The sequence below is a fragment of the Trichosurus vulpecula genome, chromosome 9 (genome assembly GCF_011100635.1).
Source record: "Trichosurus vulpecula isolate mTriVul1 chromosome 9, mTriVul1.pri, whole genome shotgun sequence".
Taxonomy (NCBI): domain Eukaryota; kingdom Metazoa; phylum Chordata; class Mammalia; order Diprotodontia; family Phalangeridae; genus Trichosurus; species Trichosurus vulpecula.
Genome location: NC_050581.1, coordinates 197,258,919 through 197,403,097, shown reverse-complemented (window position 1 = coordinate 197,403,097; position 144,179 = coordinate 197,258,919). Strand labels below are relative to the sequence as shown.

At 42.7% G+C, this 144,179-nt stretch overlaps 3 protein-coding genes across 4 annotated transcripts; 1 reads left to right on the top strand and 2 right to left on the bottom strand.

Annotated features, from left to right (window-relative positions):
* Nucleotides 1-5,594: 5,594 nt before the first annotated feature.
* Nucleotides 5,595-22,075, bottom strand: EPDR1 (ependymin related 1). The gene is made up of 3 exons (XM_036737597.1): nucleotides 21,465-22,075; nucleotides 7,748-7,956; nucleotides 5,595-6,448 (listed from the first exon to the last, which is right to left on the bottom strand). Exons 1-3 carry the CDS (start codon nucleotides 21,689-21,691, stop codon nucleotides 6,258-6,260), a joined length of 627 nt encoding a protein of 208 aa, XP_036593492.1. The 5' UTR covers nucleotides 21,692-22,075; the 3' UTR covers nucleotides 5,595-6,257.
* A 10,133-nt stretch (nucleotides 22,076-32,208) lies between these two features.
* SFRP4 (secreted frizzled related protein 4) lies at nucleotides 32,209-44,793 on the top strand. Its single transcript, XM_036739050.1, has 6 exons — nucleotides 32,209-32,653; nucleotides 35,119-35,199; nucleotides 35,294-35,359; nucleotides 41,605-41,803; nucleotides 42,659-42,722; nucleotides 44,098-44,793. The coding sequence occupies exons 1-6, from the start codon at nucleotides 32,209-32,211 to the stop codon at nucleotides 44,275-44,277; spliced, it is 1,035 nt and encodes a 344-aa protein (XP_036594945.1). The 3' UTR covers nucleotides 44,278-44,793.
* A 16,052-nt stretch (nucleotides 44,794-60,845) lies between these two features.
* Nucleotides 60,846-130,145, bottom strand: NME8 (NME/NM23 family member 8). 2 transcript variants are annotated; one of them, XM_036737399.1, is made up of 17 exons: nucleotides 129,988-130,145; nucleotides 125,506-125,545; nucleotides 125,359-125,416; nucleotides 125,038-125,147; nucleotides 115,061-115,132; nucleotides 110,340-110,456; nucleotides 104,036-104,102; nucleotides 97,401-97,474; nucleotides 95,369-95,461; nucleotides 92,253-92,569; nucleotides 85,742-85,923; nucleotides 80,211-80,355; nucleotides 68,095-68,190; nucleotides 67,142-67,293; nucleotides 63,780-63,924; nucleotides 62,780-63,021; nucleotides 60,846-61,004 (listed from the first exon to the last, which is right to left on the bottom strand). In XM_036737399.1, the coding sequence occupies exons 2-16, from the start codon at nucleotides 125,536-125,538 to the stop codon at nucleotides 62,781-62,783; spliced, it is 1,902 nt and encodes a 633-aa protein (XP_036593294.1). In that variant the 5' UTR covers nucleotides 125,539-125,545; nucleotides 129,988-130,145; the 3' UTR covers nucleotides 60,846-61,004; nucleotide 62,780. The 2 variants fall into 2 exon arrangements, with proteins under 2 accessions (XP_036593294.1, XP_036593295.1); XM_036737400.1 differs by lacking the exon at nucleotides 60,846-61,004 and having other exon boundaries at nucleotides 62,781-63,021; nucleotides 92,253-92,301; nucleotides 92,362-92,569.
* Nucleotides 130,146-144,179: the final 14,034 nt, after the last annotated feature.

The following is a 144,179-nucleotide window of genomic DNA, read 5'->3' as shown; positions in this document are numbered from 1 at the left end:
AAACAAAACCCAATAATCCCAAGAAAACAAGAAATATCAGAACAAAGTGAAAAGACTTTAAAAGTTTAAGAAAATATAAAGTATCTAGTATGAAAAACAACTAAAAATAGGTTCAAATCTAATTTAAGAATTATTGAAATCACTGAAAACTATGACCAAACAAAAACCCTAGGTATGATATTTCAAGAAATCACAAAACTTCCCAGATCTATTAGACATTTAGGGAAAAGTAAAAGTTGAAAGCATCTGCCAGTCATGTCATGAAATGAACTCCCCATTAAAAACAGGCAGGAGTGTCACAGCCAAAATACAGAACATACATGTCAATGAAAAAAAAAAGCTACTACAAGAAACAAAAAAAACAAAAAACAAAACCAAAAAAGAGTTCAAGTATCCAAGAACCATAGTCAGGATCACACAAGACTATGATGTAACTATATAAAGGAGAGAAGATCTTTAACTATGATATTCCAAAGGCAAAAGATAAAGGCTTACAACCAAGAATAACTTAATTCTATAAGACTGAATATAACCCTAAAGGGGAAGGGGAGGTGGATCTTTTGATGAAGAAAAAAGGGGAACAGAGTTGAATAGAAACCTTGGAACACAAGCACAGCAGTTAAAAGAAAGCTAGAAGGATAAATACATTCAAGCAATTGGAAGGGACTAAACAATGATGTTTATATTCTAATAGGGGGAGAAGAAACGTGTCCTTTTAGAAACACACCATCTTTATATGTCATAGAGGGAGTTAACAAAGACAGATACTGCTTGAAAGTGGTTTTGCTCTATTTTTGTGTTTGTTTTAGAGAGAAAAGAAAAGAATTCGGGGAAAAATGAGCATAAACTTACTTTTTCTCGTAATTGGGCTGTTGAAGAGTATACAAACATGGAGAGAAGGATGTGGGAAGCACGTATCTCATAAGCTGCTTTCTTTTCTGAACTGACCAAAGGAAGGCTGAACACGCACATACATACATGCACACATATGGAGAATTTAGTGTACAAATAATTAAAACAACAGGGAAACATGGACATGGGAGGAAGACAAAGAGGGAATATGAAGTTGGAGAGGGAAAATAAACTTCAACTTTTTAATGTGATTCATAAAGGGGGAGATTAAAAGGAAATAAAACATAAGAACCAGAAATAGGGGTCTAGGTGAGGATAAGAAAAGAGGGGACAGGGAGTGGGAGTAGACCACTTGTCACTAGTGTTGATCAATCACATCCTTCTCTTTCTTCAACTCCTTTCTCTGTAAAGAAGTTCTAAAAATCTAAAAATGGATGGTTTGGATCCCAGGAACTCAAACTACATCCCCTAAAGACAACCTAGTATTGAGAGGGTTGAATAAGTTGAGATTACAAAATTGAGCACTACAGTCAACAAGTAGTGATCCATCACCACAAAGGACAAGAAAGCAGTTGGTGCTAGCCATGGTATGGTGCTCCATGGCCATGAAAACCCTAAATGACGGTTTTGGACATCTAGGTCAAAAGGGAACTTTGGTGTTGGTAAAAAATTGATTCTGCTGACCCAATATGGAGGGAGATGTCTGTAGGATGTATTTTTTAATACGCTCAATGTGTTCAAAGGAAAATTAATCTTCCTTGTACTGCTTATCTGGAAAATATAAGAACTAGCCAGTCTTTGGAGTTTGTGCGTATAGACATTTAATCTTGAAAAGAGGTAGGTAGAACATGAGTGATATTCTGGTGGTGGCAGACCATCTTAGTCATTGTATGCTGAAACCAGAAATCTTCTACAATTGCCATCATGTTGCAAAAAAGTATTCTCAGGGTGTGGTTTCCCTCCCAGGATCCATTCTGAGCCAGCCAAGACTTGGAAAGCAAGTTTGTCAGGGAGGAGATAGATCAGTTAAAAGGACAGGCTAGTGCTTAACTATGGCCTCAGCTAAGAAATGCTTAAAAGGGAACAAGTAAAAATCAGATGATTGAGTTCACTGTCAGTAAATTTAGGAAGAGGATAGCATCCTGCTAAGGAATCTTGCTGTCCAGAGAAAACATAAGATACTGAACTGGCCAAAAGCCACCCTATGCCAAATACTGGTAAATACACTTTTTACAAAATAGCTCCATAGCACAGTGAGAGCAGTGCAATAACAATACATTGCAACTACCTATTGTCCATACGGGAGCTGGCCTGATTATCTGAAGGACAAGAATGATGGAGGGGATACTAAGGGCCTTTTAGATGGGCCTATCCAGCAGTCGCACAACAACACTTGGAGCCAGATGGTAACACATAGGGAGAAAACTCTTGGGGCTAATTTAAAAAAGAAATTGCATGTTAGTAACCTCTTGAGAGTTTGGGAAGCCTGCCAAAACGAAAGCTTGCCAAGATGGAGGAGGACCTCTGCCTAGCCATGAAGGAAGGGCTGAATCCAAAGGCTACCCTTTTCCTGCCCAATTTACCCTCTGAGGAGGCCCCAAGGAGTTATGTATTGGGCCCTACAGCCTAAGTCATCCAGGAGGTCAGAACTGAAACAGCAGGCCAGCAGGTCTTAGAATAAGGGTGCAGTATAGATAGCATCACAAACACACACACACAGACACACACACACACACACACACACTTAAAAGGAAAAGTAGGCTTTACTTGAGAGAGTCACAATTTCATGTACAATTCTCTTTCTCTGTTCTACTTTGTATATAGACATGTTCACTTTATTTGGTATTAAGATTAGAATAGAAAATAATTTCTTAAAGGAAGGAGGTCCCCCAAGTAGTACCAGGACTCCAAGGTCAGGGTTTAGGATGACTTAGGATGCTACAGGAGTAAGAAGAAAGATAAGGTCCATTGATGGAACACATATAATAGTATGCCTACATATTGAGTGTACACCATCTACCTTTGTAACATATACAATATAGAGTTCTCTGTGTGCCTGGTGTATGGAATGAAAGTAACGTAGATGCCATATATGGTATGTATATATACATTGTGGATGAACACTTGGGAATATGCTATATGCTGACACACATCAATGGTGTGCATATGAAGATTCACATGTGATTGGCAGGCACTACCGATTTATTTTTTCTTCAACTGTACAGAATGTATTTATGGACTGCAGTTCCCACAGTGCTTGGGAGCTATTCTCTGTATTATATTCCCCAGAAGGCTGGGTGTGAGACTGCAGCATGGAGATATCGCCCAACACCAATTCTAACACAATGAAAAGTTGAAAAAGCTTGGTGAGTTTTGCATGGAAGGCTGAAGCAAGCAGCAAAGCAGGAGAAAGGGAAGCTGCATAGAGAGAAAGGAAGCAGTACAGGCCACGCCAGGCCAGTCACAAGCCAAGCATCCATCAGGGCCTTGAGGATGTTTGCAACGGTTCTGACAAAAGACTTCACTTGGCATCTGGCCCTGAGAAGTCAGTACTCTCTAGCCCTGATGACTCCAAGAGTGAAGTGGAAGCGAATTAAGCAGAGCAATTTGGGACCCTAAGCTTCAACACCTTTATGGTGAGTTTAATCTGTGTTCCTCTCCTGTTACACTGGACACACAAAGGGATTGAATATGGAGTCGACCAGAGCAAGCCTGGAAACATGGGAAATGGTAGCTATTTGTGCTATATGGTTGCTCTATTGTACAAAACTCTTAAGAGATGATGCCACGTCATATAGACCTACCCTTGATCTCTGTATTTGGTCTAGAGTATGGACTTGACCATGGGATGTTGGTCCTCTTTTGCTATACATAATAAAACAGGTGTGTGGAACTATCCAAAAGCCTACACATATATGCACCAGCTGTAACATGAAGGGACTGTACATTGTGGGGATACAATGTAACATGAAACAGGAGAGGGCTGAGACTCACTTTCCCATGTTGCCATGGGTTCGAGGTGGAGGTGTTGAATAGAAGAGAGCAGAGATTGCTGGGTGCCAGAAGAAAGGAGGTGCGGAGAGAAGGAGAAGCGTCCAAGCTCACGGTAGCAAGCAGAAGCGACAGCGGCGGCAGAGGCGGCAGAAGCGGAAGCGGAAGCGGCGGCAGAAGCGGCAGCAGCAGCAGCGGCAGCGGCAGCGGCAGCAGAAGCAGCGGCAGCGGCAGCAGAAGCAGTAGCGGCGGCAGCGGCGGCAGTGGCGGCGGCAGTAGCGGCGGCAGCGGCGGCAGTAGCATCAGGAGCAGGGCTAAAGCTGAGACAGGCGCAGAATTAGCAGACAGAAGCCAGAGCAAGCAAGCGGAAGCTGCGTGGGGATCCAGGCAGGAGGTGGGATGCAGACGCTGGCTTCACTAAAGTTGTAGAAATCCATTCACACTATTGAGACTTTCCCTATTTGGTGTTATGAGTTTGTTTGTGTGTGGACGGTTCGGCTGACCCCTTTAGGAAGGAAGGAGAGTGGCCGTATTACCTTGCTACCAGATGCAGGGCGGGCTTCCCTTTATGTCCCTTGCTGCTTGTGATAAGTGCATTTTATATTCAAAATGCTTCTTAGTAGCTTTACTCAAATACCACTAGGGGAAAGCCAGGAATATACAAAATTCAGATATTCACAGGAAGAGAGAGACAGAAAGACAGACACCATTTGGGTAAAGGCAAAAAACACAAGACATAGCAAAGTTATCAGAGAGAAGTTTCCCAAAAGCATACCTGTTTTGTATAAACCCATCTAAGCATTCAGGTTGCCACTGGTATCTAATGGAACATGAGTTATACAGAACATGTGCAGATATTCTCGGCTTGCCTCTGTCTGACCATGGAAGGAGTGGCAGTGGGGCTCTCAGTGGAGTCACATCATGGTCATACCTGGAGTCTCCACCAAGATGGGAAGAGAGGGAGAGGGTGATCCCTTTTGTATATCCACTCTGTCAGCATCTCAACCTGAGCAGCCCATTAGGGGACTCTTCAGCATCTCAAATTTCAAGCCCTTTACCTATGCCCCCCACCTGAGTCATTTGGAGCCAGAGGCTAGCCCCAAAGCTCCCTCACAGTCAGTTTGGAGCAGATAGGGGATATTTGTACATGCTCTGTACAGCTACATTACTTGAACGTTTAGGACATTATCAACTGTAGGCACTGACTGATCTTCTTTTATAGGAAATATCCAAACCAATGTCTCCATGTCCACTAGCTGCAGAGTTTTCCATTCTAGGATTGAAATGTTTCACTAAAGGATTACTGACACAAGAATCCTTTGGTTGGTACCTGAATCTTTGATTTCCTGCTAAAGGCATAACGCCAATCCATTCATCCTGGAAAACCATAACCTCAAAGCTGCACAGGCTCATGGAAGGTCATCTATTCTCTTCGCCATCTGTGGGCAGGCCCTCACTTATACTCCAGTAGACAAGCTCAGGCTATTTTAGTTTTATGCAACATCCCTGTGTGCAGTCTTCTCCCAACCCCCAACACAATATCAGCTCTTTGAGAACAGGGACAGTCTCATTTTCATCTTTTGTAGCCTTAGCACCTAGCACAGTATGTGACACAGAGGAGGGGATTAAGAAATGCTTGTCTAATGAATGAACTTCTGTGAATGGGAAAGGAGTGTGGGGAGGAGGTGGAGGGGCAAAAGGAAACAATGGAGCGACGACTTCCTGAATGACAAGAAAATATAAAATCACAATGAGCATGTAATGTATTTAATGGTTGGATGATTATGAAATGGGATGTTTGGGACATGCCATGTTCCATTGCCCATTTCACTATTCAACAGAACTCTTGGGCAAACCCACCAATTACCACAAACATAACACAGGACAGGCTAGCAATCTGTTGGGTGAGCCAAGCCAATTGGCCTTTCCCTCTCTTTTTAGCCTGAAAAATCAAGCACATTTTAACAGAATAGTCATCACAAGGTCAAGCATATTTTCTATTTCTGAGGATATTATCCAGAAACTTCTAGGAACAGCCAGCAAGCACATCAATTGAAACCATGTCTAAACAGGAAGAGAAAATGAGCTGAATGATCCAGGTAATTCAGGCCAAAACCAGGTGATTTTTAACCAAAATTATCCAGGATGGATTTTTTTTGGATCATGCATACCAGCATAATTACTCCCCTTTTATTTCAGTTTACCTGTAGAAACACAGTTTGAGTCTTAAGTAAGGAAAAAAAGCAGCAGCTGGCACCATTTACCTAATGGCATTTATACAAGCAACACTAGAATTTGCTATCCCATGAAGGCTCTGAGAGCCTAAAAAGCCACAATCAACTTTCAGTGTATGTCAGTAGTTTTCTCAACAGGTCAGTAGTTACTGTGATTTTTCAGCCTATGGGCAGCTCATGTCAGCAGGCATCACTCATCCTCCTTGTCTGGGCTCTCTCGCAAGTGCTCGGTGGAGTAAAAACAGAGGGGTCTCGAATGCCAAGCTGGATATCAAAGAAGCGAGTAGAGAACGTGACGCTGTAGTTCTTGGTGTAGGTTTCTTGGACTGGGTAACAATCCTTGACAGTATAGATGCCAACCCATGTTTCATCTGTAAGAGGGAAGAAAATACAAACACAAGCTCATGTCTTTGATATTTCTAAGGAATAAAAGGAGGAAAAGTATTGGCAAGAAAGCAGAAAGTATTATCATTTTCATGAATTATACTGTGGTGTGTGGGTATAGAGAATAATGTATGAAGGGCAAGTCAACTACAGAGTAAGTCAAAGGAGGCAGACAGATGAATGCTGGTGAGTGACCAAAGGCAATGGAGGGAATTTCGAGATGGAAATTGATTTTTAAAAATAGGATTCTTATATTTAGACAACTGAAGGCTGAAAGAGAATTTGAAGGAAGTTCAAGGAGATATAGGCAGAACATGAATGTGTTCACCAAATCCCATTTAGTCCCTGACATCAGAGAGACTCTATTTTAGGGATGAGGGGTGACAAACAATATAAATGTATACAAAATATAAACTCAGTAAACACAGGGCAACTCAAAAATCTTACTGCAATTCTAAGCTATCAAACCTTTCTAAGACTTTGGGGACACAGTAAAGAAATTCGGGAGAGAGTTGCTAGTAGCAGGTGGAAGTGGGGCAGAGATTTGGAGGAGCCTCATGTTGGAGGCAGGAAAACCTAAGATCAAATCTATACTACCCCATTTGACTTCAATAGTAATGGGTTGTTTGTTTGTTTGTTTTTTTGGTGGGGGGGAGGGGGGGGTGTGGTTCAAGGCAGTTGAGATTAAGTGACTGGCCCAAGTTCACACAGCTAGTGTCAAGTGTCTGAGGCTGGATTTGGACTTGGGTCTCCTGACTTCAAGACCAGAGCTCTCTATCCACTGAGCCACCTAGCCATCCCATTTTTTAAAACAAACTGTATAAATTTTATTGTAATATCATCCCCTTTCAACCATCCCCCTTGAGTACAGGAGGAAAGAGCAGTCGGACAAGTGGAGCCCTCAAAGTTAAGTGGAACCTCACCCCAAAGCAAGATGATGAACAGCCATGGAGAATCATAGCCGTAGAGGCTTCCCTCTTGCCTCTGTACTGCCCACCCCAACCCCCAGGGAGTTGTAGTAGTCGACTGGCACAATCCTTTGTGCAAATGTTAGCTCAGCCTAGTTCCCCAGTTGGCCTCATTCAACCCTTTTGCAATCTCCACTGGAAATGGTCAGAGACAGTTGCACATTGTGATGCTTTGAGCTGAAACAATGTAGGGGTCCTTCAAAATTCCCTAAGAATCACCTTCCTTGGAAAAGTTATGAACAGGGCCTAATACCCTAGTGTCTGTCCTGCCTTTGGTTTGAAATCAACAGAATCAAAGCCCAGAAGATGTCCACTTACATTTCCGGGCTGGCTTCCTGTCTGACCATTCCTGTACCATTATCTGGTCCTGAGGGCCCCCGATGTAATACTGGTCTTCATAAGTTGAGTTTTGGGGGATATCCAGAGGATCCCATTGGTCGGTCAAGGCAATCTTGGAGCACAGCTTGGTGGCCTGGTCAATCTGAAACATCACTGCGTCTTGATAGAGGAAAATATATTCAAAGAACCTGAAAAATAGGACCAAAAAATGATGAGCAAGGTTTTTGGACTTGTATGTTTAAAATGCAAAGACCTTTGACATAAATGAGATTTTAAAAGAGGAAAGAAAGTGAGCGATTCTTCCCTACCAAGACAGTTTCTGCCCCTGCCCCTGCCCCTGCCTCCAATAATTCAATCCATCAACAAGAATTTATATCTTCCATGTGCCAGTCACTGCACGAGGCAGTGGGCATACAAAGACAAACATGAAAGTCTTCCTGCTCCCAATGATCTCCCATTCTCACCTCTTCTCTCTGAGACTCAGTTTTCTCATCTGTAAAATGAGGGAGTTGGAGAAATTACATAAATACATAAGAGAGCCGTACAGCTGTACTTCAGGCACATCATCGACTATAGAGCTTTTATGAGTCTAAGCCCCATGGCAAAATCCAGTGGAAATTTGGCTTCAGAAGACCTGAGTTCAAATCCTGATTCTGCCCTTCACTCCCTGCGGGACCTAGGCTAAATCACTGTATCTCTCCAGACCTCGCTTTCTCAGATGTGAAATGTAGATGTTGGATTCAATGACCTCAAAAGCCCCCTCAAGATCTCAATCTACGATGCCATGATTTATTACATGATTCCTGTGGGGAAAGGGATCCTAAATTCCAGTCCCTGTCACAGAAGCTAGCACATAATGAATGCTTGTTGAACGAGTGATTGAATAAATCGTGGGTAAGATAAAATCGACCAACACATCATCTGCATTTGTCAATATATGTGATATTCCCCATCCATAGTCCTGTGGCTGTGAAGGAGGGAGGAAGTTGCATTTTCTCAAGTCTTTTCCAGGGCCCGCGGGCAACCCCCTAAAATGATAACTTCGTAGAATTGGTATCAATTTGCATTGCTAAAGGGAATTTCTTGACTGGAAACTCTCTACATCAAAAATCACAAGTATAGGCCCCTTAGCTACTCCCCCCCCCCAAAAAAGGCAGAGAGCTCATATACATTTAAGAAATGCTTTTGCTTAAACAGGAATGTATGCTGAGGGGAAGGGGCTGGGAGTTTGTAACATAGCAAGGCATTATCTGCCATTAACAACTTAGGGTGAATGTTTTTCTCAGGTTAACCACGGTACTTATCACTGTCTCCCCAAGTAAACTGTTCACTTGTAAATGGCTATCTGCTACAGGATGTCAGTTAACAGTCTGCTGTTCTCAAACTACTGATCTCCAAAGATAGAACTTGCCATAAAACAGCAGCCAAACTAAAAATGTATTTATTTTTACAGGAAAGGTTTAAAGGATATTATTAAGAAGAAAGTATGGCCAAAAATAAACCGAACCCATGAGTGGCATGTTTATTTTTCACTCAAAGACAGTAATTCCAAAAGATTATAAATAGTGTTGGTCTAAAGTGAGAGCCTGGCACTTTCGTGTATGGGAAAAGGTTACTTTAGATTACCCCAGTGGATCAGAATTGCCTAACAGATGCTCATGGGAACATTAATGCAAGCAGCACTGACCAATAGGCAAGACATGAAGCAACAGGAGACTTTTATTTGTGAGTCCTTCTATACTGGTCATAGTCTGGTGGCTCCTTAATGTGCACTAGTGGATAAAAACCAGTGGCCAGATGTGTTGTGCTCAAAGCACAACTCTCCCTTGCTCTTCATCACAGGGGACACTCCATTTCCATGACCTCTGCCCACCCCCATACCTCTTCTAATCCCCTATTTCCTCCAAAACTCTACTTCTGTATAAAGACTGTTCTAATCACCACCATATATGTGTGTGTCATGTTTTGTATCTATTTTTGTGGCTTGTGTGCACATGTTGTTTCTTCCCCCCAAGTGGAAATTCTTTGAATACAGGGACTATGCCTGAGACACTGGGTGATGCACAGTCTTGTAAATAAAACAGTGTCAGGAGAGGAACTAAGGACCACCAGGCGGGGGGGGGGGGGGGTGTTATACTGGGATGAAAAAGAGGATCACAGAAGGAAGAGGACTTTCACTTGGGGTGGATGAGATGGTGAGAACTGATAAAAGCGGGGAGAAATTCTTGAATTCTTGTTTAACTTCTGTTTTCCCAAGAGAGATTGACCTTTACAGTGGAAATAAGAGAATAAAAATGACTAATAGGGAGTTGATAGTCAAAATAAGTGAGTCAGTAAATAGTTAGAGAACCCTCAGCTGCCCTTGCCAGATTAACTGCATCCTCAGGTTCTGCTAGAAATGACAGAGGCGACCTCTGGGCCATCGTCAGTGACATGTGAAGGATCAAGGAAAATGGGAAGAGGACTATGATATTGGGGAAAGGCAAATGGTGTGCTAATTTTCCAAAAAGGGAAAAGAACAGAATCTGCAAACTATGGGCCAGTTAGCTCCATTTACATTGCTGGGGAAACTCTAGACTGACTCACTAAAGAGATGATTGATGAATGTCCATAAAGGGAGGTAGTGATTGTGTCTTTGACACAAAAAAGCCATGCCAGACTAACTTCACTTCCCTTTTTGACAAGATAAGTAAACTAACAGGTGAGGAGAACGTTATAGGTGTAGATTTACTAGAGTTTGGCACAGATTTTGGTCAAGTATCTCATACTATTTCTGTGGAGAAAGTGAAAAAAGATGGATTAGATAACAGAATCAGGTGGATTGGCAACTTGTTGGCTAGCTAGCACCCAAGGCTAGGCAGTAATAGATCACTGTCGACATGAATACTCCAAGGATGTGTGCTTGGCCCTATGCTGGTCAGCATTTTAGCAATGCCTTCGATGAAGCCGTAGGTCGGATGCTCATCATCATGCCCATCATACTGCCTGATGACACCAATGGGGGAGGGGGGCTGCCTAACACACTAGAACACAGAGGCAAGATCACAAAGATTGGCCTGAATCTAATAACTTGAGATTCAACAGGGATAAATGCAAAGTCTTGGGTATTAAAAAAAATCAACTTTGCAGCTATGAAATGGAAAGAGCATTGTGATAAAGAAGCTGTTTGGGGAAAAAAATGGGGCATTAAACTGGATTCCAAGCTTGATAAAAGTTAGCAATGAAGAAGCAGCCAAGAAAGCTAATGCAGACATGGGATGCATTAAGACAGAGACCATTTCCAAGAATAGGGAAATGATCGTTCCAACTGTATTCTGCCCCTATTGCCTCTAAAATAAAATATAAACTCTTCTTTGGGGCTTTTAAACCCCTTTATAACCTCTTCCCAAGCTATCTCTCCAGCCTCATGAGATATGACTTCCTCCCCAAGTTCTATGATTCCCAACCAAACGCTTGGCTTTGAGCTTTGCATGGACTCCTTCATGCCTGAAATGAACTCCTCTCTCATCTGGACCAGACAGACCCCCTCTCTTTCTTCAAGATGAAGCACAAGCACCACCAAGACTTGTCTGATGCCCCCACCAATGATATTTCATTTCATGACTGTTACTGTGTTTTCTCTGGATTTACTTAATTGTGTACATGTTGTCTTTCAGTATAAAATATGAGTTCCTTGACAGTAGCTCAATGATTTATTATATTGGTATCCCCAGAACCTAGCACTGTGTCTGGCACATAGTAAGCACTTAATTAATACTTACTGATTGACTAAAGATATCCATGGTTCCTCCCAAGACATAAGTAACTGAGAGGGTAATTTATTTCATGGGGGTGTGGTCTCTCTACTCCATATAAAGCTAAATCAATCCTGCAAAATAGGGCAACTTAGAACACAGGGGTCCAGAAGAAATATTAGTCTGATTGCAAAAGGACTTTGGCTCTTGTGGGAGAATCTGGATGGCCTTACTTGTTTAAAATGCAACCCAATAGATTAGTAATGCCTGGCTCCAATGTCTGGTCAGCCCCTACTCTGGGACTCTCCAGAGGAAGCCTTGAGCTGGGGCCATTTGCCCCTCCTGATGCACTTGAAGCTGGGGTTACACCCTGGAGTCAGGATGAGGAATGAAGGAAACATAAATCTTCAAAATAATGGTCTGAGGCACAGATATATTCTCTGCATCCATGTCAGATTTGACAACACAGATGGCTTCCTTTTGGACCCTGTGCCTAACAACCTAAATCTAAATGATGATTCCAAGTTCAATTTTGAGATCTCTGAAATGATCAGCCTCTTCAACTTTTATGAGAGTTGAGATATAATAATGGCCAAGAATTCTGAAAGCATTGTCCAAGGTATGTTTGGATATGCAGAACACTAGCAATGAGACATTTATTTCAGGGCACAAACACCCTCCCCAATCCTACTCCTGAGGTCTTACCATGACATTGTACATGTACTATGCCCCATACAAACTGAATGACCCACATTTCCCAAACAGCAGGATGCATCCCCAGTTCTGTTTGTTCATATGCTTCTTTAGGCCTAGAATGCTCTCTCCCCACACCCCATTTCCACCTGATGGAATTCTGCTGAGCTCAATTCCATCCTCCTCTTATTTTCCCAACTGAAAAGCCCATGGAAAAAAATGGGGGGAGTCAGGAAGACCAGAGTTCAAATCCCAACTCTGATATTTAGCAGCTTGGTGAGTCAACCAACCAATCAAGAAGCATTTATTAAGAGCCTACTATGTGTAAGGAACTTTTTCCAGGTGCTTAACTCTCTGAAACTCAGTTTGCCCTGCTGTAAAATGACCATGATACCTAAAGAAACTGACATGATTGCTGTGATTCTCCAATGAGATGTACGTAAAGCACTTCAAATACCCTGAAAGGCTATGAGTGTTGGTTCTCTCATTTGTAGCTTCTTCCCCTTTCTTTGACCTTGAAGAGCTCTTTGTCTGGCCCTCCCTTGTGCTCTTATCAAAGTCTCCTTTGGCTCAGACTTCAATTCAACAAATGTTAGTTTTGTGACTTGTCTTAGCTCTCGCATTAAAGGGCAAATTGGATCAAAGCATGGAATTTGTTGTGGTACAGCTTTAAGAAAGCACTGAATTAGGGGGAGGAGGAACTCTGGACTCAGATCAGCTTCTGCCACTTAGATATGTAGACCTAGGAAGTCACTCTATCTCTAGGAGCCTAAGTTTTCTGATCTATAAAATGGGGACAGCAATCGTAGGAGCATGTGATGCTCACATTCCAATGAAATAATGTGTGCCAAGCACTTTACAAAGCTGTCTGTCACGATGAATTGGCATCTTCCCCAATGTGCAACAAGGTCCCCTGCACATAGAAGGCACAGTGGAAGCATCCGGAGTTGAAACGACTTAAATCAAAGCTCACGTGCATCCCCACGTGATCCAGAAGCTATCTTCAAGGGATTACATTGGTTAAAAATATATAGAAAAATACAAGATTTCTCTTGACAAAGTTGACCATCGGGTTGGTGCAAATGACTCCATTTACCAGTCCACTTAAGTTCCATTGCTTAAAAGAAAAATCAAACTCTTAATATGCATTAATTGGCAGGAAGGTGGTTCAGGACTTGGAGCCAGAAAGTCCAGAGCTCAAATCCTGCCTCAGAGACTTACTAAGCACATAACTGTGCCTCAGTTTCTTCAATAATTAAAATGGGAATAATACCAGCACCTACCTCAGAGATTTCTTGTGAGGATTAGTCAACATATGTAAGATATCTCGAAAGCCTTAACATGCTCCATAAATGCTAGCTGCTATTATTATTATTAATTATTATCATTCCACCAGTAGTGGCTAATTGCATATTCAGTTACTCAAATGGAGACATAATATTCTCCATTTGGGAAGTTCCCACTGACGATGCAAATCAAACCCACCCCCCCTGCCTGCCGATCCTGTGAGACCCCTGTCCACGTCCTCCCAAAAGTTTGCCATACAGATCCAGCCACTATGCATACTTTTAACATATCACAGATATAAGTCAATAAATTTCCTTTAAAATTATTACTAAACCACTGAGCCACATTCTCTTACGGTTTGTCTACACCCTATAGTAAGTTAGAAGCTGAATGTATTAACTGTCAACCCACATGTCCTTGTCCCACACATACAATTAAGTTCATTGGAGGCCTGCAAGAATTCATATGTGACCAGTCCATAAGTGTCAAACAGTTTGAACAACATGTCTCACCCTTAGGGAGAGATAGGAGGCAGCATGGATGAGGCCAAAGAAATTACCTCAGTCACTACTTCCCTTCTGATGCATGGTCGATTGGGAAGGACCAGGACCCTGACCCCAAGGGTCCTAGGAACAGCAAACTATCCCCCCACCGATCCCAGACCAACACACTTACCCCACACAACGATCACTGAAAGGAACAACATTTGTACAGAAATGAGCCCACTCTCTCCATCACCTCTGGCCAACTGCCACTGGGCAGGCTGGGAATAGTGGCACATACCAGGCTATTAGCCCTGCTTCCAGACAGCTCCTACAGCCATCATCTAGGCAAATAATTCCCATGGATATGCCACCTGGCAACTTTCCCTGGAGATACTGCAGCCTCCACAGCTCCTGAAGATCCAGACTACCAAAATCCTAGACACCATCAGATGGCTCAACATCAGAGATGGATATTGGCACATCAGTGGAAATGACATTTAAAAAGAGACAATTACCTTGACATCTACCTTGACACTGCTCCCTAAGGACCAAGGAACCTTTCCCTCTGACTTGCAGCTGCAACCTTCCTCAGTAGAATGTGAACTCCTCTTTTTTCTATTTGCAATTAGCACAGGGTTTGGCACGTAGTAAGTGCTTAAAAATATTTTTCATTCATTCAGACACTAACTGAAACTTTTCCTCTCAGTGCTACTTGTTTCACATGTTTAAGTTAAAATAAGAGGCTAGAAAGGGCAGAGAACCCCAAAACAAAACAAGCATCAGCCATGTAGCACCTCCACTCCCGCTCTAGTGGGCGGCATTATCTTGAAGGCTTATAAAATGATTTAATATTTTCCATCTCAGGGAATACAGAGCCAGGAAAGGCTTGATCATTCCACAGCAACAATTGGTGGTATTTTTCCAAACCATTTACAGGATAGACATGAAGTAAAAAAAAAACTGAGCCAACTTGCAAATTTACTTTTCAATTCACTATGAAGAACAGAGAGGCAAACCGATACCTTCAAACAGCAGCTGGGGGTTTCAGCAGCCTCAGAGCAGCTAAATGCCTGCTTTGTTTTGTTTTGTTTCTTCATTAGGGCCAACAATGACTGCATCTAGATGTCATGAAGCTCTTAGGCACTAAACATCCCTGAGCAGTCAGACCTCTGGACCCCATAGAACAAAGCTTTCAGAGACCTTGCATATGGCAGCACATTTTCAAAGCCTTTCAGAGGCTCAGGTCCTTCTCTGCACCTTTGCTGCAGCCTGCCCCTCCATGAATTTTCACACCTTCCTGCTTTTGTCCCTAGCTATGAGAGGGAGTGTGGTGGGCTACACGTGTGAAAGGAGACAGACATTTTCAGATATGGCTGGTGTATTGCTTTGTTTTGCATAAATAAGCTCTTTTGTTACAAAGGAGGACTCCATTGTGTAAGGGGGAAGCAGTGAGTGACAACTGTGGTTTGTTTTGTTTTGTTTTGAAGAATCAAGAGAATATTAAAAAAAAAAAAAAACATTGGGTTTAGAGTTAGAAGAGCCCAGCGTTCCAATCCCATTTCTAATACTCAATTACTCAGTAACCATCGAGACACTACTATTATGATACAGTAGAAAGGGCACTTGTCTTGGAGGTAGAGTACTGAGAGCATATCCTGCCTCTGACACCTACTACCTGGTAATATCAAGTAAGTCAATTTGCCTTGAGAGGCTTCAACTTTCTCTAAGTAAAATGGTGCCTTGCCCTCAGATCAGAGACAACATGTGCCTAAAACTCCATGCAAAATATTTACAAAAACAGTGGCATGGGGCAGGAGAGGCCAGGCCCTGAATCCCTGGGCACGGATTTCAAGAAGCCAGGGACACCCCCTGCCCCATCAGAGAGGGGGGCCAGGAGGGTTGTCCCTTATGTGAAACAGGAACCAAAGAAGGCTTGGGCATGTGAGGGCTCTATGAATCAGATCCAGGAAATGGGTGCCCCAATCAGAAAGAAGGCAACATAGGGAAGTAAAGAGGGTCTGGGAATGGGACACCTGGTTGGAACCCAGGCTCTGCCTTACTTCATGGGTCATCCTAGGCAAGTATCTTCACTTCTGAGGTCTCACCTATCTCACCTGCAAAATAAAAGAGTTGGACTAGATGGCCTCGTATGTCCCTTCCAGCTCAAAATCTATGATAGTACAGGATCCTTTCATCGCATATCAAAGAAGTATGCTATTCACTATTAAATAGTCAGACTGTATTATACCCCATTCTGAGAAACTGGACAAAGCGCCACTGGGGCTTTTAAGAACAAGAAAGATCATAGGACCCTAGAGCTCAGTTTTCTCTTTGTTTTTTGTTTTTAATTCATGCTACTCCATCATCACAGGCCAATCGCCTTCCTGGAGGTTTTTTTGTTTGTTTGTTTTTTGGGTTTTTTTTTTTCCTTTCAGTTACCACTGAATACCCATGATTGTTCACCAAAGAGCCCAGGTCTTTTCTGGAAGAGACAGGATTAATCCAGGCAATCTCACTCCACCACCACATTCCCACAGTCAGCTTCAGCTCCCACTGCAGACAATGCTGAGAACTATGCTGATGCATCTAAGCATCTAAGTTATTGCTATATTCTTGTTAGAATGGAAATATTTTATTGACCTTCCCCTTTGGACCCAAACCAGCACTCATTGAGCCTGGGGTCCTGAAGATGTCAAACAGCAAAATTCACAGATTGTTCTTCAGTGCTGACTATGCCTTCTTCATCATGTCCCTGATACTCAAATTGAAAAAATGCTGAGGCCTGATTTCACATCTATAATTGATTTCATATTGTTTGCCTTCTCAGTGGGTGGGGGAGGGACCAGAAAGAGGGAGAGAATTTGGAACTCACAATTAAAAAACAGAATGCTTTAAAAATTTTCTAAATTAAAAAATAAAGTATGCTGAGATCTCTCCAGGGACTTTACAGATCTTTTTTGTTTGTTTTTAGGGGAGTCCGATTTGAAATCTCTTCAGGAAATGGCTGGATCTGTTAGCCATTTCTCTTCCCAGGGGGTGTGGGGCTGAGGCTTGGAGCGGACATCTCCCGGGCAAGGAGCACTGCCTACACATACTGGCAAATAGAGTCAACATGCCGATTAGTTTTGCAGACTCCCTACCCTACTTTCTTTGTTTCAGGGGAAGACTTGGTGGTGAGGGGGGGCAGGAATTGTTTTTTTTAAAGGCATCAATAAAAAATCTAAAATAAAAAAATAATAATTGTCATTTACGTAGTTTTTTTAAAGTTTACAATATGTTGTACCAAAAACATCACCTCTCTCATTTGAACTTCACAACAAAATGTGGGCTATTACTGGCCCCATTTTATGGGTGGGAGGCATCATGTCAGAGGATTGGACATGGAGCCTGGAAAGCAGGTTTTGAAACCTCCCTCAGAAATTTACTAGCTATGTGAACCTGGGCAAGGGACTTAACCTCTATGAGGCTCAGTTTTCTCAGGTGTGAAATTCGAATAATAATCACATCTACTTCGTGGGGTCTTTGTGAGGACCCAATTAGATAATACAATTAAAGTCTTATGTAAATATTAGCTATTATTACAGATGAGGAAACTGAGGTTCAGAAAGGTTAGGTTACTTTCCCAAGGTCCCAAAGCTAATGTCAGAAGCAAGATTTGAACCCAGATCTTCTTGACTCCAGGTCTAGCACACTGAATACCGTATCCCCTTGCCTCTCACGATTCCATGTTATCTCCTCAAAAATCCCTCCAAAACTCCTTTCTTCCTACCATGTCATCTAACCTCATCTCCCTGAACTCTAAGGCTTTTTTGTAATTGAACATTACTCCCCAGCTTCCTCCCCTCCCTTCTTGCTAAATTGGCCCCTTCATCTTTCCAGGACTGGCTACATTCTATGTGCTGTGTCTTTTCTCACGTAACTCCCCAAGCTTGGAATATCTTCTTCCCTGGTGCCCATCCATCCTGGCTTTGCCTGCCTTTCAAGGCCCTCTTCTTCCCTGAAGTCTTCCTTGCTTTCTCTATTCCTCATGGATCTCTCCTCTTTCTTCAGAGCCCCATAAACATTTGGATACAATCTGCACCATACAATAAAGGCCTCATTACCAACCTGTGTTGTCTCCTATTTCGGGCAGCAAAAGCTTGCCTACCAGATAGATTGTGAGGCCCTTGACTGCAAGCAAAGCACTCAGGAGCTCAGTGATGCCTACTGACAGAATGACTCAAATTCAGATAATGCCCCAAAGCTGGTCATCGCTCTCTGTTTCCTGCCATGTTGAACTTAGGCTTCTCCTGGCATTTTAAGACCTCTATCGTTGTCCTCTCTCCCTCTCTCCAATTTAAATTCGTTTGATCCTTAACCACCATACTTCGGCTCTGGTTCAGGTAAGATGTTAAAGGGCTCAAGCATTTGGGGAAATCCAATTAGATGAAATGCAATAAGGACAAATGTAAAACTTACAGTTGGGTCCAAAAACGGCTTCCCAAGAAAGAGATAAGAAGGCCTGTTAGACAGCAGTGTATCTGGGAAAGACTCAGGAGTTTAGTGATCTGCAAACTCAATATATGTCAGCATGCCTCGATGTCCAAAAAGGATGGGCTGCATTAGAGGACTCCTAGTTTTCAGGGCTAAGGGGACTCCCCTCTGGTCAGTACCCCTCTGAGTAATGTGTTCAGCCCTGCTAATAAGGTGATCAGTGGTAGACCCTTTCCAGGGGAGAGTGCCTCTGGCGGTAAATGGCCTCATCAAATGGGGACAAGTAGAGGAACTGGAGATTTTTAACCTGAAGATGACTGGACTCAGGCTGGGCAGATCGGATGTAGAGATCATCAAGTACTCAGTGTGGAGGAGGACCTAGCTTTGTTCCACCTTGTTTTGCCCAGAGGACAAAACTAGAAGCAATGGCAGAAAGTTAAGGGGCCAATTTAAGGTAGAGGGAAAGTTGAATCTGGAGACGACTGAACTCAGGCTGGGCAGATCGGATGTACAGATCTTCGAGTACTTAAGGTGGAGGAGGACCTAGCTTTGTTCTGCCTTAGAAAGTTGTTAGGAGGCCAAATTAGGGTAGAGGGAAAGAAAAGGTCCCTAACAATGAGAGACCCAAAAAATGGAATGGGTGGAAGGATGCCTTCTCACTCCTTGGAAGTCTGGAAGAGTGAGGATTAATTACCATTTGTTAGAGAAGGGTTTCCTTTCAAGCCTGGGGTAGATGACTGCTTGAGGCCACACCCAGCGCTAATTCCAGATTCTGTAAACCAAGGCTCTGGATACCACACACTTCTTCCTAGTCCTTGGCCAGGGGCCATTCATGGCCTGGGTCGTACTCATCTTTCTAGTCTAGAATAATGTCATCTCTCTTCTCTTCCAGTCAGTGCCTTCAAGATCCACTCAAAGGAAGGGCTGGATTTGGAGCCTAAGAACCTGGGTTCAAATGCCACAAGCAGGCTAATCTACGGGAAAAAAGGGTTAAACTTCGATTCAGAAAGACTTGGGTTCAAAGTCTGCCTCGGCCACTGGCTGTGCAGCTCTGGGCAAGTCTCTCAATCTCTCTCAGGTTTGTGAAATGGGGATGTTCATCGCATCTATTGTTGTGAGAAATCAAATGAGGTAATGTATCAAGGCGTGAAAGGGAATAAATGTCAGCTCCGATTAATCCTTTTGTGCTTCCTGTAAAATGGTGGCCAACTGGCAATCCAAGAGGTCCCTCCCTCACCAACCCTACTCCCTCCCCACCCAGAATTACCTTATCAACGATGGCGCCTTTTGTAAACGGCGCTTTGCCAAGCTTCTCGAGTTCCTTTGTCTCCCCTAGCAGATGGCTTCTGCTCTCTAATTGCTCCTGTGTCCCCTCTACCCCACCCTCCACCGATCTACAGGTCTCCCCCGGGCCCAGAACGGTGCACTCTAATGCGTTTCCATTGGCTGGTCTGTCATCTGGACGTTTCCCTACCCTGGGGACAGTGCGGCTAAAAACTGGCCTTGAGCCAGGTTGCGGCAGAGCCTGCCTAATGTTTCACCACCTGAAGCCATCCCAAGAAAATTCCCAGGAGGCCTCACCCGGGATATAGAAGAGCATGGGCAGCCTGAAAAGGGCAGGGTTAGGAAGCGCTGGCTGCTCTAAAGGAAGTACACCATCGCCCCAGTGTTAGAGGCAAGGTGCCAGGCGGGGAAAATGGGGTGGTCTGCAGAGCCTAGAATTCTCACCCTAGCAACCCTTGCAGACCATACTGCGCATCTCCTGCAGAAGGAGGGGCGGCCACCCCACCCAGTCGCGTAGCTGCTGCGGGCAGGCAGAAAGAGGACAAAGCTTGTCACCAAAGAAAACCCGAGTCACCATGAGCCGCAACAGGAAGGCAGGGCACTGAGTGTGACTGGGGAAAGACAGGTCCCACCCCAACCAAAGAAACTCCTGCGCACACTTCCATTTTATTCGCTTCTCTTTCCCTGCCCCACCCTTGCCCGAGTTTAATCGTCTCCCTGAATGTCAAAGAGGAGGCGAGCCCCGTCCTTTCCTAGTGGGATCTGAAGTGGAAAGGAGGAGGTGTCTCCTATGTCCCCATCCCAGCCCCGCTCTCCGAAAGGAAAAACTATAGACAGGCAAGGAAGCCACCCCAGGTGCAAGAATCCTCCCCCCACCCTCCCACCTCATCCTTCCGCAACCCCACCCCCTCAACCTTCCAGGTCCCTATTCCGGTCTCCCGACTCCGCAGCCTGAAGTGCACTCTTAATGTAGCCCCCCACCTCCTCCCCCAATCAGGAAGTGCTGCTCCCACCCCCAACCTCTCTGAACTCCGAAGTGCCCTCCCGAACACCCCGCAGGGCGCCCCTCCCCCACTTGCAATGAGCACCCCACTTCTCAGTGCAGTGTTCCCTCCACCTTCCTGCCTTGCGCAGTACATTGCTCTGCCTTGCCGCAGTGCGCTCCCCCCCACCCCGCCTCCCCGCCTTGCTGCACTGCGCCCCCAGCCTCCCCGCCTTACCGCAGTGCGCCCCCGCCTCCCTGCTTTGCCGCAGTGCGCCCCTCCCCCACCACCTCTCTTTGCCTCAGTGTGCCCCTCCTCCACCTCCTCTCCTTGCCGCATTGCGCCCCTACCCCGCCTCCTCTTCATACTGCGCCCCGCAGTGAGCCCCCGCCTCCCCTCCTTGCTGCAGTACGCCCTCCACTTTCTTTGCCAGGTCCCTCAACGCACCCCGCCCTGCCGCAATGCGCCCCTCGTTTCCTCTCTATGCCACTCCTCCCACTGAACTGCCCAAAGCCGCAGTACACCCCCACCTCCTCGCTTTACCGCAGTGTTCCCCCCACTTCTCCTTGCCGCGCCCTTCAATGAGCCCCCCCCCACACATACCGCAGCGCACCCCCCCAGCCTCCCTGCCTCGCCATAGTGAGTTTCCAGCCTTGCCGCAGTAAGCCTCCGCCTAACCGCAGCACCCCCCCAACTGATGCCTTCCCTCACTGCACCTCAATCCCCCCATTCCCCTGCCTGAAACCCTGGCACTTACCTCTTACAAGGGATGAGAGCTTTCCTCTCCTCCAGGAGGCGGATGCGCTGCTGGAGGGCATCGTAAGAGAGCAGGGCACGGGTGTTGCGGCCGCTGCTGTGGTCGTAGCGCACCTGACGTCCTTCCCACTGCTGCGGGGCTGAGCATGGCGGCCCGGGATCCCCGACAGCCAGCTGCCAGCTGCAGAGGCTACGTAGTAGCCAAGCCACCAGAAGCGCGGCTCGCATCCCTGTCTGTGCTGCGGGGGACAGCGCAGGTGGAAAGGCGCGGGCTGGGGAGCAGAGAGGCTAAGGATAGGGCAGGACAGGGCTGGGCTGGACAGAGCAGGGCAGGGCAGGGCAGGGGAAGAAAGCGCAGGAAAGGGCAGTGGCTCTTTCTCCGCCGTCCCCTCCCTCCCCTAGCCCGTCGCTGCACTTGCCGGGGGAGGGAGGGACGGAGGTCCAGTCGCGTAGGGAGAGAGCCGCGACCTCTGTTCCGGCTTCCCGTGCGCAGGGAGCTGGCTGGGGGGACAGTGCGGCAGGGAGCTCGCAGCTGGCTCCCTCCCGCTCCGGCTCCGGCTGAGACTGCGGCTTCCTTCCCCCCGCCGACTCTCTGCTGCCAACAGGAAATGCAGAGGCAAACGTGCCCGTCACAGCCCAATGGGCATCCGCAGAGTGGACGTGCGGGCGGGGGGAGGAGGGAGAACTCGGGCAAATGCGGGAGGACTGCAAGCCCAGCCGGGCGGGGCTGCGGCAGTGAATGCTGGAGGGAGGATCAGCTGCCCGGAGCTGCCACTCAGTAGCCTGCTACCCCCCCCCCCAAAAAAAACCAAGGGACATCTTGGCATCCCTCTGGACTCCAGGCCAAGCACAGAGGGAAAGAACTCGCCCTTAATTTCACTTTAGCTGATAGTGACCTTAGAGATTTTCCGACTCAGGTCCCTCATTCTTCAGACCAAGAAACTGAGAGTTTCAAGGAAGGGCAAGTAACTTACACCGAGGTTACACTGGTAGAACATGGACTTAACTCAGGGTCCTTTTCCCCAGGGAAGTCTTGGCCCTACGTGCACTCAGAAGAGATCTGAGTTTGAATCCTAAGTCTGACTCCTACTAGCTGCGCCACTTAGTTTACCCAAGCGTCAGTTTCCACAGTTTGCTTTTCACAACTTAAAGAACACTATATAAATTTGAGTTGGTGTCACCCTATGGATTCAACAGCTCAAGAAACATTTCTTAAGCTCCTACTGTGTCAGGCACTGTGCTTGGTCCTGCATAGAATGATAAAAATGAAACTGTTCCTGGCACCAAAGTGTTTGCTTTTGGAGATAAAAGCTGGTTAAAGTGTGGCCTTTTCACTTTCTCAATCACATCAAACCATTATATCCACACATTTGTAAAAAAACAAAAACAAAAAAACTACCTCAGACTCCTTCAATTTACTACCTGTGTCACCTTAGGCAACTAATTTGCCCTCTCTGGGCCTCAGTTTCCCTATTTGTACAATGAAAGGGATGGACTAGTTGATCTCTTAGATTATAGATTTAAAAATGGAAAGGACCCCAGAAGCCATCAAAGCCAACCCCCTCCTTGTACAGATGAGCACCTAGTGTCTTTTCCACTCTACCCACCACCCTTCTTTCTAGTTCTTCATCTAGGTTTCTCTGACCTCTGGCTGACAGTTTTCCTCTATTGCTGGGCGTCCAGAACCCTGGATCTGAGGAGCTCAGGACCAAAAAGGAAGAATTACTCTCACCCCCTATAGCATCACTAGAGGCCAAGCCTTCATTCACTTCATTCATTCACTGAGTACCTACATAATGAGAAGCAGGGGTTGCCTCTTTATCTGAAGACTGTCACAGAGTAGATGCTTAATTATTAATTATGCTTATTAATTAATGCTTGTTGACTGTGCCAGGTAGGTAACCATGGGTGACCCTGTGCCCCTGGGAACAGTGAGGCAGGCGGGAGAGCTGATTGAGATTGGATTTAGAAGACTGAAAGACATATCCTGAAAGAAGAGCTGGGTGTCTAGCAGCAACTGCTTGGTAAATGTAATCTTCCTCCATGAGGGCCAAGTGCCATACATACACTGCATCTCTTCCACTAATTGTCCAGGAAGTACCTGGGATGTCCAGAAGTTAGGCTGGCCTTTAGCTTATGCAAGGGGTTAGATCCTGGGCCTGGTAGAGAAGCAGTCAAAGAAGGTGAAAGTGGGAAGAAATAGCAGATCATCTAGTCCAGGGATGGCCATACGTGGCCCTCTCAGCCCTCAAGTTCAGCCCTTGGACTGAATCCAGACTTCACAGAACAAATTCCCTTCATAAAAGGACTTGTTCTATAAAACTTGAACTTGGTCCAAAGGCCCCAAGGACCTAGAAGGTGTCAAGGCTGCAGATTTCCATCCCTGATCTAATCCAATCTTCATATTTGACAAATAAGGAAACTGAGGTATTTTACAGATTAAAAAACCTAGAGAAAATAAATGACTTGCCTATGAAGTGATTTGAGGAGAGCCTAGAAGGGTTCTTCTCTGCCCCCCTAGCTCTAACTCCCAGGACAAAAAGAACCTCAGTCCCTTCCAGGGGTGTGCTAGAACCAGCTCAAACTTGCTTGGGAGGGCCAATTGTTAAATTTCAGTCTGGACATTTACCCCTGGAAATTGCTAAATGATACAAATGAGAGATTGACTTTACAGTTTTGTTGATTTTCTAGACTTAAGAAATTGATGGGAAATGGTAATAATACAAATTAAACTTGAAAGTGTGTTCCAGGTAGTTTCTTGTTAAAAGATTCCACTATGCTTCTTTTGCCACCCTTAAAGAGTCAGTTCTTGCCTGAGATTTGCTTTTTTTCTCTGTTCTTGGCACAGTGGTGTGAATATTCTAGACAGGGTGACCTGAGGGCTCCGTTTGGGAGCACTAGAGGTTGGGGCAGGGCCAACGGTGGGGGTGAAGGACCAGGAAGGAGAACAGGAGCCCCCAATGGCAGATTCACCAGCCTGCCTGCCCAAAAGCAAACTTTGTGCCTCTCCAGGTACTCTACTGCCTGTAACAGACATGAATGTGAGAGAGAACTGCATTGGGCCAAACGTGCTCCTCATGGAAGAGGAAATAAACCAGAGCAGAGAAAAGGCTTGCTTGTCACCCCTGAGTGGTTTGAGAAAGGGCTAGGCATTGTCAGGAGAGGTGGGAAAAAATGACAGAGGGATCCCTGGAGACCCCCATTGTTAGCCCCAGCCTCTTCATATTATCCTGTAATTACTGGGAGGAATTGAGGTGTGTTGTGAAGAGTTCTCAATTTACAGAGGACCAATCCAGCTCTTCCAATTCCTACCTTGGGAAGTCACTTTACTACTCTGGGCCTCAGTTTCCTCATCTGTAGATGAGATGGTTGGACTGGATGACCTATAAGTTCCCTTCCAACTTTAGATCTAGGATTCTGAGATCTATGTGTCAGCTGTGTTATTGTACAATACAATCCCCTTGAGGACAGGGACCATGTCTTTGTGTCTGTCCCTCATATATATCACAATGCCATGAACATGACAGGTACTTAATAGACGGAATTATTCACCTTTAAATCCTTCCAATGTAGGCACAAATCTAGGTCTAAGGCACAAAGAAAAGCTGTGTGGAAGACCAAGCCTTAAAGAGAACACAGGCTTTGAGATGCAATTTTAGCTTTGCTCAAAATCAATCAATAAATGTTAACAAGAACTTACTAAGTGCCAGGCACCATGCCAAGTGCTGGGAAAAAAGGAGCAAAAGACAATCCCTGCTTCAAGGAGTGAGTAGTCTAATGGAGGAGAAAATATGCAAACAAATATAAACAAATTAAGCTCTAGATAGGATAAATAAGAAATAATTAAGAGAGTGAGGGGTGGGAAGCACTGGAATTAGGAAGGATTGGGGAAGGTTTTCTATAGAAGGTGGGAAGTTAGTTGAGACTTAAAGGAAGTCAGGGAAATCACCAGGTGGAGTTGAAAAGACAGAGGGTCCCAAGCAGGGGACACAACCAAAGAAAGTGCCTAGAGCTGAGAGATGGTGTGTCTTACTTGTGGAAAAGCCAAGAGGCCAGTGTCACTCATTCGAAGAATAATTGCTGAGGAGTAAGGTGCAAGACTGAAAAGGAAGGAGGGGATGAAGGGCTTTGAATGCCAAGGAGAAGATGAAGCTACAGTTTGAGGATGATCAAAATCTTTACATATTTGAAAGTATGAAGAACAGAAGACTGTCCTTCTGAGGGATCACCTTAGAAACAGGGTGGAGTCTCCTGTCTAGAGAACACAGTAAAGAGAAGCCTGCTGGAAGCATGCCTTCCTCATCTGCTCCTCCCAAGTTTGGCTTCACCCAGGTCTGAAACAGCTAAGGGAAGAAGAAAAATACTTCTATTCCAACTAGCCCTGGCAAGTTTAGTCTGGCCTGGCTATCATTCCTCCTCCATAAGTTAAATCTAGGATTCAAACTAGGAGTTTTAATTTTCCATGGAACAGGCCAAGAATCTGGTTGAGTTAGTGGTGCACAGGCCCATTCTAGAATGGATCTGAAGCCCTGGGGTGGGCTGGGGACAAACTCAACTCCCTGGTCCTTTTGATCTGATATGACTTTATCTTAACTAAATTAATCCTAACCTCAGCAGCTAGGTGGCACAGGGTACCTAGATAGAATGTTGGGCTGGGAGTCAGAAAGACCTGAATTCAAATTTGACCTTGGGCACTTACTAGCTGTGTGACCCTGGGCAAGTCACTTAACCTGTTGGCTTTTGTTTGTTGGTAATTTCTTCATCTGTAAAATGAGCTGGAGAAAAAAATGGCAAGCCCCTCCAGCATCTCTGCCAAGAAAATCCCAAATGGGGTCACAAGTAGAGGCCAATCCCAATGAACAACAACAAAGCTCAATAAAGCAATGCTTATTAAGTACTGACTACAAGTAAGACTCCAAACTAGGGGTCAGAGATACAAAAACTGAACAGTCCCTGCCCTCAAGGTGCTTATGTCCTACCACAGAAATGAATGTAAACAAATAAACAAAATACAAAATATATACAAAGTAATTTCAAAAGCTAGTGGCGGGGGTGGGCAGGGAGGGGAGGTATAAATATCAGAAAAGACCTGAAGTAGGAGGTGCCATCCGGTCTGTGCTATGAAGGAAACTGAGAATTCTACCAAACTGGGAGAAGAAAGAGAGCATTTCCAACATGAAGCTTTTTATCAGTCTTAGATCCTTATGGCAAAAGCAAACATGGACTGGATTCTTGGGGAACTGAAGTCAGAGGAAACAGCTATTACTTGCTCTACCTTTCCGTCATTAGGATAGAAGGTAGGGTACTGGACTTAGAATCAGGAAGAGCTGGGTTCAAATTCTGCCTCACAGGGGGCGGAGCCAAGATGGCGGCTGGTAAGCAGGGACTGGAGTGAGCTCGGTACCAAGCCCCTCCAAAAACCTATAAAAAATGGCTCTGAACCAATTCTAGAACGGCAGAACCCACAAAACAGCAGAGGGAAGCAGGGCTCCAGCCCAGGACAGCCTGGATGGTCTCTGGGTGAGGTCTATCCCACACGGAGCTGGGAGCTGGGAACGGAGTGGAGCAGAGCCCAGCCTGAGCGGCGTGGAACATCCAGACCAGAAGCCGGGCGGAGGGGGCTCTAGCGCCCTGGATTAGTGAGCTGCGGCAGTTACCAGACCCCTCGACCCACAAACACCAAAGACTGCGGAGAACGTTAGTGGGAAAAGCTGCGGGAGCAGAAGGAGTTCGAGGTTCGGCTTCCAGCCCTGGGGGCAGCAGAGGTGGGGCAGCTACAGCTGTTGTTACTTCCGGCTCCAGGCCCACCTGGTGGGAGGAATTAAGTGGCGGATCAGAGCAGGGGTGCACAGCCTGCCGAAGATCTAAGCCCAGTTCGGGTTGGGGGGTGGGGAAGGAGCAGTGCTGGTGTGGCAGAGCTGGCACCTCCCCCCCAAACGTGGAACATAGAACTCTGTAGTCTACAAGCAGTCATACTCCACTGAAAAACTCAAAGGTCAAGTTAGTTGGCTGGGAATATGGCCAGGCAGCGAAAACGCACCGAGAGTCAGTCTCAGACTTTGCATTCTTTCTTTGCTGACAAAGAAGACCAAAACATACAGCCTAAAGAAGTCAATAAAGTGCAAGAGCCTACACCAAAAGCCTCCAAGAAAAACATGAACTGGTCCCAGGCCATGGAAGAGCTCAAAAAGGATTTGGAAAAGCAAGTTAGAGAAGTAGAGGAAAAATTGGGAAGAGAAATGAGAAGGATGCGAGAAAACCATGAAAAACAAGTCAATGACTTGCTAAAGGAGACTCAAAAAAATACTGAAAAATACACTGAAGAAAACAACACCTTAAAAAACAGACTAACTCAAACGGCAAAAGAGCTCCAAAAAGCCAATGAGGAGAAGAATGCCTTGAAAGGCAGAATTAGCCAAATGGAAAAGGAGGTCCAATGGACCACTGAAGAAAATACTACTTTAAAAATTAGATTGGAGCAAGTGGAAGCTAGTGACTTTATGGGAAATCAGGATATTATAAAACAGAAACAAAGGAATGAAAAAATGGAAGACAATGTGAAATATCTCATTGGAAAAACCACTGACCTGGAAAATAGATCCAGGAGAGATAATTTAAAAATTATTGGACTACCTGAAAGCCATGATCAAAAAAAGAGCCTAGATACCATCTTTCAAGAAATTATCAAGGAGAATTGCCCTGATATTCTAGAGCCACAGGGCAAAATAGAAATTGAAAGAATCCATCGATCGCCTCCTCAAATAGATCCCAAAAAGAAATCTCCTAGGAATATTGTTGCCAAATTCCAGAGCTCCCAGATCAAGGAGAAAATACTGCAAGCAGCCAGAAAGAAACAATTTGAATATTATGGAAAAACAATCAGGATAACACAGGATCTGGCAGCTTCTACATTAAGAGATCGAAGGGCTTGGAATGCGATATTCCGGAGGTCAATGGAGCTAGGATTAAAACCTAGAATCACCTACCCAGCAAAACTGAGTATCATGTTCCAAGGCAAAATATGGACTTTCAATAAAATAGAGGACTTTCAATAAATAGAGGACTTTCAAGCTTTCTCAGTGAAAAGACCAGAACTGAATAGAAAATTTGACTTTCAAACACAAGAATCAAGAGAAGCATGAAAAGGTAATCAAGAAACGGAAATTGCAAGGGACTTACTAAAGTTGAACTGATTTGTTTACATTCCTATGTGGAAAGATGATGTGTATGATTCATGAGACCTCAGTATTAGGGTAGTTGAAGGGAATATGCATATATATGTGTGTGTATATATATATATATGTTTATGTATATATATATAGGTGTATGTATGTATATATCTATGTGTATATGTATGTATGTGTATGTATATGTGTGTATATATGTATATATATATATGTAAAAGACAGAGAGCAGACACAGGGTGAGCTGAAGATGAAGGGAAGATATCTAAAAGAAATAAAATGAAATTAAGGGATGAGAGAGCAACATACTTAGAGAGGGAGATAGGGAAAGATAGAATGGGGTGGATTATCTCGCATAAAGGTGGCAAGAGGAAGCAGCTCTGTGGGAGGAGGGAAAGGGCAGGCGAGGGGGGAATGAGTGAACCTTGCTCTCATCAGATTTGGCCTGAAGAGGGAATACCATACATACTCAGTTGAGTATCTTACCCCACAGGAAAGAAGAGGGAGGAAGATAAAAAAAAATAAAAGGGGAGGGGATGATGGAGGAGAGGGCAGATGGGGGTGGAGGTAATCAAAACAAACACTTTGGAAAGGGGACAGGGTCAAGGGAGAAAATTCAATAAAGGGGGATGGGTTGGGAAGGAGCAAAATGTAGTTAGCCTTTCACAACATGAGTATTGTGGAAGGGTTATACATAATGATACACATGTGGCCTAGGTTGAATTGCTCGACTTCTTAAGGAGGGTGGGTGGGAAGGGAAGAGGGGAGAGAATTTGGAACTCAAAGTTTTAAAAACAGATGTTAAAAAAAAAAGTTTTTGCATGCAACTAAAAAATAAGATACACAGGCAATGGGGCGTAGAAATTTATCTTGCCCTACAAGAAAGGAAGGGAAAAGGGGATGAGAGGGGAGGGCGGTGATAGAGGGGAGGGCTGACTGGGGAACAGGGCAACCAGAATATATGCCATCTTGGAGTGGGGGGGAGGGTAGAAATGGGGAAAAAATTTGTAATCAAAACTGTTGTGAAAATCAATGTTGAAAACCAAATGTGTTAAATAAATAAATTTAAATTAAAAAAAAATTCTGCCTCACATTTACTAATTATGTGACTCTGGGAAGATCACCTGATCTCTGTGTATCTCAATTTCCTTATCTGAATTTTATGGTCTTTGAGATCCTTCCCATACTGTAATTCACAGTTTAGTTATGGTTTTCATGGACAAAGGATTCTTTACCTTTTTTTGTGTGTGTCCTCTGTGGATCTCTATGGCATCTGGTGAAACTTAAGAACCCCTTCTCAGAAGTGTTTTTAAAAATTGAAGGAAATGCCAAATTTCAGTTTGAAGTTAGTGAAAATAAAGATGTCATTTCCACCCCCCCCCATCCAACCAAGCTCATAGACACCCTGTATCCATAGGTCCCTTTGGGAATCTGTGCACCCCAGATTAGTAAATCCCTGTGCTAGCTAAAGAGATGTGCTAGGTCACCTCCTAAAGTCCTTTCTAGCCCCAAGATCCCACAAAACAAAATACAAGGAAAATAGCCCTTACTTGATATTCTACTGAGAAAGTCACCAACAGGAAACATGACTGCCCCAGAGGTTTTCCCTACAAAAACCTTACTGTATTGGGGTCAGCTTGCCAAAATCTTCCTAACAGAATGTGAAAAGCCAGGAGGGAAAAGAAGATTCACGAAATTCAACTAAACAAGCATGCAAGTGCCCACTGGGCTGGGAACGCACAATCACAGAGAGAGAGTCCTGCCCTCAAGGTGCTTATGTATGCTCACATTTCAAGTCACATCCTCACTCAAATCAAAGCCCACCTCCCAAGGCAGGGGTTTAGGGAGGGATCTTAGAGAGGTCGTTGGGGACCCCTTTGCAAGGGAAGAGTTGAGAGCGGTGTCTGCTATTTCTCTCATTCTTTCATTGACTCGGGCAGTTTGGGAGGAAGGCAAAATAACAGGAAAACGTAATGGAAAAGACTGATTTCTCAAACCTTGGGTCTTCAAAAGAGAACCTGAAGTACACTGCCTTTACCCAAGGAAGTTTTAGGGGGGAAAACCTCAGGAAACCTCTAGTCTGACCCACTGATCTTGTAGATCAAGAGTCTGGAGTTCAGAAACGTGTCGCTTTGCCCAACCTCACAGAGTATTTCGAGGCAAGAATTGGCCTAAAAATCAAGCCTTATGTGGTGCTGGGCGGAGAGAATTAGGACTTTGGATTTTCGATTTGGATTCTAGGTCTAGAGCTGGAAGACCACTCAGAAGCCAAATGTCCCATTCCTTTTTCATAAAGATAAGGGAACTGAACCTGAGAGAGATCCTTACCCAAGCCCATGCAAGCACATTCGAACCCAGGGCCCCTGACTCCAGAGCCCTTGGACTGGACCACCTGGTCTCCAATTCGAATGCTATCACTCGCTGGGCGACTTCAGCCAAGGTACCTCCTCTCTCTGGTCCTCATGAGAGAGTCGGACTAGATGTCCAGGAGATGATTTTGGAGGTTATTTCCAGTCCTGACTCCACATCTCCAATTTATCCTAGCCACAGCTTGTTTGTAATGTGATATTTACATGTTGTCTCCCCCAACATAACATGAGCTCCTGGAGAGAAGAGAGTGTCGTTTGCCCTTCTTTGTATCCTCAACACTTAACACAGTGCTTGGCACATAGTAGGCTCTTAAGAAATGTTTACGGCCTTTCTGACTTGCAGCCTAGGGCCACCTCCACCACCCCAGGGGGACAAACCAGAGACACCAACTCCTGTGGGACTGGTGCAAAATAAGGAAATTTGCCATAAAAGAAAAAACAAACATGTTTTGGCGGAGGAAAATGTTAGTTCTTTCTTTACCTACCGCTAAGAATGTCTTTCTTAAAGCCCTTTGGGGACCCCGGCAAAGGAGCTTCTGAGCCCCCTGTTGGAGAAAGCAAAAACAGCTTTCTGCACAATTCTTAGCTTCTCCAAGTTTTCACTTCAGAGAGTTGATTGGAGCACCAAGCTCAGCCTGGCTGAGGGCCGGGCCCAAGAGTTCGCGAGCCGCACTCCACCCCCACAAACATACAGACACTCCCCAGCCCCCGTGGCCCCCGTCTCCAAGCCGCGGGACTCTGGCCGAACGTGCGCCCGGGCCCTCCCAGCAGTCTCAGCCTCTACAGCCCCTGACCCTGCCCCTGCCCTCGGGGGAGGTGATGTCAGCGCGTCAGGGCCGAGGGGGGCGGCCGCGGGGGAGCCCTCCCGGAGAGCCTAGCCGCGGGCCGGGCCCACGTCAGATGCGGCGCGGGGATAAATAGGGGCCTGCAGGGGCCATGGCTGTCGGCACTCGGAGCCTGAGCGGGAGCAGGAGCAGGAGCAACAGCCGGAACCGAGGCCGGGGCACAGCAGAACCGAGTGGCCAGAGGCAAGCTCGAGCTGCTCCAAGGTCCGACGGTGGCAGCGGAGCACTGAGCTAGAGGGCAGGAGACCGCGGGCGATACCCGCGGCAGCACCCGAGGCAGCCCCGGCAGTGCCGGCGGCAGTACCGGCAGCGGACCGAGCAGGAGAGCAGCCCCGACGGCTGCAGCCATGCTCGTCGCCAGCCTGGCCGCGCTGGCCCTGGCGCTGCGCCTGACCCGGGCAGTGCGGGGCGCGCCCTGCGAGCCTGTGCGCATCCCCATGTGCCGGTCCATGCCCTGGAACCTGACCCGCATGCCCAACCACTTGCACCACAGCACCCAGGAGAACGCCGTGCTGGCCATCGAGCAGTACGAGGAGTTGGTGGACGCCAATTGCAGCTCGGTACTGCGCTTCTTTCTGTGTGCCATGTATGCGCCCATCTGCGCCCTCGAGTTCCTGCACGACCCCATACGGCCCTGCAAGGCCCTATGTCAGCGCGCTCGAGACGACTGCGAACCCCTCATGCGCCTCTACAACCACAGCTGGCCCGAGAGCCTAGCCTGCGACGACCTGCCGGTCTATGACCGCGGCGTGTGTATATCCCCCGAGGCCATAGTCACAGACCTGCCAGAAGGTGCCGAGAGGGGCAGGGGCAGCTCGGGGAGGGATAGGGATCTTGGGCAAGAGGCGGGGATGGGGGAGTTGGAGTCAGGGTTCCTATGGCCGCCGCCCCTCCAAAAGACCCAAGGAGGCTGACAACATAAATGATCTCCCCCCACTTTCCAATGGGGAAACTGAGGCTCAGGAAAATATCTGAGAAGGACATTTGCCCTCAGACACGCAGTTAGTATGGTGTGATCTCTCTGTCTCTGTCTCTCTTTCTCTCTCTCTCTCTCTCTCTCTCTCTCTCTCTCTCTCTCTCTCGCACACACACCCCTTGGGTTTGGAGTCGGAGGACCTAGGTTCTCTGCCACATACTACATACTTAGTGACCTCAGGCAAGTCGCCTCCCCACTCCGAGACTCAGTTTCCTCCCCTGGAAAATGAGAGATTTGGACTAGATGCACTCTGAGGCCTCTTTCAGCTCTAAAGCTATAATCCTATGCTGTGAAGCTTGATTCTAATCCTAGCCTTGACTCGAGCTCCAACCTCTTTCTGTCTCCATCTATTTAGGGCACTGGCCTCTGAAAAGTGGCAGCTGGGTAGCTGTGGGCAGCTGTGCCCTGTGAGCCTGACTGACTCTTTCTTTTTTCTCCTTCTTTTGAATTGGGGCTAGTAAGGAAAGAGGAGAAGGGAGAGCTGGTTGGCAAAGGGAGGGCTGGCCTCTCACCTAAGGACTTTTTGCTTCCCCAGCTTTGCAGTCTTAGATCATGCCTTTGAATCAGTTCTCTGATGCTTCCTTTACAAACTCTCCAGAATCCCAGTTTCCTTATCTGGATAATGGGGATGGTGATAACACCTTTGGTTTCTACATCACAGGGTAGCTGGGAGGCTCAAAGCTCTGCACAAACCTCAATATGACAGGTTTTCATCTTAGTCTGTTTATAATTCAAAAGGATGTTTAGCATAGTGCCTAGCACATAGTAGGGACTTAAATGCTTCTTGATTGGATCTCATAAATGATGATGATGCCACCAACACAGGCTTCAGCTCTGGAACCTAGTAGAGATTTACACTCCATTCTTTGGTATCTGGTGTGTGGACCAGGCTGCCCAGTTAGAGGATCCTAATATTTCCAGGTCTAGAGGCAAAATGACTCTGCCATGGGGTCCCTTTCCCACCTCCAGCTGGTGGCAAGAGAACAGAAGGGAAGGAGGGCAAAGGCCATATTTGCATCTCATCAGGGATTTGATAGTGGGAGAAAGTTCCCCAAAGGACTAAAAATGAAACTTAAGGGCCCTGAGATTTTCCTTTATCTGGACTAAAAACAGTGTCCTCTCATTCTATATTTGCAGCAAGTTATTTGTTGGCTGCTTTTCCATGGCTTGAAGGCCTTTCCTCCCCACTCCTCATCCCCCACCACCTGCTCTTTAGATATCACATTTGTTATCAAGGTATTTACATATTATCTCCCCCATTAAGATGGGGAGCTACTTGGGGCCTGGGACTGTTTATACTCTTTGTATCCCCAGCACTTAGCCCAGTCCCTTGAACACCATGAGCACTTAAAATACATGTTACCAGTCTGAAATTTGTGGATCAGTTCATCACCCAACTCATGAAGGAAATCATATGGTGATGAGATCTGTAAGTAGGGGGATCTCAGAGGTAGTCTAGTCCAACCTTCCCATTTTACAGATGAGGACCAGGGAGGTTAAGTGCTTCACCCAAGGTCCCACAGATAGCAGTTGTCAGGAGTGAGATTTGAACCTAGGTCCTCTGACTCTGCAGCCAGTACTCTTTCCATTATTCCAAGCAAGTTAAAGGTGAGCAAAGCAAAGTAGAGAATGGAGACACCCACTTGGACAATTTGGAATTAAAAAAAATGTAGATGTTTGGGTGTTTATAGTGGTAGGTGGCTTATTTAGTACCTGGCATATAGTAAGTACTTAATAAATGCTTGTTTATTGATCAATTAATTTGGTTTGGTTTGTATGTAGACTTAAATTATGTCTATACAGAAAAGCTCTGGGAATTTGGACATTTTCTGGTTCACTTGATCATTATAAACAGCCAAAACTAAAAAAGTTGGTAGATGCCTCTGAGATTCCTTCTCATTCTGAGACTGGAACTGGGTGTGGGGCAGGGGAGGGGATGAAATATCTAGTCTGCCTCATTCCATTTCCTATTGCATGAAATGAAGTTACCAAAGCTTCCCTTCCATTCTCTTGGTACTGTGCCTGTGGAGATGCCCTGAGACCAGAGCCTGCCCCAGGGAAAGCTAGAAATACTGTAAATTCAGGAAAGCTGATGGCAAGATAATGGTATAAGATGGGGGTACAAGAATAAAAGGAATTTGAAGGATTGAAATCAGAGAGAATATGTACCAGGCTGCTCTTTCCAGGTTCTTCATTCTGCCAAGGGAGAACACAAAAGCCACTTGCTCTTTCAATAGAAAATTAGGATCTAACCTACCAGATGGCTCATGCCCTTTTCTAGATGCAAAGTGGATAGACATGACCCCGGACATGATGGTACAAGAGAGACCTCTTGATACTGACTGCAAGCGCCTAAGCCCTGGTGAGTTCCTCTTTGTTCAGTTTCCCTGGTCATCCCCTCCAAACTAAATGTAATAGCTGCTTTCAATTTCTCCTTTCTCTTTTGTTTTCCCAAGACCGGTGTAAATGCAAAAAGGTGAAGCCCACCCTCACGACCTACATGAGCAAGAACTACAGTTACGGTAAGTTGTGGGGCTGCTTGAGAGTAGAGCTGTACATTTCTAAGACTTAGATGGTAATGAAGCCTGGCTCCAGAGGCTTGTAGCCTCTCATACCTTGTCTACCGAGAAAACAAAGAGGCTAGATAGGTTATAGGGTGAATTTAGTTCAAGGATCAAGGTAGTATGCTCAATGTAAGCCATTCTGTGTGTGTGTGTGTGTGTGAGAGAGAGAGAGAGAGAGAGAGAGAGAGAGAGAGAGAGAGAGAGAGAGAGGTGGGGGTGGGGGTGCGGTAATTCAGCCAGAAGCTGCTGAGCATCAGGGTTTAGCATTATAACAGACAACCAGTTATCTTCACATGGCTTGTTTCTTTTCTTAAGGATGGTCGCAGCCTTCGGGACTTGGCTGCCAGCTGGCTTGGGTCACTGGGCTTCTTCCTCCCAAAAGTTTCCATGCTCAGGCTTTAGTTTCAGCTCTCATGGATGCATGATCCCTGTTTGGACTCTGTGCATGCCTTGTAACTTTAAAAAGAGAGAGAGGAGACTTGCTAATCTGTGACCAGAGCCCTTTGGATTTCTATTTAAAAGAAATTGCATTTTCCTTAGACATGTTTGTGTAGGACTTTGCTGTTGGCAAGTGGACTTTTCTCAGAATTTCTCAATCAGTCCTAACAACAAGCCTGTGACATTTTCACAAAGGCCCAGTAAAGTGATTTGTGTGTGGTCAAGCAGCTTCTAAGGGAAGGACCTTGAACTCAGACCTGACTTCCAGGCTGCTCTTTCTCCTACCGCAGTGGTACCTAACTACAGTCCTGTACAGGCTATCAAAACATGGTTGGATATACAATAAGAATGGTTAATACTTATATAGCACTCTAAGGTTTGCAAAGAGAGTTACCTAACGATATACTATATATAGTATGTTATAAATGTATTATATTTTATATATGAATGTGTTTATAAATATGTTATATGTGGAGAAGGGGGCAGTGCAGCTAGGTGGAGCTGTGGATAGAATGCTGGGCCTGGAGTCAGGAAGAGTCATCTTCCTGAGTTCAAATCTAGCCTCAGACACTTACTAGCTGTGTGACCCTGGGCAAGTCACTTCACCCTGTTTGCCTCAGTTTCCTCATCTGTAAAATGAGCTGGAGAAGGAAATGGCAAACCACTCCAGTATCTCTGCCAAGAAAACCCCGAATGGGGTCACAAAGTGTCAGACAGGACTGAAACAAAACAACAAGTGTGTGTGTGTGTGTGTGTGTGTGTGTGTGTGTGTGTGTGTGTTCTCATTGGCTCCTCACAACAATCCTGTGAGGTGGGTACTATTACGATCCCCATTTAACCAATGGGAAATTGGAGTTAGAGATTAAGTGACTTGCCTAGGGTTATAGAGCTACTAAGTATCCAAGTCAGAATTTGAACTTGGTTCTTCCTGACTCCAAGTCCTTCTGTAGAATGAATAAATAACATATATTTATATACAAATAAATATGTATCAAAATATACGTTAATATGATTGTAATAGGAGCCATGCAAATTTATTTAAAGCTGTTACTGAATTCATCATTATTGTTTATCTTCTCAATCCAAAGGATACTAACAGTAAAAGTGCTATCATGTGAGCCACAAGTAGTTTGGGGAAGCCTGTGCTCTAACTAGTGCTCTAACTTAGTCTCTAACTAGGACTGTTGGTTGATCAGAATCACTCAATTATTAGAATTTGAATATTTGAATATAAATTAAAATGCTCAGATCCCTACCAGCACAATGAGTAGGTTACTGGTGCATTTGGAATCTATTTTTGACTCTTTCCACATTTTCCTTGTGTTTCTTAAACTATACTTTCTCCCCAAAATGTGCTGGGTGCAATTTCTTGCTCCTTTGGACATTGACAGAAGTGCTTTTTAGTTTACAATCCACATTTATTAAGTGTCTGGGGGAGGGATTAAGTTTAGGAGACCAGAACCCAGACTTCAACACCCAGTGTTCTTTTCTCGACATCAGTGTGTGTGTGGGGGGGGGGGGGGGGTGAAGAATGGGAAAGTCAGAGAGAGTCATTGGTTATAAATGGAATAACTTCCATTGTTCCTTCTCCCAAAGGCCTCAGTGCAATTCACTGAAGGTTCTCACCTAAAACCTGTTCCCCACTGAAGCACCAGGGATGAACAGACTGTTTCTCATCCTTGACCACAAGGATGATACAGAAGATGAACGAAAAGGAAGAATGGGGTGGGGGAGAAGCCTGTTGTTACATGAGGTTTGAGCAGGGATGTCTCTGCCCTGTTACAAAGCTATGACCTTGGGAAGAAGCATCCCTAGATGTTGCAGGATCACAGACTCAGGGATGGGTGGGACCCAAACAGTTCATTCATACTAATGAAGAGGGGAGAAGGCATCGAAAATCTAGGAGCCTGAAAAATGGGGAAGGGGTGGAGTTGGAAGACAGGGGAATAGCCCAGACCTCAGAGAGATACTGCTAAAGAGCCAAAGAAAGGAGGGTTGTGTTGTTGGGGGGAAAGTATGCGGGGGAGGGGGGGAAGGGATGATACCCACATGACTAAAGAGATTTATCAAACCGATGACTAGGACACCTGCTCCTTGGGTCCTTTTATAGGCTCTCTTTTTATCCAACGGGGGCAGCCAGGTGGCACAGTGGATAGAGTACCAGTCAGGAAGACCTGAGCTCAAATCTAGCCTCAGACACTTACTAGCTGTGTGACCCTGGGCAAGTCACTTAACCCTGTTTGCCTCAGTTTCCTCATTGGTAAAATGACTTGGAGAAGGAAATGGCAACCCACTCCAGTATCTCTGCCAATAACCCCACCCCAAAAAAAGAGGTCATGAAAGATTAGATATGACTGAAAAAAAATTAAACAACAAGATCTAACAGGCATTTCAAGTTTCCTTCATAGGAATATCATTTCAGTTGGAAAGAGACAAAGAGGGGGCTGCATTCAAGTCCTGCCAGTATTTGCTGGGCCTATGACCTTAGGCAAATTATCCCTGTTCCTGAGCCTCAGTTTTGTCATCTGTAAAATGAAGTAACAACGCCTGTACTACTCACCTCACAGGGCTGTCATGGGGAAAGTCCTTTGCTTACAAGAGCCTTTAGGGCAAGGACTATTGAAAGTCAGGGCAAGCCAAGAAGCATTTACAAAGCACTTACTATTGCCCAGTACTCTGCTAAGTGCTGGGGATATAAAGAAAGGCAAAAGCCAACCCCTGTCCTCCAGGCTCTCAGATCCTAAAATGGAGACAGCATGTGAACAAATCTATACACACAAGACCCTCATCCAGTAGATGGAAGGCACTCTGAGAGAAGGCCCTAGCAGGGGGTAGGTGGGGTGGGTGGGAAAGGGATTTTGAAAGGCTTCCTGAAATTTTTGACTTTATATCCCCGGCTCTTCACACAGTCCCAGGCACTTAATAAATGTTGACTGTTAACTATAAAATACTTGTCAGTGTCCAAAGGAGCAAGAATTTGCACCCAGCACATTTTGGGGAGAACATGTAATTTAAGAAACACAAAGAAAATGTGGAAAAAAACAGTCAAAAACAGATTTCAAGTGCACCAGTAACCTACTCATTGTGCTGGTGGGATTGGGACATTTTAATTTATATTCAAATAACTTCTAATTGAGTGATTCTGACTAACTAGCTACAGATAGCACAGGGTTTCCCAAACTGCTTGGGTCCCGTGTGATAGCACTTTTACTGTTAGTATCCTTTTGATTGTGTTCTTAGCTAAGCTATTCATTTAGCTGGACCAGCCTCCTCATCAGCTGAGTGGGGCTAAAAGGGCAGCTGCCTAAGATGCAGTCCATTGGAGGACCTTGGTTTTCGATGTCTAGTCTCATGTATTATAGTGGAGGCAGCAGGCTTCCAAGGGACAGTTGTAGTCCATGGGGGATGCCACCATCAGCAGTGGGTAAATGCACAGAGAAACGGCTTGTTTCAGCTTGGCCTCCCTTTGCAGTGGGGGTTTGGCCTGGATGGTTTCAGGAGGTCTTCTCAACTCTTCCTCTATGATTCCCAATAGCACATAGTATGGAAATTTTTCCCATAGTAGAGAGTTTAATAAATGTCATTGATTTTTTTAAGAACATTCATTTTGAGGACTCCTAATTAAATGTGGGTGTCATTCTATATTGTTAACTTGCTTGGCATTTTGGTAATCATTTACAATTAAATGCTCTTTAGCATTCAGATTCAGATACCGTGTCTGGAAAAACGGGGTTCAGATCCTATCTCGTTTGAAACTTAATGGCTGTATGACCTGAAGTGAGTGACTTTACCTCTCTGGGCCTGTTTCCTTATCTGTAAAATGGGAACACTGATGCCTGGAGTCCCTACTTCCCTGAGCTGTGGTGAGGAGCTTCTGTGTTAATGCTTTTTTCAAACCTTAATGCACCACGGACATGGCCATCCTCCAGTAAATCTGTGATCACATCCATTTGGGAGTTCCGTCCAGTGGTGCAGATAACAAACAGTTCCTAGGTTTCCAGCCTATTCTGTGTGCCCTGTGTTCATCACATTTTGGAGATCTATCCAAAGTACTGGAGGCATTTCTTCCTCTCTCCTGACTGGCCCCCTTCTTCTCCCTTGCTTTTACCACACAGCTAGGCCAGCTTCTTTTTCAAACGTATACTTTCCCTGCTGACAGCCTCTTCTGTGCTTCTTATTCCAAGCTCCTTTTTGGCTGGACATTCAGGCAGCTCACACCTCCCAGGTGCCTCTCAATCAATTATAGGCATTGATGCCCACCCTCAGTTCTTCAAACTGCTACATTCTAGACCTTGTAGTCATACAATGCTGGTAAAATATTGATGTTAAAAAGTCAACAAGTATTTAATAAGCACCTACTATGTGCCAGGCACTGAGCTAAGCATTGGGGACACAAAAAGGGGGCAGAAATATTGTGTCTGTCTTCAGAAAGCCCAGATTCTAACAAGAGAGCATGCAAACAGCTTTGTACAAATAAGACTGTTGTTTTGTTGATTAGTCATGTCTGACTATTTGTGACCCCATTTGGGGTTTTCTTAGCAAAGATACTGGAGTGGTTTGCCATTTCCTATTTCACAGATGAGGAAACTGAGGCAAACAGGGTTAAACGACTTGCCCAGAGTCACACAGCTAGTCTGAGACTGGATTGCCCTCAGGAGGATGTCTTCCTGACTCCAGGCCTGGCACTCTATTCACTGTGCCCTACAAATAAAATATATACAAGATAAATTTGAGGTAATCTTAGAAGGTAGGCTTAGGAAAAGCCACTAGCAGAAGGTCAGTCAATGAAGATTAATTAAGCCCCTACTATGTGCCAACCACTGTGCTAAGCACTGAGGATATAAAAAGAAATAAAAGGCATCCCTGCCCTCAAGAAACTTACAGTCTAATGGGGAAAACAACAAATATGTACAAACAAGGTACATAAAAGATAAATCAGAAATAATTAAGGGAGAGAAAAGTAAAATTAAGAGAAATTGGAAAGGACTTCCTGTAGAAGATGGAATTTTAGTTGGGATTTTAAAAAAGCCAGAGAAGACAGTAGATGGAGATGAAGAGGGAGAGCATTCTAGGTGGTGGTGGGTGGGGAGGCAGCCAGAGAAAATGCCCAGAGCTGAGAGGTGGTGGATCTTATTCACAGAACAGCCAGGAGGCCAGAATCACTGGATCAGAGTGCCTGTTGGGAAGTGAGGTATAAGAAAACTGGAGGCAGTAGGGAACCACTGGAGTCTATTACTCAATCTTGTGGTCACACCTGGGCTTTAGGAAACTGACTTTAGTGGCTGAATGGAGAATGGAATGGAGTGGGGAGAGACTTGGGGCAGGCAGGCCCCTGTCCCCAGCAGACTATTATAAGAGCCCAGATGGGAAGTGCTGAGTGCCTAAACCAGGGTAAATGAAGTACCAGAGGTGAGAAGATGCATATTCAGGAGATGGCGCAAAGGTGAAATCAACAGGTCTTGACAACAGTTGGGATGGGGGGTCCTGAGGTTGGGGGGCGGGGAGTGAGGGATCCTATAGTGATGGTGGAGGCTAGGGAGGACCTAGGGGGAAAGAGAATAATTTCTGTTTCTGACATGTTTGACTTCAGATGTCTACTGCACATCCAGTCAAGGATGTCTGAAAGGCAGTTGGAAATGGGAGCTGGGCTTGCAGGTCAGCAGAGAGGTTAGTGAAGGCTAGGTAGAATTGAGACTCATCAGCAAAGAGATGGTAATCAAATTCGTGGGGATTGTAGCATGGCTTATCTGTCTTTGGAATTTCAGTGATTCATGCCAAAATAAAAGCAGTGCAAAGAAGCGGCTGCCACGAAGTCACCACAGTGGTGGACGTAAAGGAGATTTTCAAGTCCTTGTCACCCATTCCTCGGACTCAGGTGCCTCTTGTGACTAACTCCTCTTGCCAGTGTCCACACATCCTGCCCCACCAAGACGTACTCATCATGTGCTATGAATGGCGTTCGAGGTATGCAAAGGTGGGAATGGAGAAGAGGGAGAAGATGGATTTTGAAATATTAACTTTACATTTTTCAGTTCTTTAAAGGGTTAACAAGTGCTTAGGCACGCTGTCTTTCTTTCTATTTCCATTTTGTCTTTTTAACTTAGCACCTAGCACAGTGGATGGTACATAGGAGGTGCTTCGTAAATGCTTATTGGTTCACCAATTATTCAGCGGAAAACTCTAATCTTTGAGTACAACATATATTTAAAGCAGCATCAGTGGCCTTAGTTAGCACTCCCTCCAAGAAGCCTTGCTTTAGCCCACTTGGACGGACATCTTTCTTGCTCTGTGTCAAGCAATAAATCAATAATCATTTATTAAGGACCTTCTATGTGCCCAGCACTGTGTTTGACTCTAGGAATACAAAGACAAAAATGAAGCCACCCCGGCTCTCGGGGAGCTCATGTTCTATCAGAGGAGACAACATGGATATATATTAGTACTTATAAAAGAGGCACAAGATCATATTGGAGGGGGAATGAATTAGTGGGTCTCAGCATTCCAGACCTGGACTGTGTGAAAGCAAGGATCTCCACAGGGTTTAGCTGGAGTCAGGAAGACCTGAGCTGGAAGTCTGGGCCACTTCCCTTACCTCTCTCAGCCTCAGCCCCTGGCTTGCAGGGCTGCATTGAGGATAGAATGAGATGTAAAGCATCTTAGAAGTGCTATGGATTTAAAGTACTAGGGGAATGTGGCTGCTGCTGCTGCTGCTGGCTGTGGTGGTCCAGGGAAAAGCCTATGGTAAGGGTAGCTTTACAAATGCTGATTTACTAGACATTCACCTTCATGACACTTTATTTCATCAACCATCTGTTTCAGAATGATGCTTCTTGAGAATTGCCTGGTTGAAAAATGGAGAGACCAGCTAGGGAAGAGGTTTACAGTAAGTATGGCCAGTGGTATTTCATCAGTGGTAGGGGATGGAAGAGTCTGTGTGTGTGTGTATCTGGGGTTTGTGAATTTGTGTGTGTTGTTATGTTTGTGGGGATGTAAACGTACATGGGAATGTAGGTGGGTATATGTGGGTATGTGTGAGGAGATGTAGCCAGAGGGATATTTTATAGATTTTGATCACTCTTCTATTTCTTGTGTTGCCCACCAGGATAACATCCTACCTTTGAGAGGCAGTGTGACCTAATCTCAGTCAGGAATGCTAAGCTTCAAATCCCTAGTCTGCCATGGATTAGCTCTGTCCCTGGTACCTCACTCAGTGCCCAGAGCATTGTAGGGACAGGGTTTGGATCTGTGGGTTCATCAGTATAATAAACTCCCAGATAGGAAACTTTCTCCTATGGCAGGTCAGCATCTTCTCTGAGCCTTGGCTCAGTAATTCTCCTAGAGTAGCATGGCCAGCACATGTCAGAGGCGAGCTAACTCCAAAGCTGGTACCCCACCCTTCTCAAATAGCAGCCACAAGAAATGTTTGTGGGGAGAGGTGAGGAGGCCCAAGAGGCTCTCACAGGCACATTCTGTGACTTCTTCCTTGGCTGGCCTAAACCACCTGGCAGCTAATTGGGGTTTTTTTGAGCTGTGTGCATTTTAAAAATCTGGTTTCCTTCTTTCTTTTTAAAAACACATTGACTTGTTTCAAAACACTTTTATTCAGCAGTAACTATCTATACAAAAGTGGCAGAATTGATGGAATTGTCCAAAGCCTCAGATTTGGGGTTGCAGAGAAAGGCCAAGGTCAATCCTGGGTACCTAGGTGGGTGACAGTGCCACAGACAGAAAACTACAAGAATGGCCCAGTATGTCAATATTATACCAATGTCTGGGGCAAGGGTTCTTACTCTCCTTTGTGGCATGGACTGTTTGGCAGTATAGTGAAGCTCATTTCAGCCCTTTTCAGAGGAAGAATTTTTGTATTCATAATTCAATGAAATGCTAAGTTTCAATCAGAGATTAATGAAAATAAATATGTGATTTTTGCCCCAAGTTCCTAGATGCCTGAAATCTCTCCATGGATACCTTGGGGATATGTGGAACTCAAGTAAAGAAGCCCTGGTCTAGTGTGCCTTCCTAAGTGACCATCTTTAGCATAGCCCAAGAGACAGCAGTGCCCATTTAGCCAAAGGTCAGTCTCCTGGCTACCTTGACTATCCAGAACACAAGTTGTGAAACTGGAAATAAATGAAAAAGGACTTTGAGCTGAAAAAAACTGGGAAAAGGGCCATGTTCTTGACTTTGTAGGAAAGGGAGAGCCATCCTCTGACTAGTAACATAGACTTCATGCTTCTGTTTCCGAATTTTCTCTACAGCAGTGGGAAGAAAGGCTACAAGAGCAACTTCGAACAACTCAGAAGCGACCTGCTGGGCGCACCAGCCGCAGTGGCCCTCCCAAGCCCAAGGGAAAGCCCCAAGGGCCCCGTCCTGTGGGCCCTCAAAAGAGCATCAAAGCCAGGAGTGCCCCCAAGCGACCAAAACCCCAGAGAGTGTGAGCTGTCAGTTTCCCCAATCAAAGACTTTCAGCCTTGATGGGGTCCCAAGACCATACACCCACCACCCAACAAACGTGGCATGGCCTCAGTCCTCTGCAGATTGTGTTTCCTAGCACTTTACTATCCAAGGTTTGCTTTCTCATGCTTAGCCACTGCAAGCCATAGCTCCAGGTTGGCACCTGCATTGGTGTTTGAGGAGGATTTGAGCAGAAGGGCAAAGCTTCTCATCGCCAAAGCAGCCACATAAATATTCTATCAGTTAGCATATGATGGCTGAGAGTACAGCAGAAGGATACTCCTGTTGCTGGTGAGGATGGAGTATGTATAGTGGAAGGACATCACAGTACCTGGTGATGATTCCATATGTGTGTGGTAAAAATGCCTCATATGCCAAACTCCTAAGTTTGTAAAATGTATCTTACTTCAGGCTGGCTTCTACAGTTAGTATTTGAACTGTAGTCTAGAAACATGACTGATGGATGTTTGTTTGCAAAAGAAGCAAGGAGCAGGAAGGAATGAGACAATATTTCAAAGAGCTCTATAAGGTGTGGTGGGTTATTACTGTTTTCAATGTGTAATGAAATTGTTCCACGACTTTAAGAATAATGGCATTTCAGAGTGGTAAAGAATGTTGGCTGCCATCTCATCCAACCAATATTTGAAAATCCCACCATAACATTCCCAAAAGTCCATCATCCAGCTGAAAGACCTCCAATGACATGGGACCTACGACCACCACCTCATGAGGCAGCCCAGCCTATGCTGGAAAAACTCCAAGTGTTAGAAACATTTTAACTATTCAAAGTAAGCCATGGTAGTTTGTTAGGGATAAGCAACCTGGCTTTCAAATCTAATTTTGGCCAAAAAACTCAGAGAAGAGGCTGGTGACTCATCTTGAGGCATCAGTAGGGATGTCCTAGACTGAAATTCCACCTGATGTGTGTGCTGCCTCTGAGGCTCAGGGCCATGGATCTGTGCAGGGGCAGGGAGGACCCAAGGAAGGAAATTCAATTAAACCAGAGTTTATTACACACCAATGTGTGTGGGTCGATAAACACTGATAGCATAGTGACTACAGAGTTTGTCTCAGAGTCTAGAAGACTCTCTGTCATCTCTGACACATGTTGGCTGTGTGACCCCAGATGAGTTACTCAACCTTTCAATGTTCTAGATAACTCTCTAAGATTCTAAGTCTTAGAGAAGACTGATCTGCATTGATAGAGGGAGCTCTTACCTGGATAAAATTAAAGATCCAGTCCAGAAAAAAAGTGCCCAGCAGAGTAGTAGACACTGGAGACACTAAGAAAGAAATTAAATCAATGAGCTTACATTCTCCTGTAAACAACCAGCATTTCCTGAGTACCTACAATGGATAAGGCTCCTTTTCATCTAGCATTCTTCCCTGAGTCACAAGGGCGAGGCGAGCTCCCACGAGGTTGGGTCCAGCTCCTTCCCCAGTCAGTCTGAGTGCCTCAGTTGACCAAGCCTGGCTGCAAGGCACCTGAAAAAGAGCCTTTTCTTGGGTGCTGGGGATTTGTCATTGGAAGACTCAGAGCTCTGAGGCAGCCCAGCAGCAAAGACATAGAGTCCAGACCGGATCTTCGCAACTTGCCACAGTGGCACCAGACCCAGCACGGGGCTGCCCTGTACATAGCTGGTAGGAAGTATGCCTGTTCTTCCTACCTCCCCCGGTGGAGGGGAGAGAGCCCTAATACCATCTCAGGACAATTTTTTAAAAGTTTGTGACAGTTTCTAAAGTGGGATTCAAACCCATAGCAGCATAATGTGGTGGCAGAGGCTTTCAGTGAAAGTGCCTCAAAGGAGATAGATCCTCCTCGTGATCCAGATATACTTAAAGGAGGCTCTGGAGGACAGGGGAAGCAATGGTCTGGCACTGTGATGGAAAGCTGAGTATTTCAGTGAGGTGATATATTATGAGGGCAGAATTTATAATTTCAAAAAGAATCACATATATGTTTGAAAGCTTTGGAACCGCAGGATATAAGGAATTCTCAAAGTAGGAGGCAGAAGAATCAAAGCATATATTTAGGCTCCACAGTAACCAACCCACAAACCAGCATCCCCATTTTGATATTTTTTTTAATTTTTTTTTCCATTTTGATATTTTGATCAAAAGCTTCCAGGCCCAATAAGTCCGCCTCACAAGAGTAACCAGGAGGCCACAGAGAAGCATGATGGTATAAAGCAAAATCATATACATGCTTCCCCTCTATGGTAAAAAGATTACCCACTGGCCTCAAGTCCTTGTTCAGCACTCCTCAATCCACACGTAGGTCAGCTCTGCTACCAGCAGCTCCTGCTTCAGCTTCGGCTGTAGCTGTAGCTGTCTCTGGCTCCAACGGAAGCTGTTTTTAACCATCCGGCTAGCAGCTTCTGCGGGGGTGTAAGGTACGCCGGGGAAAGCACAGGTTCTTTTGATCTGCTTAATCGAGAGAAGCAAGGTGAAGGGGCCGACAAGCTTACTTTAATCCAGCATTCAGTCAGTTCGGGGCGGGGGGGGGGGGGGAACCAGCACCCCGAACTTCAGAACATTCATTTAGTTCAGGGGAAAATGCCAAACTACTCAAGGGCACTTGTTGACTAAGTGCCAAGGAGCCCATTTTTGGTTACCAACACAGGTGACCGTATAGCCACTAACCACAGTTAGGTGGGGTATGCCCTTTTGGACCAGAATCTCTGAGCTGGAAGAAATCTCAGTGGCGTCTCACTCATCCCATAGCTGAAAAAGAAGCCCCACCCACTCAAACATACCCAACCAACAGGCAGCCAGCCTCCCACTGGTATTTCATTGGCATAGCTAGCTCCCCACAAGATGTTACCTCTCCCAGAGCAGACCTCCTGCTCTGCTGCTCAGAGAATCTAAAGTGCCTGAGAAATTAAGAGACTTGCCAGGACTTCAGAGCTAGGATGTGTCACTGATGCCATGTGTCACCGGCTCATTAACTGTTCTTCAACTGTCCATCGAGCCAGAATCGCATGGCCAATGTGCATTAGAGCTTGAGCCATGATCTTCTGCTCCAGGGCCAGATTTCTCCCTACTGCACCAGGTTGCCTTCTTGGGCCACATAATAGGAATTGTACGTTATTGCTTAAATATTTTATTCCTTTCTATTCCTTGAATCATTAATTACTGCTAAGGGGATTTAGTATTTTAAAAGGGACAAATAAAGGGAGAAAGATGGGACTTTGCTAGTATCTGTTACACACACACACACACACACACACACACACACGAACTTTACATCAGTGGCATATCCCTTTAAGAGCCACACTGAAAAGCCCAAGGAAGCACCTTCCTCAAGACCCAGTATCTACAATGAGAATAGCATTGGATTTAAGGACATCTGGATCTCCTTTCTAGCTCTGCCACTAACTACTTTATGGTCATGGGCATGACATGGGTCTCAGTTTCCCCATCTAAAAACTGAAGACACTATCACCAGCTGCTCCCCAAGATGCCTTCCAGTTCTACATTCTTCTCATTCTCTGATCATCCCTATTGTTTCTCTCTTCCCATTCCAAGGATACAAACCTTCAGGAATGTTCCACCATGCCATCATTTTTGCTTAGTGGGCTAGGGAATATATCTGAGCTGAGAACAATTCCTTTCCCCAAAGTCCTCCATCTTATTATCTTAGGGACAAGAAAAGCACATCATTCTTCTGTAGATTTTCCAAACACTGGAAGCAAATAAGAAAGAACCCATGCCCAGTACACAGCTTAATACTGAGCTAGCTTTAAAGTGTACCTGTTGTTCCTATTACCTTATCTCTAGCCTCAAATTCTTTGCAAACATTGCCCCCTCCCCCCCACCACCACTTCTAACCTCACTCCAGCCTAGGAGAACTTTCCTCCAAGGCTCCACTGGGCATTACCTGCTTAAGGAAGTCTGCCCACAACCTTCTAATTAGGAGTGCCCCAACCTTTCCCCCACTACTTTAATTTACATGTGCTTACTTAGTTATGTATAGGTGGTTTTGCCATTCAAATGTAAGTTTCTTGAGGTCCCAGGTTGGCGAGGTCATTTTTTTTCTCTCTCCCCAACACCTTGCCCATGGCCTGATTCTTAGTAATCATTTAATAAATGTTTATCTAATTGAGTGCTCTTGGGAACATTTCTTCTGTTCCAATACATCAAAGTAAATAAAATTGCAAGAGAAAGTTAGTCAGGCTCTCTGTTGAGTGGGAATCCTGTATGAAGAAAAAGAGTCTTGGAGTGAATGACTCTGTAAGAGTTCCAGCCTCTGTATGGCTGATAAGTGTTCTACTTGTAGTAGAAACACTTGGATAGCTGCAGGCTGCTGGACACAGTTTTAGAGCTGTAAGAGACCTTGGGGATCTTCAAGTGACTTGTCCAGAGTCACACAACAGTTAAAACTCTCTTTAAATGATCTGCTGGGACCTTGTGTAACTAAAACTCCTTAGAGGAAAGGCATGACTGACCTTGGACCTCATAGTGGAGGCAGGGTGGGCTAGGAGGGAGTGGGGGGGGCTCAGGAGTCAGGATGCCTGGGTTCAGATGCCAAGGCAGATACGTCCTAGCTGGGTGACCATGGACGATTAAGTCATGTGGTCTCTACAAGTCTTAGCTTTCTCAGATGCAAAATTTACCTCCTGGGGTCTATTTGTCTGGGACAAGTGTGAGAAAGTTACAAGAGATGCTCTGTGAGTCTTGCAGCAAGCACTGCATCAATCAACATGCTTTTATAAATAACCTTCTATGTATTAAGGGCTGGGGTTACAAAGAAACAGTTCCCACCTGCCATGGAGATTATGTACTGTTAGGGCAAACAGTGTGTATGGGTAATAGAAAAAAATCTGCAAGTAACATTGTCAGCTATTTTTAATTTGCAAAAATTTCCTCATGCCACCTTCTATAACTAAATCTCCTTTGAAAAAGTTCAAGGCACATTCTAGGAAACAGGGAGAAAAGGAAAGGAGTAGAGGTTTTACTCTTCTCCCAAAGATACATTAAATAGAAGGAAAAGATAACTTTTGGATAAAATGTTGCCCCAGGGCTACATTCTGTCATAGTAAACAAATTCAGCAAAGGTTGTAAATACCAAATAACAACTGTTCCTCTTTTGGCCAGGAACCCTGAGGCTCTTCCCCTCCCAGTTTGATTTTTTTTTTTTTTAAGTTTAAAGGGTCCATCCCTTGGTTAACTTCTTAAAGAGGCCTATTCACTGAAAGGGTGTTATCTCACTCAAAGTGAGAACCTGGAAAGACAGTAGCCTGAAAGGGCCAGGGTCTCCCAATGCATCCTGGGCCATCTCCAGTCATCCTGGTGAGTTATCAGGCCACTGGACCCAGATGGCTCTGGAGGAGAAAGTGAGGCTGGTGACCTTGCACAGTCCTCCCCCACTCAAATCAAAGTCACCTCCAAGTCATGTCATCACTTCCCTGATGTCATGGTCCTCTTTGAGAACAAAGGACAGACAGAACAACTGGCCACAGGTTGGGTGCTCTAACACAAAGATTAAAATGACCCAGTTCTTGTACTCCAGGGGTTTCCATCTTATTAGTCTAAACCTATTCCACCATCTTATCTAGTCCAGTAGGGGTCATCTTGGAGTGCTCTGTCCTTCCTCTTGTCATGGACCCTAAGGTGGGTCCTTGATGACTCTGAGAACATTGTTTGTACTAGGGACTCAATGTAGGGCTCCCATGAGCCTCTCATTCTAGGACAGCCTCTTCTTTTTAATGGAGGGTCTTCTAAAAGTGGCTTCCATTGTCCCTAAGGATGGTCTTGCTTTCTTTGGCCCATATCATTTTCCTTTCTGGCTAACTTATCAAGTGTGTAAATGTAAATAATGAGGCAAGACCAGATTTGGCAACTGTTTGCGTTATTGGATTGGGAGTGAGGAGAGGATGGGGATTCTAGGGCAGAGAATATGGGAACTGATAGAATTGTAGTACCCTCAGCCAAAAAGGGGAAAGTTTGGAAGAAGGGCTGATATGGGGGAAAAGATAGCAAGTTTCATTTTGGCCATGTTAAATTTGAGATCCCTACATAACATCAGGTTAGAAATATCTGACATGCTTGCTGGTGCTGGAGAGAAAGATATAATCTCTCATATGAAAAAGGTTAATAATTGAACCCATGCTGGTGATGTTATCAAGAGAGAGGGTATGAAAGGGAAGAGAAAGGGGCCCAAGACAGAGCCTTGGAGACTGTAAGCAGAATGGCCTTTGTTTTCTTTGAGTGACTCAGTTTATCTCGTTGAGCCTTGCTGGGTGCTTGGTGGGGTAGGGCTAACTCCAGGGAGGGCCTATGTTGGATTAAAGTAAGCTTGTCAACCCCTTCACCTTGCTTCCCTTGGTTAAGCAGATCGAAAGAACCTGTGCTTCCCTGGCGAGCCGGCAGAAGCTGTGGGTGGGTCTTACACCCCCACAGAAGCTGCTAGCTGGACTGTTAAAAACAGCTTCTTTTGGAGCCAGAGACAGCTACAGCCAAAGCTGAAGCAGGAGCTGCCAGTAGCAGAGCTGACCTACATGTGGATCGAGGAGTGCTGAGCAAGGACTTGAGGCCAGTGGGTAATCTTTTTACCATAGAGGGGAAGCATGTATATGATTTTGCTTTATACCATCATGCTTTTCTGTGACCTCCTGGTTACTCTTGTGAGGCGGACTTATTGGGCCTGGAGGCTTTTGATCCAAATATCAAAATGGGGATGCTGTTTTGTGGGTCTGTTACTCTGGAGCTTAAATACATGCTTTAATTCTTCTGCCTTCTACCTTGAGAATTCCTTATATCCTGTGGTTCCAAACCTTTCAGACATATATATGATTCTCTTTGAAATTATAAATTCTGCCTTCATAATACAGGGACATCCATGACTAAGGGGCAGGAGATGGATGAACCAGCAAAAAAGGTGGGGGATAATCAGATAGAGAGGAGAACCCAAGGAAAGCTGCACTGCAGACTAGGGAAAGTGGGTATCCAGGACTCATCAATGGGGTCAAATTCTACAAAGAGGTAAGAAAGGATTAGGATTGAGAAAAGGCCATTGGATCTAGCAGCTAGAAGATAACTGGTAATCCCAGAGGGAATGATTTCTATTGAATGATGGACTCTAATGGCATATTTCAAGGTCCTAGGAAGTGAGTGAGAAATGAAGATTTAGAGGTAATTAGTTTAGATAGTTTTTTTCTTTTCTTTTTTTGATTAAATTTAATTTTGGAGGTTACATTTTATGCTCCAAACTGTGTCTCTCTCCCCACCCCACACAATTTGAGAAGGCCACCATTTGACACAGAAACAGTCAGACAGATCTGGGTATAAGTAATATGCATACTTCTATTTATCAGTACTTTCTCTGGAGGTGGAGAGCATCTTCTTTCATAGGTCCTTTGTAGTTGATTCGAATATTTATACTATTCAACGGCTTAACAATTCACAGGTATTCTTCAAACAATATTACTGTCACTATATTCAATGTTCTCCTGGTTCTACTCTTTTCACTCTTAATTATTTCATCCAAGTCTTTCCTTGATTTTCTAAAATCAATCTATGCATTATTTATTACAGTACAGTAGTATTCCATCATAATCATATACCATAACTTGTTTAGCTGTTCCCCAATTGATGGGCAATTTTCAGTTCTTTGCCACCACAAAGAAAATTACTATAAATATTTTAGAACATATAAGTTCTTTTACTTTTTTCCCTGCTCACCTTTGGAAACAGACCTAACTGGTATTGCTGGGTCAATGTGTATACACAGTTTTGTAACTCTTTAGTCACGATTCCAGATTGCTCTCCAAAATGGATCACAGTTTTATCAACACAACAATTTTTCCACATTCCCTCCAACATTTATTGTTTTCCCCTTCTATCATTTTAGCCAATCTGACAAGTGTGAGACAATATCTCAAGGTTGTTTTAATTTATATTTCTCTAATCAATAATGATTTAGAGTATTTTTTCATATGACTATATATAGCTTTGATTTCTTCATCCAAATACTGCCTATTAATATCTTTTGATCATTTATCAATTGGGGAATGACTCATATTCTTATAAATTTGACAAAGATCTCTACATATTTGAAATATGAGACCTTTATCAGAGAAATTGTCAATGAAAACATTTCCCCCAATTTTCTGCTTTCCTTCTAATCTTGGCTATATTGCTTTTTTTGTACAAAAACTTTTAAATTTAATACAATGAAAGTTAGCCATTTTATATCTCACAATGTTCTCTATCTCCTGCTATTTATAAAATCTTCTATACATAAGTTTGATAGGTAATATGTTTCATGTTCTCCTTTACTTATGATATCTCCCTTCATATCTAGGTCTTGTATCCGTTCTTATCTTATCTTGGTAAATGTTGTAAGACATTGATTTATAGTTTCTCCCAGACTGCTTTCCACTTCCCCCCACTGCCAAATTTTTACAAATAGTAAATTCTTATCCCAAAAGCTAAATCTTTACATTTGTCAAACACAAGGTTACTATAATAACTACTGCTGTGTAATGTATATCTGTTCTGTTCCACTGATCCATTCCTATTTCTTAGCTAGTACCATATAGTTTTGATAATTACTTCCTTATAATACAATTTAAGAACTGGTACTGCTACACCTCCTTGCTTTACATTTATTCATTGATTTCTTTAATATTCTTGACCCTTTGTTCTTCCAAATGAATTTTGTTATTTTTCTAACTCAGTAAAAAATGTTTTTTGATAATTTAATCGGGGTGGCATTGAATAGATCCTTTTAGGTAGAATTATCATTTTTATTATATTGGCTCTGCCCACCCATAAACATTGATTATTTCTCCAATTATTTAAATCTGACTTTATTTGTATAAAAATGTTTTATAATTATGTTCATATGGTTCCTAGGTTTCTTTTGACAGGTGTACTCCCAGGTGTTTTATGCTGTTTATTGTCATTTTAAATGGGATATCTCTTACCATCGCTTCTTGCAGAGTTTTGTTGGTGATATATAGAAATGCTGATGGCTTATGTGGGTTTATGTTATATCCTACTGCTTCACTAATGTTATTGTTTCTTCAAGTTTCTTACTTGAATCTCTGGGGTTTTCCAAGTATATCATTATAACATCTGCAAAAAGAGATAGTTTTATTACCTCATTGCCCATTCTGATTCCTTCTATTTCTTTTTCTTCTCATCACTATTGCTTGCATTTCTAATACAACACTGAATAATAATGATGATAATGGGCATCCTTGTTTCACTATTGATCTTACCGGGAAAGCTTCTGGCTCATCCCCATTACAAATAATGTTTGCTGGCTGTTTTAGGTAGATGTTTCTTATTATTTTAAGGAGAAAAAAAATCTGTTTATACCTATGATTTAAAGTGTTTTTTTAATAGGAATAAGTGTTTTATTTTGTCAAAAGGCCTTACTGAATCTATTGATATAATCATATGATTTTTGTTACTTTTGATATTGGCATAATCAATTATTTTAATAGTTTTGCTTATGTCAAACCAACCCCTGCATTCCTTGTTTAAGTCCCACTTGGCCACAACATACAATCTTTGTGATATGTAGTTGTAGTCTCCTAGCTAGTACTTTATTTAGGATTTTTACATCCACATTCATTAATGAAATTTGTCTATAATTTTCTTTCTCTGTTTTTGCTCTTTCTGGTCTGAATATCAACATCATATTTGTTTCATAAAAGGAGTTTGGGGTAGGTTTCCTTCTTTCCCTATCATTCCAAATAATTTATTTAATATTGGAATTAGTTAATCTTTAAATGTTTGCTAAAATTCACTTCTAAATCCAACTGGTGCTGATGTTTTCTTCTTAAAAAGCTCATTTATGGCCTGTTCAATTTCTCTTTCTAAAATAGGTTTATTTAGATATTTCATATCCTCTTCTACTAATCTAAACAGCTTTTCCTTTTGTAAGCATTATTCCATTTCACTTAAATTATTAGATTTATTGGCATATAATTGATCAAAATAACCCCTAGTAGTTACTTGATTTCATCTTCATTACTGGTATATTCATCCTTTTCATTTTTGACACTAGTGATTTGGTTTGCTTCTCTCTTTTTGAAATTCATATTAGCCAATGATTTATCTATTTTATTGAGTTTTTTCATAAAAAAATTCCCAGTTTTACTTATCAGTTCAATGGTTTTATTGCATTCAATTATATTGATCTCACCTTTAATTTTTAGGATTTCTAATTGGTGTTTAATTGGGAATTTTAAATTTGTTCTTTTTCTACTTTTTAAAAATTTCATGTGCAATTCATTGTTCTGTTCTTTCTCTATTTTATTGATGTAGGCATTTAGACATATAAATTTTCCTCTGGTTACTGCGTTTGCTGCATCCTCTATGTTTTGGTGTGTTGTCTCATAATTATCATTCTCTTTAACAAAATTATTTATTCTTTCTATGACTTATCCTTTAATCCATTTCTTTTTTAAGGTTAGGTTAATCTCCAATTAATTTTTAATCTATGTTTCCATGGTCCATTATTAAATATAATTTCATTGCATTACAATTTGAAAAGGATTCATTTAATATTTCTGCTTTTTTACATTTAACTATGAAGTTTTTATGCCCTTAATATATGGGCAATTTTTGTAAAGGCAGCATGTACTGTTGAGGAAAAAGTATATTCCTTTTTATTCACATTCAGTTTTCTGCGTAGATCTGTCATATCTAGCTCATCTAAAATTCTATTCATTTCCTTAACATCTTTCTTAATTTTTTTGGTTTAGATTTATCTAGTTTTGAGAGGGGAAGGTTTAAGTCCTTCATTATTATAGTTTTGCTATACATTTCTACCTGTAATTAATTTAGCTTTTCCTTTAAAAAGTTGGATGCCATAGCATTTGGTGCATATAGATTTAGTGTTGATATTACTTCATTATCTATGGTACCTTTTATCATAATGTAATTTCCATGTTTATGTCTCAATTAAATCAATTTTAGCTTTAGCATTCTCTGAGATCATTATTGCTACCCCTGTTTTGTTTGTTTGTTTTTTCCATGAGCTAAAGCATAATAATCTACTCTAGTCCTTTATTTTCAGTCTATGTGTATCTCTCATTTTTAAATGTGTTTCTTGTAAACAACCTGTTGTCAGATTCAGGTTTTTAATCCATTCTACTATCCATTTCCATTTTAGGGGTGAGTTCATTCCATTGACATTCAAAGTTATAATTATTAGTTGTATATTTCTCTTCATCTTGTTTTCCTCACTGTTTATCCTTCTCTTCCTCTCTTTTTACCCTCTCCAACTATTTTTTTACTTCTGACTACTAATCTACTCCCCTTCTAAAAATCCCTCCCTTATCCTATCCCTTCACCCTCCTATTCTCTGTAAGTTAAGAAGACTTTTATATCCTTCTAGATGTTATTCCCCCTTTAACCCAGTTCTGATGAGAATGAAGTTCTAGAACTACCAGCCCTCCACCCCCTCCTGACCTCCATTGTAACAGTTCTTCCATTTGTTTCTTTTTTGTATGAGATAATTGCTCCATTTTACCTCTCCCTACCTGATTTTTTTTAATCAACCAGTCATACTCAATTCAACCCTATCCTTTCTATCTATGTATGCTCTTTCAAACTACCTAAGTAGTGATAACATTCTTAAAAGTTACAGATAACATTTTCCCATTTAAGCAGTAAAAATTTGGCCTTATTAAATCCCTTATAATTGGTCTTTCATGTTTACCTTCTTATGTTTCTCCTGATTCTTGTAGGTGAAATTTATGCTCACTTCTGATCTTTTCCTCAAGAATACTTGAAAGTCTTTCATTTCATTAAATATACATTTTTTTCCTTGCAGGATTACACTCAGCTTTGCTGGATTATTCTGGGTTGCAAAACCAGCTCCTTTACTCTTCAGAATATAGTGTTCCATGTGCTTCAGCCTTTTATTGTAGAAGCTGTTAAATCTCGTGTTACACTCATTGTAGCTCCAAAGTATCTAAATTGTTTCTTTCTAATAACTTGTAATACTTTCTCCTTGACCTGGGAGCATCAAAACTTAGCTATAATGTTCCTTTGATTTTTCATCTTGAAATCTCTTTCAGGTTGTAATAGGTGGGTTTTTTCAATTTCTATTTTACCTCCTAGTTCTAAAACTTCAAGACAATTTTCCTTAATCATTTCTTGAAGTATAGGATCTAGACTCCTTTAAAAAAAATAACTTTCAGATAGTTCAACAATTTTCTATTGTCTCTTTTTAATCTGTTTTCCTGGTAAATTGTTTATGTGATAAGATAATTCACATTCTCTTCTATTTTTTCATTCTTTTGATTTTGTTTTATTATTTCTTTGGTCTCTTACGAAGTCATTAGCTTCCCCTTGCCCAATTCTAATTTTTAAGGAGTTATTTTCTTCCATAAGTTTTCCCAATTGTTTGACTTTCTTTTGATAATTTTCTTGATTTTCTTGCATTACTCATATTTTTTCCTAATTTTTTCCACAACCTCTCTTGATTTTAAGTCCTTTTTAAGCTCTTCCGAGAATTGTTTTGGACTTCTGGTTATTTTATATCTTTCTTTGAAGCTTTACAAATAACTGTTTTGACTCCACTGCCTTCTTTTGGCTTTGAACTCTGACCTTCTCTATAACCATGGTAGCTATCTATGGCTAGGTTCTTTCTTTTTGTGTATTCACTTTTTTTAGTGGCCTATTTCTTGGCTGTTAACTTTATATGAGAGTCAGGCTGTAGTCCTGAGGTGTGAAGGATAATGTCTCAGGCTTCAGGTTTTTCATGCTATTGTTTTCTGACCTGCATCTGGGGACCTGACCTTAGGTACACCTCTCTGCAATGACCAGGACCCTCAACAACACTGTCACTGGAAACACTCTTACTCCTTGCAAATCCCTCCAGCAGCTGCAAGCTTCAACTGACTCCTCTGTGCTGAAATTAAAAGCAGAGACTTCAATCTCCTGCAAGTGACCATAGCCAGCAGGGCAAATCCCCTCTTTGAGTGCACTCACCAGCATGAACTCACTCTTCTTTGCCCACAGTCACAGCCTGGGTCCATGCATCCAGCACAGGTGGAGGGCTCTGAAATCTTCCCCTGATCACAGTGTGACAGTCTGACCCCCACACTGTCCATGAGGCAAACATTCCTGAAGCTGAGACTGGCATTGACACAGTTGCCTAGGGCCTGTTGTTTGTTGGTTCAGGGTATCTAGCCAGAGGTATCTGTACTTCAATCAGGCCAGACTACTGTTCTGGGAAGTCATGTCTTTCCTAACATCCTCCCAAGTTGTCTTAGGCTGGACAACTACTTTACCCCAACTTTTAATTATTTCTGCCACTCTAAAGTTAACTTTGAGGCATTATTTTAAATTATTTGTGGAGGAATTTGGAAAAGCCAGATAATTTCCTGCCTTATTCTGTCATTTTCCCTAGGTGGCTTTTTTTTCCTAAGAATTTAGCTATGAAAGGAGGAAAAATATAGAATGATAGCTAGGAGGGATGGCAGAGTACAGCAATAAGTAGCCTCTTTTTAAAAATTGGATCTAGGCATATTTATAAGCAATATGGATGGAACCTGTAGGTAAAGAGAGGCTGAAGGGGAGAGAGACAGAGACAGAGAGAGACAGAGACAGAGAGAGACAGAGACAGAGACAGAGAGACAGAGACAGAGACAGAGACAGAGAGACAGAGACAGAGACAGAGAGATTGAGATTTTCAGGGTTAGTCTGCCAGAAGAGACCTGGAAGATAAGATCAGGGGTTTGTTCTTGGCAGGAAGGATCCTTCATTGTCAGAGACTAGGCAGGTCCTCAAGTGCAGCCCTTGAGCTGAATCCAAACTTCACAGAACAAATTCCCTTAATAAAAGGATTTGTTCTGCAAAACTTGGACTCAGTCAAAATGCTTCACCCAAGGACCTAGAAGGCGACATGTGGCCTTGAGGCCACAGGTTTCCCACCCCTGGACTAGGAGAAAAGAAGATAAAGGATAATGTAGAAGGGTTCTAAAGTATGGAGTAAGGAAGAAAGGAGTTCATAATGGATGGTTTTAACAGTAGGAGAAATAAGGAAGAAGTAGAGATGGAGAAATAAGAAATCCTGATCAGAAAGAGGAATTTTTCCCCATCATGGAGTGTGGCACATAGTAGGCACTTAATAAATGTTTATTGACTGCTGGATATATGTTGGCTGAGTAGAGGTGGAACAGTTAGATGGATGGTGGTGAAATAATCTAAAAGAGAAAGATCATGAGTGAGGTGGGACTTACCAGGAGCCTAAAGCATCAAAATCTCTAGAAGGTACTACTACCAAATTAGCAAAAGAGGGCCTGAAGCCTAGATCAATAATCTTTGGGGGTCAAAAAGGTAAAGGTCATTCTCGTCCAGGTAGCCAGGAAGTCAGAAGAGTCCAGAGCCTTCCAAACCTGGAGAGGCCTCCTGCAAGAGTCATGTTCTAGTCATTCCATCACTGTGTAACTCTGGGCAAGTGACTTCACCTCTCCAAATGTGTTCATTTATCTGAAAAATGGCCACGTTACCCTAATGTAAAAATGCTCCCCACCCAGTATTAGGGAAGGCGTGGCTTGGGAACTGTCATGGGCTTTGGGGCGATATTTTGTCAGCAGAAGATCATAGCAGCTGTTGCAGTAGAGGCATTGTGGTGCCTAGAGCCAAGAAACTTGGGCTCACATGCCTGCCCTTAGAGAGTAGTCCAGAAAGTGCTCCTCCCTCCCATTTTGCAGAGATGGGTACCACAGATGTGGAATGTTGGATGTGTTGCCAGATCCACTTGATGAGTTGGCTAATTTTGCTCAACTGTGTTTTCTCTCCTGCTTCTCTTTCTCTTTTTTTTTTCTTTAAAAATTTGTTACAAAGGATTACTCATTATAAAGGGGCCAGGAAAGAGACATATTCAAAACTGAAAGTGATGAAAAAAAAAAAGAAAAAATGTCAATAAACATTTTTTGAAAGAAAAACCTGGGCTGGAATCCCAGTTGCGACACTTTCTATTTATGTGACTGTGGATGAGTTGTAGGTTACTAGGTTTACAGCTGGAAGAGGCCTTGAAGGTCACCAAGGTCAATGCTCTCATTGTAGAGATGAGGACACTGAGGCCCAGAGAGATTGCCCAAGGTCACCCGGGTAGGACATTACAGCTGGGATTCCAGCCTGCATTCTCTGACCACAAAGACCACACCTCTTCCGCATCGACAATCCTTTCACCTCACTGGGCCTCAGTTTCTTCATCTATAAAATAGTCCCTTCCAGCTCTAAATCAGGGATCCTATGAATGGTTCTCCATCATTTCCAACCAAATGATAAATGGACACACCCATAAGTCTATACTAGGTCAGCATATGCCATCTACTGGGGAGATACTGTTAAGCCATTTTACTTGGGGAGAATGTTGAAATGGCTGTATCAGTTCTTCAGTTGGTTAGATAAATGATTCTAGCCAGGTAGAAATAGTAAGCTGATGAACTGAAGCCTTACTAATAATGCTACACAGAATTACACATGTAATGCAATGTATACATTATTACATATATGATACATAATAATAATAATAATAATGGTGATGATGGGGCCCTACTTCTAATATACAAGCTGTGTGACCTTGGGCAAAACAATCAACCTTTTGGTGTCTCAGGCAATTAAGACCTTAAGATATAGGGTGGGCACCCTCTGCATTGAAGAGTCACAGGTCCAGAACAAAAAAATAACAACCGCGAGCATTTCTCTAGCCCTGAAAACTCTGCACAGCACTTTCTGTAGAACTTCTCATTGGAGCTTCCCAGTACCCCAAAAAGGAAGGTACCATAGGCATTATTAATTTCCATTTTAGACTTGAAGCCAGTGAGGCTCAGAATGAGTAAGTGATTTGGCCATCCGCTCCACAGTAAGCATGTATCAGAGATGGTAAATTCAAGAGATGCTGGGAATTCTGTAAGGGAGTGTGGGAAAGGCCGTCAAGGAAGCAATCTTTGGGATGGGTTTCTTTGACTAATTTAGAATCATAGAGTCAAAGATCATCAGTGCTAGAAGGCAACTTTAAAAACATTTACTCTAATCCAATCTCTTCATTTTATAGAGGGGAAAATTAAGGCGCAGAAAGAAGGGAATTGACCAAGGTCACACAGATAGCTCCCTAGCAAGCTCGCAAATTTGGTAGTTCAGAAAAATGTTGGGAAGTAATGTCCCTTCAAACATTTTTAATATCTTTCCTGAAGGTAATTGAACGAGAGGATAGAACTCTGGTAGCCAATGGCCCCAGATCAACTTTGTAAAGATTTCTTAAAGAAGGCTATGTTTTGTGGGATGATTATTTTTGGCTTTCAAATTTTCGAGACATGAGCATGCAAGACCATAGCAGGATTGTGGTGTAGGGCCAGCAGCGCTGAGAGGGGTTCTGTTATCCGCCTCCTGCCTCCAGGCAGCTCCCAAGGCTCTGCCCTGCCCCCGCTCTCCTTTTCTCTCATCACTCTTACTTATGACCTCATCAGCCTGGGTTTAACATTCATCTCTACACGAATCGCTCTCTAGTTTATGTTTGTAATACCCAGCAATTGCCCCCTAAAACCGAGGTAGGAAAAGGTTGGTTTTTTTTTTTCCAGTTTGAGAGGATTGTTTCATTTTGTTTTGTTTTATTTTTGTTGATATCGCTGTTACTTTCCCCCAAGAGGCGGCTGTTGCTGCAGGAGGAAGGCTTACCACACATTTCGTTTCTGTTACCCATGTGGATGAAATGGAGCGACATCTGCTGGGAGCCCTGGAGAAGAAAAAGGAACCTGTTCACAAAGTCTCCACGATGGCCCGTCCTGATCACTCCTGCCTGTCTTCATATTTACGTCTTTTCTGCCGTGTTAAAAGCAAGCTGCCAGTTATCTGCATGCAAGAGACCAGCATGCCTTGGGGATGGGTGAGTGGGTGATGTCTTGGGGATAGAGAAGTGGGGGGGGGAGGGGGATGGGGATATATATTTATACTACTGAGTGCCAAGTGCTGTGCAAAGTTCTTTACAAATATCACCTCATTTGTTCCTCACCACAACCCTGAGAAGCAGGTGTTGTTATGATCCCCATTTTACCACTGAAGAAACTGAGTCAGACAACAGTTAAATGACTTGCCCAGCATCACACAGCTAGAAAGTGTGTGAGGCTGGATTCGAATGCAGATCTTCCCAACTCTACTGCCCTAACCCAGCTGCCTCATTCAATTCACTCCTTCCAATCACCACCCTGCCCAACTTCAGCAGGCAATAGCATTGCAATGAATCCCAGAATGTTTGAGCATGGAGGGGCCTCAGGCTTTGCCTAACAGTCGTCCTTTCATTTTAAAGATTAGGGATCTGGGGCCCAGATATGGAAAGGGACTTGCCAAGGCAACAAAGCAAGTTAGTAATGAAATGTCACGAAGAAGCTATGTCATCATCTTTCCACAGTCCTCCAAATGCTGAATTGGTAGAAAAACTCATGATGAGGAGCAAGACCATAGTTACCAGGCAATGGAGAATGCCCAGCTCATGCTCTTTGAAACTGAAGACAAGGATGGCTGATGACTGGGTCTATGCATCCCCAAATCCAGGGAACTAGAAAATTCAGCTCAAAGTGTATCTTCTACAAGTGGCCTTTTCCATCTGTCTTCCCAGCTGCTAATACCCTCTTTCTCATATTATCTCGAAGCTACTCTGTATCTCTCTCCCATTAGTATGTGAGCCCTTTGAGGGAAGGGACTGTGTTTCTGCTGTTCCTGGTAGCCCTAGAACTTAGCACAGTAAGTAGGCCTTAAATGACTGCCTTGTTTTTTACACTGCCAACAGACAACTGGGCTGCAGATGCTGAGTGGGCCCGAATCACCCATAATGAGCTTGAGTGCACACAGGCAGGATGGCATCCCTTCCCTTGGGCTACAGAGACAGTGGGACTTTTGAGGGGTTGGACTAAAATCTCTCTTAGATTAAGTCCCATGTAAGATAGGGTTCTTTTTGTCATGAAATAGGGAAGATTAGACTTCTTGACTCTAAAGACCAGAACGAAACTCCTTAAACTATAGGGAGACAAATTTCAACTTTCCAAAAGAAAAAGCTCTATTCCCAAGGTAGTGAGTTTCCCATCACAGGAATTCTTTAAGCAAAAGCCGCCTGACCACTTGTTAAGAGAGTTGTGTGAGGGCTTCATGCTTTAGGTTGACTAGGTTGAAATAGGTAACTTTCAGATTACCTTCCAACTCTGAGGTTCTACGCACAGGAAAATTGTGGACCTGATCAAGATGAAGGTGGTGGGGGATGACGGGTGGGAGATTTGAGGTCAGAAAGACCTGGGTTCATATCTTAACAACTGGGTGACCTTGGGCATTCCATTCAGCCACTCTGTGCCTCAGTTTCCTCGCCTGTAAAATGAGTGATTGGACTCAGTGGTTCCTAGGATCCCTCTCAACTCTAGATCTACAATTCTAAACAGGTGCTTTTAGTAAGCCTGCTTTGTGGTCAGTCCTGAAAATCAGACAAACCTAGAAAAGAAAATAACAGAGCTGGAAGCTTTCTACCTTACATTTCATGCTCCACGAAGTCCAAATCTATGTCTCCGAATAACAGCTCAATGGTCTTCAGGGCATGTTCTTTGGTAGATGACACATGTACCGCATTGTCCAAGATGTCCTTCCCGAAGATGGCCCGGACGGACTGAGGGGCAACCTTTCTTGCTTCTTCTGGGTCTGTTGGGCCAACTAACTTTCTCCATTCCTCCACTGCATTCTCCTTACTTATTATCATGGCCATGCAGGGACCCCTGGAAGTCAAAAGACCATCAAAAGATCACTGTCAACTCTTGTCCTGAGGGAACCCATCCAGAAGATTGCATATGCCCTTCACTGATTGAACCCACTGGTACAAACACTAACATCTTCATCCAGAGTCCCACAGTCACATCTACCAGGGTGGGGCTTGAGCTCAGGCTTTGCTGACTGAGGACTGGTCTCTAACTGTTATAATACACTGCCTCTCCTATGTTCAAATATTTAAAATGTTCAAACCTAAAATATAAAGTTTGAACCAGTGGCACTGACAAACAGCCAAGGAAATCACATCTCATTTAGATATTCCAATTCATAGATTATTTTGTTCATTATATTTAAAGGCTTTCTCTTTGTACTCCATCCTATTGGGGAACAAGTCCTCTCCCTGATGTGGTACACTTAATTCTTTGAAGTCAACTCCAGTGGCTCTTTCTCTGTGAAGCCTTTCCTGCTCTGCCTTGCCTATGCAGATCTTCTGGCCTAGGCCTAGTCTGGAACTTGATCTTGCCACCTTGCCAATGGACTTCTCAGAAGATGTTGAGTAGAGCTATCTGAGTTTGTGCCTTCACACTGTCCTCCTTCTTCAAAACCAGGACCAAATACTATTTTTAAAGGCCCCAATTCTTACTATAGAAATAGAATGTGGAAAAATTCCAAAACTTTTTTTTTCAACTCAAGTCTCTTTTCTTGGTTGTGGATTTTTCCAATATACCAATTTGTTTTAGAAAAGAAAACAGGTACTTATACTTACTCAGTCATGTGAAGCAATAAGTCCTCAAAGAAATCTTTTTCTTCATGAGCCTTATAAAGTTGCCGCACCTTGTCTGCATTTAACTGGATTTCCTTCATATGGGACACTGAATAACCACTTTCTTGAATCTGTCTTATGATACCCCCTGGGTGGGAAAAGAGATATCTGGTTGGCTTTCTAACTGCTTTTACTTTCCTATAATTATTAAGGTGGGCTTGAACTTGGGAGGAGGGGAGGGCTGTGATTCTTGGCTTTACAAAGCTTAAAATGCTACAAATCTCTGATTGCATGATCCCTTCACATGCATATTCCACCCCAGCCTCCCTCCAGAGCTCCAGACCCAAATATCTCCCTGCCTACAAGATGGATTGAGAGAGCAGATGTGCACAGGCTGAAGACTTGTCTCCCTGTTATAAGAGACAGTAAAGCAAAAGAGGAACATCTCTGTACAATCCACCTTATCAGTGAGATGTCTTACTCCCAGATTAGATGAAATATAGAGGAGAGAAAGACATGAAGCTGGGATGAGGGGGGAGAGGAATTGGGGAAGGACAGTTAGGATAACAATCAAGACACCAGAATTTGGAAGATTGAAAAGTTATAGAACACTGAATATGGAAGGACCTCAGCAGTCATCTGGTCTACCCCATAATTGTCCCTTTGACATATATTATACCTTGTGGTATGGTGAGTATCTAGCCATTAACTAAAACTATCCAGTTATAGGCAACCCACTATCTCCTAGGGTAGACCATTCCACTTTGGATAGCTCAATTTATTAGGGAGCTTTTCCTTATATCACCTTTTGCTCCTGGTACTCCCTCTTGGGCCAAATGGAACAAATTCACAGGACCAGAGAATCATGACTCCAGGGCCACTGACCTTTCCTCTTCTACATAACAGCTCTTCACATGGATTTGAAGTGATGGGATCCAGAATCAAGTCCTATCTCTGTCACCTGCTATCTGTGTGACCTTGGGCAGATCACTTCCTCTCTCTAAGGAAGTTTCCTCTTCTATAGAATGAGGGAGTTGGACTAGATAGTCTCTGAGGTCCCTACTAGCTTTAAAATCTGTGATTCCATAAAATGCATAAACTCCATGAAATGCATTTTCTTCTCTTCTCCTAAGGAAACATTTCTAATTCCTTTAACATCTCAAGGACTTTACCGTGATAGCTGGACTCCTTTGAGTATCCTAAGGTTTATCAATGTCCTTCCTAAAATATGGTTCCTAGAGCTGGAAGTACACTCCATTGGACCATAGGAGTCAGAGGATGAAGCCTGGGTATCTGTGCAGTCTCCACCACTTACACTCTGTGACACCAGTAGGAGTCTTGGAGGTATGACAACTGAAACATGTGGGTGTCGGAGTGGCCCCACTGAAGGGACCTAAGAGGCAGCATTACGGTGGAATGGTGAGACCTCTGAACCACATGGGTTCAGGAGAGGCTGGAATCACATGACCCAACTTCCTGGATAGAGAAGAGAAAGGATTTCTTGAGCAGCATCAAGTTGCTGGAGAGGTATAGGAGTAGGCCTTTGAGAGATATACAGAGACAGAGATACAGAAAGACTATATTAGAGACAGAGAGACAGAAACAGAAAAAGATGGTGGGGGAGAAAGAAGAGGGAGAGGGAGAAGGGTGGGGGACTGCATCTGCTTGGTTCCCTCAGAATCCCCCCTTCACACACTGTCCCAAGGATCACACCCTGCCCTCTTTCTTTTTAGAACCAGAACAAAGGAAAGGCTCCCATCCATTGAAGAATAACCGGAGTCAAACAAGACCTGCCCAGAGATGGACCAAATTACGTGTCTTCAACAAGATGCTCAGAACGGACTGGGACAAATCTCCAGGAGGTGCCTCTATCCCTTCGAGGAGGTGTTAATGGGTACGTCCATGCAGTCAATGTCCCGAACAAAGGTGTTCTCTTTGTCTCTGTCTCTATGTCTCTGTGTCTCTGTCTGTTTCTATCTCTCTGTGTCTCTGTCTCTGTCTCTGTCTGCAATTTATTAAAGAAAAATTAATCAATTACTGGCAGAGCTTTTACTTGATCGCTCGTCCATTGACAGCTTGGATCATTTCTTCACTGCTCTGTGCTTTGGAAGACAGACTAACTAATAGCTCTGAGCTCCTAACAAAATTGAATGAAAATTACAAAAGGTTCAAGACCCTATTTCAGAATTCAAAGGAGTTTGACTTCCACTTTCCATTCTCTGTAGAACAACAAGAGGTCATGCCTTTCTGGACATGCATAGAACGCATTGAGTTTTCTGTTCTGCTGATGCCATACATTCAGTACCAGTTCTCCAAGTTATGAGCACAAATGATATCATGAAGCCTCAGATCTCTACCAATGGAAGGCTTAAACAAGGTGGCTGCTGCTTGAGTGCTATTGCTTTCTTTGATGTGATCATTGGGCATCCATCTCCCTCCCCCTCAGATGGTATCTTTAATGTCTGGTAGAGCAGTGATGAAAGGTTTTAGTCTCATAACCAAGTTAGAGTGAAGATGTTGGCCACATCATACATACACACGCTCCATTTAAAAAAATTCTGAATATTGGGCAATTGTTCTCTTATCACTACATTACAGTTTCTAAAAGCATTTATTGTCCAAAACTGGAAGGACCTAAGTCTTCTCAGATGAGCATGTGCTTGAATGGAGGGAAGTAAACCAAAAATGAGAAGCAGATATCATAGAGCTATGGCTGGAAGCCCTGAATTCCTGCTCTCCCATGTGGTGACTTCCTGGCCCTGAGCACCATTTCAGGAGGGGCTTCAGCAAGGCTCCCTTCACTCTCTTCTCAACCCACTCCCTGGACTTCTCTGCTTCCTCACCCAGCAACCTTGCTCACATTCAGTACCCCCACAAGCCCTAATTTCTGGTTCCCTTTTATGCATTGTCCTCCTCCATTAGAATATAAGCTTCATGAAGGCAGGGACTGTCTTGTATTTCTATCTCGACTGCTTAGCATAATGCAGGGCACACACCAAATGCTTAATAAATGCCCTAGCTAACTATCAGATAACCATCTAGACTACCCCTCTCATTTTAGAGTTGAGAGAGAAGAGGCCTGGGGAGATTAAGTGATTTGCCCACAGTCAAATGGCTAGCAAGCATACAAGATGGATTTTGAACTCAGACAGGATCCCCATCTGGCCCTTATCCTCGGCCCAATAATTGACATTTAAACACAGAAAATTTAGACCTCCCCTGGGTAGGGGAGCTTCATAGTTTCCATCATTTGTTATTAAAACATAAGACAATTTAATGGGGAGGGCTTTCATCTAATGAGACCCACATCAGTAGAAGAGCATCAGAAATTCTAGGGAACTTGACCTGTGGATTTAAATGCTCACCCCTCAGGTCTTGGAAGGCATGAGGCTTGATCAATGTCACTGTGTGCTCATAAGGAAAGCAGAAGCGAATTTCTTCAGTTGAGGCCTCTGGGGAATCTTTTCCAAGTAGTTGATTAAACTGACAATTTTCTGGGCCAAGAATCTCCCGCAAACTTTTAAAAAGGAGAAAAATTTTACAAGTTCAATTCTTTGAAGTCCCTTTAAACTGTCATCAACCCTGAGAAATGGACACTCTTTTTGTAACTAGGCTTTGGAGCCAAAAAGACCTCCCAGGGGTCAAATGAGTAGTGGGATGAAGAAGATGAAATCAAAGAGGGAGAAACATTGTGCATTTGAGTTCAAAAACATCAACTTCACCAGCAGGGCCAGAAAGCCATTCACCTGAAAACCAGAGGGGAATGGATCTGGGTGGAGAGGGGGTCACACTACCTAGATCAGGCCCTGCTTAATACAATCATTCTGGGTTGATCTTTGTCAAAATGATAAATACTTCTTGTGGTCCCTTCTCTTTGTGTAGCTCAGGGCCAGGAATGAGGGATACAAAATGGGCTTCAGAATACTCCTCCATCTTGAGATGATTCTATTATCTCTGGGGATGACATATTACCAATTCTAAAAATTACTGGTATCATTTGTTTTTATATCACCTTCATTTCCAAGGTGAGAGCCAATCCTCATCAAAGAAAAATAGAGAATAAAGAAATAGGGAGCAAAATAATAACAGTTCAAGAGAACTGACTAATTCATCAACCAAGTCTAGCAGGCTACGCCATGTTTCAACTCTGCAAGGAAGAGAAGGGTTGGTGGTGTTTTCCTCTGTCTTCTTTGAAGCCAAAGTGGAGCATTTTAATTACCCAGAACTCCATTTGAATCATTGTTATTGTTGTGTTTGATGCCATCCCGTCTCTCTACTGATATTCTAGAAAAGGTTGGAGATCTCTGCTAGGAAGTACCTGGTAGGGTTTTCATCATCAGCCGTTGGGCCGAGTATATATCGCCAGCGATGCACAGCATTTACTCGCTCTAAACAAAGTGCCACAACTGGAGCACTGGAAAAAAATGGAGGGAGAGGGGAATAGTTATATACTGAAAAGAAAATCCAACTCATAAAACACATGTGCTATAGTTAATTGTATATGTGTGTTTCAGTGTGGTGAAGAAGGGAAGGAGGAAGGGATAGGGGGAGGGGGGGAGACACAGAGAGAGACAAAAACAGACAAGCACAGAGACACAGAGATCATATACTGTGAATAGATAGTTCTCAAAACCAAGAGGAACTGCAGTAAAGTCCTGCCTCTGATACATACTCTGTGTGGCCCTGGACAAGTCACTTAACTTCCCAATATCTGAGACAGCTCTGAGACTCTAGATTGCAGAGATGATGCCAAACCCCAATGATGGAAGGAGTTTCCTCATCCGTGAGTTCCCTATACCAATGAAATTCCAAGCCAAGACCCCATCGCTATTCTCATTCACTCATTTACTCAATAACATTGACCTTATGCAAAGTAACAATGAGGTAATGGGAGGAGGGACATATAAAGATAGCTAGGACACAGGCCCTACCTTCAAGGAACTTTGAACTTCTCTACCTGTATAAGCAATCCCATTCCATCCAATCTTCCTCTGTGGATTGTCTCTCTCACTCTCTCTTCCCTACTCTCTCAGTTATCTCCAGGAGCTCCCTGTTTACCAACAGCTTTCCTGATGTCAACAAATATGGCCATGTCTCCTCCATTCTCAAAAAGCCCTCACTAGATCCTTTCTTCCTTGCTAACTATCATTCCATAACTCTCTTCCCTTTTTGTGGGTAAACTCCTCGGGAAAGCCATCTACACTAGGTGATCCACTTCCTTTCCTTGCAGTCTCTTAACTCTATTCACTGGCTTCTGAGCTCATCATTCAACTGAAATTGCTATCCCCAAAGTTACTAATGATCTCTTAATTGCCAAATCTAATGGCCTTTTCTCAGTCTTCATCCTTCTTGAATTATCTGCAGCCTTGAACTTTCAAAGCCTTTCCTAACAGGGCCCCTTCCTACCTTCCCAATCTTCTTACACCTTCCTCCCCTCCAGTGACACTGGCTGCCTTACTGTTCACTCAAGACAACCTCATAGTTTGTCCCCTTTGCCTGAAACTCTCTCTCTCTTTCTTCACTTTCCTGGCCTTTTTCAAGCCTCAGTTAAAGGCCCACCTTTCCCAGGCCTCCTTAATCTACTGCCTCCCTTCTGTTCAGCATCTCTAATTTATCCTGTCTGTGTCTTGTTTGCACATAGTTGTTTGCATGTTTTCTACCCCAGTAGATTGGGATTTCCTTGAGGGCAGGTTCAGCTGCCTTTCTTTGTGTCCTCAGTGCGCAGCAAGGGCCAGGCACATAGTGGGCACTTCATCAATGTTTGTTGACTGATGGACTGAATCTAGTAGAAGGAGAAGGCCTGTACACAGATAAATGAAATACAGATAAGAGCTTGTTTACTTCAGAAAATGAGTAAAAAAGTACAAGGACAGAAGAGGGAGAGTCACTGAGAAATTGGGGCAGGTCTCACCAAGAAGGTAAAATTGGAGGTTGAAAGATGCTAATGGACAGAGATGAGGGAGGAGTGTATGAATGAATGAATAAGTGGTGATAGAATATAAGTGCAGTATATTATTGACTAAACCAGAAACCATTTCAAAAAAAAGTCAAATTGGACATAGACTTGAAATAATCTCCAATTAATATTTAATAGAAAGTACCTATTCTTGAATCATTGAGTTTCCTAATTATATGAATTAGCAGGGGAACATAAGAGTTTGTGAAAATTCCAAAATTCAGCTAAGAATCAAGATCTCATCAGCTCCTGACCATGGTAAAGACAGCCAATAGTTCTTGGGGCAAATCCTTTGGAACTCTCCGACTGTACACTTCTATGTACTGTGTGAGCCTGGGAAAGCCACTTAGCTCCTCCATGCCTCCATCTCTTCATCTGCAAATTGGAATTGATGACAGAGGGCGGTTGTGAGGATAGTGCTTTGCAAACGCTGAAGCACAACAGAAATGACAATTGTTATTGTTGTTATGAGAATTCCTCGAATGTAGATGATTTAATGACACAATAGAATTTTTTTCCACATCTCTCTCATGTCAATTTTCCTTATCTCTAAGCGAAAAACAAACAACAAACAAAAAACCTTCAGCTCAGAAAGACATTGCACACTCATATATACCTTGAATTGTTTTTAAACAGATTTCCTTTGGAAGTAAGAGAAACTAAAGGAGATGATTTTTTTTCACTAGAAATATTCTACCTTTGAAGAATACCCCTTTCTTCTTTGAACCAGAAAAATGGCCTAATTTTGGCTAGGCTGATTTTGTATATGGTGTCATGATGCCTATGCCTAGCATGTATAGAGTGCTTTCTGACTTACTATGAATCAGGAATTTTCTGGCCATGGCAGCCCATGAGTGCCAGGAGCATCATCTACACTGGGGAGTACCACCTACAGTGGGGATTCCTTTCATTTTTGACTTGGACTAAAAAGATGCTAAGATCCCTTCCAACTCTCAAATTCTAGAATTCTGGGACCCTGCTTCAAATCCTGCTTCTACATCTGTAGAACTTTCTACAACCAGCGTGAACTTGGATAAGTTGTTCGACATCTCCGGGCCTCCGTTTAATCATCTGTAAAATAAGAGAACTGCTAGGTGGTGCAGTGAGTAGAGCACCGGCCCTGGAGTCAGGAGGACCTGAGTTCAAATCCAGCCTCTGACACTTGACACTAGCTGTGTGACCTTGGCAAATCACTTAACCCCAATAGCCCTGCCTTCTCCCCTCAAAAAAAAAATAAGAGAACTGGTCTAGATAGCTGGTACATTCCAGTTCTAAATCAAGGATCCTATGAATTGACATGACATCAGAGGAACTGAACTTTTTAGACTTCTACACTTTATTCCCCTCCCCCCCCCCCAGGGAGATATAAAACAACGACCCCTCCCTCCCAGTCAAGGCCAGCTTTCCCAGAAAGCATATTTCAAGGAAAGCCTGGTGGGTAGTGACTTCTCTCCTTGAGTCTTTGGGGCACGTTGACTGGAGGGAGGAGTCTTCTTTTTCCTCCCCATCTCTCTCCCATGTCCTATGGGGCCAGCTACCACTATTGGTCATATTTTGTAAGCTGGATTCTCTTTAGTTTAGTCCCAATATGGACATAGGCATGTCCTCAATAGGAATTAGAGTATTCATAGCTAGGTGAACCCTCAGAGGATTGGAATTTTACCTGGGTGAGAACTGATGAGAACTAACAATTCCAGCTCTGCCCTGGGGGCAAGTCAGAGTTTATGAATGATGTTACTATTCAACCAAGCAGAACTCTCAAACTTGCACTCAGAGGTCACTTTGATTTCCCCTGGAAGAATGATTGCTTAGGGCATGGTGGGCAGAGGGTGTGAGCACATGTCCTTGAGGCTAAACTCCATGGAATAGAAGGAAAGTGGGTAGAGAGCAGACCTTCAAGCTCCAAGGTGATAGCTGGTGTTATGAATGGAGAGTTGGGGGAGGGGAACATTTATCTACAATCTTCTGTTTCTTTGCATTGGGAGTTATCATCCTGATCCTTGTTTCTTTGGCTTCTTTGAAGACAGACTACTTGCAGAATTTTACAAGCATTTGTTTTACCAGTTTTATAAAGGTTTTCATTTTGATCTTAGCTTTTTCTTCAGCTCCTCAGAATTTCTGTTTTAGTATTTCATTCACTCATTTTTCTTTTAGAGTTTGACCCGAATTTAGCACAATACTGAATACTTTTTAAAAATATTATTGTCCGTTGTTTTGTTTAATCCAATTTGCGCTCTTTTGGATTCTCTCTTTTCTTTCGAGTTTTCACGTGCAATTTCCTTTTGGTGAATAATTTCCTTTTTAGCTGTGATGTTTTACTTTCCTCTCCTTGCTGACATTGGATTGGGATTTTCTTTTGTTAAGAATGATGTTGCTTTGTGTTTACTTTCCTTTTGTTTGAGGATTGTTTCAGTTATCTTTTGGAATTGGTTTTCAAATTTTATTTCTGGATTAAATGCATTGAGCTGAATACTATGCATTAATTGAACACTTATGCATGTTAATATTTGTTGCTCAATGATGCCAGTGAGTGTGGCAGCTGTTTTGTGACTACCATTTCATTCTGTTTATTTGAATGTCCTCCTGGCTGCTAATCTGAATTATTGTAGTTCAACAAACTGTTTGGTTAATTGTTATATTACTATTAATAACTGGGTAAATATTGGCATTATGGGCCTACACTGTGAAGATATGAATCTGGTATTTAGAAGATACTGTCAATTTGTAGAGGCTAATAATCAGAGATGACTGATACATGAACAGGGCCTGTTTATAGGGAAGAGGATGTTATGATTCCTGGAGTCTAGAAAAGTATATATGGCTCTACCTGATAACATATTTATTGCCTTCTCAATGGGTGAAGGAGGGAGACAATTGAGGACTTAAAATTAATCAAAAAGAATATTAAAATAAAGTATAATTTTTTTAAAGAAAGAAAAATGTATATGGGAAGATCAGAAGAATCCATTATGAATATGCTGTGTGAATTGCTAAACCTATTTGACCATTCACAACTCCTTGAAAACATTCAGTTAGGGGACAATGCCTGAGAGTTGGCACAAAATCTTACATCTGAAGGGGAGGAGTTATATGATTCACTTACCGTGTTAAGGAGGGAAGATATGCAAAATCAAAACAGAATTGAGTTTCAAACTTGTAATATGTTCATTTTTTATATAGAAAGAATATTAAGGCAAAGCCAATGTTCATGTGTGAGTGTATATTCATCCAAAGCTATCTCTTCTACCTATGTATACACACCCACAGAGGGAGATCTCCCCTAAATCAACAACAGCACAGTGTCCAAAACTAGGTTCACTAAGTTAGTGAGAGGCAGATCATCAATGCTTCCTAGAAGGGAGCCAATTCCCATAAGTCATGTGTGGAAATCCCATCAGAATACAAGATGGCCAAAGGTCTATGGCATCAGATCAGAAAGCCATGTGTGGTGGCCAATGGAATACTGGATGGGTCCTGGCAGAGAGGGCAATGTTAGTAACTTTCTCAGGAGAGGACTTACGCCCTCCTGGGGAACAAGCATATGAAACATGGGTTATATAGGCACCAACGAAGGACAGAATTGGAAAGTCTACATTCTGGACTGGGCCTGACTCATACAGTCCCCTGGTAGTTTTGTCTCAATAATTGGAACAAAATGAAGTTCTCGTAGGACATTTAATAGTTAACAAAAGGAGATACATGTGGCCATAGCAGAAGGAAAATCAACAGGGACAGGCACCGAGGAAACCTTGAGGTGATTCTGCTAAGGAAGCTTCCTTCCTTGAGTGACATATTCTGGTCAACCAGATGGGCAATGAAGGGCACCTAGAGCTCACCTTGCCTGTTTCATACTCAGGTGACCAGGAAGTGACGTCAACAGGCTGAACATTGAATCCCCTGAGTCAACCAAGTCTTGAGGATGGTCCCAAAACCTTTCATGTGGGATAGGAGTTTGAGGAAAGGCACTATTGCTATTACCACAGACTGTGACAATGAAGAATGAAGGCTGATGGGGAGCCTCAACATAAAAACTCAGGGACTTATGGGAGGCTTGATTAGTGCCAACCCAGAAGTGAGAGATTGGTAAAAGGTAGGGAAAATTAGGTTTCCACAGAAGAGTTAATTAAGTTCCACAGAATAATTAATGAAGTGTCAGCTTGAACAAAGAAGGGAATAAAAATTAACTAAGGTAGATGGACTCAGCCAAGGAGAGAATAGCTAGTGGCTTTCTGAAAACCACAAACTCCGGATATAGGCAAAACTGGTCTAAAGTGGCCAGATAATGGTCAAGGTTGAAGAGAGAACTGGGTCAAACACTACCACGCATGCTTAATTGGCTAATTGAATATTACCTTACACACCCACAGGGAGGAGTTTTCTGCCATTTTTGAACAAGGGACGTATGATGAGGGGAGTGGGACATGCTTACACCTATCAAGGAGAGAACATATGAAAAGGTGTATCAGGAAGGGTGGAGCAAACCAATCCTCTTGCTGAGGGGAGGTACTGAGTTGATGGTGTATCAATCTGAGTCAGTCTAACACTATAAAGCTGATCTCATTTTTGCAGGCAAGTACTCCTTCTTCCTAAAGAAGCGTGGAGTCCACTCCTGGCCAGGAACATTTACCAATTCCTTTGGATTCCTCAATAATAATAAATTGCTAGATGGCAGCTGGAAAGCAGGGACTTGTGTGAGCTCCCCACCACGTCCCTCCAAAAACCTATAAAAAATGGCTCTGAACAAATTCTAGAACTGCAGAACCCACAAAATAGCAGAGGGAAGCAGGGATCCAGCCCGGAACAGCCTGGATGGTCGCTGGATGAGATCTATCGTGCACGGAGTGCAGGGGAGCAGAGCTCAGCATGGGAGGCAGCAGGACCAGGCAGACCAGGCACCAGGCAGAACAGGCCCTAGCACCCTGAATCAGTGAGCTGTGGCAGTTACCAGACTTCTCAACCCACAAACACCAAAGACAACAGAGAAGGCCCACGTGGTGGGAGGAATTAAGTGGTGGATCAGAGCAGGAGTGAAGAGCCTGCTGAAGATTTGCATCAGGTTCAGGTTGGTGGTTCTTGAGGAAGGAGGAGTGCTGGGGTGGCAGAGCTGGCTGTATAGAAATAGCTCTGAAATCAACGGAGCATCCCCTCAAGCTTGGAACAAAGTACTCTTTGCTCTACAAGCTGTCATACCCCAACAGAAAAACTCAAAGGTCAAGTAAGTTGGCTGGGAACATGGCTAGGCAGTGAAAACGCACCCAGATTCAGTCTCAGACTTTGGAATCTTTCTTTGGTGACAAAGAAGACCAAAACATACGACCTGAAGAAGTCAACAAAGTGCAAGAGCCTACACCAAAAGCCTCCAAGAAAAACATGAACTGGTCTCAGGCCATGGAAGAGCTCAAAAAGGAGCTGGAAAAGCAAGTTAGAGAAGTAGAGGAAAAATTGGGATGAGAAATGAGAATGATGCAAGAAAACCCTGAAAAACAAGTCAATGACTTACTAAAGGAGACCCAAAAAAATACTGAAAAAAATATTGAAGAAAACAACACTTTAAAAAATAGACTAACTCAAATGGCAAAAGAGCTCCAAAAAGCCAATGAGGAGAAGAATGCCTTGAAAGGCAGAATTAGCCAAATGGAAAAGGAGGTCCAAAAGACCACTGAAGAAAATACTACCTTAAAAATGAGATTGGAGCAAGTGGAAGCTAGTGACTTGATGAGAAATCAAGATATTATAAAACAGAACCAAAGGAATGAAAAAATAGAAGACAATGTGAAATATCTCATTGGAAAAACCACTGACCTAGAAAATAGATCCAGGAGAAATGATTTAAAAATTATTGGACTACCTGAAAGCCATGATCCAAAAAAGAGCCTAGATATCATCTTTCAAGAAATTATCAGGAAGAATTGCCCTGATATTCTAGAGCCAGAGGGTAAAATAGAAATTGAAAAATCCACAGATCGCCTCCTCAAATAGATCCCCAAATGAAAATTCCTAGGAACATTGTCACCAAATTCCAGAGCTCCCAGGTCAAGGAGAAAATACTGTAAGCAGCCAGAAAGAAACAATTTGAATATTGTGGAAAAACAATCAGGATAATACAGGATCTGGCAGCTTCCACATTAAGGGACCAAAGGGCTTGGAATACAATATTCCGGAGGTCAATGGAGCTAGGATTAAAACCAAGAATCACCTACCCAGCAAAACTGAGTATCATGCTCCAAGGCAAAATATGGATTTTCAATAAAATAGAGGACTTTCAAGCTTTCTCAGTGAAAAGACCAGAGCTGAATAGAAAATTTGACTTTCAAACACAACAATCAAGAGAAGCATGAAAAGGTAAACAAGAAAGAGAAATCATAAGGGACTTACTAAAGTTGAACTGTTTTGTTTACATTCCTACATAGAAAGATGATGTGTATGATTCATGAGACCTCAATATCATAGTAGCTGAAAGGAATATGCATATATATATATGTGTGTGTGTGTGTGTGTGTATACATATATATATACATATGTGTGTATCTATGTATGTATATATGTATATATATACACACACAAAGGGCACATGGTGAGTTGAATATAAAGGGATGATATCTAAAAAAATAAAATCAAATTAAGGGATAAGAGGAATATATTGAGAGAGGGAGAAAGGGAGAGATAGAATGGGGTAAATTATCTCACATAAAAGTGGCAAGAAAAAGTGGTTCTGTAGGAAGGGAAGAGGGGGCAGGTGAGGGGGAATGAGTAAATCTTGCTGTCATTGGATTTGACCCGAGGAGGGAATACCATACATACTCAGTTGGTAATCTTACCCCACAGGAAAGAAAGGAGGAAGAAGATAAAAAAGGGGGGATGATAGAAGGGAGGGCAGACAGGGAGGAGGTAATCAAAAACAAACACTTGCGAAAAGGGACAGGGTCAAGGGAGAAAATTCAATAAAGTGGGATAGGTTAGGAAGGAGCAAAACATAGTTAATCTTTCACAACATGAGTATTGTGGAAGGGTTTTACATAATGATACGCTTGTGGCCTATGTTGAATTGCTTGCCTTCTTAGGGAGGGTGAGTGGGGAGGGATGAGGGGAGAGAGTTTGGAACTCAAAGTTTTAAAAACAGACGTTCAAAAACAACAACAAAAAAATGTTTTTGCATGCAACTAGGAAATAAGATACACAGGCAATGGGGCATAGAAATTTATCTTGCCCTACAAGAGAAGAAGGGAAAGGGGAATGGGAGGGGAGTGGGGTGAAAGATGGGAGGACTGACTGGGGAAGGGGGCAACCAGAATATACACCATCTTGGAGTGGGGGGAGGGTAGAAATGGGGAAAAATTTGTAATTCAAACTTTTGTGAAAATCAATGCTGAAAACTAAATATATTAAATAAATTTTTTAAAAAAGAAAAAAAATAATAATAAATTGCCCTTGATACCTGAATTTCAGTGTCAAGCATATTTCTAACCAAGATGTGACATGGAGAACTTGTTTACAAAACCTCCAAAAGCACTTGGAGTGGTAAAACATCCAGGCAAGCAGGCTCTACATTTTGAGCCATGTACCTTTCAGCACATAGGGGGAAAGCCAACTGACTTAATTCATACGAACACCAGAGGTTGGTGGTGAAGGCGCAGCAATGCCTGTAGAGAATAATAAGGTCATGCACGCGCGCGCGCACACACACATGCACACACTGTCTTAGGGAGAAAATCAGAGGGACACCCTGGCTTTCTGCAATAGTTGTGGAGAAGATGACCACATGCAAACCAAATGTAGTTAAAAAGAGATGACCTTGGCACTCTAGAAACCAAGCAATGGCCCAATCCAGGACCAGCTTCAGGAAAAAGGAAGGGAAGCCAGGAAGATGGCTGCCTTAGTTTTCACAAGCAATGACCATGACCTCACTAGGAGTCCCTTTTCACCTGGACTCGTAGGATCAGGTACAGATGTGATGGTAGAGATTGAAAATGTGGACTGCACTGTTGCCCTAGACTGTGGAGAACAAGGGTCCGTTGTGTTTCGATCACTCTGTGAGAAGTGTTTGAGGAAAATAACTAGCCTGAAGATGATGGCTTGAATAGGAAGCACACAACCCAGCTCCCATATACTTATTGTAGCAGAAGTCTGAAGTTCACACCAGACCAGATAATGATCCAGAAATCTAACAATAGGGGACTTCTTCCACCCCAGAACTGCACCAAAAAACCAACAAGATAATGAAGCATGTCACCCATACCCTGGCAGGGAGGTGATAGACACAATGATTGGAGGCATGTACTTTGGGACATGGACAGCACGGGGATTGACTTGCTTGTCTTTGATTATTAGGAGGGTTTCTGGTTTTGTTTTTTTGGTTTTTTTGCTCTCTCAGTTTTTTAATTAGGGAGGTGTTAATGGGAAGAGGAGATTCTCAACAGTGAGGTCAAAAACCTAGGTCATTATAACATTTTTTTAATGCTCAGAACAGAAGGAAATTCAGAAGGAACCATGCACAAGAAAGTTTTAGAAATAATATGTAAAATTTGTTTTATATCTATCCAGATCTATACACATTTGTACATATATACATAAATACAGGCACACATCCATACCCGTATATATACATAGTTTTAAAACAGATAGTATGAAATGAACATTCATGACCACATGGAATCCTCCTTTTGTGTTCTGCTCTGTGCTTGTGTGTGAAAATATTCTTTCATTGACATTTAATTTCAGAATTTTAAAAAATACATATATTACAAAAAATGCCTATAGAGTCTCCTTTGTAGGCTTTGTCTTTAGAAGACAGTGCTAAAAACTGACCATACTTGAGGTCCATTGAAGGAATGGAATTTCCCAAAGATATTGCTGGTGTTCACTGAGCAATGGACAGCTTACTATTTTCTTCCACCCTGTGGGATTCCATATTCTATTTTGTCCACTTTTACATTACAAACATGTTTTTGAGTTGCTTCCTTCTTCCTTGAGATCAATATTCTGTCCTGATTTGCAACTTTGCCTATAATGCTAAGCTAGAGACAACCCTTTACTTAGATTATGCTGGACAAAGTGGAGGAGCCATCATTGTGTGGCAGAAATCCAGAGCTCTCTCTCTGACTGCATAGGATCCACCATAGCAGCCTGGGAGAACACCTTCAGACAATTACATGACTGCATAAACTTTTCATCCCAATAGAACTGACCTAAACACAACCCCCAAGCTCTTTTTTTTCTTTTGACAGTTAGCAGTCTTTTCTGTTTAAATAAGGATAGAGATGGCATCTGTAATTTAATTTGAGCTCTCAGAGGAGCATAATCCCTCCACCAGTTCAAGTTGGCACCTTCTCAGAAATTTAGAGTTGTGGGGCATTGCCTCGAATATTGAAAGATTTCTATGATTTGCCCAGCTTTACACAGCCAGGGTCCCATAGGCAGGATTTGCATCCCTCTCTTCCTAGCTTTGAGATCAGCTCTTTACAAAGGTAAATACCAAATTTTGGTCATATGCCAATATTTGTAAATTTTCCTGAAAATAATACCTGAGTTTCATGGTATTCTTTTCTGTGTAATTTGCAGTTCAATGGTATTGATTATCATCAGACATTTGTATTCTTCTTTAAAACTTGTAAAGCAGTTTGTATTCATTATCTCATGTGATTCCAGATAGATCTTATTAGGTAAGTGCCAAAGATATTATTACTGCCATTTTAGAGATAGGAAAATGGAGGCTTAAAAAGGTTACCTGACCCGTCTATGGTCAGACAACCCAAAAGTGCCAGAGACAAGATTCTAATCCAGTTCTTACCCTACTCCCTGTCCAGGGTCATACCTACCACACTGTGTCTTGCGGTTAAGAAATAATATACTATGCCCACCATATTTAGGGGGTTGCAGACTCCAAAGAGGGTTGCTCCTCAGGATTTGGGAACAAGATTAGAAAACATCACCCTTTGAAACTGAAGCTAGCACAAATCAGCATGAATGAAGGCCATTCCCACTGCGAATTTCAAGTCAGAAAAAAAAGAAGTTGAAATCTTCTCCCTGACCCTTATTAGTTGTGTGACCATGGGAAAGTTGTGCCATCATGGACTTAGAGCTGGAGGGAATTTTACTGGTCATGGCACCCAAGCCCTTTGTTGTGCATATGGAGAAGCTGAAGCCCAGAGAAGTTAGGTGACTCTCTCCAGGTGCACAGCTACTAAGCTGCTGAGTCAGCTCTTCCTAACATACATAGCTCCTCCTTAACTTCTGTTAATCTCAGATTTCTTATTTGCAAAATGGAAACAACAGAGCTTGCAATAAACTCATCCCTCCCTCTCCAGGTTATATAAATGAATTCTTATTATCATCTGGAGAAATAAATGCCCTGAGAGACAGCCAGGGTCTTGTGGATTAGACAAAGTGCTTCCCAGAGACCCACATGACCAGCTGGTTTCTCCCACTCCGGAATGACAATTCTCAGTGACGCCAATGACTCCCTCAAAGCACTACTGCACCTGGACACGTGTTCTATCAGAGCTGAGAAGTAGTCTCTGTACTTGTATTGATCGTAGATCAGTTTGGCTTCCTCCTCAGTCAAGGACAAGTATTTTTTCATTTTTACAACAAAGCCTTCTTTCTGGAGGAGCTCTAGGACAGCCTCTAAAGAAGAAAAAGAAAACTGTCAGCACTCTGTGGCCAGCTGCTCAGGGGCTCATGGGTAGGCAACACTGCTGAGGGAGGCCTGGTCCCCATGGACAAAAAGGCACCAGTTTGTGCCAACGATAGTCTGTTGGCCAAACAAGTCTTACTGTTGTTCCCATGGGGCACCAAGTAAAATTGGAAGCCTTTGGTCAGGGAAAGCTCTTCTGAACTAGAGCCACAGGACCCTCCCATGGGTCCTTCACTGATACCTACTACCATTCAGTTCAATCCAACAAGCATTCTTTGATTGTCTACCATGGGGCAGGCACTGTACTGGTAGCTAGGGAGACAGAGACAAAACCAAAATCGGTCCTGCCCTCAAGGAGCTTATATTCTTGTCTTAACTCACTTTAAATTTCTTAAATTTATTTTCATGAGTGTTTATTATCTCCCCCTTCTAGTCTGTCCCCTACAGAATGATTTTTTTAAAAAACCCCAAAAACAAAACCCTCTTAACAAAATACACACAGAAAAAGTTTCCGTTCTACTCTAAGAAAATGTGCCCAGATAATGTGACCAGGGGTATGGACTTGGTGCCAGAGATATACTCATCCACACCCTACCTCCTCCTAGTGCTTTCTGCAATCTTTAGAGAGAGCAGCTATCATGTAATTGAACAACTAATTAATTAACCAGCTAGAGGTACACAGTAGTGTGTATATATATTCCCCACCAGGTGGAGCTAGCCAACAACGCATTTGAATGGACTTTACTAATGGTTGCAATATCCTTCACTGTTTCCAGATGGCGATCTGACAACCCCCAAGGAATCCTCTTTGCTTGATTCCTTTTCCTGGTCTGTTCACATTTACAGGGATGCCACAAAATACACCCAGAAATGACCAAAAATCAGATAAGACTTCATTTTCACCCCCAAGCTCCTGAACCTTTTCTTTTAGGGGCCTCCCCTTCTGACCCACAATTGACTGACCTCAAGGAGAGGAGGGATCAAGAGAGGAATCTTGGATGGAGTGGAGCTTAACCTGAGATTTTAAAAGGCAGAAGTAAGGGTGGAAAGCATTGCAGGCATGGACGACCACCTATGTGCAAAGGCAGAAAGGTGAGAGGCATCATGTGGTAAATAGTCCACCCTGGATGGAATTCAGAGAATGTAAAGGAAAAGAATATGAAATCAGTCTGGAAAAATAGGTTGGAACCAAATAACTTGAAGAGGGTTCTAATGCCCAAGATAGATGGGTAACTATCAGAATTGCATGAGGCCAAAAGTCATTCCCCAATAAATAAGGGCTGAAAAGACATGAACCAATTTCCCAAAGAAGCATTGAAAAGTATTGATAACTTGATCACTGGTATTAAGAAATTCAAAACATATCAACTCTGAGATTTCATCTCACACACAGAAAACTGGAAAAGATGACAAAAGATGAAAATAGTCTATGGCGGAGGGGACATGAAAAGACAGGCACATTAATGCACTGTTGGGAGAATTGTGATTTGGTCAATCATTCCAGAAAGCACTTTGAATTTTTATGAAGAAGGAGACTAAGATAGCCATCTGTTTCACCTAGGAATTCCACTGCTAAGCATATACCCCCAAAAACTCAAAAAGAAAAGCCCAAAAAACTCCCAAATATTTGTGGCTACACTTTTTGTAGTGTCAAAAACTGGAACCAAAATTGATGCCCATTAATTGGACTGAATAATAGATGATTGCTATGCTGAAAGAAACAATGGTTACAGAACAGCAGGGAAAGACTTGTAGGAACTCAGAGCAAAGTGAGAAGAACCAGAACAATTTGTACAACGACTACAACGGTGAAAGTGGAAAGACCAACGACCGAGTCAGAACCGAATTCTGTCTGACTGTAATGAACAAGCTTGGACCCAAAAAAGAGATAGGAAACTTACTCCCACTTCTTTGCAGACATCGGAGACTATGGACGTGGAATGCTATATAAATGGTCAGACTTTTGGGAGATGTTGGGCAGTTTTGCTGAGCTGTCTCTTTTTTCTCCTTTCAGATCCCATTATAAGATTATATGAAGACAAAAGATATCAATAAAATTTATTTTTAATAAAAGGTTGGAGCTAGACTGTGAAGAGCTTAAATACCAAATAGAGATTTTGTTTTATCCTAAATGTCATAGGAAGCCATTGAAGATGCTTAAGCAGGAAAGTAATGTGGTCAGACTTGTGCTTTAGGAATAGCAGTTTGGCAGGGCATGAAGGATGGATCGGAACAAGGAGAGACTGCAGCCAGTCATTGAGGTAGCCCAGGAGATGAGGGACTAAACTAGATGTTGGTCATGTAAATGGAGTAAAAGGGAGAATGTGACATATAGAGAGGAGGTAGGATTGAAAAGACTTGGCGATAAATTAGCTGTAGGGCATGAGGGTGGGGGAAGAGTTGGGGACAACTTTCAGGTCAGGAACCTGGGTGATGGGAAGGATGGTGGTGTACTCAACCAAAATAGGGAAATTAGACATCTGTGGGGGGCTAGGGAAAAGATAATGATTGTTGAACTTTGAACATGTTGACTTGGAGATGTTCATGGGACATCCGGGTGGAGAAATGGAGTAGGTGATGTAGAAGTAGAGCTCAGGACAGAGACTAGGGCTGGATATCTTGATTTGGGAGTCATCTACATAGACTTGATGAACCCCTGGAAGCTAAGGAGACCAGCAAGAAAATGAATGAATGAAAAAGCATTTATTAAGCACTTTCTCTGTGCAAATCACTGGAGATATAAACATAAGCCAAGCTTTTGCTCTCAAGGAGTGAACCTTCTAATGGGGGGGAGACCTCACACACACAGAACACAGTTGTAGCTGCGAGGTAGATGGAAAGGTCCCGTGGTCCTTAGGGTACAGTAGCAAAGCAGGTAGCTCTGCTTCTTCCATGTCATTTCCAGTGATAAAATTACATTACATTGGTTTCTACTTTTGAGTCATTTGATAGTGGCAGGGACTTGGATGGAGAGAACTCTCTTCTCTGGGTTTTCTGTTACCATGGCTGTAACACCCACAGGAACACTTAGTTGCCAAGCTGCGTTTGCACAGGAGGTGGTGGTCTGGGGGCCACTGCTACTCCCAAGACCTCAAAGTTAGTATACTGGGATATCTTCACTGCAGTCTGAGGGGAGATGGTGGTCAAGGAAGTGGTGATGGTTTGACTTGCTTGGCACACACTACCTCCCTCAGCGTGCCTTGTTGTTTTGTTCTTGAGTGCAATATATAGACACAGAGAGGGGAGAAACTTCTTTCTGGTCTCATCTACCAATTCTCTCGGGACAATGCAACTTAGCTGGTTCTCATACCAATTCCACCGAAGACTCACTTTTCCCTCTGCTACTTTTTGCTGCTATTCTAGGTAATGCTGTTTGTAACTGTCCATACTCCTTGGTATTCTTGGAAGCCAGTGTCTCCAAAGAGAGAGGGGTTTCTTGCTAAGATTTCTGGCCTCCTTTGACCTCGTTGGTGTGGTAATTTCTGTACATCAAAATGTAGGCTGGCTGCAGCTATGTGCTGACTAAGACAAGTACAGTTTTTGAGTTCATAGACTCTCAAAGGATCTGAAAATTTAACCAAAGGCCATCTGGGTTTCAAACATTCCTTCACTGATCGCTAATTCTTTTGAAGCAGAGGATGTACAAAGGCCCAAATATGTTACCTCTGCCTGCAGCTACTTAAAATACCTGGAATAATAGGTTTTACCTGAGCTTCAAACAACCAGGGATGTATTTGCCTGGGTGACTCTCAGGATCTGAGCCCCAAGGCTTGTTTGGCCTGGTCAGATTGGGACTGTTGTAATCTCCCACTGCATTTCCTTATCTTTATTCTTTATTAATTTGATCTTTGATGCTCTGGCTACACACAAACAGCTGGTTCTATAATAATTCCCACATCAGGAAGTTTTCCATTTGTTAAAAGGAAGTCAATAGTATTTTGTCAATGCTTTGTTCTGGGTTCACCATATCCAGAGGCTTCTGGCTCCCCTCTGCAAGAAAGTGCTGATACAGTACGATCAGGAGTTTTCTAAGTGGACTCAAGCTTTTGACAACTTTCATTTCTTGATTCCAACCACTGTGCCCAACAAGGAACAATTCAACAAAACCAAGCAACACACCTATCAAGGCCAACAGGACAGAGCCTGCTATTCTCTTTTTTTCCCTGGTGGTGCCCTCATCTTCATGAGTTCAAATCTGGTCTCAGACACTTAATAGCTATGTGACCCTGGGCAAGCCACTTAACCCTGTGTGCCTCAGTTTCCTCATCTGTAAACTGAGCTGGGAAAGAAAATGGCAAACCTATCCAGTATCTTTCCCCCCCCCAAAAAAAAACCCAAATTGGGTCACAGAGAGTCAGACACGACTGAAATGACCAATCAGCAGACACCCTTATTGTCTCCCCTTACGAATAGGGATTGTTTTCATTTATTGTATTTGCATCTCTAGTGCCTAGCACAGTGGTTGGCACATAGTAGCTACTTAGTAAATGCTTGTTGATGGATTGATTTGACTGTTTTTTGACATGGTGAGTATGGCAAGGATAGAAGATTAAGAGGAATCAGCATTGCTGATTGCTGTAGGACTCTCAATGACACCAACTTTACCAACTTCTTTATATGCCTCTCTGAGGAGAGTCCAGGAACCTTCTTTGAATTTAGCTACAATGTCTTGATGTCCCCTGGTTCTGTTTCCAGTGGGAAGGCCATTCCAGGGGTGGGTCAGCTTTTTTACAGTGAATCTCCTCACACAGGGACTGACCCATACAATTTCTCAGAGGTGGAAGAGATTTCTGATTCACTCATTCTGATACAACCCCACCTTGACCAAGAATTCCCTCAATGATTTCCTCAACCCACTGGTCACTGGGGAAAGGAGGGCCTCACATTAAGACTACCTACAGTTAGCTGAATGCAGATGATATACGACCTAAGAATAGCATGATTCTTAGACTTTCTGCCCCATTGTCCAGCACTCAGCCCTGTCTCTTTAGAAGTGAATGAATTTGGAATTCAAAACTTTAAAAAATGGTAAATGATTGTTTTAACATGTAATGGGGGGGGATAAAATATTATATAAAAAAAGAAGTGGACAGGAACCACATTTGCTTTTTTTTTTTTTTTTTTTGCCTGTGTCCTGGGTTGTCCTTGCCAATATTCATCACCTTCAGGATAGTACCTAAAGCCTTTCCAGTCTCATAGCCTTTGAGAGCCCAGGATCACCACCCACACGCTGTGCTGAGGCAGCTAAGCAGCATAATAAGGTTATAAGTAATCATTTTCTCTTTTCATTTCCTTTCAACGCGGAGCTAAGAATTTTTTTTTTTGCAAGTATCATCCAAAAGGCAATTTTACACAATAGTAAGTGTTATTACTCACCAACATCTCCCTGTAAGACATCAGGTCTGATTATAGCCAGTGTCCTTTCAACAAACAGTTCGAGATCTTTTGATTTAGCAAAATCTGGAAAAAATAGAATGAGATGCCTCCTCGCCTTTTCTGGAACGTCTACGAGATCGCAAACAGGTAATAGCTCCCGCTTTTCCAACAGCTCTCGTATACTGTGAAAGTGAAAACCATTATTAGGGATTAATTTTAATTCAATTATCATCTACCATCTAGACCGATATTTTGGATTTGATGAATAATACTAGTACTTTACATATATACAGTGTATTACGATTTCTAACCTGCTTTTCATCTATTATTTCTGTCCTAGGACCATGGACTCTGAGAGATGACCTTTCACTTTGCCTGGAGTCAGCCCACTATGCCACTTCTAAGCCATTTCTAAACTACAGCACCTACATTGTGGCCAGCAGAATCAGGAAGCAGTTAGGTGCATGTTGTGACTAAATACATCACACACTAAATCTTGAATCTGGAGTTAGAGATCAGACCTTAGCTCAAATTTAGCCTCAGGCATATGTTAGCTGTGTAACCCTGGAAGTCACTGCACCTCTGTTTGCCTCACTTTCCCACCTAGAAAATGGGGATAATAACAGCACCTACCTCCTAGGGTTGTTGTGAGGATCAAATGAGATCATATTTATAAATTGCTTAGCATGATGCCTGGCGCATAGTAGGTACTTCACAAATGCTTGTTTCCTTTCCTTCTTTCCTTCCTTCCCACCCCAGGACCCTAGACAATGATAGGTGAGCTTCTGCCTTCTCTTGTCTGGAATCAGGCCACCATGTCACTTCCCAGCCATTTTCCAATCATGCCCTATCCCCTGTTACAACTCAAGCTCCCCTTTGCCTGTTGTCTCCCCCTGCTAGAATATAAACTCCCTCAGAGCAGAGATAACATGCTCACCTGTATCCCCAACAATAGCACATAATAAATGCTCAACAGATACCTTTTCATTCACTAATTCATTCATTCACTGTCCAGGGTTCAGCATGAGGCATCGATTGGCTGCGTGATTCCAATGCCTCTCATGGACTATATTTCCATTGGGCTCTGTACATCCAAGGCAATTTCTGATAGGAAAATTGGCCTTATCATGACAGTGGTTCTATTAGAACAACCACAGTCTCTCTAGGGGATTCCCCATACATGTGAATGACCACATAAGAGCAGTTTCCCATCGAGTCTCTCAATTCAGCATGTGCAGGAGTACTTTAAATCCATGTCCTCACCACCAAACAACATTGAGATGTTCCCTTTAAAGTTTTCTCTTTAAATATCCCAAGAGCACTGTGAGGTAGTTGGTTAAGGCACCTGAGGCCCAGAGAGGCTAAGGGGCTTGCCTGTGGTTACAGAGTTAGAATTCACATTCAGAACCAGGTCTTCTCTACTCCAAGCACAGAGCTCTTTTCCCTATTCCCCATGCTATTTCTCACCTGCTGGCTCTTAATTACATTCATCAGTTGCATTGGAAACTTGAGTCTCTTCTTAAATCTCAAGTTCATAGGGAGGTGGCCACTGGGCAGATTTCTCATTTCTGAGTTTTGAGCGGAAGTGCTAAGGCTGCTAGAGGAGAGAGGCAGCCAGAGTCTCTGGAATGGTTGGGCCAAGTGAAGCCTCTTCCAGTACGGAAAGCAGCAAGCTTGGATTTGATGTCAGCCTGGCACAAGTCATTTACCTTCTTCAAGGCTGTTTCCTCAGCCATAAGCTAATAAAGACGTAGCCTAGCAGAGTGAACCGTGTGATGGATTTGAATACTCCTCTGCCATTTATCAGCTGTCTGTCTCTGGGCAAATCATTTAACTTCCATGTGGCTCAGACAAATCTGCTTGGTCACAGAAGGGGTGTCCAGTTGATGGAGCAGATTCCCTACGTTGGTAAAACCACAGATCTTTCCTGGAGTACAATGAGGTCAAAAACAACTTCTTTCCTAGGATTAGAGTTGCAAGGATCTCACACATTATGTAGATAGAGCCTGTCATTTTGCAGAAAAGAAAACTAAGTCCAGGAGCCGTTAAGTTTTCCCCCAATCAAGTAACAATCATTTATTAAGCACCTACTACATGCCAGGCACTCTGATTTGCCTAGGGTCACTTAACTTGCGTACAGCCTTTGTCAGTGTGAGCACTTCCTCCATTGACAATGATACAAGCCCCTCTACAAGTGGGGATATGGTCTTTGAGAGTTGGCCAAAGATTTCCCCTCTTCAGGCTGACCTGAAGGTCTGATAGGCTCTCCCAGCTTGGCCAAGTTGTAGGGCGTCTGTCCATAGTCAGCTAGAAAGTGTCTGAGGTTCTGGTAGCCTAGGTCCTTAGTTAAGATGACCCAAGCAACAGGGAGAAGAGGTCCAGGATGCCGGACACTCGAGCTGGGCTCAAACAGTGCAATAAAGTTTTCTCACAATTCCCACCCTTGAATAAAGTTTTCTTACAGGACAGAAATTGGACTAGACCCATAATTGAATAGAAAGGGAACTCAGCTAAATCCAGAATTGAGCCCCAAGATGGAATCAGCATGGTTCACTAGGCTCCTGCATTATTAGACACATCTGTGAGCCGTCAGGTTCATTCTGACTGTTCAGTCTAGGACTTCCCTTGGTTCTCTGCTTTGCTTTTGCAAGTTGCATCCAGATTCAAGTTATTTTACAAAAATAAATTGTATCATATGGTTAAAATCTGGGAAAACAGGAAAATCCACAATAAAAAATATTCCAAATTAAAAAAAGAAAGAAAGTGTCTGAGGCAGATTTGCACTCAGATCTTCTTGACTCCAGAAATGCAACTCTATCCACTGCCCCCCCCAGCTGCCTCCTAATTAAATGTGATACATTAAGTAACATGCTTTCTAATCATCTGTTTCAGACACTATGTTCAATTTTGACTAGGTGCTGAGCTAAAATGCCTCACCTGCATAACAATACTCTGCTTGGATGTTCTTGGGAATTAGAGGACGTGCATTTGGAAAATCAGACACATCATAAATTACTTAGAATGACTCAAATGTTCTCTATGGACACGATCCTCTTGATGCCTCCAAGTGGCATGGAGGGGCCATGCAAATGGAAGGCAATCTCTGGGCATCCCAGCAGGCTCTAAAGTCTCCAAGCATGGTGTTGGGGGTAGCCTGGGTGCATGGCTAGACTTGCAGAGCCTGTCAGACCGCCAGGTCAGCCTTAGAAGAGGAAATCTTTGGCCAGCTCTCAAAGACCGTCTCCTGAGCTGTGAGGCGGTTTGTGTCTCTGTTGGTGGAGGAAGTGCTCATACTGACAAAGCCAGTGCAGAGTTGTTCAGAAATACAAGCAGATTCATGAACTCTCTGTGCATTCACATTGTTCCCTTTAGGGAACACCTAGTTTTTTGTCTTCTGTGGATCATTTTGCCCTCACCCAAGTTTCCTCTGGGAAACCCATAACATAGTTTCTGTCTTTTTGTTGTCATTGATTGGTCATTTCAGCCATGTCTGACTTGTCATGACCTCTTCTGGGGGGAATTTTCTTGGCAGAGATACTGGGGTGGTTTGCCAGTTCTTTCTCCAGTTCCTTTCATAGATGAGAAAACTGAGCCAAACAGGGTTAAGTGACTTACCCAGGGTCACACAGCTAGTTAAGTGTCTGAGGACAGATTCCAATTCAGGAAGATGAGTCTCTGATTCCAAGCCCTTGCTCTATCCACTGAACCACCAAGTTTCTACCTAGGTCTCCATTAATATGGGTAAAAGATTCCCCAGTACTGTGCAAGCACTGAAGGTAATAACATATATCAGGCACGCCACAATCTTTACTTCACCACACATCAAATACAGAACAATGGAAAGAATTCAGGTTAGCTAGTGATCATCACAATAGTAACGTATATCCACGAAGTATACAGGCAGCTAGGCAGCACAGTGCCAGACTCATCTTCCTAAGTTCGAATTTGGCCTCAGATACTTGGTAGCTGTGTGACCCTGGGTAAGTCATTTCACCCTGTTTGCCTTGGTTACTCATCTGTAAAATGAGCTGGGGAAGGAAATGGCAAACTACTCCAGTATCTTTGCCAAAAAAAACCCAAATGGGGCCACAAAGAGTCAGACATGACTGAAACAAGTGAGCAACAGCAACAATCGAATGGCAAAGCATTTTACAAATGTCATCTCATTTGATCCTCACAACAGCCCTGGGAGGTAAGTGCTATTATTATCCCCATTTTCTAGGTAAGGAAACTGAGACAGATGGAGATTAAGTGATTTGCCCAAGGTTATATGTCATAGGTATCTATGACTGGATTTGAACTCAAGTTTTCCTGTCTCTAGGTCTAGTTTTCTATCCATTGTGCCACTTAACTGCCATAAAGAGTCAATATAATTTTCCTCCTCTTTCCAGTGAGTCCTGCCTTCTCTTCAATGATTTATAAAACCCTCTAGACTTATAATATCACCCTATGGTTTGGTTTCCCCTACACGGTAGTGGGGTTTCCTCACATCTGGGTGAATGCTGGTTTTACTCTAGGGCCCCACTTAGCCCCAAAGGCTTAGACTCTCCTTGGAAAGAAATTAATCTGGGGCTTCTAGAGATACAACCCTTCATTGAACAGTAAGTTGTATTGTTAATGTATTTTTATGTATTGTTAATGTGTTTTTGTTTAATGAGAAGATCTTTCCCATCCATTAATAGGCCCACATGACTTGCCTGAGTCACATGGAAGCCTGAGTCACATGAGTCTGCTTACTGAATGAGTAGAACACGAAGGGGTGGAGCAGGGAGCGGGAGCAGAACTGAGAGGGAGGAAGTTGGTTAGAGCAGTTAGAGGTGAGGGAAAGCGAGGAAGCAGGCAGCTATCTGTGAGTGCCCTAGCAGGAGGAGGCTTGGGCATGGTGGTGCCCCCTGCATTGTTATTGTGTATAGACTTCTGTTTGCTATGATGGGTTTGGTTTTCTGGTGTTGAGATTTGGCTTTCTGGTATTTGAATAAATGTTTTGGTTCTGTCTTCCATACGGAGAGTCTGTTATATTTTGCGATTCAGAACTATGTCAGCATATTCATAGCCACCATTGGCGCTGTGAATATTGTGTTGGTGCTACACAAGTCTACCTTCACAAGGGTCCTCCAGTCTTCCAGATTCTTACCACCACCCTATGAATCAGACTAGCTCAGAAAGAATATGCAGTAGGGGTGCTACAGAGGCAACTCCTTCACCATTAACCCTGCACTGTCCAAATACCTCATAATCATTGCAGAGGACAAAGATCAGGCTTCTTTCTCTCCTTTTGGGGCCCACCTGCATGAACGCCTTCTCCCCCAGAGGGTGGCACTACCAAGGAACTCCTCCTTCTCCATATAAAAGGCAAAGTCCCAGAGCTCTAGAATCTGAGGTTACTAGAGAGGCAATCTCCTTTCCATTACACCCGAACCATCCAAATAATTCACAGTTAATAGAGATGGGGGTTTTTGTTTTGGGTTTGGGGAGGGGTTTTTCTTTTCTCCTCCAACTGTGGCTCAATCCCTTGTTGCTCCTTCAGCATCTGGGCCATAATTCTCTTCTCCCCCAGAGGTTAACTTTATTCAAGAACCCCTCCCTGTCCCTTTCTCTTTAAAAGACTGGGTCCCTAAGCTAAGAAGTTGCACAATATGAAGAAACCACCCCCATACCTAAACACGCACACACATTTAAGCATGTGGTTTCATCCTTGCTTGAAGTCACATGATTGAAAGGCTCCCTCAGTGTCTTTCAGTGTTATTAATGGCATCCCACCCTAGCCAGAAATGAACATTCACAGGCTCTTAACTCTTCTACCCTCTGTTCTATGCTCGAATTTCTCAAGGTTTCGGAGATAAGAACCAACTCAAAACTCATGGTTTCCTATAAACAGCCCAGCACAAAGCTGTGGCTCCAACACCATGACAACCTTCCCCCATTGTGAAGACTCAAAAACTCTTAATTAATGAGGCATGAATAGGTGTGCCCACAGTCTCCATGGGGACACACATCTCCTTTTGCCCTCATTAAGTTGTTCAGGGAACTCCTCTGATCAGTCTTCTACACTTCCAAATCAGTTCAGCTCATCCCCTTACAAAGAGAAAAAGATTTGTATTTGCCATTAGCAAGCTCTCCAGGGTCAGAAAGAGAGGAGAAAGGGAAGGAAAGAGTCTGAGTGCAGAGAAGAGCCAAATTCTCCCATGGCTAGAGCACAACTCAGTCTGGATTGGTTCCTCACCTTTACCTCTCAACCAGTCCCAAATAAGATCAGAAAAAGAGTCCATTCTCTCAAGGCCATAACCCTCTGGGCTCCTCTCCAGCTGCTTGAATATACCAATCTTCAGAGTTAGAAAAACAAAGTTTGAGTTTGCCCATGTTTTGGATTTAACTGAAAGTTATGAGATATTTTTTAACTTAGCTGAATATGTGAATTGGAACAGTATTTAATACAAGCCTTTGTGACTTAATAATCATGAGGAGAAGGCCAAATGGAAAGATGGGCCATTTTTTCCAAGTCTTATCATACCTTTTTGGTTTCTCCTCTTCTTCCTCTTTTGGTTCTTCTGGTTGACCTTCTTTATCTTCTGGTTGACCTTCTTTTTCTTCTGGTTGACCTTCTTTATCTTCTGGTTGACCTTCTTTTTCTTCTGGTTGATCTTCTTTTTCTCCTGGTTGACCTCCTTTTTCTTCTGGTTGACCTTCTTTTTCTTCTGACTCTTCCTTTTTTTTTTCTTCTCCTTCTCCTTCTCCTTTTTTAGCTTCTTTCACCGGGGATCCCAGGGAAATGCCCAGAATGTAACTTGGGTTACTTGTTGTATATAAGACAAAGTCTTCAAAATCAAACTACAAAGAAATAAAATCTCAGTTATTTATTACAGAAGACCTACTTCCTGCAGTCATCAGAAATTAAATTATCTTATTACAGTTAATTTCACAAAGTGAATAATATTTGCCATGGGATGATATTGTGCTAGGAAATGCCAAGGGTGAAAATGTTAAATGTCTCCTGAATAGATTGGAAAGCCTGTGAACTATAGAACAATATAGTTGGAAGGGACCTTGGAAATAAGCTAGTTCAAACCCTTCATTTTACAGGTAAGTAAACTGAGACCTCAAGATTAGAAGTGATTTAGTCAATGTCACATAGCCACTCATTGGCAAAATCAAGACTAAAACTTCTGTTCCAGTATTCTTCCCATCATCCTTTCTTGCTTCTATTATTTTTCCCCTTTTTTGGGAAAAGACAAGAATTCTGAAGGAGACTGTGGAGGGCCATACAAGGAGTCAACTGAAAGAATCAATATTGAGCCTGAATAAGAGAAAACTTGGGAGGAGGGGCTTGCATGATGTCTGTCTTCAAGAATTGGAAAGGACGTCATGGAGAAGAAGGATTATTGTTATTGTTGTGGTGGTTGTGGTTGTTGTTATCATTATTCTGTTTGGCCAAAGAGGGCAGTACTAAGGGAAATGTGGAAAAGTGATAACAAGGCAGATTTTGACGTCACTATCAGGAAATCTTTTGGATAATAAGAGCTGACTAAAAGTAGAATCGCTCCCTCAGAAGTACTGGAGGTCTTTAACACTTGATGACCATTTGGCAAGTATATTGTAGAGGAAATTGTTGCATAGAAATAAATTAGATGATGTGACCTCTGAGGTGCCATTCTGACACAATCTTGCTCAGTTCAGGAGTGGAAGGGAGAAGAGAAAGTATCCCATGTAGTGAAAGAGAGATATGTCAGTAACTCAGAAGAAGTCATAATGGAATGTTTATCACATATAGGAATAACAAAAAGCTGAGAGGAAAGAAATCATGAATGGACAAAGGTTTGAGATCCAAATCATTTCATTGGGCTATAGAAACACGGGCGAAAGAAGTTAGATGAAATTTAATTTAAAAAATGTAAATTTCTATTCATGGGCTCAAAAAAATCAATCATATAACTACAAAATGAGAGAAGCATGAATAAACAATATTTCATGTGAGAAAGACTGAAATTTGTGTGGATTAAAATTTCACTAAGAGTTAGTGATGACAGCCAGGGAAGCTAAAGCAACTTTGGACAACATTAACAAAAGCACGGGCACCAGAATGAGAAAAGGCTTAGTCCCACTATGCTACGCCTTGGTAAGATTACATCTGGAGTATCATATTCAGCTCTAGGTGCCACATTTCAGGAAGAATATGGAAAAGCTGGAGCATGCCCAGAAGAAGAGGAGGAGGGTGATGAAGGAGAAGAGACCACAAAGATCATTAAGGGAGACCCTGCCTCAAGGAGTTTATACCCCGCTACTGAGAGAAATACAAAATGTACATGGATAAGTCAATACAGGGTGATTTGAGAAGAGATCACTAATAATTGGGGGTCATAGAAGAGGTTGCACCCACGCAGAACTGCAAACAAAGATAAGCATATTTGAGAAGTGAAGATGAGGAAGGAGGACTTCTAGGAAAGGGAGATGTTGCATCATATGGATGCATGAAAGGAAGTAAAACGAAATGAAGCTGGAACAAAATTGGAATCAGGTCATGAAGGCTTTTAAATGTCAGGCTGAGAGGTTTACATCAAAAGCTAAAGGTAATAGGGAGCCATGTAAAGTTTTTAACACAGAAGTAACATGGCCAGCCCTGTGTTTTAGGAAAAATTATTTTGTCGGCTTTGTGTCAGCTTCGTGGATTAGAGAGGAGGAAGACTAGAATCAGGAAAAGCAGTCAAGAGGCTATCAAAATAGTACAAGAGAGGTGGTGAGGACCTGAACTAGGATAGTGGATGCAGAAATAAATAGAGAAATGGGGACAAAAGCTAAAGATCTGACAGAAGTAGAATCAGTGAGACTTAGCAACTGACTGGATTTGGGGGTGATGGAGAAGGAAGAGCCAGGTATGACTAAAGATACCAGCGTGGGTGATGGGTTGAATAGTGATACCCTCAACAAAAATAGACATTTCTATCTGTGAGAGCAGGAGGTTCTTGTCCTATGATCAGATGATCCCTGTCCTCCAACTCCAGTAGATTTAGTAACAGAAAATAATGAGCTGATAGCACAGAGAGTTAATAGTCACTTGAGATCAAAAGCAGCTTCAAGGAATGTGGTGCCTGGGAGCAAAGAAGAGAGACAAATGTGGATTGAAGGAAAAATGGGGAATTGAGAGTACAGCCATAGTGAGGACTTCACAAAAAGAGAAAGGACCTCAGGGCTATGCAGTACACCAAGTTTGAGCTACCTTGGCCACATATGTTCCATATATGTGAGTCTCACTGCCACTGTTCTCAAAGTTTATGCCCACTCTTCCCATGGACACTGTGTATTTCTGGGAGATTGCACCCAGGCTCATAAAGGAATGTTTTATAGCTACTGCTCTGGCTATGCTGTTTTAGTAAATGTCTTTGTTTTGAGTCAATTGTGTCTACTAGCTGACTGTTACGGAGAAGCACATTGGTAGGGGCCCATGAATTATACTTTTAGGAGTGAAGACCCAATGAATATACCACTGAATCTGGGAGTAGTAGCCACCCTCTATAAAAGTAGCCAGAAGGGATGCTATATAGAGTAACAGAAATTTTCTCTAAGACAAATATCAAGAATATTTAGATCCCACTACATTTGACAAAGACAATCATTTCCCTAGACTTTTCTTACCTTGTATGAATCCTCATGATAAAAATCTCTAGTTTGCTCATCATCTAGGATCCTCTGCTCCTCTGCTACTATGAGAACACCAAAATCCACAATCTTCAATTATAGATTCATGGTAGGTTTCAGAAGCATTGATGGGCAACAGAGTAAAGAAATCCTCAGGTTACTCTCTAGTATTTAACAGATTGTTTGGAGTAGATTTCATTTCCTATGAAAACTACACCTCTTAAGCTGCTTTAAATCTACAAACAGGGGGGCCTTTCTCTGTGCCCCTTTCCTTTGAGCCTGTAAAGGCACTATTCAGAGGTATAGAAAGATGTGTCACGTTGGTGCTGAAGGCTGAAATGCTGACAAGAGATTATCAACCTCCTCGGAGGTCAATTTACATGTTACTCTTTTAAGTTGGTTGCATGGAATGTCTGGGCACATTTCCCCATAGAAATAATATTATAAACAATGATCAGATTCCCAGGGCAGGTGACAAGTACTTATTTAATGCAGAAAGTGGCTGAAACCCCGCACACTGAGAGAGAGAAGCCATAGAAAACCAGATGGCCTCTAAGGGGCATTGTAGCCCTGGATTTGTGATCCTACAAGTGATCTTGGCTGAGCTACTTAATGCTCCTTAGTCTCAGCTTCCTCATCTATCTTTAAAGTGGGGGGGGGCAGTTTAGGCAAAGTGAGCTCACTCACTTTGCTACCTTTTAGGGTACCCATTTCATCTCATACTTTGGGCCCATTATCACTGTAAAATATCACCTCTGTCATCAAGACAACTGGCTGGATTTACTGCCAAGCAAGGCTTTTCCTACTGCTCACTGTTCTTACTGACCTGCATTTCCCGGTATGAAGTGGCTCAAAGCCCTAGGCACATATAGTTAAGAAAGGTGAGAATGTGGAACGAAGGACTCAAGGACCTAGCTTCCCCTGCTTGGAGTTTGACAGGGTTGCCCTTCCCTCTCTAGGCATGTAGAGCACTACACCATCCAGGCCCAGAGCTTTGGGCAATTTCTTTGATCCTGGCTCAAGTAATCAGGAACATAACAGGTTCTTCCTTGGACCTCAAGCCACACATTTCAATCTCTTTATCATGATCTCAATGGTCCCTGGCAGTGTTCTGTCTCTGTGTGTCTGTGTGTCTCCCCTGTTTCTGTCTCTCTATTTATCCATCCCTTTCTCCATGCTTTTCCTATTTCTAGTTTGTGTATCACAAATTTCCCTGGCCAGAATCTATTGCCTCTGTCTGCCTTTCTGGATTAAGTCATCTGCTCCACCTATCACTTAGTGGGGATCACCCTGCATTCCATGCACCATATATGGTCCACCATGCACCATATCATTCCAGTATCACAAGGATGTCTTCATGCCTCCTTTGCTGAACCTGGTTCTCCCTTGTAACCCTCATTTTTCCTGGAATGGGACTTCCTCTCCAACTGAAGACGTGCTCTAATAATGGATCTGCACCTCCAATGGCCTATTAAAGACACATATAGCCCATCTATGAAAGAATATTGCTTTTTCCCTTCCTCCCTCCATCCCTCTCTTTTTCCTTCATTCTTCTTTCCCCATTTCCTTCCTCTTCCCTTTTCTTCCTTTTGTCTCTCTTTCTCTCCCTCAATCTTTCCTCTCCTCTCTTTGATTCTTTCCTCTTTCTTTTTCTTCCTCATTTCTCTCCCTCAGTCTTTCCTTTCCTCTCTCTGACTCTTTCCTCTACTCCTATTTTCTTTCTCATTTTCTCCCTTTCAACCCTCTTTCCTTCTTCTCCTCTCTCACTCCTATCCTTCCTTCCCTCTCTTCCTTTCCTCCTTTCCTTTGACTTTTCCAAAGACAATAATAAGCTGAACATAAGGTATAAGCAAAGATAAATAGGATGCTAACCTGGACTCCAGAAGACTCATTTCTAACTGAAATTTACCTTCCGGTACTGGAAGCATTTCTCCTCCTTAAGTGGATCAGTAAGGGAAGTCTCACCCTTTTGACATTCATATGAACTTGACTGTGGTTTTTTTGTTTTTGTTTTAAAAATATTACTCACCATTTGTCTAATTTCTTCTACTCTTTCCTCTTCCACAGCACTTGGTCTTATTACCAATACATTGTATATATCCTCTAGGATAAAAATAAATTGGTTTTTCTTACAAAGTAATGAATGAGGGGGTTTTGTACTAAAATATAAACTCCTAACTTCTAATTAACACATCACTCAGCCACCTTTGCATGTGATTGTACCATTTTAATAAGGTCTTCTTACCTCCACCGTCCTTGGCAATTTGAAGTTGATCTCCAAAGTCTTTGAGTTGTTTGAATGGGAGCAAGTTATAAAATTATGCCCCCCCCAATCTTTCTAACCTCTTTCTAGCCTGCACAACAGTGGTCCTCAAGTGAGTAACAGGAGAGAGGTGACAACACTCTCTTGTGAAGAGATCGGGATCCTCTTGATACAAAACTTTGCTTCCCAGGGAATCACATGGAATGCGCTGAAGAGACAGCTTGCTATTGTGAATGGAGTTGTCCCTACCTCCTTGATTACAGCCAGGAAGACCTTATTGTGAATCTTTCCTGGGACACTTACTAGCTATGTTACCCTGGGCAAGTCACTTCAGCTCAGCCGACTTTGGTTTCCTCACCTATAAAATGGGAATAATTGCATTTGCTATTATTGCTGGGGGATCAGACAAGTTTGTGTGTGCGCGTGTGCGTGTGTGTGTGTGTGTGTGTGTGTGTGTGTGTGTGTGTGTTACTCTGCAGACTTTGAAGCACTATATAAATGTTAGCTGCTGTTGTCATTACTGTGGTTATTGATTCTTAACCGACTCTTCTGTTGACAAAGCCAACCTTGGGGCAGAAAAAAGAAGAGCGGCCTTAGATCCTGGGGTAGTAAGCTAATTCATATAGAGCTGGGAGAGACTTCAGAAGGCGACTAGTTCAAGCCCCTCGCTTTAGAGATGAGGGCACTGAGACCTAGAGAGGTTGAATGACTCGCCAAAGGTCATACAGGTAATAAATGGCACGACACTGAAAGTAGCTTCATATTGACTCTGAAAGTAGTAGGTGGCCCTTAATTCTGCTCTTCTGGACTCTTGGTTCTTGACCCTTCTTTGTGTTTCCCTTCTGATTAGTCATGAGAGAACAGCTTCCTTAGTTTCCTCCCATCCTTTCCTTTCATTCTCACTTTCTGCCTTTCTCTCTCATCTCAAAGCTGTCTCTGTCTCTCCTTTTGTCTTTATGTCTGTGTGTCTGTCGGTCTGTCTCTCTCTCTCTCTGTCTCTATGTTTCTGTCTCATACACACACACACACACACACACACACCACTTGTGAAGTTCTCTTGGTCTTGTGTCCAAGGAAGGTATTAATCTATCACAATCTCTTTCCAGAAATAATTACCATAAATGTGCATATTATGCATGTATATATATGTTTATGTATATATATAAGTGAATGTGTATGTACGTATGTATCTATGTGTATGTGTGTGTATATATGTGTATATATGGATATAGATATATGTATATATATGTATATGTATGTATATGTGTATATATATATATATATATATAAAAGAGACAGAGAGCAGACACAGGGTGAGTTGAAGATGAAGGGAAGATATCTAAAAGAAATAAAATCAAATTAAGGGATGAGAGAGCAACATACTGAGAGAGGGAGATAGGGAGAGATAGAATGGGGTGGGTTATCTCGCATAAATGTGAAAAGAGGAAGCAGTTCTGAGGGAGGAGGGGAGAGGGCAGGTGAGGGGGGAATGAGTGAATCTTGTTCTCATCAGATTTGGCCTGAGGAGGGAATGTCATACATACTCAATTGGGTATCTTACCCCACAGGAAGGAAGAGGGAGGAAGATAAAAAAAAATAAAAGGGGGGGATGATGGAGGGGAGGGCAGATGGGGGTGGAGGTAGTCAAAAACAAACACTTTCGAAAGGGGACAGGGCCAAGGGAGAAAATTCAATAAAGGGGGATGGGTTGGGAAGGAGCAAAATATAGTTAGTCTTTCACAACATGAGTATTGTGGAAGGGCTATACATAGTGATACACACGTGGCCTATGTTGAATTGCTTGACTTCTTAGGGAGGGTGGGTGGGAAGGGAAGAGGGGAGAGAATTTGGAACTCAAAGTTTTAAAATCAGATGTGCAAAAACAAAAAAAAAAGTTTTTGCACGCAACTAGAGAATGGGATGCACAGGCAATGGGGCGTAGAAATTTATCTTGCCCTACAAGAAAGGAAGGGAAAAGGGGATGAGAGGGGAGGGGGGTGATAGAGGGGAGGGCTGACTGGTGAACAGGGCGACTGGAATATAAGCCATCTTGGAGTGGGGGGGGGAGGGTAGAAATGGGGAGAAAATTTGTAATTCAAACTGTTGTGAAAATCAATGCTGAAAACTAAATATGTTAAATAGATTTAAATTAAATAATTAAAATTTTCAAAATGTGCATATTAGATCTTTCGAATTCTTCATTAAAGATTCTATTTTCACTGTGTAAAGGGCATTTGTGGTATATCTGCACATCGGTTCTGCTCCTGGATGTTGTCCCTAATAGTGTTTAGCGATTTTGTGGTTGTCATTGTCTCCTTGTTTGCTTGATTTTTTGGTCAATGATATATAATAGTTTCCCCCCATTAACCCACATGAAGAAATTGTACATTTATTTATCTCTGGGTGCTCTACGTCTGATCCCTAGGAGATTACAACAGATTTATTTTTACCTGCAAACAGGTAAGAAAACAATGGCGTAAGATGCCAGCAATGTTTTCCTCAATGTCTCCTCCTCTTCCGGTAGACTCAATAACCCATTCCAACTCCTCAAAAGGTTTTCTGTCCAACTTCAAAGAGACATCACTGACCTTCATGGGTAGGTAAGGTCTCCATATGGCCTTGCATGTAATAAGAACTGAGAGCATTGTGTTGAAGTGTTGAACTGAAATCACTGCGAAATCACCACCTCTAACGTCAGGAAGTGGTCCTTCAGAGGAGGATATGCTCTGGCAGATTCTGCCAGGATGTTGAGAATGGGCAATGACATCCAAACAAGCAGCTGAGGCAAGCTGGGAGAGTCTCCCCTGCACTCCTCCTGACCCCAGCCACCCAGAATGCTGGCCCCAAGGAAATCAGATGCTTCCTGTATTTGTCTTGCATTTCCCAGAAGTTTGGGAAGATTATCTCCTATGACCTAGAGGGACCCTTATCTAGGTCTATGGTTGGAGTGGCCCACATGGAAGCAATCATAGGCCTTTAAAAGTAAGAGCCAGAGCAATTACAAACCTCTTTAACATTTGCAAAGTGCTCAACATACATTATTTCACTTGAACTTCATGACAACCTTTGTGAGGGAGATATTACCAACCTTCACTTCTATTTTACAAACAAAGAAACTGAGATTCAGAGGGATTCAGTGACTTGCCCTTCGTTACAAAGCTAATTAAATGTCAAAGGTGGGGTTTAGATTCAGGTCTTCTTCTAGCACTCCATCTACTATCCACCATGTGACTCTCTTCTTTAGAAGTACTGAAGATGATGATATACTAATGGGAGACACAAGTCACAAGAAGATCAGAGATGGGCTGTTGACTTAGACCTGTAGTTCACTTGGCCACATCCAGGGACAGTTTATGGAAAAGCCAATGCTGGACTGGTCCTCTATGCCATCCTTCTCAAAGGTTGGTCATATACTCTAAATATTCCTAAATTCCTTTCCATAATCTCTTATATATTTATCATTCATCCGTTTCATAAGCCTATGATGAACTTACTTATACTTATATATTATTGGCACTTGTCATCATTTCACAGGTGGGGATCTGTAGGGAAATAGCACTAGGAAAGTTCTGAGTTGTTTTATTCTTTGGAGCACTTTGTAATTGTGGCAAGTTAGCATCATCACGTAAAGAGTGGTGTCTTTGTCAGAGTACCATGGTTTGAACAACTAGATTTGCCTTATGTGTTTTTAACCAAGTCAAAGAGGACATAACAATTCTTCCACTCAATTATGGTTTTACTATAAAAATAGAAAAAAGTCAGTTCATCATTATATTTTGAAAGGTGATAGATAATTGGAGTAAGATTTAGAGAAATACAAACTAGGTACAACTAGGTTCCTTTTCCATTTTTCTTTAATTTCTTCATTGCTGAGTCTGATGCTGTTCTATATTTGGCTTAAGTAGAACATAGCTATTCACCCCTATTTAACTCATCCCCAAATTACCTGCAATTTGTCCAGAGTTCTGGAATCTCTGATGAGGTTTGTCCAACTTTCAAAACCCTTCAGTCTTTAGATTCACCTTCCAATTAGTTTAACTAAAGAGCTTACTTTTTCTGACTTCTTCATTTCAGATAATTTAGTATTTAATCCCCTCCTAGCTTTTACCCAGCTTCAAACATTCTTTGAGTTCTATTTCTTCAGAGCTGCAGCTATCTGCTCTTCCGGACACTTTCTCATTTAGTTACTGAAGAAATTCCCCATAGATTTTAGCTGCCTTCTCTTCAGGGGTTTTCCTTGCCAATACACACAGTTTGGAATCATCCAGAAGCAGGAAAAGCTGATAGCCACCCTATTTTCCACACTGGAGCACTGAATTCCTGTAACCATCTTCTTCATTTCAAAAAATACTCCATAGCTACTGGAGCACATCTCTGAACTTTATGTATGAGGTTTACTGATTAATTTTTCTTTGTAGTAATCCTCCTCCCATTAGAAACCACCTCCCATTAGAAAACTCATTAGAAAACCATCAGATCTCTGTCTCTGGTTTTAAAATGTCTGTGTTTGTCTTCCCAGGAAGTCATTAAAAAAAACTTTTAACTAGAAGAGAACCAGGTTACAATAGAGATATAAAGTCATTTTCATATCTAAAGATCCCCTACTTTAATCTTTTTAAAACCACGGTAATATTTGAGCAGCCCCTAGTCAACCCAGGAGCAATAGAAAGACACATGGCTAACTTGAAAAAGCCACAATACATTATTAAGTGCAATGGGGTTTTGGCACATGGCCAGAGGATCTAAGATGGAGGCACCTATATGAGAGATGCCAGGGACCTGATTCTAGGAGAAGACATCCTGAGCTGCCTGCTACATCAGTGGGAGTAGCCTCTTCCCATTGGGTGTCTAGTCAGGACTGACTTCATCTTTAGATCTACCTGGTTGAGTCACAGTTGCTCTCTTTTCCAAGCAGCATCCAGAGGTTAAGGACTCATTCACTCACAGTGGGGGCACTTTGGAATAAGCTGGGCATAGAAGATTTACCCTACCCCTTCCCTTAGGACCTGTGGCCCTGAAAAACTGTCCTCTGGAGTCTCAGGGATTTTTATCTTGTTTTGTTTGTTCTCTTCAGTCCTAATTGTGGAGACTGGAGTCCCCCAAACTGGGAACTCTGGCCACAATAATCTTAGAGTCCACTTAATACCTGGATTCCAGGACAGAGGTTATATAACCAGCCCAGTACAGAAGGCCTAGAAAGCCAGGGTCTTGGGTTTATAGGTCCCCATGGCTGAAGCTCCTGGGTCAAGGATTCTACTCCCCATCTGTAGAACTTAAAAAGACAAGAAAACAAGACAAAAGCTTCAACCCCATTTCCTAGGGTGACAGCACCCAAGGGGAAGGTGGCTCTTTCCCACCCAGATTACTGTCTGGTGTCCCTCTTGTGAGTGAATGAGTCCTTCACTCTGATGCCACCAGAAAGAGAATTAAAGGAAGACCCCAGGCCCCTTCAGCAGCCCCTCTGTGGAGGATCTTAGGAAGGGCATGGACAAAAGTCACACAGGATTAGGAATTATCCATAAGTTACAACCTGTATCACTGAAGGGAAGGCTCATGTCCAGAAGATCTCAAGTTGGTCAAAGGCCAGATACAGACAAAACTCACTCTATTGTAAAAGCTCTTAAGAACAAAGAGTTCCATGGTATTTTTAACCCAACAGTCAACTCCCACTAAGTTCAACTCCACAGACCCAAAAAGAGAAGGGAAATAAGAATTCATATGGCATCTATTATGTGCCAGGTACTGTGCACTTGCTACATTTTATCTCATTTGGACCAAAAGGATCCAAGTTTCCTCACTGGTTTTTACCGTAAAAATTAAGTAATGGAGAGGATGGATTCCTCTCATTCGGGCAGTTTAAATGTGGCTAAATGATCCAAGCACCCATAGAAATTTACCCTTTGTCTCATGCTGCCTCTCTTTTTAAGAAATACTGAAGAATAAGAAGGACTAACAAACTGTAAGAGAAGATCAAAGATCTTAACATTTTAAAGATGATGACTCTAGACCTTTGGATTTTTTCAGAATTTCATAAGCCATGCTATCAGAATAACAAACAGGTCTCTTTAAGGTGAAGAGATGTGCTGTGTTTTGTGGGTCACCACATCTAGAGAATCCAGCATCTGGTGAGTGAGCGATCTATCAATGGCCAATGTCCCCATCCATAAAGAGAGGGACCCTCAGACTACAGAGTCCAGATGCCACCAGGACCATACCAGAAGCCTCTTCAAATGGGTCAGACCTGCCAGAATTTGGGCTGTGCTGGTATGGCCCTCAGGAACTGAGAGGAACTTCCATGTCATGAGGAAGACTTTTGTGGTTGGAAGAATCACATGATTACACTCAAAAGCCGTGTAACTTGGTTTAGCGCTTCCCATTTAATTTATATAATTATTACTTGCCCACAGGTACTTCTGGAGTTTCAACCACATCTTCTTCTTCTGAATCTGTCAGTACTAATTCAGGAAGCTATGGGAGAAGAGGGGAAATAGAAGTAGAGGATAATGACTGATTTGCTGATCAATAATTTAGAAAAAGACAGCTACAGAAGAAAGAATAGATACAATGACTAGAGAAATTTAATATAAAGAATATTTTAAAACCCAGAATTCTGTATAATCATAATGGCCAAAATTGTTCCAAGGCAAAATTTGAGAAAATGTGCCTCATTCCATTTCATTGCAGAGGTGGGGGACTACAGGGTTGGGACACTACATGCACTATCAGATATGGCCCATGTGGTGGTTAGTTTTGCTTGACTGTTGGTTTTTTCTCTTCATTTTTAAAATTTTCCTTACAAGGAACAATGTGCTTGGGAGGAGAAGAATGAAGGATGTACCCAATATGAGTATGAAATGGAAAGTTAATAAGCATTTATAAAGTGCCTCTATGTGCCAGATACTATGCTAAGTACCGGGGATACAAATACAATGGGACTTAGGCATATGCCCAGGTCACATAAGATGAAGGTATCCATGGTGAGGGGGCCTGCTTCAGGGACAATTGGCACAGATATGAACATCTAGCAAAGGCTACCATATGGGTGAGAATAGCCTCTTCCTATGGACTGTGACTTTAAATCTATCTAAGGCACAGCCTTTCTCTTTCAGGTGATATCCAAGGGTGAAGGACTCATTCATTCACACCAGGGTCACGATGCACTAAGCTGGGTGGGGAAAGGGCATCTGCCCTTCCTCTTAGGTCCTACGGTCTTGAGAAATGGGCTTGGGGTGGTGATCTTGTTCTCTTTGCCCCTGTCAGTTCTAGGTGCATGAAAATAATACTCTCAATGGAAAACAGAATCGCATCTCTGAATGCTAGAACTGCAGAAGCAACAGAGAAGGCAAGAAAATGAGCACAGGTTGTTATTAACTGGGAAAAGACATGGAAGGTTGCAACACAAAGTGATTGAGGTACAGGAAGAAATGATATTTTATAAATATAAGAATCATCTGGATTGTAAAAGAAAAAAATATGACCTGAAATAAACTTGACCACTCTATTTTGGGAAATTATACCATCATATTTCCCAGAAACAAAAGACATATTGCGAATCACCAGAATTTCTAGGATGCCAACCAGCGATGAACCCAAATTCAAATAACCCAGGAATGTCATCTACATGACAATGACACAAAAATGATTGTTTCCAAGGGGGAAGATATTCCATATCAAAAATCCCTAATTCTTATTACACAAGATTATTTCTGGACACAATAAAAAAGTAGGAATTTGACCTGCAAAAAGTTGAGATATACAGTTACATACCCAAAGTGACTTCCCTGCAAAGTTAAGCTTTCTTTTCAAGATTTTTATCCATCTTAAAGATACCCAGAGCAAAGAGCTATGACTAGTAAATCTTGTACATGGAGTGAGCAGCATAATTGTCTATGGGATGGTCAGTGTACAGGTGAAGAAAGCCTGGAGACACCAGATTTGCCAGCTGCTCGGGAGGGAAGAAGCAACAACTGATCTCAAGTCATTGAAATTCCTTTGAAAATATCAATGGTCTGTTTCATTAACTTTTCTTTTATCCACTTTCCATTTGTCATTGTCAACATGTTGTTTGAATAATACAGGTTGGAACTGCTTCAAGTATGTGCCATATCTTCTCATTTTTATTCATTCTTCTGATTTAATTTAATTTTTATCTTTTCACTGTTGTGTTTATGGTCAGACTAGATGCAGATGGCTAATTTGGACACATTTTCCCAATAAATATTTCCCTTCTATTGAGATGTTATAAATCTCATTTTTCCTGTGATATTGTTGGGTTCTCATCACGTCCAGCATCTTCCAACTCTGTGAAGAAAGCATTCATGAACAGTGACTGTGGAGCTTGGTATTGTCCACAAGCCTTTTATCCATCTTGACTTTTGCTCCTGAACCTTGTCTTGCCACTTATCTTTGTCACTTTCCCCTGTGCCCACTTTTACATTTGCCACCACATATAAAAGTATATGTTGATTTAATCTGGAGGCTCTTAGAAGATCTTCGTAGGATTTTTCTACTTCTTCATCATCAACAAAAAACATTAGCACACAAGCTGTGGTGATCTCAGCTTATCTGTTGGACAATCTCTCTCATAAGCACTGTGATAAAAGATGACCAGATGTCCTATGACATGACCTTTTGGCTTGTCTTGGGAAGCATGATAAGGACAGCTCTGCCAACTCCCTTCTTCGCTCCTCCAAGGGGAGATTGTGAGGCATCCTTTCCTGAGCTAGAACATCCTTTTCTATTACTTCTGTTTAGAGCAAGAGGCAAAAGAGGGATTAGCCTTGTTCTGCTTGCGCCAACAGTGAAGAACCAGGAGCACAGGATAGAAACTGTAAAGATGTCGATTTAGGCCTGAAGTAAAAAAAAGTCTTCCTAACAATGAGACCAGGCTCAAGTGAAATGGATCACCTCAACAGAAATGGGCTCCCTCTCACTTGGAGACGCGTAGAAAGGAAAACTGTAGTAAGGTGAAGGCCTCAGAAACATAGCTGAAGCTCTGCTGTTACATTCTGGTAGAGAGGGGAAGGACAAAGGACAAGCAAGCACCAGCTGTTTGAGCTGATAATGGAATGAGAAGATGCAAAGGCTGTTTCTCTGGAGATTCATGCACCTGGGAAAAAGGATTCTTGTGATTGCATGTTCTGTGTCACCAGTGTCTGGCATACCATCAGAACTTAATAAGTACCTTTTCCTTCATTTACTCATTAGTGTATTCACATCTTGTTTACATTATGAAAGGGTTTGCTTCCTTTACGTAAAAATTTTGTCCCTACCTGCAACATTTTAAATGTGGATGCTAAGCCATAAATAATCAGCTAGCTTAGACATGAAAATGTATAAAATCTACCCAGTCTCATCTATACCTCAAAACTCTCTGATATTGTAGGTGTGCACAGAATACGGGCTAGATCCATGCACACCCATGAGGTCACTCTGTTGGTCCGGGACACCTATTTCTCAAGTCCCTTCCAACTTGAAATTCAAAGAGGATATCAATATGGCTAGGATTCGGTGACTCCTGTCATACGTTGATATGTTGATCATTATGGAAAATGAGGGCAGCAAGGTAGTACAGGGGATGGAATACAAGGCCTGAAGTCAGAAAGGCCTGGGTTCAAATCCAAACATTTACTAACCGTGCAACCCTGGGAAAGTCACTTAACATCTGTTTGCCTCAATTTCTTCATCTGTAAAATGAGGATCATCATAGCACCTCCCTCCCAGGCCTGTTGGGAGGATCAAATTAGATAATAACTGTAAAGAACTTAGCACATGGCCTGGTACATCATAAGCACTCTATAAATATTAGTTATTGTTATTATTAATATTGAAAATAAATTTGGCTTTGGATTCAGAAGAGTTGGGGTTAAATATTGGCTCTACCCCCTCACTACCTATAGAACCTTGAGCATATCACATAAGCTTAGTTTCCTCATCTATAAAATGAGGGAGTGAGACTAATTGGCCTCTAAGGTGCCTCCCAGCCCTCGATCTCTGGCTCTCTGGTCTCGCATTTAGTGTACACAGAGTTCAACTAATGTTAATAAAGTCTATAAATTGTGATTCTTTGTCTTGGCTCTTTTCTACCACTCTGAGTTTGCCTCTTCGTACAGGAGCATAAAAGGGTCAGATGGGAGGGAGGGCACTCTGCATTTGTGATTCATGGATCTCCATGACTTAAAAATTCATCACTGAGTGGCCAGCTTACTGGTGATAAGGTTCTTGGAACCCAGATATCCAAGCCCTTGGAGCACAGCCACAGTCCTTCACCGGGGCTTTTCTCAAAGTGTTTCCAGCTTGGGAGAACCTGCCTGAATTGGTGCTGTTTGGGCAGAGTCTTTGAAAATCCTGCTTCCCTTGTGGTACTGGGGGAAGACTTTGGTGTTACTGTGTAAACTAATATAAATCTGACATCCAAACCCACAAAGAACTGGCCCAAATTTGTAAATGTACAGTCTATCTTACCCCACCCCAGCCCCATATAATAAGTAAACAAATAATCTGGACAAAAGAAAAAATACAAATTATCAAAAAATTATTCAACTCATGATCAGAAAAACATCATTTCAAGCCACTCTGTGACAGCCCTTTATATTTCAATATTCAAATGGGTCTGTGATCCCATCTATACGGGCATGTGCTCCCAAAATGCAGATTATCCTCCATCCATGTCTGTATAACCTTCAATCAGTCAATCAAGACACTTATTAAGTGTTTACTCTGAGCCAGGCTCTATACTAAGTACTAGGGATACACAAAGAAAAGTAAAAGCAATTCCTGCTCTCAAGGACCTTACATTCAAACCACATAAATAGGTATATACAAATATTTACAGACTAGATATAAGGTAACCTTAGACACCAATAGCTGAGGAAAATGTGAAAGACCTCCTAGGAGGCAGAGGTATAAGTACTATGAACTCCCAGATATCAATCATAAAGAGTCCACACACTAGCAGAGACCTTCCTCTAGTTCTCTCAATATGTCATGGGCACTGATGGAGTCCATGAGCCAACCATCAATCATGCCTCACTCTTGCTTCACAAATGATCCAGCTTGTTTTCCAATGACATATTTCTCTCATGGTCTCCACGACAACCTTCTCCTGCCCAGTTCCTTGTTTGTAACTGGAGCTTGCTTGTGCCCAATATTCCCTTTCCCTCTCCATCCCCCTCTTATGATGTTCAATTTTAATTCTTTAGAAATGTGCTCTATCTCTTAAATAGAGAATAAATTGATGTTAAGGCCATGTGGTTTTTAAATAAATCACTTTTTGATCCATAATTGACTAGATAAAACTATCATCCAAATAGATTTTTTTCTCAAAAAGTCCTAGGAATGGATTGAGGTTATCTAATAAAACTAATGTTATATGATCAGAGATAGACATAAAGTTGGAAAAGACTGTAGTATTAGCCCTCCATTCTTTCAGAGGAGTAAACTGAGGCCCAGAAGATTTAAAAAGCGACCTTACCCAAGGTCACACAGCTAGGAAGTGGCAGAGGTAATATCTGAATGTCAAATTTCCGTGGTCTACTTTCCACACAGTGCCTTGGGCATGGAGGCACCTCTGGCCTTTTATGGCACCAAGCACTGTGGTTCAAAGATGCTTTCATTGACTACAAAGAGCAAAGGGGCTTAGTGGATTTCATGATAAGTAATGTCAAACTGTTGGCATTTCATGAGCATGATCAATACTGTCAATCTATAATCCTGGCTTTTGGCTTTTTCTACTGTGAATATAATCAAATGCAACTTCGAAAAACTTCCCCCAAAGAAAGATACTTATTATTCCTTTGGCCAAGTAGTCTCCCCCTCACTTCAAGTAACAAATTACTTACTCATTGACTCAATGGTTTTGTTCAACTGCAGACAAAATGATAGGTAAATGCTACTAATCACGAACTGTGGACAAAAAAAGAAGCTATGGGAAAGACTTGGGGAGAAGGCCTATGTCCAGAATGAGAGGTGGGCAGCCATCATAGCTGTAGCTTGGGTAGAGTGACCAGAGGTTTGTCCTCAGCTGACAAATTAGGGGGGTACCAACAGTACTTATGCTTCTTCAACAACAGAACGTGGGACCTAGTCAGCGACAATCATTAGTTAAACTAGGAAGCTGCCAGATGGAGTGAGCTTGTCCCCTACATGACTCTGCTTCTTCCTTCCCCAAGATGGTCTCCATATCCCACCTGCCACCACTGAAGGCACATCACTTGCCCCAGGAACAGTTCAGAGTACTTCAGAGCAAACATCCTTAGGCAGAGTTATGCGTTCTTGTGCTCCCATTCTCTATTAGAAAAGCAAGATAAGATTTCCATGGCATTGGAGCAGTCCTTTAAGGAGGACATATGGGAAACATGGACAAGGATGGCACAGAATGAGGAGTGCAGGGGGTATCATCTTTGTTTCCTGAGTCCCTCAGTTGGAAGCATCTTCCCCGTCGAGGTTACCTTGGGTCTGTTTTTTACATGTCTTGTTTATACCTACAAATGGGCATATTGTCTCCCCTGTTAGAATGTAAACCCTTTATGGGCAGGTACTGTTTAATTCTTGTATATGTATCCTCAGTGCCTGGCACACAAAAGGCGCCTATTAAGTGATTGTTGAGTGATGGACCACATTAGTAGAGCATGTTCACATTGGCATCTCAATATCTCATAGTCTCAAAATGTCACAAGTAGAAAGCAAGTTGTTTCTATAAATTACCACTGGGCGGATCATTTCTCCTGCTAAAATTTTCTTTTCATCTTCTATTAGTCGAGTCACTTTAGCATTTAACAATGGTGCATTTGCTCCTTTGACCATTGATATAATTCTGCCATTCTGAAAGACAAGAGGAAAAAGAAAATCCTATTCTCAGTGTAATTTCATGGCCAGTTTTTCAATTGTAATTCTCTTTTATCAAAATCTTTTTTCGCTATTACAATTTGTTTTTGTAAAGTAAGCTATTAGATTATGATCACTAATAAAACATAACCCACTCCTCTCAGCAGAGACATAGGAAATCACTATAGCAAAATGTTCACAGATCTCATCACTGTGTGAGCTGTTTTTTTTTTCCTTAAATGTCTCTCATTGTTAACAAGAAAGCATTCAGTTTAAAGATCAGAAGAAGAGAACATTTTCAAAACTAACTGTGCTATAAAACCGAAAGATATTAATGAAATCTATTTTGACAAAACCGATCTAACTGTCAATACTTCATGAAACAGACCCTCAATGCCATGAAGGCTTTCCTCCTTTATCTCACCGTACACGTGGTGGAAATGCCTTTCTGGACTTTTAGTCTCATTTGGAATACTGGAAGAATCTTCACTCCAATTTAAAAAGTTATCAATAAAATGCTAACTATGTGCAAGACACAGAGCCAGGTGCTAGAAATAGAATGTCAAAAACAAAATCATCCCCACCACTAAGGAGTTTGTATCTATTGGGAGGGAATAAAGAATTATACCGAGTACACAGATAATTAAACAGGAGGTTATAATCTGAGATTACACTGAGGACTGATGACCCAGGTCAGGGTGAGGGGGATCCACGGGAAGAAAATAGAAAAAGCTTCACAAAGGAGATGGAATCTAAATTGAGTCTTGAAGGTGGTACCTAAATTGAGCTTTCAAAGAAAAAAGCACTGAGAAGTTAAATTGAGGAAAGGATACACTCCATGTGTGTACTACAAGTCAAGTTCAGGCAAGACCTTGTAGTCGGTGGTCCAGAATGCCTCTGAGGGAGAGCAGGACCAAATTCAGTGTGAGTGGTAGGTGGGAGCAGTGTAGACCAAGACTATCAAACTCATGGCGGCTGCTCCCCCTGCCTCTTGCTTTATGTGGCTTGTCTCCCCCACTTTTGGGTGTTCTCAGCCTCCTTTCCCACAGTGTACTAGGAATTTGTTAAAGTTCAGCCCCAACAGACTGGACCTGCAGACAGGGCAAACTCCTCAGGGGTCATGTAAGAGGAATGCTAGGGGGATTTCTGCCTGGCCAACTGGCATTCACAGTGTCCTTTGCAACATCAAGCCAGCGCTGCATAAGAAAAAAGTGATGGGTTCCAACAGTTGTCTTCACTATATGAATTAACTTTACTATGTTTATGTATTGGTTGCTAAAATCCAAATCCTAATATCCTGGAATTTCTTAACTTTTTTTAACCATCTCAGTAGGGGATGAAGGGGACACAAAGGAAAGAGTCAAGCATGAATCTGAGATTGTAAATCCAGGTTCCTGCCCTCAACTGAAATGGGGAAGTTTGGAAGAATGGAACAAAGTCTCAGAACTTCAGGTAGTACCAGACTAGGGTTAGGGATGTGGACTCTACTATCTGGCTAAGTTGGTGCATTCTCTCTGGCCTAGATGTCCCCAGAAACACTATTTCATCAGGAAATATCTCCAATTTTCCTGAGAAAATAAGATTATTCTCCATGAGATGCCCTTTTCTTCTCACCTTCTCTTCATCCAAAAACTCCTTAAACTGATTCTCTCTTCCTTTACCCAGTCTCTAACAATAAGGTCTCCCTACTTCCCACTGAGGCCAATATGTGCCTTTGATTCCTATTCCATCTCATGTTCTCTAACAAATCCCTCTCCCTACTGCCACCCCCTCCCCCAATCTTCAAATACTCCCTCTTTACTGACTCCTTGTCTTCTACCTTCAGATGGGGCCAGGTCTTCACTACCCTTAAAAACAAATGAAACAAAAACCCTTCACTAGATCCTACCATGCCTTAAGGCAATCATGCCATATCTCTCCCTTTCTCAGCCAAACTCCTAGGAAAGGCCTTCAACATAAACTGCCACCACTTCCTCTCTTCTCACTCCCTCTTGATCCTCTGGCTTCTATTCTCTGAACTGAAACTTCTCTCCCTGTGGTTAACAACCACCTCTTTATTGCCAAGCTTGATGGTTCTCGACTCTCTCGGCCTCATTTCTGACTGTGACACCTTCTCTGAGTTTTCAGGAATGGATGATGAGCCTACAGAGTTTATCTGATTGATCACAGCTTTTCAGTGTTCTTGGCAGGCTTGTTCTTGATATCACACCTTAGAATTGGGAGTGTTGTCCAAGACTCTGTCCTAGATCCTCCTCCTCCTCTCTCTCTCTCTCTCTCTTACATCATTGGCTCCCATGTTTTTAATTATCATCCCTATCCAGATTACTTAAAAATCTACATATCCATCCTCAATTTGTCCTCTAAGCTGCAATCGCACAATAGCAGCTGCCTATTGGATATTTAAACTAGATGTTCCAAAGTCGTCACAAACTCAACGTGTCCAAAACACGACTAGTTACTCCCTCCCATCAAACCTTCTAGTATTCCAGATTCTCCTATTCCTACTGAAAGTACCACCATCCTTACAGTCTCCCAGGTTCCCAACTCACCCCACAGATCCAGTCACTCTCCAAATCTTGCCATTTCTACTCCCATCTCTCTTATCCTACCATGGCTGTCCTCATATATGGCCATATCTCATTCTCATGCCCTCTCATCTAAACCATTGCAAAAGCTTTTGAATTGGTCTCCCTGCCTTAAGCCCCTTGGTCCCAATCCATCCTCCACACAGCAGCCAAAGTGACTTTTCCTGAGTGCGCATCTGATCGTGTCACTCCCTTACTCAATAAACTCCAGGATAAAAATAACAAGTCTCTTTTGCTTTTAGCCTGACCCTGACCTAGCTTTCCAGGCTCATTATACATGACTTCCCTTCCCACCTTCTGTAATCCATCCACAGGCACTTTCTCCCTCAAACAGCACTCCATCCTCCACCTGAATGCCTTGGCCATCTCCATGCCTCGAATGCATTCCCTCCTCCCCTCTGGCTCCTAGAACCTTCCCCACCATTTCCAAACCATGTCACATATATTCTGACCATCTTTCTCATCCTTCTGCTGCCGAAACAGACTCTGTCCCTGGGACTTTGAAAGATGAGACTTTGCATTTTACTCCCCAGAACCAGGCTAAACACACCACTTCCTGGCCATTCCCAACCACAGCCCCTGAGCTCTGGCTGCCCCCTTCCTATTTCTTCTTTATGTCTTGCCTCCCCCCCCCTTAGAATGGAAGCTGTTTGAGGGCAGGGCCTGGCCTGCTTGTTTATATTTCTATACCCAGCACTTACCACAGTGCCCGGCACAGAGTCAGTGCTTCCTAAATGCTTTTTTGTTCATTCAAACTCACAGAATCTCTCTTCCTTTAAGATTGAATTTAAGCACCAGCTCTACATGAAGCCTTTCTTGATCCAACCCACATCCCTTCCCTTTCAAACTACTTCATATTTAACTAGTTTGTATTTACTTCCATTTATTCATTTTATATCAATGTTATATGTATTTGTATGTGTACTAATGGTCTCCCCCATTTGCCATGAGCAGGGAATGTTTCATTCTGTGTATTTGCATCCCCAGCATCCAGCCCAGTGCCTGGCCCAGAGCAAGCACATCTGGTTTGCTGACATTGAACACTGACCTCCTAAGATTTCAAACCAAATATGAAGCATTCTGGACCTCGATGGAAAATCTTGGCCCCAAAGGAGAGATGAAAAATACATGCCTCATTCTCTTCTGTGCATTGGTGGAGCAGGGAAAGCTGGGGGCTGCAGGTTGGAAGCTCTGCATGTACCGTCAAACTCAGTGATCTGTTGGTAAGTTTTGCTGAACTGCTTCCCCTCCCCTTTTTTATTCTTAGCTATATGGGATGGCTCACCGGGTAGTAGAGGGGCAAGGGATGGATTCAGCAGTGCAGGTGATATGAAAACAAGTTTTCAATAGTGATTTTCTTTAATGAAGTATTGTGGAAACATTATGACATTGTTCCTTTCTCAGGTTTATAGTCCTTTGTGTACTTTTGAGGGCTTCTATAATCTGGCTATATCAGAGCTGTCCACACTTTCCCTCTGCAAATGACAATAATTTACCCTGAGCTCTAGACAAGTCAGTCATATGACAACTGACCTCACTGAGATGTCCAACATCATAGAAATTACAGGGAAACTGATGCCAACTTAACATGAAGGGAGTTCCTAACAAGTAAAAGGTTTCCAAAAGTGCAACGGATGACCACAGTGGTGCGGTGTTCACCAACATGGCAAGGCATCAAGCATGAAAGACAGTTGGATGGCTACTTGCTAGCGATGTTTTAGAAGGGATTTTCATTCAACTGCTTGGTCCGTGTGATTCCCCCCAATTTGTAGGCTTTCAGGATTCTATGGAATGTGTATTGAGCCCCTAACTACTGGTGGGGCGCTGCATGTTGGGCAAAGGCACACGTGTTCTCTGGCCTCAAGGAGCTTACAGACTAGTGGATATTGTGCTGGGTAGAACACGGACAGTCCTCGTTACCAATGAGTTCAGCCATCGTCTTTCGGGCTGCGTTTCCAATTTCTCCCGGGAGTTTGAACTAGACGATACAACAGCGCGCACGAGGGTGATACTTACAAGGCTGAAGAGGAAAACGGGCTCACATTTATCTCTGAACGGCTGCAGGGTCGCCAGGCTGTCTGCTTCTGCCTGAAACCAAAGCAAGCATTTTATACAGGCCAGCGTGTGCACGTCAGGGTCAAAACTACATAAAATTGGCTTCTGTATTCATTTAGAACAGCGGAGAGAGCGCTCAATGCTGAGGACGTCAATCAGCGGCTCCGAGCCTCAGTTTCCTCAGATGCAAAATGAGGACAATAAGAGCATGTGCCTGACAGGGTCACCTGGTAGAAGACACGGACTGGGTCACACGCATGTAGAGAAACACAGACACATGCGGCACAGCTACACCGCTCTGTAAAGCACGAAGGGCCGTACATACAGGGAAACGTGTGTAGATTCACAGACATAGAAACGTGTTTATTTGGACAGCCTAGCATCTGTGTTTTTGTGTTGGAGCGGCCTGTTATATATAATTACTTATGTGGCTGTGTATATATTACATATTATTATAGATAGATACATAGATAGCAATGAGATATGTATATACATATATTTCCTTAGAAGAATTAATTTCCTTAAGGAAATAATTATATGAATTTACTCCCATAGAGACAGAGGGAGCTAAAGATTGGCTGTCTAAATAAAAGTGAACGTATATAGTTTGGCGTAGGCGTGTGTGTGTGTGTGTGTGTGTGTGTGTGTGTGTCCTTGGCTTGACTTTCATGTAGGCTGAGATCAGAATCCAAGTTACAGATATATAGGTATCAATAGCTGCGTGGTTGGTCTCTAGGATTGCTTCCAGCTCCAGCTCTTCAAGTCTCCGATCTTTCATTTCATTGATGAGGGGTAAATCCTGAGGTAGAAATTCCCTCCTCCAAAGAGGGTCAACACCTTATCTGTAACTTACAACCTCAGAGAGTTGCCTGGGGCGCTGAGGGGTGACTAGTCCTTTTCCATACGGCTAGTAAATGTTATAGGGAGGACTTGACCCCAACCGTTCTTGATTCCAAAGCCACTCTGGTCATGCCATGCTGCTTTTTCCTTTGCAGGTAGCAGGTGTTCAGTGGATAAAGTGAGGTGGGTGTTATCAGTCTTTCTAGTTGGTCACTTAGGAGAGAGAGAGAGAGAGAGAGAGAGAGAGAGAGAGAGAGAGAGAGAGAGAGAGATTAGGAGGGAGGGAGGGGTGGAGAGAGAGAGGGTGAGGGAGGGGGAGAGAGAGAGAGAGAGAGAGAGAGAGATTAGGAGGGAGGGAGGGAGGGAGAGAGAGAGGGAGAGGGAGAGGGAGAGAGAGAGAGAGAGAGAGAGAGAGAGAGAGGGAGAGAGAGAGAGCCAGGCAGAGAGAGAGCGAGCCAGGGAGAGAGAGCCAGAGGGAGAGAAAGACAGCGAGACAGAGAGAGAGAAGGAAAGAGAGGGGAGAGACAGAGAGAGAGAGAAAGAAAGAGAGGAGAGAGAGAGAAAGAGGGAGGGAGAGAGAGAGAGAGAGAGAGAGAGAGAGCCAGGGAGAGAGAGAGCCAGGGAGAGAGAGAGAGAGAGACAGCGAGACAGAGAGAGAGAAAGAAAGAGAGGGGAGAGACAGAGAGAGAGAGAAAGAAAGAGAGGGGAGAGACAGAGAGAGAGAGAAAGAAAGAGAGAGAGAGAGAGAGAGAGAGAGAGAGAGAGAGAGAATGTATCAACAATCCCCTCCACACCATCTCCAGACTTAATATGCAGCAAAAGTAAATGGTGTTGAAGAGTGTTGGTCATAAGAAGCCTCCCCAGATCTAACCAGGCTGGTCCTTGGGGAACATACACTTGATGCATCTCTTTCCCTGCCCTCATAGTAGGGTTCAGCATAGCTGAAGCTCTGTGGGCATTATTTTTTGAGAACCCAAGAATTCGAGAGTTGGAACAAAAACCAAGCCTCATGCTGAGTGGAGTTGATTATAGGACTTCTTGGACAACATACAAACAAATGAATGCATCTAATCACGCAGGTAAGATACAAAAGACATGCACACACTCACTGCCATGGGCTGATTTGCCAAACTTGATCTAACCTGGAGGAAATGAGTTTACATATGCAAATTCTCCCCAGATGGCATAGCTCACACTCTTGCTGACCTCATGGTTCTCTCTCTTTCTAGGCTGAGAAAAGACCACAATTCCCGGAGTCCTTTGCTTTAGCTCACTGTGCTGGGCAGCCAAGACAAGCCTTTCTCTGAATGACAGTCATGGCAGAATTTCTTTTGACTTACTGGATGCACTCATGGATATGCATCAGCAGGGCCACCCTAGGTTGTGCAGACCCCAGTAAATGTTTTTTGCAAGGGTGTAACCAGAATGGACTTTGTTTTCTTTGAATGACTCAGCTTACCTCATTGAGCTTCCCTGGACACTGGGGCTTGCTCTTCCGGGGCAGGAAGCCCAGCGACCATGCCAGGAATCAGAGAACTTCCTGTGTGATGAGTCATGGGGCTGGCTGAGGGGAGGTGTGTTAACCTGGTCTATGCTAGGGGGAGGGGCCAAGTCAAGAACCAATTGGCCCTGGTCATTCAGGCGGTGCTTGATGATGTCAAAAACTCTATAAGAGGGGAGAGGACAGCTTGAAGATCCTCCTTTCCTTTTCCGGTTGGAGCCAGAGACGCCTACAGCCGAAGCTGAGCTGCCGGTAGCAGAGCTGACTGGAGGCCAGTGGGTAATCTTCTTACCGTAGAGGGCAAGCATGTATACAATTTTGCCTTATACCATCTCGCTTCTTTGTGGCCTCCTGGTTACCCTTGTGAGGCGGACTTATTGGGCCTGGAAGCTTTTGATGAAAATATCAAAATGGGGAAGCTGGTTTGTGGTAGGCGTCTCTGGCTCCAACCGGAAAAGGAAAAGGAGATTTTCAAGCTGTCCTCTCCCCTCTTATAGAGTTTTTGACATCATCAAGCACCGCCTGAATGACCAGGGCCAATTGGTTCTTGACTTGGCCCCTCCCCCAGCATAGACCAGGTTAACACACCTCCCCTCAGCCAGCCCCATGACTCATCACATGGGAAGTTCTCTGATTCCTGGCATGGTCGCTGGGCTTCCTGCCCCGGAAGAGCAAGCCCCAGTGTCCAGGGAAGCTCAATGAGGTAAGCTGAGTCATTCAAAGAAAACAAAGTCCAGTCTAGTTACAAAGGGCCTTGTTTATACAAACAATATGATTTTTAAAATGTGGTATGAAATCCACAGGTCCATGAGAGGCATGCTGATTTATTAATGAAGATTTAGAATAATTAGCTTACAATATTCATCTTTTCATAAGTGTTATGATTCAAAACAATGAACTGGACAAAGCAGAAATGATTATCTAAATCTGGATGACTGTTGTAGACCACAAACCACTGTCTGAGATAATTCATGACCACCAAAGACTAAAGAATATGTCCCCCCTGCACGCGCGCACACACACACACACACACACACACACACACCCCTATCTTCCAGGCTATTCCCAATACTCCTCTTCGGATATTCCAGGGAAATGGTCTATACCATGAAGCTTCACCTCACTCCTGTCCACAGGCCTTCAACATGCCCCAGATATCCATAGCTTCATTTTCAGAAAGTGTTTTCCAACACCGAGACTCAGAAGTTAGAGTATATTAAAGAGCCAGCTAACACTTACACATACCAAGAAAGATTGAAAGTATGGTTGTTTTAGTAATAGTGTATGTCAAAGAATAAAGCATAGTGAATAAACATTTTATTATAAAACAGAATTCTATTTGGGTGCATTTTGCATGAAAAAGACCCTTCATAGAAGGCCCTAACGAAGATGTTCATTTTCATGAAATAGAGAATTTTAAAGAAAATTTTTGTTGCATTTTTCCCCGATGTTTAAATTGTTGGGTTTTTTATTGTTTGTTATGCTGACAATACAAATAAACCAGAAAATTCAATACCATCTACATTTCATAGTGCCCTGCTTTTTAGAAACCTCAGACACAATAACTGTATCTTTCTTGAAATTAAAATTTTTTAAACATACAAATGTAAGAAAATTATAATTTGAGAAAATGAAATTAAGTGGAATTTATGTTTCAATTGTTGATGGAAACTTTTGACAATATTTTCATGTTAAAAATTATTCTATACCTGGAGGGAGGAGAATTTATGCCAACTTAAATAAACACAAATATGAAAAGTAGGGATAAAATATTCCAGTCTATACACAAACAATCCAGTCTCTAACTCAGCATCACATAACAGAAAACACTCTTTGTGTGCAAAACGATTAGCTGGGTCATATGAACACTTTGATGGAGACCTGCCATCAATCTGCTTCTTGGAAAAGAAGGAGAATTTTTTTTATTTAAGTATTTTGCAGTCATAACATGAATGACTATTATATTTTTTAAAAAATAATAAATTTAAAGGAATAGTGGAGCATTTTGTGAACCATTAAAAATTTAGGTAAAGCCTCCAGAATTTTTAAGCAGCTGATACAGGATATATTAGAAATTTCTAAGAAGTAAATACAGTACATCAAAAGCCATTTACTGCACAGAACACAGAAAGGATGCTACTAACATTAAAGTTAACATTCTTCAATGTCCATGTGACCCATAATGTCCCATCTCCTTTCTGTAAGTCTTTGCTAGGGCTAAGCTGTCTGGCCCTTGTGCATGTCAGCTTAAATGCCCCTTCCTTCAAGAGGCCATCCCTGATTCCCCTGGATGTTAACCCCATTCCAAATCACTGTCTTTATCTTGTATGTAATCTATATATTTACTCATCTGTGAAAATGTTGCTTCCCTTAGCAAAATATATGTTCCCTGCAGATGGGGACTGTCTCATTCTTGTATACATCCCCAGACCCTAGCACAGCACCTGACAGGACAGGTGCTGAATCATACTTTTTGATTAGACATTGACGTTGTGGTCCGGCCCTCATGGAGTGAACAAGTTGTGATGCACACTATGATGAAGGGGGGGTCACAGGGGCAAAGTTAGAAGAGAAAGAGCTCAAAGAAAATGTAGCTGGGAAAGAACTGAGGGCTAAGAGGGTCAGGAGAGGGGGGTCCCCAAATGGCCAGGCTCAAGATGAAGAGGGAGCTCATTCTAGGCTTGGGGGACAGACCACACAAATCCACAGAGGCAAGAGACAGCTGAGAGACTCTGGAGAAGAGCACCTAGTCCTGGCTGGCTATATCAAATGAGTCATGCGAACAAAATGTTACAGCAACAACGTACAAGGTTGAATCAAGCATGAAATGAGGTAACTCCACACACACACACACACACACACACACACACACAAGCTGTAAGTTTGCCCTGTCAGGATAGAAACAAGGTTTTTCTTGTCAAACAATAAAACATGTCTAGTCACGCTATTTCAATAGAAAAATGTTAATATTTTAGCTAGAACAAAAAGGGGTTTGTACAATTAATAACTAACATATTTTAAATTGTGTATTTCACCCATATCTCCTCTTTAATGTCTGTTTTCTATAATATAACATATTAGCACAGGAGTACATGCAATAATTTATAATTAAATATAATTTTTTTACTGAGGGGATGATCTGTCAAAAGAGTTTGGAGAACATTGGCACAGGGCACTGAGAGTTTAAGGAAATTGTCCATGGGCCCCAGCTCACCTGGGTCAGAGGCCAAGGTGCCCAAAGCCAAGCTGTTCACCCCCAACTTCTCTTTACATGGAGCTGAGATCTGCCTCCTTGTAAATGATACCACTGCCTATAGTAACACACACACACACACACACACACACACACACACACACACACATACACACACACACACACACAGAGGGAGGGAGGGGGAGAGAGAGAGAGAGAGAAAGAATAAAAGAGTGTGTTTCTGAACCCATATTTACCATTTCAGAGGTTTCCAAGAATGTGATTGAGATGCCCTGTCTAGATGGCACAGTGGAGAGAACCTATTGAACTTGGAGTCAGAAAGACCCAAGATTGAATTCTGCTTCAGACACTTAAAGGTTTTGTGCCCCTGGGCAAACCACTTAATCTTTGTGATCCTCAGTCTCCTCACTGGTAAATGGGGCATAAAAATAACATCTATATCTTCATGATGCTAGGGGTAGAGAATGAAAATAAATTCAGTCCAGCCTGGCCTAAAGCTCCCACATAATTATATATATATTGCCTACAATGAGTGGGGTCCTCTGAAGTTCAGTGTCCCTTAAGGTATGGGAACCAGGACAGGCCCCCACTTTTTGCTTTGCCTGGGTCTAAGGGTGATTATTGCTGTTCAGTCATGTCCTACTCTTCATGACCCCATGAACCATATCACATCAATCCTGTTCACTGTGGGGGAGGAGGGGAGAGCCAAGATGGTGGCTGGAAAGCAGGGACTTGCTTAAAGCTCTCCCCCAGGTCCCTCCAAACACCTATTAAAATGGCTCTGAACAAATTCTAAAGCTGTAGAACCCACAAAATAGCAGAGGGAAGCAGGGCTGCAGCCCAGGACAGCCTGGATGGTCACTGGGAAGGGTCTGTCACCTGGAGCTGGGAGCGGAGCGGAGCAGAGCCCAGCGTGGGCTGTGCCAAGACCAACCAGACTGGGAGCTGGGCAGAAAAGGCCGTAGGGCCCTGAATCATTTAGCTGTGGTGGTTACCAGACTTCTCAACCCACAAACACCAAAGAAAACAGAGAAGGTTAGAGGGAAAAGTTGCTGGGACAGAGTGAAAGGAGTTCACAGTTGGCCACCACCCCGGGGGTGGTGGAGGTGGTGCAGCTCTGAGGCTGCTTCCAGAGCTACAGCTGCAGTTGCTTCCAGCCCCAGGCCCACCTGGTGGAAGTAATTAAGTGGCAGATTAGAGCAAGAGTGCAAAGCCTGCTTTGCCCTGCCTGGATCTGGGCTGCAATCCTGGTTGGCGGTTCTTGGGGGAGAAGGAGTGCTGGTGTGGCAGAACTTGCTGTGTAGAAGTAGCTCTGAAAACAGCAGTGCAGCCCCTCAAGCTTGGGACAAAGTACTGTCTACACTACAAGCAGTCGTACCCTGACAAAAAGCTCAAGAGTCAAGTAGTTGGCTGGGAACATGAATAGGCAGGTAAAACAGACTCAGATTCAGTTTCAGACTTTGGAATCTTTTTTTGGTGACAAGGAAGACCAAAACATACAGTCAAAAGAAGTGAACAAAGTCAAAGAGCCTACACCAAAAGCCTCCAAGAAAAATATGAATTGGTCTCAGGCCATGGAAGAAGTCAAATAGAATTTGGAAAAGCAAGTAAGAGAAGTAGAGGAAAAATTGGGAAGAGAAAGGAGAGTGATGCAAGAAAATCATGAAAAACAAGTCAATGACTTGCTAAAGGAGACCCCCCAAAAAAATACTGAAGAAAATAACACTTTAAAAAATAGACTAACTCAAATGGCAAAAGAGCTCCAAAAAGCCAATGAGGAGAAGAATGCCTTGCAAGGCAGAATTAGCCAAATAGAAAAAGAGGTCCAAAAGACCACTGAAGAAAATACCACCTTAAAAATTACATTGGAGCAAGTGGAAGCTAGTGACTTTATGAGAAATCAAGATATTATAAAACAGAACCAAAGGAATGAAAAAATGGAAGACAATGTGAAATATCTCATTGGGAAAACCACTGACCTGGAAAATAGATCCAGGAGAGATAATTTAAAAATTATTGGACTACCTGAAAGCCATGAGCAAAAAAAAAAAAAGCCTAGATATCATATTTCAAGAAATTATCAAGGAAAACTGCCCTGATATTTTAGAGCCAGAGGGTAAAATGGAAATTGAAAGAATCCACCAATCGCCACCTGAAAAAGATCCCAAAAAGAAAACTCCTAGGAATATTGTCACCAAATTCCAGAGCTCCCAGATCAAGGAGAAAATACTGCAAGCAGCCAGAAAGAAACAATTTGAGTTTTGTGGAAACACAATCAGGATAATACAAGATCTAGCAGCTTCTGCACTAAGGGATCAAATGGCTTGGAATATGATATTCTGGAGGTCAAAGGAACTAGGATTAAAACCAAGAATCACCTACCCAGCAAAACTGAGTATAATGCTCCAAGGCAAAATATAGGCTTTCAATAAAATAGAGGACTTTCAAGCTTTCTCAGTGAAAAGACCAGAGCTGAATAGAAAATTTGACTTTCAAACACAAGAATCAAGAGAAGCATGAAATGATAAACAAGAAAGAGAAATTATAAGGGACTTGCTAAAGTGGAACTGTTTTGTTTACATTCCTACATGGAAAGATGATGTGTATGATTCATGAGACCTCAGTATTAGGGTAGCTGAAAGGAATATACATATATATATATGTATATATATGTGTATATATATATGTATATATATGTGTATATATATATATATTTGTGTGTGTGTGTGTGTGTGTATAGACAGAGGGCACAGAGTGAGTTGAATATGAAGGGATGATATCTAAAAAAAAATCAAATTAAAGGATGAGAGAGAAATATATTAAGAGAGGGAGAAAGGGAAAGATAGAATGGGGTAAATTATCTCACATAAAAGTGGCAAGAAAAAGCAGTTCCATTGGAAGAGAGGGCAGGTGAGGGGGAATGAGTGAATCTTGCTCTCATTGGCTATGACTTGAGGAGGTAATAACATACACAGTCAATTGGGTATCTTACCCCACAGGAAAGAAGGAGGAAGGGGATAAAAAAGGGGAGATAATAGAAGAGAGGACAGATGGGGGAGGAGGTAATCAAAAGCAAACACTTTTGAAAAGGGACAGGGTCAAGGGAGGAAATTGAATAAAGGAGGACAGGATAGGAGGGATCAACATATAGTTAGTCTTTTACAACATTAGTATTGTGGAAGGGTTTTGCATTATGATACACATGTGGCCTATGCTGAATTGCTTGCCTTCTTAGGGAGAGTGGGTGGGGAGGGAAGAGGGAAAAGAATTTGGAACTCAAAGTTTTAAAAGCAGATGTTCAAAAACAAAAGTTGTTTTTGCATGCAACTGGGAAATAAGATATACAGGCAATGGGACATAGAAATCTATCTTGCCCTACAAGAAAGTAAGGGAAAAGGGGATGGGGAGCGGGGGGAGTGGGGTGACAGAAGGGAAGGCTGACTGGGGAATGGGACAATCAGAATATATGCCATCTTGGAGTGGGGGAAGGGCAGAAATGGGGATAAAATTTGTAATTCAAAATCTTGTGGAAATCAATGCTGAAAACTAAAAATATTAAATAATAATAAAAAATTTTAAAAAACAGCAATATCACAACAGACTGAATGCAGAAGGAGAATCCAGCTGTCTTCTACTGAGCCAGACATTAAAGAGAGTTGTCAAATTATGTAAAATAATGCCACTGTTCTCACTATTTCTTTGCTTTGGAAAACATTTTCATTAAAAAATGTTAAGATGCAATGGGTTTATTATTTTGAGCAAATAAATTTTTAAACTTTTAAAACTTCAAAAAAAATACTGTTCATTGGGTTTTTCTTGGCAGAGATACTGAAGGGGTTTGTCATTTCCTTCTCTAATGGATTGAGGCAAAGAGAGGTTAAGTGACTTGCCCAAGGTCACACAGCTAGTAAGTGTCTGAGGTCAAATTTGAACTCAGTTCTTTCTGATTCCAGGCCATGCTCTATCCACTGAGCCATCTAGCTGCCCCTTAAGAGTGAAACTGTGTATTAATCATTCTACATTTCTCTGCCTCCTCTTCTGAATGAAGGCATTCATCAAATCCACTTACATCACTAAGGGTTACCTCCAAACCATGAGGAGGCATCCAGATGGGACTTCAGTGAAAATACAAATACAATCACTCCTCTTTTATAGATGAGGAAGTTCATGCTCAAAAAGATGAATACCTCATCCAAGTGAAAGCAGTTGCTCTTTGGCAAACATATATCAGGCAGGAGAAAGAGGAAGAGTGATATTAGACACCATGGAAAATGGGCTTCAATAAATACACATTAGCTCTTAGGGCCATTTGGAGGACTGCACTAGAGACATCGGGGGTCCCTTCCAATTTTACATCTGGGATCTATGGCTATAAGTCCTTACCACAACGAAATGCAGAAGCTCCTCCTCATTTGAAAGCTCATTTTTCAGTTTCCGGAACAAAGTTTGTATTGCTTTGCAAGGTCCGCACCAAGCTTGATAGACGTCAATGACTAAAACATAGACATGTTTAGGGAAGATTAGATGACCTCAGTGATAACTATAGAGGTACCCTTCCAAATCTGGGCTGAAGGGCAGGGGTGCTCCTGACTGGCCACCATCCCATTACTGGGTGACTGAGGATCTGTGAACCTGAACAGGGGGTCAAGGAGAATGACTGGACCCAAATCTGGCCTACTAAAGTGATAGCCATCCCTGGATTACCTGTTAGGCCTTTGTTCTGTAGCATTTCTTCCCAAAGAGTTTCATTATTGATGACTGTCTGTGACAAAGAAAGGACTGTGTAACTACCCAGTAGTTAAGCCAAAAACTGACCCAGCCTCCAAATGGTTCACAGTTCATGATGCTTACCTGTAACTGGACTTCTTTCTTCTTGCTTGCCATTTACCTGCTGAATGGGTGAAAAGAGAAAAAGAAAACATGCTGAAGAGAAAATGGGAAGAATGGAATTGAGTTTGTCCACACTAAGGTCTTGTTGCACCACAGCCCAAACTGACCCAGGAGGGCCCTGCAGTCAGCAGAAGCATGTTTTTCAGGCTAGTCTGGGTGGCCTCTTTCTTGGCCAATGTGACTGCTCTGATTCAAGTTCAAGTTTGAGTGATGCCATGATTCAAGTTGTTACTGGTGTGTGAATCTCTGCCTGTAGAAGGAAAGCAGAGCTAAGCCTTGCTTCCTCTTCCTCTTCTCCTTTTGACTGAGAAGATCCAGGAAGAACAGAAGTTACAAACGCATCCACCTAACCCAAGGGGCACACTCTCCCCTCTATACCTTCAGAAAGCGCTCGGCCTTATTGCTGGACAGACTGAACCCTGCATGGCCCTAGATTCCCTGAATCACAGAATATGAGAATTGGAAGGAAATTCAGTCAAACTCACACAAGGAGGAATCACCAACACAACCAACAGACCCTACTGGTGTTCATCAAGCATCAGCTTGAAGACCTCCAAGAAGACCCCCTAGAGGTCGCTATTCCACTTTGCATGGCTCTGATGCTTAGGAAAGTTTTGTTTTGTTTTCCTTGACATCAGGAATTGGTCCATTTGCAACTTCTACCCTTTACTTCTGATTCTGCTCTTTTGGGCCACACAAATGAGAAATTTATAAAGCACTTAGCACAGTGTGTGGCACATAGTAGGTGCTTATTATACAGCATAGTGCTAATTCCTCTCCTCATGATAGCCTTTTAAATACCTTGACATGACTATTATGGACCTTGCCCCAGATATTCTTTTACACAGGTTAAACATGCCCAATTCACTCCAATGGTCCTTACTATCCTCGTTGTATTGTCTAGGTTAGCAGTATCCTTAGTACTCCTAATGAGGTCTGGCATAGGCAAAATCAAAGGTTTTCTCAACTCCCTATTCCTGGAAGCTCTGCCCCTCCCACTACAGCCCAAGGAGGCATTAAAGTTTTTGGTACCACATTGAGCTGCTGACCCACACTGAGCTTTTAGCCCACCAAAACCCCCAGATCCTTTTCTGAGAACATCTGTGTCTATACATACCTGTCCCATCTTTGGATTTTTTGCACCCAAGGGCAAGCCTTCACATTACCTTTATTGAATTCCACCTTAGTACATTCAGCCCCATGTATTAGCCTTGGGGATCCTGACTCTATTAGCCAATGTGTTAGCTAACCCTCCTAGCTATGTGTCATTTGCCCATTTGCTGAGCAGGCCATTTATGCTTCTTACCAAATTTTTGATAAACCAAGTCCAGAGCCCTAAGGTACTTTCCTGGAGACATCCTGCCACATGACACCAAAGCATTCACAATGGCTCTCTGAATCCAGCCATCTAACCAGTTCTGAATACATCTATTATCAAATCATCTAATACACATGTCACAATTGTCTCTCCAAGTATAGAATGTGATACTTTACTAAAAACAATTGCCCTCATCCACATGCTTAGTGACACTGTCAACAAAGGAAATGAGGTTAGTCTGACTCCATTTGCTCTTGAGGAAGCCTGCCTGGCTCTTTAGAGTCACTCCTTCCCTTTCCAGGGAATGGTTCACCAAATCATCTTTTTAATGGGTTAAATTTTCCTAGGAATCAAAGTTCAGTTCCCTGGTCTACAGTGGGCAGATTCTGTTCTTCACTTTTTAAGCAGAGCATTTACCCTCCTCTAATTATGTAGCACCTCACCTATTTTCCATGTCTTTCCAATATCATTGACAGGGGCTCAGTCATCACAGATGCCAGTTCTTTCAGGAACTAGGCCAAGAGGTTTAAATCCATTAATGGTAGCTTGGGTCTGTTTGACTATTTCCTTATTCATCGTGGGTACCAACTCCCTGTGAGTCATTTTCTGTCCCTCCCAATCCAAAAATTATTCTCTTTGGTAGAGAAAGCAGAAACAAAATGGGAATTGGGCAGCTCCACCTCCTCTCTCTTGTTGGTTATTAATCAACATCCCATCTTCCCCAAGCAAAGTTCTAATCCTTTTTTAGATCCTTCTCTGTCTCCCAATATAACTTTTAAGAAGCCCTTGTGTTTTTCTTAGCATCCAGGTATCCATTTTAGTATATGAAAACTGCCAATGTAACTTCCATTTAAGGAGACTTCTTTCCTAAGTAGATGAAATGTCTATATTAAGAATCATTGATTGAGATTGCTTGCCATCTTGGGGAAGGGGGAGGGGAGGGAGAGAGAAAAATCTGGAACTCAAATTCTTATTTAAAAAAAGGAATGTCGAAAACTACTTTAAAAATAAAATGCTAGGGGCAGCTAGGTGGCACAGTGAGTAGAGCACCGGCCCTGGAGTCAGGAGTGCCTGAGTTCAAATCTGGCCTCAGACACTTGATACATTCACTAGCTGTGTGACCTTGGGCAAATCACTTAACCCCAATTGCTCTGCCTTCCTCCCTGCAAAAAAATAAATAAATAAATAAATAAAATGCTATTTATAAAACAATAAAAATGATATATCACATCTGAAAACCAAAAAAAAAAGTGTTCTACAAATTAAAAAAAGAATCATTGATTGTAATACTTCTTATCTGCTTACATGATAAAGTATTCAATTTACTTTGAATTTACTTTGAAATGTGGCTGCGGTAAAGCTCATAATTTTCATGCTAAAAAATTCAACAGATTTCCTCCTTTGCAAGAAGCCCCCCCCCCCCCGTTTCCCCTCCCCTACTATGTGATGGTGATCAATGCTTCCAATGTCATACTCAGGTTAATTATTACCATAAAATCATAGATCTAGAGCTGAAAGAGGCCTCAAGGTCATCTTTTCTAATCCATCAGATTACAGATGAGGAAACTGGGGCCCCATGAGATAGCGTGTTGCCTGCTGTCAAACAGATAGTAAATGATAGACATAAGATTTGAACCTGTGTCCTTTTGGCAACCTCAATAGACAGACTTCCCACCCTGAGATGCAGCTAAGAGTTACCCAAGGTGACTGAATGAGTATTAATTATGAGAAACCACCCATCATATACCTTTCCCCTCCCACCCCAATAAAAACTGTATGCATTTAAGGCTGCTGATAACCTGGCTGGGGAACCAGTCATGAGTGAAGAAAAGAATCAGCCATGTGTATCCATGTTTATCCATGGGTCTCTTAACCCCTCAAACCTTCACGGACAATTTAAAAAAAACAACAGAATTTATTGATAAGTGAGATCAGAAGCAGAGCTCTTTCTCTCTGTAAAGGAGACCAACCTAGCCAGGACCAGAGGCAGTGAGGCAGCACGCAGTCAGTCAGCCTCCTGAGAACAGTTTTGTCTTATTTTCTCTGTCATTTGTAATAATATCTCATTTGATCCTTAGTTAAGTTTGCCCAAAACAGTCCTGCGCTCTCTCTCTCTCTCTCTCTCTCTCTCTCTCTCTCGGTAGCTTGAAAATGGCAAAGGTCCTCAAGAACATTTCACTGATTTCCTAGATCTGACAAGTCCAGGTATACTCCATGTCTAAAATTATATAACTAGCATTTTCAAACAGGAAATAAGCATTTCTTAATACCATTTGTGTTAATGAGAGCAAAGCAAATGAGTCCATATGTCTGTATTCCCTCCCACAGAACTTAGTGATCACTATTTGTACTTGGAGTCAGGAAGTGTTAGGTTCAAGTACTGCCTCTGACACTTATCTGTGCCTTGGTTTCCTTAATTGTAAAATAGCCAACACGGCAGTACCTGTCTCCCAGAGTGATTTTGAAGATCACGTGAAGTAATACAATAAATGTTAAGCATTGTAGAGGGTCTTGAATGTGGATCAAGAATAGACTATCCAAAGAAGCAGTTATCACTCTTTCCTTATGTAGGAATGAGGCAGCCAGATGTAGTGGAGACAAGGCTGGCGAAGGGTAAGGAAGCCTTGGAATGAAGTCCTGCCTTTGATCTACTATGGCCAAGTAACCTAACCTCTCTGGACCTTGGCTTCCCCACCTGTAAAATGGGGATAATAATACCTCAAAGGGCTGTTGTAAGGTTCAGATGAGATAATAAATGAGAAACTCTTTGCAGACTCTAGTGTTGTGTATAGAGTCAGCGGGCTGTTGAAGGATTAAGAACCGTCTGGACCAAAGATAATCAGGCAGCTCATAGGGAGAACAGACAGAAATCCTCCAGTTCCAGGTACAGGAAATCAGAAAGATCCATGAGATGTTTGAGCCTTTTAGATTCGGGGATGATCATCGTCTGGGCACACCCGACCGACCTGACGTCCGAGGACCTTAGGGTTCAGATCTCTCTGGTATTAGAATCCGGGTGGCCTTAAGGACCTGAATAATTGACTCCCACCAAGCGGCTTTTTCCTCCCCCCCCCCCCCACCCGCCTATCCTTTGCATTTTCTTTGCTCTGTTCCTTTCATAATACCTGAGGAGACACACAGCAGTGTGTAGAGAGAATACAGGAAAGATGGAGAAAGGGAGAGAGGGCTGGGCGCACAGATGGAAGTAGGACAAGCCCTTGGACCGACTGGGGGCAGGATGGACACTGTCTGCTGCCGCAGTCGCTGAGCCCTCGGGAGACACAGAACCAAAGGCTCGGGGCTCTGTCCAACCCCCGGCGCCCTCGAGCTGCGACCAACCACCGTCCCCTGAGCCTGGGGTGCAGGACGTCAGGGGCCCGCGCCGCTCTTTCTACTCAGTCAAAGCTCCTCTCCCCGACCCCTACCACGCTGTCCTGGGGTGGGTGGTCAGGGCACTGGCGTTCCGCTCTTTGCTCAGCTAGTTCTCCCTTCGCTTGGCCCCTGGCCAGCCCTAAAGAGGATTAAGAGCCTCCGCTCAACTTCTCCAGGGGCTGCAGAGACACTGGAGACCCTATCAGCCTGGAATGTTCTGGAGGAAGCAGGCCAAGGGGCAAAAGGCACTACGCGCAACCCCACCATCCTGGATACCTTCCTTGCCTTTTCCTTATTCTTTGTAAATCATTGTAAACTTGGGGACCCTACACCCCAAGGGAGGAGGATTTTTGCAGTTCAGTCGTTTTCCAGTAGTGTCCGACTCCGGAGCATTTGGGGGTATGTAAAGCATTCTAGCGTTCCTGTCTTTGAACTCCTTCCTCCTCCCAGAATTTTCTAGGCCATCTAAACTGGCCTAGATGCCAGTCTTCACCCAGGACCCTCCACCTCTCCACTCTCTGCCTTGGCCTTGACTGCCCTACCCCGCCTCCCTTGCCTCAAATGCTCTCCTGGTTAACCTCCACCTCATAGAATCCCTGACTTCCTTTAAGTCAGTCAATAAACATTTATTAGGCACCTGTTATGTGCCAGGCACGGTGCTAAATGCTAAGGATACAAAAAGATGAAACAGTCCCTGCTCTTAATGAACTTAGAATCTAAGGAGAGATACAACATGCAAAGAAACACAAAACCAGCTCTATATAGGATAAATAGGAAATAATTAACAGAGGGAAGGTGCTGGAACTCAGAGGGGTTGGGAAAGACTTCCTGTAGAAGGTGGGATTTTAGTTGGGATGTAAAGGAAGCCAGGGAATCCAGGAGGCAGAGATGAGGAGGAAGGGCATCCCAGGCAGGAGGGACCAGCCATTGAAAATAACTGGATCTAAGAGATGGAATGTTCATGGAACAATGAGGAGGCTGATGCCACTGCATCAAAGAGTAACTGGCTGAGAGGAAGGTGTAAGAAGACAGGAAAGGAGGATGCTAAGTTATGGAAGGCTTTGAATGCCAAACAGAGGGTTTTGTATGTGATCCTGGAGATGTTTGGGAGTAACTGGAATTTATTGAGGGGAGGAAAGAGTGGCATGGTGGGACCGGGTTTTAGGAAAATCACTTTGGTAGCTGAGTGGGTTGGAGTAGGAAGAGACAGGAGGCCAGCAGACCCACCTCCAGGCTATTGCAGCAATCCCAGAATGAGGTGATGGGGGCATGCACCAGGGTGGTGGCTGTATCAAAGGAGAGAAGGGAGTATATTGGAGAGATGTTGCAAAGGTGAAATTTACAGGCCTTGGCAACAGGATATAGGGGGAGGGGAGTGAGAGATAACTAGGAGTCCAGTATGATACCTGGTTTAAAGTCTGGGGAACTGGGAAGATGACATTGCCCTCTACAATAATAGGAAAGGTAGGGGAGGGGCAGGTTTAGGGGGAAAGCAATATTTTGGACACGTTGAGTTTAAGACATCTGCTGGACATCCGCTAAGACCCAGTTCAGGCACCAAGTACTATGTGAAGCCTGGCATGATCCCCAACCCAAGCCACTTTAGCCTTCCGTTCTAAGGCCACCTTCCTTCTATCCTGTATTTATCCCGTACGTACCAATCATATGAATGTTGTCTCTCCTGTTAGAATGTGAGCTCTTTGAGGGCAAGGTCTGTTTCTGCTTTTCCTTTGTATCGCCAGCACTTACCACAGGGCCTGGCCCATGGTAAGCATCCTAATACATGTATATCAATTGATTTATTTTCCTTGATTTTTTTGACTCTTTGTTTCTTAAAGTTGTTGTTGGTACAATCATCTGAAGAACCTCATTGTTGTTTCAACTAGCAATGATTTGATGTGGGAAAATCGAGGTACTAATTCACTCTTGGTGGAACTGTGAACTGAGAACAATTTTGGAGAACAATCTGGAATTATACCCAAAGAGTTACTAAACTGCCTATTCCCTCTGACCCAGAAATAACACTACTAGATCTGTTTCCCAAGGTGATCAGAAAAAAATGGAAAGAATCTATTCTAAAAGAACCTGTTCTAAAATATTTAAAGCAGCTCTCTATGTGGTGACAAAGAACTGGAAACTGAAGGGGTGCCCATCAGTTGGGGAGTGGCTAAAGAAGTTGTGGAAGATGATTGTGATGAAATACTACCATGCTGTAAGAAATGACGAGCAGGTTGATTTTAGAAAAACATGGAAAGACTCGGATGAAATAACGAAGAGTGAAACAAGCAGAACCAAGAGAACAGTATATACAGTAATAGCAATGTTGTTCAAAGAATAAATGCAAACAACTAAGCTATTCTGCATATTATAAATACTCAGATCACCTGCAAAGGATCTATGAAAGAGGATGCTATCCGCTTCCAGAGAAAGAACTGATAAAAAAAAAGTATGCATACCATGATTTTACATATATGTGTATCAATGTATCTATGTCTGTATAGATATGTGTCAAACTGTGGTTTTCTTTAGTGAAGGGGGCAAAGGGAGACAGTTCAGAACTTAAAATGTAACAAAAAATGTAATTTAATTTAAAAAACTAGCATTGAATTAAACCTACAGATTAATTGGGATAATAATGTAGAAATCACTTCCTCCTGGGCAACCTGTTCATCGCCTCTTAATCTCACAAGGTTACCAACGGGCTGAGAAATGTCCACTTTTAAGGATCACTGTTTGGTGACCTGGGCTCAGTCAGGAAGCCAGGCACTCGATGTCCATTCTCAAGCTGCCCTGGGGAAGCACATATTCTTCCTGCCATGTGCATGACATTGAAGTGGGGTGTGGGAGGAGGGCTGGGCACATAGAGAGGGGGGCAAGTGATATCCCTTCCAATTTTGGTGAAAATCCAAAGGAGACCTGATATTAGCTGTGTCCCAACAAAAAGGCCACCTATAAAAGAGACAAGAAGCTATTTCTCCTCATTTCTTGGACCCCATAGAGTCAGAAGCTCTTCCTGGGTCAGCTGTCAACTCTTTTTGATGTAATCCCCAGTTAAAGAGGCCATGTGATGATCATCCAGAAAAGGCTAGTCGTATATGTACTTTATCAAGGGGACAAAGCATGTGTCCCTACCCATGGTGAAAAAGCATGCACCCCTAGCTCCATGAGAGGTGCCCCACCAAAAGGTCAGGGAGTCTTACTGGTCATTCTTGTTAGATAAAAAAATTCTGAAAGGAAGTGACCAGTACACTGGGTATCGTCTGAGGAGGATCCATGGAAGAACATGGGTGAGAATCACACAGGATAAGAAGGGTTGTGCCAGGGATCTTTCCTCTTTCCCCCTGACTCCCAGCCTGCCAGATACTAACGCACCAATAAGCACCTGACAGAGCAGCAGGAATAGACTTTGGGGGACCCATCACTCCCCTACCAGAGCACTTATTTCCCAGTTCCCACTACACACTGGATAGATGTCCACTCTTGGCAGGATGATGAACCTACTCCCCAAAACGTATCTCTGCCTAAGGTGATCCAGAGCCCCACTCCACTCCAACTCTCAGGTTCACTCTTCCCTTCCCATTAGATTGGAACCTGATGCCTTGCTATTGCTTCCCAAATTCTACTATGTACTTCCTTGCTGTGATCTCCAGACCCCTAGTATCAGTTGGCCCTTCTATCTTCAATGAAAGTGAAACCTCCTTTATGTGCTCTCACATAATTCAGATGTGAGCTCCTTGAGATAAAAGATTAATTTTACCTTTCTTTGTATCCCCAACACTTAGCACAACCCTTGCACATAAAGGTGCTTAATAAATGCTTTTCCATTCCATTTATATAAGTAGGACTTCTCTTTCATTTCCTTGTCAATTAGACCCTCTGAGCCATTTATCCATTCAGATGTACCTTCCTTCTCCCATCATCTGGTTTATTTAGACTGAGAATTTAAATTTTCTCCTCTTCAATCCACTCTCCACAGCTACTGAATTGATATTCTGGAACTCACTAGTGATTATAATTCCTAGCTTCCTTCAAAGCTCAGCTCAAGGACTATCTCCTTTCATAAGGACTTTGCTAACCTACTTATTTTCTAGTGCTTCACACACCCCCTCCAAAAAAAACCAACCCGATATTTCTTTTGTATATTTTGCAGGCATACACACAGTCTCCCAGATAGAATGTAAGTTCCTTGGGGAGCAGGAACTATTTTATTTTTATCTCCGTATTCTCAGAAGCTAGCACACTGCCTGACACATAGCTAGCTGGTGGTTGTTGTCCTTCATTCTCAAAGAGGACCAAAATGACATCATTGTGTTGGAGTCAAGATAGACTGTGTCCTACTATGGCCGATGAATATGAGCTCAGAGGGCTCTACCACAGATGAGTCACAAATATTCTACATGAACGTTTGGAATGGAGATGTTTCCAAATTTGTGCATCTCATGTTTCTTTTGAGCTACTGCAATTCTGCTTCCCTCACAGAGCACAGCACCTTCTTTGATGCAGGCGCACCATGCTAGGCAGTCATTTTCCAGTGTCTCCCATGTCATGCAATCGATTCCAAAGTTTTTCCAAGAGACCTGGAGAGTGTCCTTGCACTGCATCTTCTGACCTCCATGTGAGTGCTTGCCTTGTAAAAGTTCTCCATAAAATAGTCTTTGAGGCATATATTTGGCATTCAGACCATGTGGCCAGCCCATCAGAGTTGCACTCTCTGAAGCAGAGTTTGAATGCTTGGCAGCTTAGCTTGAGAAAGGACCCCTGTGTCCAGTACCTTATCTTGCCAGGTGATCTTCAGAATCTCCCTAAGACAATTCAAATGGAAGTGATTCAGTTTCCTGACATGGCGCTGGTAGACTGTCCAGGTTTCACAGGCATACAACAATGCAGTCAGCCCAACAGCCCTGTAGACCTTCAGTTTGGTAGTCAGTTTAATACCTCTTCTCTCCCATTTTTTCCTTCAGAGCTTCCCACACACTGAGCTAGCTCTATCAATGTGTGTGTCAGCCTCATCATCTATGTGAACGTCCTTGGAAAGTACACTACCAAGGTAAGTGAACTCATCCACAGCACTCAAAATGTCTCCATTTGCTGTAACCAATGGTTCCATATATGGGTGGTGTGGTGCTGACTGGTAGAGAACCTGTGTTTTCTTGCTGTTAATTATTAGGCCAAAATTAGCACAAGTAGCAGAAAATTGACTCGTATTTTGTTGTGTCTCAGCCTCAGAGGCTACACTGAGTGAACAATCATCTGTGAACAAAAAATCATACACCAGCTCCCCCTCCACTTGACTCTTGGCTTAAAGCCTTTTCAAGTTAATTTACCATCGGCGTGGTAGTTGACCTTGATGCCATTTTCATCTTTATTGAAGGTATCTGACAACATTACTGAAGACATCATGCTAAAAAGCATAAGAGCAAGCAAACCGTCTTGCTTCACTCCATTGATGACTGGGAAAGCATGAGATCATCTATTATCCAGAACCCAGGCACGCATGCCATCACGAAACAGACATACAATACTAGTGAACTTCTCTGGGCAACTAAATTTTGCCATAATTGTCCACAAGGCCTCATGACTTGGTCAGATTGACAAATGTTGTGGACAGACCTCCGTTCTCTTCCTGGCATTTTTCCTGGAGTTATCAGGCAGCAAACACCATATCAACTTTTCCTTGGCCCTTTCTGAGGCCACACTGGCTCTGAGGTAGATGACCATCTTCCACATGAAGGATTAGCCTGTTAAAGAGGACTTTAGCAAGAATCTTGCTGGCAATGAATAAGAGAAAGCCCCACCTGTGATTGTCATAGGACAATCTATTTCCTTTACATTTACAGAGTTGGACAGTGGAGGCATCTTTGAACTCCTGACGGACAACATCCTCTTGCCATATAACCCAAAAAATTTCAATTAGCTTTTGTATGAGCTGTGTACTCCCTGCCTTGTAAATCTTAGCTGGAAAATAATCAGCACCAGGTGCTTTGCCATGCAAGAGAAGCCTCATGGCATTCAAAACTTCTTTAGTTGGAAGTTGAGTTAGAGAGGGATTGACTTTAACTCTAGATAAATGGTCAATGGCTTCAGCATTGATTGATGATAGTCTGTTGATAAAACTCTAGAAGCATTCAGCCCATCTCTCCAGGATCATGTCTTTATCACTAATCAATGTGTTCCATCAGAACTGAGTAGTTGAGGTGTACCATAAGTCTTTGGTCCATAAATAGCCTTCAGGGCATCATAAAAGTGCTTTGGATTACTACTATCAGCATAAAACTGAATTTCATCTGCCTTTATACTGAGCCAAGAATCCTGCACCTCTCTAAGCTTCACTTGCACTTTACTTTTGATGGAGTTAAACACCAGCTTCTTAGAGATGAATGAACTATCCTGCTGGTAAACTTCATGGAGTTCTCATTTTTTCATTTAGCACCTTCTGAATTTCCCCATCATTTTTGTTAAACCAATACTGGTGTTTGTGAGTGTCCTGGCCCTGATGAGTAAATGTGGTGCTGCACACCAAAACTTGGAAAGCTGCCCACTCCTTTTCTGCTCCACTGTTGCCAACTGTGTGTTGGCTGATCTTTCCCTCTGAATTAACAATGAATTGTTCCCACTTGGAGAAGCCCTCTAATCTGTTAACATGAAGTCATCTTGCCTTGGGGCCACCACTTTTGTTGAATGGGAATATCTATCTTAGAGAGGATAAGTCTTTGATTAGTCCAGCACTCTGCACCACACATCAGCTTTGTCACTCTCACATCCCATCTGTCTTTTCTCCTCAAACTGCCATTAGCCCATAATTCGGGGTGATTTTAATGCAGGAGTAGGCATAGACTACTAGAAATGACAGGGAGTCCTTGGGAGGAATGACGTGAGAAACAACAACAGCAATGGTCATTTAGTACTGAAGCCTTGCGGATCTCATCACCTCACCACCAATACTGTCCTCCATTTACCTAAATGCAATCAAACTTAGTATATGCACCCTCAGAGCAAACATTGACAGTTAATAGATTCTGTCATTTTAATGTGAAGAGAGAATAACACTGAACACCCCCTTTCAGCAAGTTACTCAAGGAAATCCTCCAGAATAAGATCAAAGGACACAAGACTTGAGCTAATATACGCTAGGACTGCTCTCTGATGGATTATGGCTTTCCATTGCTCTGCCATAAAACACCACTGCTAAGGAGAGGGAGAGAAATCCTCTCCTACACAGCTCCCTGCATCTCCCATACTCTGAAAAATGTACCAGGGAAAAGACAAAGAGGGATTCTCTCTCAACTATGAGTCTTCCTTCAGAGCTGACTCTCTTCTCAAACCCCAGAGATCACTCCTCTCCAACCCTATCCTTGCTTTTTAAGGTCACCTTTAAGGACACCTTTTAAGGTTTTAAGGTGTGGCTGAGCTTATAACCATCACGTTGGTGGAAGAATTTCTTCACACTTCCTAGAGAAATAAGGAAATGAAAACAATTCACACATACTTGATACTAGTCAATCAAAGTCTGAAAGGGGCACACCTTTTACAATCTGTGACTGGGTCACTGAATGGGTGAGCCCCTCAAGATTCAAAGCACTTTATAAACATTTAATGAACCATTCCAAAGATTGTACCCTCAATAATCTGTAAATAGGACATTCAAGATGATGATTCAATGTCTGAAACAAACTTTCAAATGGGTTTTGCCCCCACACCCCTACACTAGGAACTGGGTTGATGCTATGGGTGTGTGTGTTGGAGTGTCTAAATACATAAAGAAAAAGGGGAGGAATGGGAAGATGCAAATTTAAAAAAAAAAAAACCAAAGTGGTAATTGAACTACTCTGGAAACTGGGCTTAGAAACTTGGACAAATGCCTGATTTGTTTGTTAAGAACTAGGTGTGTTTGTAAATTGTGCCTAGGGTTATTTGTGGATGTCAGTGGGAGTGATTGTGTATATGCAAGACTGGGGTTGGACTAACCAAAAGGAAATAAGGTAGATCTTACATTCTACCAACAAAACAAAAAGTCATAGCTTAGTATAACAGAGGAAAAATGAAATTTAACAATGGTGACTTTTAGTATTAATGAACTGAATTCACCTATAAAAAGAAAATAGGCTATAGAATAAGTAAAATGGCAATGACCCAAAATTTGTTCCCTAAAAAGACCATACTTAAAACAGAAAGATACTTACAGGTTTTCAATGATATGGGAGGAGAGGGGAGAGGAACTTATCTATCACTCTGCTGCAACCAGCTCAAATGTCTGCCTGGTCCTGGCTTAGGAGTTTCACCTACTCACTCAAGGACAGTTGTTATCTATTGTTTCTGCTGCTGCCACCACCACAGCAAAATACTGTGGTTCTTTAGTAATAAGACCATCCGAGCCAACTCTTCTGGTCAACATACTTCTCTACCCAGTTGCATTCAAATTTGGAGGCAAGGAAAGCTGCAAGCCTCTAATAGGGAAAAAGGCCTCAGGCTTTCATCTCCACACCTGGACCACCATGAAGAGACCTGTGAGCACATGATGCGACTGTTGTTTTTATTGCTGTTATGTCTATTCTTTCTTGCATTTAGGCGAAGTAATATTGGGGACAGCTACAACCTCTTAAATTTCAAAAGGTCCAAGGTTTGGGAAACAGTCTATGCGGGTTTTATGGACAGCCCAGATGGGAAGGACCAAAGTCCTGAGAGACATTTTTGATCCAACCTCAATCAAGGGTAGCCTGGAGAGAGTAACAGGGATCCCTCAACTATGGTTATTTGGGGACAAATGCTATGTAGAAACTTCTTTATGCTTGAGCCCACTCTCCCCAGGGACCAAGATAATATAGGGAAGATTGTACTCCATCGTGTTGAGAGGAAATGTTTGTTCTTCTCTTCTTGATCTACTTTCACAGTAAATATCCCTTTGTAAAAGCTAATTGATGTTAATTGGTTAAATGAAACTAGGGTGCTAATCATGAATGGATAAGATACTGTGGGTAAGAGTGGGTCCTTGAGCCAGTAGAAAAAAAATACCCTTAAACTCTCAGGTGTACCCCATAGAACCCTAAAAGGGGAGACTGAGTTAAACTCTGGGATCACGACCTATTTGTGGGGGGTGTGTGTGTGTGTGTGTGTGTGTGTGTGTGTGTGTGTATGTGTGCGTCAGAGAGAGAGAGAGAGAGAGAGAGCACAAATGCTCAGTTCCTTGTTAAAATTAAAATATGGACAGTATGTTTATAAAAATTGATCATATCCTAGGTCCTAAAGAACTTAAAAGTTAATCAGGAAGAATTTAAGTATTCACTATGTGTCAGGTACTTAGAGTACAAAGAAAAACAAAAAAGCACTGCCCTTGAGGAGAGAAGAAAACATATAAATAACTATATAAATACTATATTTGTAAGATCTCATACATGGGCTCCCTCTTCTCTTTGACATATGAAAATTACTGCACATCACCTCTCCTCTCTACCTTCTCCATCCTCCTTGTCAATACTGATTTCTCTCCTCAGGAGCCTGTTCTCATTCCCTCCGTCTCCTCTGAAGGCTTGCCTCAGTAATCACTATTTTCTCCTTCATCTTCAATCTCTGACTTTCCTTGCTCTTTCCATATTGTTTTCGTATTAGTTCAAATCTTCTCTACTGGAAAATAAAGCTGTGATTTGATTCCCCCATTCTTTCATTCCCCCATTCTCTATACTTTTTCTCCCTTTCCCAGACAAATTCCTAGAAATAATCTCTGTAAGAACAGCACAAGAGGGTTAAATTTCAGAATAATTTAAGGTAATTGGAAAAGCTAAGGCTGATGAAAGCATTAGTGGGAAGCTATAGCGGGCAGTAGATAGTGCCATAGTGCATAGAGTGCCAGGCTTGGAGTCAGGAAGATTCATCTTCCTGAATTAAAATCTGGCCTCTGACACTTAGTAGTTGTGGGACCCTGCAAATCATTTAACACCATTTACCTCAATTTCTTCATCTGTAAAATGAGCTAGAGAAGAAAACGGTAAACCACTCCAGTATCTTTCCCTAGAAAACCCCATAATGGGGTCATGGGCAGTGGGACATGACTGAAATAACTGAACAAAATATCCATCATCCCTTCTCCCCTGTCCTTCTCCTCTATCCTCTCCCATGCTTGCTACCCTTATTTAATTTTCTGGTATTTTTGAAAATTGGTTTCTTAAAACTTTATGGAATTTATAAAGGTCAACAAACGTGAACATTCCTATATACAAAGAACATGAATATAAGATTGTACATGAAAATGAACACTACGCATAACTTGGATTTTTTAAAGTATTCATTAAATGTAACATGATAGTACCCACATGGCTTCCTTCTGTGAACCTTCCCTTACAACACAATTTAGTGTGTGTGCTCTTCCAGGGCCAGGCTGCTGTAACACATCTTCAGAGCAATTAGATACCTTGAGAGGTTGGAGATGGGGCAGGGGGGGAGGGGATGAGGAGAGTTCTCTTCTCTATTGTCATCAGCTTGAATATTCAGCAGTCTCATAGTTGGTCCCACCAAATTCATGTCCAAAGGCAGAATCTCTGCCAGATGAGTCCTCAGATAAGCTCCTATCAGGTGGGCATGCTGAAGGAAAGCCTATAGATTGCTCCTTGCTCCCTGGGGCATTAATGCTGGCACTGGCTGAGAAACCTGGGCTCAATACAGATTCCCAGATTCATGTGGCTTGCTCTCTTCAAAACTCCCAAGGTCAGAGACTCCACTCCCTTCACCAGAAACCAGGAGCAAAGATGTCACTGAGGCACCCAAGAGGAAAACAAGGCAAAGCCAGCAGTTGGTGACAGACCTTTTTGAATGTCTCCACAGCTAATCAAAAAAGCCCCTTTGTCAACATATGAATAGCCAAGTGAAACCTGGTCCAGAATGCGTACTCATGCTCCACTGTCTGTTTCTCAAAGGCATTTTTCCTTACATCATCCCAATTCTCCTGGAAGCAGCTCCTGGCATTCTCCACATGGAAACGCTGTGTGAAGAACTCTGGGCAGACACCACGCCCCCATTACTAATGGAAAAAAAAAGAAATCATTAAAAAAACAAACAGGAAAACAGTCAACACCTGACTACCTGTGCACGTAATATGCTATGGATGTTGTTTTGCACCTCATCAATGAGAGGAAGAAGGCCCATTTCCTCCATTCTTCTCCAGTACCAAGGTTAGTCATCAAAGTTACATAGCCCAGAACGTGTTAGTGAAGATGTAGGAAGTGGGACTGTTGACAGGAATCCACATGCTCCATCAAGATCAAGTCGTGTTGGACTAACCTCGTTGTCTTTTTTTCTAAGCTTACTAAATCCTCAGAGGAATGCTTTCCATGTAGGTTACCTAGGTATTATGAAAATCTTTTGATGTAGCAATAATATTATTATTGTATATTATTATTATATTTATATTATATATAACATATATAAATATTTATATAATCATTATTACTATATTATAGTAAGAACATATTATTGTATATTATTACATATAAATTACATTATACTGTGGTGTCTTAAGGTTTGCAAAGCACTTCAAAAATAGTATCTCATTTGATCCTTATAACAACCCTGAGAGATAGGTGCTATTATTATCCCATTTTTCAGATGAGGAAACTGAGGCCGACAGTGATTAAGTGACTTGCCTAGGGTTACTGTAGCAACAATCTGCTAGCAGCTACTGTGGCTGTGTAAAACCAACACCAACCAGCACACAGAAGGCTACCAACACGGGTTCTTTTGATCTGCTTTACTAAGGAAAGTAACTTTAAGAAGTTAACAATCTCACTTTAATTACATATACATATTAACTCACATAGTTCAGGAAGAAAAGCCAGCAACCTGAACTCCAGAGCAAATACAAATTACAAATGTACATTATAAATAGACCAAATACAAACCAACATCTGGGTTAGCAAAGCTGGGAGGCAGTTACAACAGTCACGAGCCACTCTTCCAGTGAGTGAGAGCCCCAAACAAAACATCTGGGTTTCTTCAAAGGTGGGGGCTCTTAACAATGGCTACCCAGAGTCTCCACATCAACATTCTTTCAGTGAGTGAGAGCCCCAAGGGAAAATGCCAACCTCTGAGTTTATATATTCTGTCCAGGGTCAATGGGTCAGAACAGGCCACTCAAACCCATACAAACCAGGCTTTTCCTTGAGGCAAGGAGGTCATCAAAGACTCCTGATCCAATCAAAGAAACAAAGGCCAGACTCTTCAAGGGCACTTGATTAAATAAGTGCTAAAAGAGAAAAGAGTCAAAGAAAGTCCCACTTTAATTACTAATAGAGTTACACAACTAGGAAGTGTCTGAGGCTGGATTTGAATTCAGGTCTTCCTGACATTAGGTCCAGTGCTCTATCTACTGTGCCATCTAGATGATCACAGGATCATTGATTTTAGGCTAAAAGATTATTGAGGCCACTACCTCATTTTTCAAATAAGGACACAGCTCCACAGAGATTAAATGACTTACTCAGGTAGCAAGGAACAGAGTTGTTACTTGAATCCAGATCCTCTGACCCCAAACTCAAAGCTATTTCCACTAGACTTGACTGACTTTCATGATATTATTTGCAGAAAATATGGAGAGATGTGGACTATGCAGTGGTTTTAAATATAAATAGAAATGAAGCCTTGCAGGCCTCATATGGATCTAGGAAATCACCAATTAATAATGCTGCATTGTATTTTATTTATTTTGTTTAACATTTCCTAATTAAATTTTAATGGGAAGGGGAGGGGTACTTTACAGGCTGTTTGTGGCCTGATGACAGAGAGAGATTCTTCAGGCCTGACAATAATATGTCAGATAGTTTGGGGATTGGTTGAATGGCAGAGCCCAAAAATCCATCATTAATGTTTCGATGTTGACCTGACAGAAGCCCTACACCACGGGCTTTTTTTTTTTTATCAGTGACTTGGATAAAGCAATTGATTGCCTTCTTATCAAATTTGCAGATGGCACAAAGCTGGGAGGGGAGGGAGGGAGAACTCACACAATAGAGGGCAGAGTTAGTATCCAAAAAGATCTTGACAGATACATTAGGCCAAATCAAATAAGATGAAATGTTATTGAGATGAGCCAAGACTTCTGCCTGATTTGGCCATAGGCTACCCAGCTTGCCTACACCAGCCTATAAAATCACTAAGAAAACCCATGAGAAAATACAATAAGAAAAATCTGCCATCCCAGAATAGCAAAAAAGGCCAACAAGAAATCCACAGACAATAGAAGGAGCCTTGCCACCAGTACAACTGTCAGAGATGGGATGCTGGTAGCCTGCAAAACTGTATCACAGGAAGCAAGAGCATAGGGCTTCCTTGAAAAAGGTCCAGGGTCATCGGAAAACTCCCTCATGGAGTCCTTGAAAGACACAAGGGGACATTGACTAGCAAGGTACTAACCAGTGCAGTGTAAACTAGTATTGAGCTCAGAACAGCCCAGGCTCTGAGTCTCCAAACCCTCTATCCTGAGATAGCATAGACCCAGAACTCTGAAGTTCAAAGATCCAACAATAATCTGACCCAGAAGGTCGGTACAAGAACCCAGGGGATTCAGGACAAGATGAAGCAGGGTTGAGCACTCCAACCAAAAGTGCAGCATGGGTCAGAGCCTAGTCCTGGCATAGAGTTCCAATGTGGGAACAAAAGTTAAGGTGAATGAATTAAACAGAAGGCCAACTAGTATCAAAAATTATTGCAAACTGAATGTTTTAACAGTTGTAAACACAGACTCAAAGGAATAATGGGCTCTCCACAAGGGACCATATAAATACCTAGAAGAAATGAAGCAAAATATTTTTTAAAAGGAGGAAAGAAATGCAAGGAGATTAAGTAGGTCAGAAGAAAAAGTAGTACATTTTGTCTATGTAATGGAATCCCCAAAAACTAGAATAAATTGAACAGAAACTTTAAAAATAAGACAGCAAGAAATATTAGAACAAAATCAAAGAAA

Coding starts and splice junctions, on each gene's coding strand:
- EPDR1 (XM_036737597.1), bottom strand. CDS start 21,691: ATGCGAGCCGCGCTTCTGGTGGCTTGGCTACTACGTAGCCTCTGCAGC. Junction 7,957..21,464: donor GCTCTCATCCCTTGTAAGAG/GTAAGTGCCAGG, acceptor CCTATTTTTCAG/GTTCTTTGAATATATTTTCC. Junction 6,449..7,747: donor CAGGAAGCCAGCCCGGAAAT/GTAAGTGGACAT, acceptor TCCCTCTTACAG/ATGAAACATGGGTTGGCATC.
- SFRP4 (XM_036739050.1), top strand. CDS start 32,209: ATGCTCGTCGCCAGCCTGGCCGCGCTGGCCCTGGCGCTGCGCCTGACC. Junction 35,200..35,293: donor CTGCAAGCGCCTAAGCCCTG/GTGAGTTCCTCT, acceptor TGTTTTCCCAAG/ACCGGTGTAAATGCAAAAAG. Junction 42,723..44,097: donor AGCTAGGGAAGAGGTTTACA/GTAAGTATGGCC, acceptor TTTTCTCTACAG/CAGTGGGAAGAAAGGCTACA.
- NME8 (XM_036737399.1), bottom strand. CDS start 125,538: ATGGCAAGCAAGAAGAAAGAAGTCCAGTTACAG. Junction 68,191..80,210: donor CTGATAGAACACGTGTCCAG/GTGCAGTAGTGC, acceptor ATTTTTTTCCAG/TGCTCCAGTTGTGGCACTTT. Junction 63,022..63,779: donor TTATTGCTTCACATGACTGA/GTAAGTATAAGT, acceptor TTTGACTTCCAG/GGGTCCCTGCATGGCCATGA.